General features: G+C 26.3%; 4 protein-coding genes across 13 annotated transcripts; 2 read left to right on the forward strand and 2 right to left on the reverse strand.

Moving 5' to 3' along the window:
* Nucleotides 1-8,277: 8,277 nt before the first annotated feature.
* On the reverse strand, nt 8,278-23,452 carry LOC145839503 (transcription elongation regulator 1-like). Of its 3 annotated transcripts, none has more exons than XM_082947096.1 (21): nt 23,193-23,452; nt 22,776-23,024; nt 22,479-22,542; nt 22,304-22,345; nt 21,974-22,159; nt 21,743-21,802; nt 19,970-20,137; nt 19,277-19,350; nt 18,860-19,008; nt 14,139-14,287; nt 13,858-13,924; nt 13,548-13,653; nt 13,016-13,105; nt 12,790-12,908; nt 12,309-12,459; nt 11,520-11,687; nt 10,827-10,924; nt 9,672-9,854; nt 9,338-9,500; nt 9,057-9,160; nt 8,278-8,869 (listed from the first exon to the last, which is right to left on the reverse strand). In XM_082947096.1, the coding sequence occupies exons 1-21, from the start codon at nt 23,433-23,435 to the stop codon at nt 8,641-8,643; spliced, it is 2,862 nt and encodes a 953-aa protein (XP_082803222.1). In that variant the 5' UTR covers nt 23,436-23,452; the 3' UTR covers nt 8,278-8,640. The 3 variants fall into 3 exon arrangements, with proteins under 3 accessions (XP_082803222.1, XP_082803223.1, XP_082803221.1); XM_082947097.1 differs by having other exon boundaries at nt 13,858-13,921; nt 21,974-22,162; XM_082947095.1 differs by having other exon boundaries at nt 8,279-8,869; nt 21,974-22,162.
* Nucleotides 23,453-41,048: 17,596 nt separating this feature from the next.
* Nucleotides 41,049-64,186, forward strand: LOC145837866 (uncharacterized). 8 transcript variants are annotated; one of them, XM_082945339.1, is made up of 14 exons: nt 41,053-41,115; nt 42,009-42,037; nt 42,795-42,848; nt 51,488-51,748; nt 52,241-52,387; nt 52,938-53,093; nt 53,515-53,568; nt 53,760-53,852; nt 57,279-57,336; nt 57,828-57,869; nt 59,047-59,242; nt 59,349-59,490; nt 59,624-59,926; nt 62,897-64,186. In XM_082945339.1, exons 4-14 carry the CDS (start codon nt 51,554-51,556, stop codon nt 62,936-62,938), a joined length of 1,428 nt encoding a protein of 475 aa, XP_082801465.1. In that variant the 5' UTR covers nt 41,053-41,115; nt 42,009-42,037; nt 42,795-42,848; nt 51,488-51,553; the 3' UTR covers nt 62,939-64,186. The 8 variants fall into 8 exon arrangements, with proteins under 8 accessions (XP_082801466.1, XP_082801465.1, XP_082801464.1 ...); XM_082945340.1 differs by lacking the exon at nt 42,795-42,848 and having other exon boundaries at nt 41,049-41,115; XM_082945338.1 differs by lacking the exons at nt 41,053-41,115; nt 42,009-42,037 and adding an exon at nt 47,201-47,228.
* An 8,732-nt stretch (nt 64,187-72,918) lies between these two features.
* Nucleotides 72,919-93,357, forward strand: LOC145837813 (beta-mannosidase-like). The gene is made up of 18 exons (XM_082945264.1): nt 72,919-73,186; nt 75,358-75,558; nt 76,020-76,183; nt 76,324-76,451; nt 76,556-76,749; nt 79,834-79,937; nt 80,549-80,704; nt 81,625-81,814; nt 82,078-82,231; nt 83,009-83,198; nt 88,432-88,657; nt 88,803-88,950; nt 90,099-90,382; nt 90,446-90,556; nt 90,740-90,839; nt 91,673-91,810; nt 92,377-92,488; nt 92,946-93,357. Exons 1-18 carry the CDS (start codon nt 72,983-72,985, stop codon nt 93,166-93,168), a joined length of 3,027 nt encoding a protein of 1,008 aa, XP_082801390.1. The 5' UTR covers nt 72,919-72,982; the 3' UTR covers nt 93,169-93,357.
* A 3,564-nt stretch (nt 93,358-96,921) lies between these two features.
* Nucleotides 96,922-101,258, reverse strand: LOC145838443 (uncharacterized). The gene is made up of 7 exons (XM_082946036.1): nt 101,035-101,258; nt 99,352-99,550; nt 98,603-99,103; nt 98,290-98,487; nt 98,087-98,230; nt 97,861-97,987; nt 96,922-97,376 (listed from the first exon to the last, which is right to left on the reverse strand). The coding sequence occupies exons 1-7, from the start codon at nt 101,182-101,184 to the stop codon at nt 97,082-97,084; spliced, it is 1,614 nt and encodes a 537-aa protein (XP_082802162.1). The 5' UTR covers nt 101,185-101,258; the 3' UTR covers nt 96,922-97,081.
* Nucleotides 101,259-121,308: the final 20,050 nt, after the last annotated feature.

Below are 121,308 nucleotides of genomic sequence, written 5' to 3' on the forward strand. Positions count from 1 at the left end.
TTTTTATATTTGTAGCACAGAAATAAAACTTTATTCTAAAACACAAATATAATATCTTAAATTTTGTATATGTTTTATTTCAGATTTTATTCAACTCCTTAGCACCTATTCTTAGTAAATAATAGGAACTTGAAATGCACAACAGAAAGATAAATATTATTAAAAAAAATAATACGTAGGTTCTAAATTGTACATTTTACTGTCTTTAGGTCGTGTTTGTCTTTTTTGGTTTAGAAGTACCATCTTCAGTGTGGATTCTAACATTTTTTATTGGGTTATGTCTTGCTACATATTACTCAAGTGGTAAGGTAGTTTTAATTAAAGGTTTTATTGTTATAAAATAATAGAGTATCTTTTCTTTGTATCTTGTCCCCTTTATCTTTTCTTATATATTTTATCTATTATTTATTTTTAGAGTTTATTATTAACAAAACAATATTTCATTTTTATATGCCTATATAGGGGTGAAACATTGTTTTGTTGATAATAAACTGTAAAAATAAATAATAGATAAAAATCTCCTTTTAGCTGTTTAAGTCGAGAACTTTGAATTGTCTGATTAAAAAAAAATTACAATATTAAATATTTTATTACAACTTACAATTCTTTTTCGTCGTGGTAAAATTTGATACAAAAAGTTTATATTACTTAATATTTATGTACTTACTATAATCTTATTTTTTGACCAAAAAGACGGAGAATTGTTTATTTTTATTTTTATACATAATAAAAAGTTAATTTATCTATAACTATTTGCATATATAGTTGTGTAAAAGGTAAGTTTTGCATAAATAAATTGATATTTAATGTTGTTTATCCAGGTATTTCATGGACTTCACAAAACATGAACGTGTCATCAGCTTATTTGTTTATATTTTCCCTCGGAAATGGAATTGGTAGCATGGCAATACCTCCTGTGGCCGGGTTTTTGTTTGAACAAGACCCGTTTAACATTGTAACTCATTACTATATTACCTCTGTGTATAAATTTAATAACATTTTATTTAATTTTTAGGTTTATTTTTCACTTATTAAACGTTTTAAGTGACTAAAAATATAATTTCAAATAAATAAGTAACACACTATAAAACAATATGAAAAATATTCAAGCATTTATGTTGTATGTTTTTTTAAGTTAGTATACAGTATTTATATATTTTTATGTCTAAGAAAAACAGTTTAAAGTTTTTTTATAACTTAGTTATTTTTTTGTACCTTACATACAAATTTAGTTTAAGTAATTTAGTTAAGTTTTTTATAACTTTGATCAAAGTTAGTTTTACTTTATTTTAACTTAGTCTTAAAACTAAACTAAATCCAAAAATCTGCGCTATTTTTAACTACCATTAAATAAAAACAAAAACTGACTTTAATTTTCTTTACAGACATACTTACTGATTGCAATGAGTGTTATCAATATAGTTGCTTTTGTTATGATGTACTTTTCTGGAAAAAATCATGTACCTCCCAAAGACGAAGTTTTTAAACTTAGTAAACTGTAAAATATTTTCAGATTCTCATTCAAAAAGTACGACAACAAGTTCTTAACACCATGATAAAAATTGTTAATAAAAACGATTTGAGCGGAGTAATATAAATTTTACGAATATTCATATAATATTTTATATGAACTTCGAATGGATGTAGAATTTTTTTAAGTATCGATGTAGTACTTATCATGTGTTTTAACTATTCTAATTATTATTACGAATTTATGCGTCATTTTATAAAAAAAAATTATATTATGTAAATCCTTATTTTTTATCAAAAGTAAACTAAAGCGCATAAAAATTTGCAAATAAATAATTTAAACAAAAGTAAATAGTACATTAAAAAATTGTGGTGACTCTCTACTGCGAATTTTTAAAATTACATTAAGATAAGCTTTATAAGTTTTTCTGTGTCTGTAAATATTTCTTTGTAGTTAGAACAGGTTAAAGTTGTCAAATTTGTATAAATAAATATATATATATACCTTACAAGTATTTGGTGTTATCGAAATTTTTGATTTACGCTCAGCCTCATCGTTTTCTTTACTTGCTTTATAAACTTTATATTTTCATTTTATTTAGTATTTTTATTTCAACAAATAATTTTTTTGGAATAACAGTGATGTACTCCAAACCACTGGGGTCTCTAGCTTCATGTGAAACCGCCTCTGTAACAGGTTCGGCAGTTTTGACAGGAGCCAGATTAGCAGTAGCTTCGAAGCCATCTTTATCTTTAGTTGCTGCCTCGGTCTGCGACCGAGTGCAAGAGTGTGTAAGAGCTAATACCCTATTCATTTTACTTATAATTTAAGTTTAAATATAGACTAACAAGTATCTATATGCTTTATTATACAATACAATCAATTACACGATAAGAAAATTCTTGCAGTTCAAAATTCTAGTTGGGCTGTAACAGATGGTTGCTCGTACAGTTTACTGGTTCAGAGAGTAGGGACTTATACTTCCTCGTTGACACCGGATGGAGAGCGCGCGAGATAAAAAGATATAAAATTAATAAGTTTATGCCACCGAATGCGTAGGCTTATGGGTCGAGTTCAATGTTCAAATTGATCCAAACTGGAAGTTGTTGCTGCTTGTCTGCTGCAGTATGCGTAGGCTTATGAGTATGGCACGTTAACAACTCGAATCAAGTTGTACGCCCCGTCGACGTTGCTAAAGTAGGTATAAAAAATGTATACAGAACAAGATATAAAAACTACGAAGTTATGAAGTTAAGTACAAAGTAAATGTTTTAGACAAATACTTGAATAAGAATGTTTCGCCGGATATCATCTAGATTTTCCAAGATGGCGACTTACACTCAGAGCGCCAAGAGAAGGTTTTCCGGGAGTTTAGTCAGCTTTTCCAAGATGGCTGCTTACGTTTCGGACTGGAAACTGGCGTAGTGATGCTTCTTGTTAACGTCGAAATCCAAATGATCTGCTTTCTCGTTTGCTCTGCTGTTTATATACGTCTTTCTTACATAACAATCGCCTGGTCAAGACATGGTTGCATGATGTAACATGCTGATTAAAGCATGAAACCCGGTGTGTTCGGAAGTTAATTCTACATGGCAAAAATGCGTCAACTAGCGGTCGTTATTATTTTTTGAAACAATGTTTTTAAAAACCAAAGTGTTTTTATAATGTTAAGAATTATTAGTAAAAGAAAAGGATTTAAATATGAAACTACTTATAAACTCGACTTTTGGACTATCGAAGCGAAAATAATAAAACTTTTACGTCGATGTCCAACAACAGTGTTCAAACACATACTTAGTTTTTTTTTAAGTCAAGTGTTTTAAGTTACATTCTAATCCAGGGGTAGGCAAAATGTGGCTAACAGAGAAAAATTATGCGATCTGCGATGTACTTATCAACTGAAAGAACATTTTTCTTTAATTTAAAAGTACGGTAAAGCCTTATATTAAGTATAAGCTGTAAACTATTTCTTACTTCTTGCTTATTTTAACAAGTCTTTGGTTATATTGATTTTTACAACGATTTTTTATGACTGCGGTCCACAGAAGACCTTTATTATAAAAAGCGACCCTCTATTTATAAAAGATTGCCGATTCCTGTTCTAGACAATAACAATGTTTCATAAAGTGTGCTTTTAAAGATGAAAAAACAAAAATTTTGTTGAATGATGTTCTTTACAGGGTTTGAAACTAAAAATATTTTTTTAACTTTGAATTTCTAGTACTCATTAGCAGTTTTGAACATACTTTTTACCAATAAAGACAGTAGCTTAATTATAAATAGTTACATATTTAAAAGTATGTATAACTAGTGCTCAAGTTTTTCCAAAGCTGTTCACAGTAGAATATTTTTACACAAAAATTAATACCGTAATGGTTTAACTGTTATTTTACTACTTTATAATGAAAATTAAAGAGTTAGTTGAGAGTTATCTAAGACTTGCTTTTAAAAACATGTTAAGATTTACTCCACAATTAATTTTCAAGCATTTTACCACTCATCCAGTTTTTTGTGCTTTAACACTTTATATGCTCACAGTCACAACTATTTTTAAAATTTAAGAAACACTAGTCTAAAATAAGCTTCATTTTTGTCTACGTTATTCTTTTGTTAATTCACTCTAGCGTTAAAAACACCATTTAACACAACTGTTTATTTATGAAAGTGTTTGTGATGAGGGGTGAAAAACATTTGAACAATATATTATATAAATATTTTTGGAGCAATTGAAAAAAACTAAATTATCTATCAGTCAAGTGATCACAGATTTTTTACTCAAAGATATGCACAACATATAAATGTGTGGAAAGTATTGATCTAGATCAGGATTTCCCAAATTTTGTTTCAAAAGGCCCCTTTGAAGAAAAAAAAAAGCTATGACTTACTCTGACAAGATTTCTCAAAAATATACTCTTAAATACGCCTATTAGCTGTTTTTTTGCTCTTCATTATCAACTTCAGAATAATTTGTGTAAATTTCAATTAATGTTCTTGTGGCCCTCCCTTTTACAGCTTATGAACTCCTAAACTTCTAAAATTTTCCCGTAGTATCTAGTATAAGCTACCCTTATATACGCCTAAAACTTTTTTTCTTTTCATCATCAACTCCAGAATACCTACTGTAAGTTTCAAGTTATGGCCTTATAGCCCCTTTATTACTCACGGCTCCTCTTTGCAACTAATGGCCCTAAAATTTCTGATTTTTTTTCTAAGGGGCCGTATACCTCACTTTGGGAAACCCTGATCTAGATGGTTTAACAGTTTACTCGTTTGTAATAATATATTTTTATTAGTAGGAAACTTTAAGCTTATAATACCGTATAAGCAAAAAAACTTATTAATCAAAAACAACTACATTATACACTTTTTCAAAACAAATAATATTTAAATAGAATATTTATATACCGATACTTCAACTTACTGACTTTTTCATAATGAAAAGTGACCTATAGTAATGTATTAAGTACACAAAGGTCAAATTTTAGTAAAATATTAATGTTATTTTATTCTTTAAATTATAAATATCATTAGCTTGAATATCTTAAAATTTATCTAGAAGATGATACGACTTTAAAAATTATTTACGTGTAAAAGTATTGTAGATGCATTAAAAATAAATGTATTTAAAACTAGTGATTCTCTGGATCCGGCGACCGAGCTATATTCTAAGATCTAATCTATTGAAATAAACACAAATACAGTTCTTCGAAACAAAACACTTAAATGGTCAAACAAAACTTATAACAAAAAGTACCCTGGAAAGACAGGAGCTTTAAGCAAACCACTAAGCTCAAACAAATCTATTATATAAAATACTTTTAAAAATAATTATTGACATATACTATATATAAAAACAAATTATACAGTAATCTTCCTTTATTCTACCAACATATGTTTCTGTGTGTCAACGAATCAACACACTTCAACTATATATACTTCAACTATTATACTATATAGTTTTACAAACCTTTTTCAAGTCGTTTCATTTGTTTCATAAATAACAAAACTTTTTGATGACAGCTCAATTTTGAAAACTAAAGAAACATTCTTATTGATTTCTAGTGGTTACCAATTTGGCTGTAAATAACAACCAAACCCATGTGAAGACTGGATTTCTTGGGAACGGGTCAGAAAAGTACGGCGTCACTTTAGCACGGAGTGACAATTTAGCACGGTGTGCCACTTAAGCACAGAGTTACACCTTAGCACAGTGTGACACTTTAGCACGGCGTAACTTTAGCATAGAGTGACACAAAAGCACGTAATTTGTTTTGCAGTATTTTTTTCTATGCGTAAATAAAATTTGCACTGTTATGTTTAAAAATCTAAAAACGATCTCTATGCAAGATGTAAACTAAAAGTTTAAAGCTTTATATGTGTTACAAGTTTAAGCAATACCAAAACTAAAATAAAGTTACAAAATTTATTAATTTACACTACAGTAGACTACCGCTTAAGTACGCAAATTGAACCCGATCAAAAAGTGCGTACTTAGCACGGGTAGTGCGTACTTTTTGACGACATAGTATAATATGAAATTTATTTGTTTGCTTTCTTTCTTACAACTAGCCACTAAACAATTAAGCCAAATAAACAAGTCTTTTTATTTTAAATAACATTTAATACATAATTCTAATCTACAAAATTTTTTAATAGATTTTTAAATGATTTATTTTTTCTATAAAAAGTTTTACATAACACACATTTAATATATAATATACATTTAATATAGCAAGTCAATGTCAGTCAATGATATAAAAAAGAATAAATTTAGAAAGTGTAAAACATTTTTTATAATTTTCCATTAGCTAAAAAGTGTTTGATTTTTTTTAGTGCTATTTGAAAGAAAAACGTTTCAGGACTGTTTTTGTAAGAAAGTTTATATCAGTAGAAACATTTATAGTATAAGTGCACAATGATAAGATGCTCATTATTTTTTTTAACTTTAGTTTTTTGTTGTTGTTTCTTTTTATATATTTATTTTGACTTTATAAAATTTGTAACTAGTTTTTGTAGGTTGTTTTTATATTATTTCACATTAAAATTAGCCTCTCTTTTGCAGATATTAAGAAAGATTTTGAATAAAAAAAAAATTAGAATTTTTTTTTGTCTTTCTGGAGAGTGCGTACTTAAGCGGTAGTCTACTGTACTATACAATTTTTAACAAAAATATTTTGATACATTTACTTTAATATTTTCAACATAAAACTATTTTTATAAACATAGCAATATATACAAGCTCTAGGTTTATTAAAAAATCTTAAAATAACTTTAATAGGTCTAAAGTCCAAGTGTTAATTTTAAATAAAGGGTGAGATATATATAGTTAATAAACAAGTTTACATTGTTTTTTACAAGCTCTGATAACTTTAAAACCTATTAAAGTTATTTTAAGATTTTTTAATAAACCTAGAGCTTGTATATATTGCTATGTTTATAAAAATAGTTTTATGTTGAAAATATTAAAGTAAATGTATCAAAATATTTTTGTTAAAAATTGCTTATTTCATTTTTAAAACACATATCGCTTTAAATACTATAAAATTTTATGTTCCTCTTATTTCTACATGCACGCATCTCGCAATTTTTTTTTATACATATCTATGTGTTATAAAAATTATATTAATACTACTACAAGGGTAGTATAATTAATTTAACAATATTTTTACCCGTTTAGCTTTTTTATTATTTTGAATCTAAAAGAAACAGCTTATTTTAAAGTGTTGCTAGTAAAAACTTTATTTATAACTATTTTAAGACGGTACTTCATAAGTTTTAGAACTATTTTTTGTATTTACTTGCTTGTTAACTTAAAATTTATTAAGAGGTTGAACATCATTTAAATGAACCTTTTAAAAAGTCTTAAATTATTTGGTGCTAAAATGTCACTCCGTCATAAAGTGACGCTGTGCTTTTCTGACACCTACCCTAATTTGTTATGTTGTGTTTATGCAGAAAATGATTTAATTTTATAAACAAAATAGTTATAATTTTTTTTAAAGAAATGTGTAAAAACAAGTAGTCTTTATGACAACCTTATCAATAAACTTGGTACTAAAGTTATTATTGATAGTTGGATATGAAATGTGTCGTCAAGTACTAAAAATGTTTAGTATAAATATTTACTAAACCTTTTTTGATGGTTCAAAATAGAGCAATTAGACTCATTTTCTTGCTATTAACAGTTTAAATAACTCTATAAAAAAATACGTATCAATATTGATAAAAATCGAATTAATATTACGTTAGTATCAGATATTGAACTACCGAATGAACCAATTTAATTGATGTTTTGTTGCCTTTAAACTTTAGGTATATTGTGAGTATAAGTATTAAACTTCCACTACATTAAACTGTATTTAAAATTATATTAAAAGCTTTTTTTTTAGAACCAGTGATAGACATAAGAAAGTAAGATATTTGTTGTTATATTTAAATCTTAATTAAAGTATTGTATGTAAAAATCAAGAAAACAGTTTTATTGCTCATTGAATCTTTAAATTACACAACTTAGAATGTTTTTTAACTACTAACTTGATTTTTACTTTACAAGATAAACATTTACTACTAAAAGATTAAAACTTTATATGTAATTCTCTTCAACTTTTCAAACTTGTAGGACACTACAATGGTCATTATTAAAAATGCTACTAAACATTGTTAAAAATTTAGACTGGTAATAATTCCAAGTTAATTTTTTATTGAAAAATTAAGTATTTTAATATGCAATGTTAAACCTTATTTAATTGTATATTGTTATTTCTGTAAGCTTTTAAATCTAATACTAAACATGGTAAAAAAATTAAATTGACTAAAACTACTCAAATATTAAGTTATGTTGTAATAATATATATTTAAGTACAACATATTTATTTTTTGAAAAACATAATGGTAGCGAAAAAAAACACACAAACTATTAGCTACAAGTACAAGTAAACCAGAAACGAAATAGTTTAACAAAAATTCCATTAAAATACACTTTTAATATATTTCCAATAGAGATAAAAATATCTCGGATCAAAACAAAACTATTTTTTTAATGGATTCAAGAGACTTTGTAGCTCTACTGAGCGACAAGATACTTAGAAAAGTATACACTTAGAAATATAGTGTTTTCAAAAATTCTATTGTATCTACAAACTCAAATCAACTAATTCATATAAAAAGTATTACTTCAGACCTCTCCTGATTGGTTCAGAGGCGGTAGGGGGTGGAGGGGGACCTCTTGTGGCGAGATCCTTGATGTATGAGTCAATGATCTGGTCGCAGAGGAGCACGTGACGACTAGTGCTCGATTTCAGCTTCGACTCCTTCAGCTGGAGGTAGCGGCGATCGGTGGAAAGCAGCTTCTTGATTTCCTTCATCACTGCCGGGTTCGATTCAAGCATTGAGTGTGTTCTGTTGTGTGAAAAGTTTGACACCGACTATTTATTACGTGTAAAAACATAAGGATTAATATTTATTTATCTTAGTATAACACTTTATAAGTAATGACAGAGATCAGCTAGCCAAAAATTAACAGCTTAAATGAAATTTATACAGTTTGTAGTTAAAATATGAAGTTAATTTTGGAAACAAATAATACTTGTGAGTGATCATTTTGCATTCTTTTAAAAGTTCTCTGAGTTCTGCTTTTGCTTGTATGAATTTGCTTTTAAGGTACTCATCATAAATGTCCTCACGTTTTTGCTGAAAATTAACAAACATTAATTATTATTTAAATATAATTTGGTATTAACTAAACTTGTTAAGACTATTTTCAAACTTAATTATTTATTGTTATGTCATTTTAAGTAATTTTATTAAAAAATATGTATTATCTAATGTTTCCGATCTGTAAATAAGTTAAATTTAATAAATACTAACCCTCTCATCTTTACTGAACTTATTATATCTTGGATCGGATTTTATAAACTTTCTTGCTTCTTTCCATTTGGTAGTTAACTTTATCGATGATGTTTCCTCCAGCAATTGCTTAAAGTAGGTCTTTCTTTTCTTCTTCAGTTTATCTATGTGGTCATAGAACAACCTACAGATAGTTTAACTTTGTTGTGTTTTTTGTTAAATAATATTAAGTAATAGTCAATATAATTCAAATAAATGCCTTAAATTACTTTGAAAAGATGATTTTTAGACTATTGCAGAGTTATCTTAAAATAAAAACAAGGCTACAATTAAAATTAAAAAATATATAAAGCACCTCTCCTTATCCTTCCTCTCCAGCATATCAGCAAGTTCGTACCGGTGATCCTTCCTCAGCCTCTTTCTGGCGTCCTTCCAAGTAATTTCCACGTCTTTCACCATATCAGCCAGCAACGCGTTGAAGTGATCCGACGCTTCGTCGTGTCGGTGCTTCTGACGCTCGCTGTCCAACTCGCGCGATCTGTTGTTAACCGATGCAACTATTTTTTCACAAAAAAACTACAAGCTTCAGAAAAAGTTTGCGAGAATTTTTCATTTGAACTGTAAAAATAACTTTTATCTTACAAAACGGTAAGTTTTGATGTTGTTGGTAGTGTTCAAGTTTAAAACCCTCACAAGCAAACATAAACCTTTTTAGGAGCTTATATAACTATTATCGAAGCTACAAACATCTGATTATTACGGTTTTGAAATTTCTGCATAAAAAGTATTTCATTATATATTACTTTAATATTAAACTTTATTATGAAGTAAAAAATTCAATTACATTTATAAAATTGATAAATAATAAAACATGATTAACTAAAATACAATTTCAATCAAAACGTCTAATTATTTTAATTTGAGAGATTTATATTTTTCATTCTTAAAAATTATATCGTTAACTTATTTAAAAATGTAAAGTTCAATAACTGTTTTAGAAACTATTAGATCTCAATCTCATAACTATAAAACTTTTATCACTACAAAAAAACAGAGGTGCTGATTTGAAACTTATAGCTTTTTTTTAATATTATTTGCTGAAAATAGAAGCGAAAACTTTGAAAAGAATGAGGTTATCTTTTTTTCTTTTACTCACACCCTCACAGGTAACATAATATAATTTTCATTTTTTTTATATATCCATTTATCTACATTTAACAGCACTTTTTATATGCTTAGTTAATTGGAACAATTTAACTTACTATAAATATAAACTAAAACAACTGTTTAGTTATACCTGCAGTCAAAAAACAAAAATCTATTAAAAATTGAATACTACTGAATTCAGTTTTACGCAGCTATGTGCTAAAAATTGATCTGAGTTCCCAGTTACTATAAAATTGATATCAGCCAACCTTCATTTTTCACTCCATCATAAAAATTTCAAATTTGAGGCTAACAGTTTAATGAAATACATTAGGTATATAATTTATCAAAATATACTTCAAACCTGGCAGCTTTTTCTTCTTCTACTTGTTCTCTCCTTGCTTTTAAACTCAACTCTGCTCTTTGCTTGCGTCTCTCTTCCTCAAGTTTGCCTCCAGACGCCTGTTTTTTTTTTAACGAAATTCATCAGAAATTTTATAAAACCCATCATTATTATAAAATTATAAGTTAACAGTTATAAATACTTAATAAATAGTTTTTTTTTAATCAGGGTTACCAAAAGTTTTTGATAAACTTCTTCCAGGTTTTTTAATTTTTTTCAAGGTTTTAAAAGTATAAGTTTTAGGTCTATTTTAAGATAATCTTAAGTTAAAGGTCAAAAATTATCTTAAAAAGAATAACAACATATAAAAGAAACTGTAAAGCTACTTTCAATATGTTTTTTTACTAAAAAAATGATTACAAAAAAATATCTATGTGACAGATTTTTGTGTCGAATCGAAATTTCCTTACTTTACATGTAAAATTGTTTAAAATTCAAGGTTTTAAAATGATTTTTGCATAAAATTCCAGGTTTTTTAGCCTAAATTGTCAAATTCTAAATTTTTTCCAGGATTCCATGTTTTTTGGCAACCCTGTTTTGTAACTTTTTACAAAACAATGATTGTTTTTAATACATAATTTAAATGAGCTTATTTTGTGGAACATATTTTATCTAAAAGATAATTACAATTCAAACAGATCATAAAATATAAACATGATTAAGTTTTTCTTGACAAAACTCTTGCCACCATTCTTCTCTTTGGTATGCATCTTGTACACTTGAATACCGAGCATCTAACATCAGCTTTTCCCGCGCTTTTTGATACTTACTGCATTTGTCAACATGCTTCTCTTCCATTAATAAGAAGAAATCACGTTTAATCTGTTTGATTAATTTATAAAACGTTTAGAAAATTGTTAGTGCTAATAAATTTTTATAGGTAGAAATTTGCACAGCCAAAGGTATTCTTATTTCTTTTACAAAGCGAACAAATTTGCTCTTGTAACAACCCTTCTGAACTAATTTAAACTTAATTTTGATTCAATTTAAATTATCGAAATAAGAAAAATATTTGGCTATATATTTATAACTTGTCAATAAACATTAAATAATTACACACCATAAAATTAACTTATTACAGCTTCTAAAAATAGTATAACAAGTATAAAAATATATAAACTGTTAAAAATACAACACATAATAGTAATTCAATAGAAAATAAAATCAATTTAAGTAATTCTGCTTTATAGGTAGTAGCTTTTAGCTCACATAATAAATATGTATATTAAAACTATGAGATATTATTTTACACTAAGCTTTATTTAAAGTAACTGATGAAAAGTATAAACAAAATAAAGAAACTTAGTAACTATTTAACCTTTAAAAAAAAGTTTGTTCCATTTGATTCTTAATCTAAAAAATATATAACAACTAAGAAAAACGTATAACAACTACATCAAAATTTAGTCACAATAAAAAAAAAACTAATAACTAATTACAAACTTTTTCCGATTTGCTTCTAGCTTCTTCGTCTTTCTTTTTCTTAGCGTCTTTTACATACTCGTTGAAAAGCTGTTCTCTGTCGCGCATCTTTTCAATTGCTCTGAAACGTGGATCCCTCGAACTCTTGGAGGCGAACTCGCTGAAGCCTTTTCTGTTTCAACACACAAATTTGCAAGAATTAAAATGAAGAAGAGGCAAAAACTTATTTTACGTGAACTTGTATGATATCAAACGCTTCAGAAAATTTTATTTAAAAATAGTACTAAAAAAAAAAATATTTAGTAACAAAGCTTAAAAATAATTAGAGAATATTACTAGAGTATTATTCAAAAATAGTTTACATGCTTGTGATCATCACGTAAGCGAGAAACAGTTGTAAAGCAGTAAATTTAAAAGAAATTTAGTTTCAATTATTATTAAAAAACTTCAGAACAGTATTTTTTAGATCATTGTAAATAACTAAGCAAAAAACTAAGAAAACCTTCCAGAGTAATTGACTTCAGCAATAAGTGCTTTGAACTCTTCTCGATTCTTCAAAAGTTGAGCTTTCTTTTCTTTCCGTTCCACTTCTGCTCTTGTTCTCACAAAATCCTCAAAAACCTTAAAATAAATTCTTATTTAAAATAATTACTTATTTAAAAAAAAAATTAATCTTTGAGAACAAGTAAAACTGCAACAAATATTTATCTTGTAGACTATAAACGAACGTTTCTTTTGTCTTTCATGGCCAGAAGACTAAATCTTTCATCAAATACAATTTTGTGTACTTCTTTTTCCCAAGTTGAAAACGCTGAAACCTGCAGCCAATAGTTTTTTAGTATGTTAAACTTGCTAAACAGCTGTAATTGAAACACAAAACAATTGCTTTTACTTATGACCAGATAAAAATATTGTATCTTGTATTTACCTACCAATAATATAGATTTTTTTTTTTCATAAATGCTTTTGTTGTTAAGTAATTTTTACGTAACAAATTTTAAAATTAAATTTAAAAACAACAAAAAACAAAATTGAAAACAAGTGTAATATTAGTAAAATACTAATCAAAATACATTTAATAATTTTGTGAGTTTGAGAGTAATAAGTATTTGTTTCAGATAGTCTTACTGAACTGAAAAAATAACGTCGATCCAATTTATTTTTTTGAAAAGTTTGTTTTGTGAATACTAGTTTTTTGATAATTTTTATACTTGAATCTAAGACAGTATTTAACTTCAAAAGCATAAAATAGGTTACAACCTTTCTTTCGAGCAACATTTCTTTGAACTTTTTAGTTCTTGATTCTAGAGACTCGCCATTGTACTTGTCTTCATTTTTTTTCTTTTGTTGAACTTCGTCATCAGTTCTAAATAATAAATAACTTAATATTATAAACTAGAAGTGTACTCAATATTTTGTATGAAATAATAAATAGAAGTTTTAAGTTATATAATAAAAATTAAAACAAAATATTTATGTTCATTAAAAAAATTGAAAAAACCTATTTCAGTAATTTCTTTAAATAATTAGGTTATTTTTAAAATAAGTTTTTTAACTAGTAAAAACAAACTTCAATTTTTTCTTAGCTGGTCCTTCTTCGTCACTCATGTCCTCATTTCCATTTTTAGTTTCTTCTTCTGAAAAAATTTCAACTTATAGTTTAAATACATATTAACTATATCAATCTAAATAAATACTTTTAGAATTAAAAACAGTGTATATCAATTTTGTTTGAAAAGAGAGACAAGCAATAAACAATTTTCTTATTGATAATAGACTATTAAATTCATTTTAAAATACCACAACAATATTCTAAAAAATCTGTACAAATGTAGTAAAAAAGTCTCCAACCTTGCTTCAACTTTCTTTTGTGAGGAGGATCCGAGATGATGGAGTCAACGTCGCTTCGACCTTTCAACTCTTCCGGCCTGACCCACATGGAAAGCGAAGTTGTCGGGTTGAAGAAGAAAACTTTGCCATCGCCAGTCCAAACAACACACCTGTATATTAAAAGCGTAATGTTATCAACAGGAAGTTGAAAAACCAGCAAGTACAGAGGAATCTGAATAAAGTAGCAGGCTGGTACTAATTATTGATGTAAATAAAATAACAAATATATATTTTTTTAATTTTAAGGCTGTATTGTTCTTTAAGTTGATTCCCCTGTAGCTATGTGATATTTTTTAAATTGTAAATATTACAAAACTTAAATAAACTTAAAAAATAAAAAGTAAATTCAAGTATAAAAATATATGCACAATCAAGTATGAGATTAAACTACTTTTTTTTCATCTAAGAAAATTATATAAATAACCTTAAATAGATTTTCTTATTGCAAAATAAACTAATTTATTTATTACTTTTACGACTAAGTCTTATTTATTACTTTTACGATTGTGATTAAACATTTTGTGAAAAACTTAAGTCTTTTTTATACCAAAAAGAAGAAAAAAACTATTTTTTATCTTCTTTAAATTGATTTTACTAAAATTACAAAACTAAAACATCTTATATTTTATATACACTAGTACATTAAAGTTTAACACTATAGTCTATTTTTTAGTTTTCTAAAGTTAAGAATAAAAATAATTCAATGCTTAAATTTTGTTAAAAGATTTTTTTCAATAATCATCTAAGTTATTCGACTTATTTATTTGCAATAATTTATTTCATATATCAATGCTGGAACCCCTTTCTTTTCCTGGATTTCATCTCATTATTTCGGCTATACATAGATGGTATTGCACATATAAAACAGAACAAAAACTTGATTATTAAAGTATAGTATAAATATTATCTTGATTAACTCAAAACTAGAAAAAAAATCTTATTTTATCAAGCTAAAAACATTTATTCAGTAAGTAATTCAAAACCACAGGATGGCCATTGGTTGTTCAGAAACTTCTTCCAGGTTTTTAAAGTACATTTTTTCTTGTCAATTATTAGTATAAACTTATTTTTAATGTAAAACTAAACTGTTATAAATAGTAATATAATATTGAAAGCTACGTTAATGTTATTTTAAAGGTATTTTATAATAATTAAGATTCTAAATAAAACGAAAAAGAATATTCTACATGAAACATTTTTGCATATAATCTTAATTTCAATGTCTTAAATATAAAAACTGTTCGAAATTCCAGGTTTTTTTTTAAATATAAAATTCCAGGTTTTTCAATTATAATGACCACCCTTAACAATACTTATAAGTAAAATATACTAAGGGACAAATAAAAAATTGTCAAATAGCTAGAAAAATTAAAACACTATCAAAAATATTGAAAATATATTATATGCTTTTAATACAAGAATATCAGGAATATCTAAAACTTTTAATTAAAAAAGTAATAAAAAACTTAACAACAATTTCTAAATGAACTCTAAGTATACTTTGAAATTGTAAAATGATTTTCATTAACTTATCAGTTTACTGTATACTTAAAAAGTAGTATATTTTATACTTTCTTTAAGGGCATAGGGGGATAAACACCCTTTTTTGGTTTTTGATCTTATTTTATAAAGTTTTTACTAAGCTTTTTACAGATTTAAAAAAATCAAAATAGTTTTTGAGATATAGCCGGTCAAAGTTGAAGCCGACAATAGGATCCTTATGGGAGGTGCAAACTAAAACGGCAAAAATAAGCTATTTCACTAAAAATCTATCTTCTTCTACGTTTTTTGAGATAACTACCTCAAACTTTTAGGAAATGTTCCTTAATATATTTAGAAAATTCTGTCGGAAGGAATTTTTTCTAAAATAAAAAATAAAAATTTTATATAAAAAATAAACAAAAAAAACAGTTTTTTTTTTTGTTTTTTTGTTATAAAATTTTTATTTTTTAATTTTTTTAAATTCTGTTTAGAAAGAATTTTTTAAATACTGCAAGGAACACTTCCTGAAAATTTGAGGTAGTTATCTCAAAAAACGTAGGAGGAGACAGATTTTTAGTGATTTCTAGTTATTTGCTGTTTTAGTTTGCGCCTCCCATAAGGATCCTATTGTTGCCTCTGACTTTGACCGGCTATATCTCAAAAATTATTTAGAATAATTTAAATTTGTAAAAAGCATCTTGTAGCTTAGTAAAAACTATATAAAATAAGATCAAAAACCAAAAAAGGGTGTTTACCCCCCCCCCCCCTTATGCCCTTAAACAGTATTAGTAAAAAAATGTATAAGAACTTTTAACTTTTTTGAACTGTTTTAAAAATATTTAATAATACAAATATATTTCAAACTTATGGCGATTACTTAACATTATTTATAATTTTTAAAATTAAAAATATTTTAATTGTAAAAATTAAAGACAAACTACCCCCATTAAACTTGGTGCTAGGTAATACTGTTATACTAAATATTATATTCTAAAAAGGTAACTTTAAGTTTTTTTTTTCAATGTAATCTAGAAAGCCTAAACTTAAGTAAAACGCTCAATCAGATGTGGCAAATTTTGGTAAGCATTATTAGTATACAAGAACTGTTTTTACCTGATAATAGTAGAATTGTGCAAACAATTAACGTGGGAGCGAAAATTTCTATTTTCAATTGCTCAGTTCTGTAATATTGTCATTTTGTATTAATTTACAGTAAAAAAAATTTGATATTTTAAAAGGGAACTTAAAAAAAGTTACATTAATATTTTTTGTGATGAAATAACTAATTCTGTTATATAGTAAGATTATTGTATAACTTATTCATGGTTGCCACTGATCAAGCTGAGAAAAATTTCCTGACTTTTCCTGACTTTTTACCAAAATTTTCCTGACTTTTCTAAATCATACTCTTAAATTAAACTTATTCTAAAATACATAATCTAACACTTGAAACTATATAAAGCTTTTAATCTAATTTTAATACAGGTTAAAAACAACAGTTTTTTCCTGAACTCTATCAAACTTCCAGTACATCACTTAAACCATCTGTGTATGATTCATGTTTGTAATAAACAGCTCTATCAGCAAAATACTTGTATTATTACCTTATAAACACAGCTTGTCTGAAAAAAGACACATTTTTTTAGCATTTCCTAGCATAAATGTATCTAGATCAGGGTTTCCCAAACTTTTTTGCTAATGGCCCCCTTTGAAGAGTTTGAAAAAGTAATGGCCCCCTTCAACATATAGATTACTCATAAACTACGATAAAATACACATAAGACCTTTTTTTTTTTTTTGCTCTTCATCTGCAACTCAAGAATATCTAGTGTAAGTGTAAGTTTCAAGTTATGGCCTAATGGCCCCCCTGTGGCTCCTTTACTGCTCATGGCCCCCCCTCTTCCCCCTTTGCTGCTCATGGCCCCCTGTGTATCTGTCATGGCCCCCTAGGGGGCCACTTGGCCCACTTTGGGAATCCCTGATCTAGATAAACAAATGACATATAAGGAACTTTTACAATTTTTGTGTATATATCACAGTTTCACTATGGAAGTGTCCTTGCTACAGATCATCAATATTAAAGAGCTTACAAAATCTGCTTGTTCAAGTAGGGTACTTGTTCAATATGTTAATAGAAAATTTTTGCAGTTTTATAAAGGATATTTTACTAATTTATACCAGGTGAAGGCATTGGAAATAAAATTAAATGTTTTTGTAAATTTCCAGGAAAATTTTGGATTTTTTTTCTGACTTTAAAGGATTTTAAATCAATTTTTACCATTTGAAGGCTTTGAAAAACAAGGAATTTGTAAATTTAAACTTACAAAATCTGATTTTTTTTTAAATTTTATGAAATTTCCTGACTTTTCCTGACTTTTTTTCGAAACCCTCCATTTTTACCTGACTTTTGTCATTTTTTTTTTAATTTTTCCTGACTTTTCCTGATTTCCTGACTTTTCCTGACCGAGTGGCAACCCTTCTTATTAACACTTATTTTCTATTCCGATATTAAAATTGTTTAGTAAGTCTTATAAAAATCAACTAATCGGGTCATAATTAAATATACATTTACATAATTAGTTTATTGGTGAGAAGAAATAATTGAACTTTATAACTTTGTATTAAAATTTACTATTTAATTTCTACATAATTTCATGAAAAGCAATTATTTCTTATAAACAAATACACCCGAAATTAAAACCAGAATATCAAAAGCTATTTAAACAGTTTTGACTTACTAACCAGCAACGAGTAAAACTAAGCTAGAAACATACTAAGTGCCTGTAAACTTTATAAATAAAAGAAAAAATAACAAGATAAAAACCTACTTTTCAATATTCCGCAAATAGTAGCTATATATTATTTAATCACATTCCACATAAATTTTGAGGTCGTCTTTTGAAGTTGCTAGTTGAAAATGAAAAGTATGTTGACAAATAATATCAAGTAATTTAAAAAGGTCTACATTATTTAGTTAAGATATAGTTTGTTACTACAATAAGTATTCTAAATTAAACATTTTAGTCTAAAAATGAAACTTTGAAATAAAGTTATAAAACAAATATATGATCAAATTTGTTTTTAATAAAAATAGAAGTATGCTATGATAACAGAAGTTTGTACTTTTCAACGAAACTTTCTTCCACCTAGAACCTGCAATTTAAAAGGTCAGTAAATATATACTTTAACAATAAAGTTACCACGGGGTGCCAGGAACCGGGTGCCTAGCAACGGGCTTCTTTGCTTCCTGCCTCGCTTTTTCCTCCTCTTCTTCCCTTCGTTTTTGTTCTTCCTCTTCCTCCATAGCCTGTTTTTTCAACTCCTCTTCCATTCGTTCCTCTTCTGTTTGCTAAATGAAAGTAAAAATAAAAATAGAAAACATCCAGATAGTAAACGTATACTTTGTATAACTCTTTAAGTCGTACCAGTCTGTAAGTAATTTTCATTTATATTTTTGATTACATTTTCTTAAAAAAGATGACTAAAATATAGTTTTCTAAACAACAAAGTGAGTATAAATAAAAACACTTCTTTTTTCTTTTGCAAAATTATATTTTTTATTACTGTTCATTTTCAGCTAAAAATATTATAAGTATAATTTTTTTTGAAAATCAAACTTCTTTATTTTCAGTTATAGGTGTTGATTGAGCTGCATTTGATTGATTTTCAGACTGTTCGGGCACAGAAACAACTGTAAAATAATAAAAGTCAGTTTACGTAGATAAATTCATATGTAATACCAGCTTAAATTAGCCATTTTAAAAAAAATATTTTTTTATAATTCATTTGAAATTTATAATTTTATTTGATATTATTGATGACATACTTTTTATGGTTCATAATAATTCTGGCATTAAACCATTCCTAAACTAATAAATCAACACAATTATTAGGATTGTGTAAAGACTTCTTTAATTAAAATAAATAAAATTAATTAATATTTTCATTAACTTAAGTAAATATAATTATGTAAATTAAATATGAGAATAGTTTTTAGATAAATGAAAAATATTTGCATAAATAAAAAAAAAGACTTGTACTTTCATAATGACTTTATTCTAGTTTTATACAGTATTGTCAAAAATTGACTACCATTAAAAGCAATTACCTTCAAAAATTAGTCAATTAAAGAGGTCACTACACAATTCTTAAATTTAAAAATTATCAAAATCTAAGATTATATTCTTTTTTTTTTATTTAGGGATATTAAAAATAAAGTATGTTTTTTTTTCTGAAATTATCCCAACCAAGGATTTTAAAGAACTTTATGGTTTTGTAGCAATTCATAATAATTTAACTTTATGTAATACCTTGTTGAGGGACAAAATTGGGTTTGTTCCATGTAGTTTCCATGGTGTGCACATTGTAATAGTAGCTTCTCCCGTCAGCTGTCTTGTGCTCCTTCCATGCATCTTGCATTGGGCGCATTTGTTGCCGCATCATCATCTGACCTGGAGGTGGTCTCATCATTGGTGGTCCTGTTTAAAATTATAAATAGTTTTTATAGTTGAAGTTTTTAAAAAAAACATCAATTTAAATTTTATAATTTAAGAAATATTTTTAAATTCATCCTAAACACTGTGCAATTGTAAATAATCTTGGTAACTTAAGGTTGTAAAAATTGTTGTCTTTATATATTTTTTAATTTTTGTATCAAGTTTATACAACTGCATAAAAATATAATGTATTTATTAAACTTAAAAACAAGATTTTTTTTTTGCCATAAACTTAGCATAATTTAAAATCATTTTCACACAATTTTATAAATAATTTTAAGGGCATAGGGGGTAGGGTAAACACTTTTTTTTTTTGAAATTTGATCTTATTATAATATTTTTTACTAAGCTACAAGATTCTTTTTACAAATTTAAATTATTCTAAATAATTTTTGAGATATAGCCAGTCAAAGTTGGAGGCAACAATAGGTTCCTTTGCAAACTAAAACGGCAAATAACTAGAAATCACTTAAAATCTATCTCCTCCTACGTTTTTTGAGATAACTATCTCAAACTTTCAGGAGACGTTCCTTGATATATTTAGAAAATTCTGTTGGAAAGAATTGAAAAAAATTAAAAAATAATATTTTATATAAAAAATAAACGAAAAAAGCAGTTTTTTTTTGTTTTTTGTTATATTTTGTTTAATTTTTTCAATTTTGTTCTCACAGAATTTTCTAAATATTGCAATTGCAATATACAATAATGCATTGATTTTTATTGAAATAGTCAATTTTTGCCGTTTTAGTTTGCGCCTTCCATAAGGAGCCTATTGTTGTCTCCGACTTTGACCGGCTATATCTCAAAAATTATTTTGAATTCTTTAAATCTGTAAAAAGAATTTTGTAGCTTAGTTAAAACTTAACAAAATAAGATCAAATTTCAAAAAAAAGGTGTTTACCTCCCCCCCCCCCCATGCCCTTAAGCTTGCGTTACTTTGAAAGTTGGTAAATATTAAGAATAGGATTTAGTGAAAATAAACTTATATCAGGACAAAACAATCTTGGCTTAATGCCTACTATAATAAGATATTTGGACTTATAAGAAAAAATTTGCTGTATTTGAAGCTTTGTGAATGCAACTTTGGAAATGGACTTGATATTTCAGAAAACTATTAAAATTACAAATTATACGGTACTTTTTCATGATTTTAGAAATTTAATAGTTCTTTAATCAGGTATTACATTTATTAAATCATGAAGAGAGGGTGAGTTGGATAATTGGTTTAAAGAAGTTTACAAAAAATGTCTGCGATTATGTCAGCAGAATCAAAGAGTAGCAGACCACTTTATTTTATTTCATTATGTTCTAATGCAGTGCTTCTGAAATGGGGTTCCGCAACGCCTCTCAGAGGTTCCGCGAAGCCTTTTGAAATTTAAAAAAGAACATTTATTTAATTGAACATTTTATGTAAAATTATAATTAGGGGTTCCGCGGAAAAGTTAAATTTTAAAAAAGGGTTCCGCCACTAGAAAAAGGTTCAGAAGCACTGTTCTAATGTATTTAAAAATGTAACCAAATTAGAAAAATATTAAAATTTATATAAAGTAAAATATAAATAAACTTTGTTTTATTGTAAATACAAACCTGCCATAGGAGGTCTTTGCATTGGATGTGGCATCATTGGTGGTCTCATTCTCTGAAACACTGTTAAATACATTCGATTAAGCTCAAAATTAAATAAATAGTTATCTTCAAAAATATATCACAACTTAAATAAGAGTTTTTTTCTTAGATATAAATAAAAAGCTTTATTTAAAAAATCACAGAAAAATTAATAAATGTCAAAAAAATATCCTTCAACACAATGTTTCATACTTGGTGGCCTGTTCATAGGTGGACGCATATTAGGTGGTCCCCCCATGTTGCTTGGATGTCTTTGAGGCGGTCTCATGATTGTTGGTTGTTGAGGCCGCATGTCACCTTTTTGACTTGCTTGTTGTTCATGAGGCTGGTCAATTTCCATTTTATCATCTGGAGAAGTTCCACCTCCGTTTGAACCAGCTGCTGTTAGAATTATTTTTAAGCACAAAACTTTATATAAGAGTCATATAAAATTGTTACATATTTTTAAGGCTTTTATACAGACTTAATTTTTGATTGCCACATTCTTGACACTTTAATATAAAAATTAGAAATGTATATTACCATTATTATCATCAAATGTTGGTGAACGATTGTGACCTTCTCCTGTCAAGTAAATATATGTTAACAATGATAAGTTATATAGAGGTAATTTAAAACATGACTTTTAAACAAAAACAATTAAAGCTTTAAGAAGTGTAAAAAGTCAAAAAAATTTTTTTTTACTTAAAAAACTAACCTTCTGGTTTATCATCTTTATTACTGTTTGTTGGTCCTGGTGGAAAACTTGACAACAAATAAGCCTGTTAGCAAATAATCTATGTAATGACTCAAAGTGTTTAAAAAAAATGATAATATATAAACTGGTATGTTTATTGAGAAATTTAAAAGAATGATTTCTAAATGTGTAATAAATTTAATTTTGAATTAGATTTTATAAAAATTTGTATCACATATTTTATATTATATGTTTTATTTGTAGAAGTTCTGGAAAAATGTTTAGTTGTTTTTTATCTAAAAGAAAAATAATTATTACTTCCGACTGCTTGATAACTTGCACGTTTTCGCCTTCTGGCATTTTCCAAGCAGATTCACGAGTTTTGCCATGATAGAAATAAACTTTTCCATTTGCTGCAACTGTTTCCACCCATATTTCCTTCATTGGATCCAAAGCTGGTCCAGGTTTATTTCCTGGTGGTCCCATAACTCCTGGAGGTGCCAGTTGAGGTGGACCTACTGGTCCTCCTGGTGGCCCCATGAACATATTACCTGGTGGTCCAGGCTGCTGTAATTCATCAAAAACCATAATTCAGTAAGTCATGAAAAAATACAAAAAATGCTAAATATATTATTACTTAAGCATCAAAAAAAACTATTTTAATGAAAAATCTAAATTATAATTTAAAAAAAAACACCTAAAAACTATATAAAAAAAATTATAAAATAAACAAACATTCATTGGAGGAATATTTCCATCACCAGGAGGTCCTCCTGATTGGTTATTTGGCCGTGGTCCATTAAAGTTGTTGAAGGGTGGTCTTGCCATGGGTGGCCTCATCTGATTAGGTGGAGGCCTCATGCCTTGAGGAGGTCCCATAAAATTACCAGGAGGTCCTCTTGGAGGCATTGGACCTCTAAATGGTCCACGCATATTAGGACGAGATGGTGGTCTAAAGTTTTGTGGTGGTCCAGACATTTAAAATGATTAATGTAGTATCTAAAACATCACAGTTTAAATATCATTCAATTTTTATTAATTCTTAAAATTACCAACCATATTTAGGTGCCTATAAAAAAATTATCTAAAACTAATAAAATCATTTTTGGAAATAGTTTTTTAAGTTAACTTAAAATATAAATAACATTATTTTTTCCAAAAACAGTTAGCTATCTTTCAAGTAAAATTCAACCATTTTAACAAAAATAACATTATGATTTCCAAAAGCTTATATCAAGCTAAAACATTGATTCAAAAGTTATAAATTAATCATCTCTTGGCACTCTTTTGTTTTGCCAATCATTAGCCTTGTCTTCAAGTTTTAATTGTTTAAAAACATCTTCCACAGAAACAGTCCCACTGTAAATTTTACCTTCTCTGCCACTAGCAGTTCTAAATTTTCCTTGTTTTCTCTCAATTGATTCCATGTACAGATCTACATTTTGATTTCTTCTGTTTTTCATGTCATACTTTATCTGAGTAAACTCTTTCAGCCCATATGAACCAAGAACTAAAAAGCCTATAAAGGATACACCTGTCTGAACTTTTTTGTCTTTGAGTTTTGTAATGATAGAGTTAAGAATTTTATCAAACCCCATTGTTTTAAATCTACATAAAAAGATTGTCTGTAAAACCAAGATCTCTCAATAACTTAAGTCAAAAATGATAAATAAATTGTAAAAAGAGTATTTAAGCTTTTCTTTTGTAGTAATTTTTATTGGTAACCTAAATTTTTAAGGTATTATAAATCTAAAACATTTTGCTTTAAAATTTTACAAAAGAAACTTGGAATGAGCATATTTCTTATTGAATTTAATTTTTTAAACTTTTGCATAAAAACTAATCTTCAAGACAAAATTTTACAACAAAAGTAATTCAAACAGAAAAATAAGTACAAATTTTAAAAAAATCTATTTACAAAACAAGATTTTTTTATAAACAGCTGTCTATAAAAAAACAAAAAGAAAGTGAACTTAATTTTTTAAAAATTAAAAATAAGAAAAAAGGGGTGAAGCGGTGACCATAGTAGACTGAGGTCATTGTTGGTAGCAGTGGTTTTAAAAAGATTGCTTACTTTTAAAAAGATTTTTTTTGCAAAACTGTGGTTGTTTATTATGAAACAGTCAAAACAATAAATAATACACAGCTTTACGACTGATCCAAGCCAGATCTAATGACCATAGCAGTAAAAATAACATTTTTCATTTATAATTTTCAACTTATGTTTTAGATTTATATTTCATTTCAAGATTGTTGAGCTCTATATTTAATTTCAATCATGTTCATTAGAAAAAATTATTAATAAAAAATTTTCAAATCTAACTAAGAGAGGTGCTTGACAGTGAACTTTTGACAATCAAATTTGAATAATTCAAATAACAAATATATCTAAATTATAGTGATTTATATCATTTAACAAACTTATTTAATATTGTTTTATTTTTTAAAATTATACCTACATGAACATATTTTTTGATATGGCTAAACAAAGTTTCAAAAATTACTAAAATATGGCTATTTATATTAATTATCAATTTTATCATTTAATAAAGGTTTTTTCTTACAACCATAATATTATCAACTAGACTCACATGAATATTTATTTTTTTCTTTTAATTATCTTTTCTGAAGAAAACAAAAAAAAATTTAATTTGAATTACCAGAATTTTAAAAGTCATGTAACCACTGTGATGGGTTACATGATAATTCAAATTTGGAAAATTTAAACTCTGACAATTCAATTTCTTAGAAAAAATTATTTAGGAAACCATGTCTCAAAAATTACTATATACAGTAACCTGCTAGCTAGGTACGTACTGCTGGTATAGTAGGCACTTTTTAGCCAAAAAATACTGTGTTTAAAATGCAATTTTAAAAAGTAATAACACATAAGTATTATATTTAAAAACAAATTATACTGCATTAAAATAGAATAAATAAAAAATAAAAGAACAATAAAATAAGTTGTGAACTTACAAATATTACCTCAAAATCTCTATTTAAAACAAGCATATTATAGTTTAAATATTTAACATAAGTTACGATCAGTTCTATTTAAATTTGCATACCTCATTATTAAAACATAGGAATAAAAAAAAACTTAAAGTCATACAAAGTTTATCTTAACAAAAATGAACAACATTGCAATCAATATTTACATACCTTTTGATTGAAACATAAATGTAAGAAGCCAATAAAAAGGATATTAACAAAAATAAAGAACATTGCATAAAATTAACTAGAACTCGATGCTTCTGAAAACATGTATGCTAGTGTAGGTTGTTTTTTGGTATAGCAGACACTTTTTGTTGCTCCTTAGTTCTTTTTTAAATTATTAAAAGTTTTTAAAAGATAATTGTACCATTTTATCCTTTACTGTAGTGTTTTCTACCAAGATTACCAGTTAAAATTCAAAAAAAGTAACAAGTAGGCAGGTGTAAAATTTTAATACCCTAAACTAGCTTTTTTGGAAAAATGGCTTGTAGATAAAAATAAGACCTACACAGGTTTTTTTTCTAAAATATACATCATTTTATGTTTTATGACTCTTTAATTATTTTAAGAATTTGGGAAATTAAATTTTCTGAGTTTGAATAGTTGTGCACCCACTGTGATGAAATAAAACAACTTAATTCCTGATTACAATATTTTAATAACATGATAAAATATTAAGAGCAAGAGGGGCGGGGGGGAATTTTCTTTAATAGTCTATTTTTTACATAAATAAACCAAGCTACAAGTTACTCTTTACTGCTTGTCAAAATTTGAATGTAACTTTTGAGATAAAAGCAATCAAATTTCAAGAGTTCAATAAGTTCTCAATGGGAGGTGAAAACTAAACGTATAAATATACTTTTTCACTAAATATATATGTCCTCTTTCATCTTTAGAGCAATTGTTTTAAAACTTTTTCATAGTTATATTTAATAGTTTTTTGACAACTTGTAGCAAAAAGGTTTTTAATATAAACTTTTTTTTAATAAATAAAAAAATTTATATGGTTTTTTTTTCAAAGATTAACTGCCTTCAAATTGTTTGAAACATTGAAATGACCATTTTTTAAAAGCTTGAAGTCAATTGCTTTAAAAATAAAGAAGAGGATATATTTTTAGTGATTTTTTTTTATTCTTAGATAATAAGCTTTGAATGTTTTTTAATAATAATCTATATGTTTGAATCAATATTTTTACAAAATCAGTTATATCTCAAAAATCAATTTGTTATTATAAAAAATAAAAACTTTTCTATAGTATGTATTTTAATCTTTCAAATAAGAGCCAATGTTTATTTTGGTAAAAAAAATTATGGATCTCCTACTCTTTAACTTTTTTGAACAGAGTTGCCTTTCTTTGAGTTGAAAAAAGAGCTGAGTCATCCTGAGTTATTTTTCAAATTCTTAAAAAAGTTTTCCTCTGGTGCAAACTACTTATACCTCATGTTCATTTTTATTCTTTATAGTTTAAGGAAGGTGGTATGTGTATGTTTTGGAATAAGATGTTAACTAAACTTATAAGAAAAGTAGTTTTTAAAGATTAAGCATTAAAATTTTTGATAAATTGAGTTAAATAACAAAAGTTGTGGATAATTTATAAAACCTTATTAGTTAATTTTATATTTAATACAGTTTGATTTTTTTGATATTTTAATTAACTATATTTAATCCAATTACATAAAGTACTAATTTGAATGCATATTTATAAACTTTTATGTATGTATTTTTTAACAATACTAATTTTTTAGCTTTATTTACTAAAAACATGTATCTATTAATTTTATTATTATTAATATTAACAAAAACCTATTGTATTAACTTGTTTTTGCAGATTTAATTCAAAAACTTTATAAAATATGAGTGCTGTTTTAAATAAAAAAGTTATTTTTATTTAACAAAAAATCTACAAATTTATTGGTATTTGTTATATTGCTTAAAGTACTTTCAAATTCTTCTTCAGTAGGTAATTAGAACCAGTAGTTATTTTAGCATTAGTTCTAAGTAGGCAATTAGAACTAATGCTAAAATAACTACTGGTTCTAATTACCTACTGAAGAAGAATTTGAAAGTACTTTAGGCAATATAACAAATACTAATAAATTTGTAGATTTTTTTGTTAAATAAAAATAACTTTTTATTTAAAACGATTTTGATAAAGACAAAAAAATCACGAAGAACAACATGCAACCAAGGGAAGATTTGAGATACTTAAAACTATAATATTCTTACTGTAAAATATGAGTGAAAAACAGTTTTAAACCTTATTTTTTTTAGTTTATAAAAAGTAATTAAAATGTCAAAAAGTAAACTATTTTCTATTATGTATAAAGTTAGCTTACAAGATTACACAAAATTGTGCACAAATTTTGTTTTTTAATCTCAATTGATTTAACCTTTTAACATTGAATTTTTTTAAACAGTTTATTTCATAAGTTTAGTACACATCTAGTGCAGAAGCATACACATACAACCTTCCTTTTATTATTAAACATGAAAAATGAGCATGAGATATAAGTAATTTGCACCGAAAGTAAAAAAGAAATTCTAATAATTTGAAAAGACTCCAGGAAACTCACGGAAGTTTAAGGTTACTCAGGGAAGTTTCTAGTCACTCAGGGAATATGTTTTGACTCAAAGAGTGGCAATCCTTTAAAAATAAATTTAATGATATAAAAATAAATATCTTTATCAGTTTTTTTGTATCCATTTGAAATTTGGATACTTAACATGTATAAATAGTTTAAAATTCCACGTTTTTTAGTGATTTTGTTCAAATTTAGTGATCTTCAAAATTTCTCAAATTCCAGGTTATTCAAGGTCTTTTTTGCCTAAATTGTCAAATTCCATATTTTATTTTTTTTCTAGAAATTTCATGTTTTTTGGCAAACCTGATTTATAAGTTATAACAAACAACTTTAAATGATAAGGCCATATAGTATAATATTTAATGCTAACTTCAATTTTGATGAAAGAGTATAAAATAAACTCAAATCATGATAAAAAATACTTTTAGAGTTGAAACAAAAACTACAATGTTATTTCTGAGAAAAGTGAAAACTATAGGCAAGGCAAAAAAAGAAATTTTAATAACCATTACAAAACAAATAAAAATCATGTTTTTTAGAAAACTCAGTTAGATAAAAAAACAAAATATTGAATATATACCAACTAATTCTCATTCTAGAACAGAAAAAATCTGACCTGAGATCTTTATAAGAAATCAAAATTGTCCAAGTTTTGGTGAGATTTTCTAGAATTTCAAAATATCCTGAAGACCCTGAGTTTGGGCAACCATTTTAGAAGTTTTTTTTTGAGTAAAATGCATTACTTAGGGATCACACTAAATTCGCACAAAAAATAAAAACTAACATTAGTTTAAATAAAAAACTATGTAATACTTTGATATTTTTTTTACTTTTTAATTTTGTCAAAGGCAATTTGTTGACGTTCAGAAAATTTAAAAAAATCTAGGGCAATCTAGGGTAGTAGAAAACCTAGATAACAATAATATTATGGTTAAAACCATGTTATGGGCTTAGGGGGGAGGGGTAAATCACTTTTTCACAATTTGATCTTATTTTATAGAGCTTTAACTAAGCTACAAGATGCTTTTTACTGATTTAAAAAATCCAATACAACTTTTTGGATATAGCAGGTCAAAGTTGAACGCAACAATAGGTTCCTTATGATAGGCGCAAACTATAGCAGCAAAAAATTAATGTTAACTAAAAATTTATCTTCTTCTACGTTTTTTTGTGATAAATACCTGTATTTATCTTAATAAAAAAATTGTGTGTAGGTATAAGTCTCCCTCCACACCAAGTATATTGCACGAGCATAAAGTTAATTTTGTAGACAAATTTATAAATTTTTCAAAAAACATAAGACTTTAATGTCAATTTTTTTCCTTATCTTAAAAGCTATTTGAAAAAAAAATTTTATCTTAGAGAACGCACCTTTGTCTTTAATTAAAGAAAAAAAATTTGGTTTCGGGTTTGAATTATTTCATGGGGTCCCTCCAAAAATAAAGGGTTTTTTTTCTTTTTTTCATTCATATTGCCTTATAACCAAAAATAAATTATTTTTTAATTTTTTTTTATTGATTTCCCTTAGTTTGCAAGTTATTTAAACTCTTAAATAGTTATTTTATAAATAATGTTAATATCTTTTACAATTTGGCCCCAAAACAAAATGATGTATATTACAAATTATTTTAGTTTAATTAAATTTGTTGTAATTCAAATTCTTATTAATTGTTTTTTTCCTTTTATCAATTTTTTATATAGGAAATGGCCAAGGCAAATGATAGTGTAATATACATCATTTTGTTTTGGGGCCAAATCGTAAAAGATATTAACATTATTTATAAAATAACTATTTAAGAGTTTAAATAACATGCAAACTAACGGAAATCAAAAAAAAAAATTAAAAAAAAAATTATTTTTGGTTATAAGGCAATATGAATGAAAAAAAGAAAAAAAAACCTTTATTTTTGGAGGGACCTCATGAAATAATTCAAACCCCAAACCAATTTTTTTTTCCTAAATTAAAGACAAAGGTGCGTTCTCTAAGATAAAAAAAAATTTTTAGATAGCTTCTAAGATAAGGAAAATAATTGACATTAAAGTTTTATGTTTTTTGAAATATTTATAAATTTGCCTATAAAATTAACTTTATGCTCGTGTATACTGCCAATACATATATTATACATAGATTGCAACTTTTTTAACTATGCTTTGTGTAGTTTTTATTTATTATCATGAACTATTAATATTATGGAACAAAATAAAAACTTTTTTTTGTTCAATGTTCAAAAACACTTTTTTATGTGTAAAATAAGACGAGCTTTAACTTAACTCAATCAGCACTTTTTGCAACTTTAAAAAAAAAGTCCAAACTTTAGATCCAATTTTTTTCCTTATCTTTAAAGTTAACTGAGATCCTTTCTTTATTAAAGAAAACGCTCCTTTGCCTTTAATTAAAAAATATATTGGATTGGGGTTAGAAATTTTGAGTGGGGCCCCTTAGAAAAAAATGTGTTTTTTTGGAGTTTTTACTCTAACGGATAATTTTAGCCAAAAAAATAATCAATTGAACAAGAAATCCCTCATTAAAGAAATATGAGGGATTTTATGTTCAATTAATAATAATTTTAGTAAAACATACATAGCTCATGTCTTAGATAAAAACAGTTTAGATTTAAAAAAAAGCGTGGAGTGGACCATTTTAAATAGTCATAATTAAGTGTATTAAAATAAGTCTGAAAATAAAATAAAAATTTCCGCTATAGCGACCGTTAGAAAACTGAAGATTTTGAAATTTACAATCGGGCATATTTGTATATATTATTAAAATTTTAGAAATTATTAAAAGAAACAACACAGCAAAGTAAGAATATCAAAATAAATAAAAAATACATCACACTTTTTGACTAAGCTTCCGTTAGAGTAAATATTCCAAAAAAAAAAATTTTTCTAAGGGGCCCACTAAAAAACTCAAACCCAAATCCAATGGATATTTTTTTTAATTAAAGGCAAATAGCAGCCTTTATTATAAAAAAGATCTCAGTGAACTTTAAAGATATGGAAAATAATTGGATCTAAAGTTTAAACATTTTTTTTAAACTGCAAAAAATGCTAATCGAGCTAAGTTAACGCTCGTTAAAATAAGTAGTTAAATGTTTTATATAAAACATTGCATTATTGTTTATTGAATGACAAAAAACTCGAAAAGTTTAGTCCAAGTACTTGGTTTACGAATAAACCTTTCAGTTACTTAATTATACTGTACATTAATTAAGAATGTTTTTCGATTCAATTAGTTTGTCATTGTCAAGTTAAGATATTAAAAACCTAAAATATTTAACGTTATCCAAAATAAATTGTATAAACTAAGAAAAGTGTAATTTGCTAAATTCTTCAAATATAGTTTAGCTAAAGCTTTTATTTATTAGTTATAACTTATAAGTTATTTCGTTAAAAATCAAAAACTTTAAATCCTTTGTACACCAGGTCCTTCGACAATATAATTTTATCGCTTTTTTTTTTGTTCAATAAACAATAAATAATAAAGAAGCATTTCATCTTAAATAGTTTTGTTGTTTAGAAACAAACTGAAAAAAAAAACTATTAAATGCCACTAATTCGTCACAGCATAGAAGTTGGGAGATAAAATTAATCAATGATTGCTTAAATGCTAAAAGGTAACTCATACAAAACTACTACTATTTAAAAAAATATTATTGATAAAAATTGTCTCGACTGTCTAACTTTTAATAATTTATTAAGGTTGTAATAAATAAAACTTATTAAAACTTACTATTTTTAATATGTTGAACTGTTAAAACATAAGTATTAATGTATAACTTTTAGTTTGTTTTACAAAAATTAAATATTTTTAAATAAAATTCACTAAATAATCGAAGTATATTTAAATTTAACTAAAGTTTAAAATAAAGTTGCTAGAAGTTTAAGATTAAAGAGAAAAAATCTAAATACTAAATAAATTTTTATTTGTTTTATAATTATATATTTAATTTAATTAATTTTGTCGCGGTTCGTTTATAAAAATCTTACAACTATGTTTAAAGTATTATCTTTTTGCTAAAAGTGATATGGAATGCGGTTTTTCAACTTTACTTTTGATTTAAACATGAACAAATTTAGATTTTAAAGATTATATACAAATAAAGTAGAATAGCCATTATTTAATCAAGTACTGTACAAGTGAAAAAATATGTTAAGCAATCTAATTTAAGGTTTGCATATTAAAAACTAAGAAATTAAAAGGTAAGGAAACTAAAAGTCGCCATATTTCAAAAACTGCGCAGTTTAAAAGTATTCTTTAAAAAAGTTTTCGTGCTCAAAGTTTATACAGTACCTATTTACATAAACTAAAACTATGGTTTTGGCTCCTAATCAATATATTTAACTCCGCAACTATAATTGTAAAAATTTGTAAAAAAAAAAGGCAAAAGGTACAGATAAAGCAAATTATAGTCTATACTAAACTTTTTTTTCTCACGAAGACTTCTGTATAAAACGAAACAAAGTAAGAACTGTGCTGGTCCGTATTTAAAACTTTAGGTGATGCTGTGTTGTGCTGGTGTAAACTGTAAACAAATATGGTGTATATGTTTTTTTTAAAGCTTTAAGTGTTGTACTAAAAAGCTTTTCTTTAGTTTAGCTTTAGACATTCTTTTTGAACTTAAATAAATATAAAACTCTGTATTGGCAGCGTTTTAATGCATAAAAATATTTAAAATAAAAAATATTTATAGCAAGGGTAGCCTTTATAAAATAAAACTCAATATAAAATTTTAAGAATTCGTTCACAAAATGTTCTAAAATCCATTTAATTGAACACCAACAAGTTTTCAAATAAATGCAGATTATTTGAAAATATTTCAGATAATTTTCAAATCAGCGCTTTTGTTGTTAGGACAATTCGAAAAGTTCAAGCTGGCTTATTTACTTAAAAAATTAAATTCAAATAAAAGTTTTATTATAATAATCAGTCTGACTTCTTAGATAAGCAAGTTTTATCTTTTCAATTTTTGTAACATACTATTACATTTAATTTAAACAAATATTCAAGTTAAATACTGGTAGTTGAATATTTAAGTTTATAAGATAAAGTTTAAAAAAATGAATTAGTACATCAGATTAACTAAATACAGTAATTTAAAATTGTTTTTATATCAATTTTATTATATTTAAAATTAGTTTAAAATTTTATTTTGCTTGAAGGGGTCGCAATTTTTTGCCACCGAGACCGGCCGTGAATAACATATTTGATAAGCACACCTCTATTTAAATAAGCTCTTTACATTACAGTAAGTTGAGCAATCTTTTTTAGTTAAGGCAATTAACTATATATCAATTTAGTTAAAATTTTTCTTAAAAATATCATAATTTAAATTTAGCAGTTAAAAATAACTTTACTTAAGAACTACAGTAAATAAAAATGTTTTTTTTGTATGGTTGAGTTTGGAGAATAGATGCTTAAAAAAAATATTATTTTACCAAAATAAAAATTTTTAAGTTTTGTAACAAGAATAAATACTTCTGTAATCTATTAAATATAAAACAAAATACTAAATAATTAATTTATATTTGTAAAGTATAGAGCTAAATAATCATTATGACATACAAAATAGTCAGGTAAAGATATTAAAAAAACCTTTTTACCAAAAATTAATTTGAAAAAATGTTATTACAGCTTTTTCAAAGCTAGAAAATGATGTTGTCATATAAATAGAAATTCGATTTGTATTTCAGGAAGCTTATTATCATTTTTGTGTTCCATGTGTTTTTTTAACTTGAAGGCAATTTTTGGTTTTGTTTTAATCTTAAACAATTATTAAGTTACAAAAAAAAAATGGGAAGTAAACCTAAAGGTCAGTCTGATTTGCATATTTGCTGAGTCAGAAAACTTTTAAAAGTTTTAGTAAACTTTTTTTTTACCATTATTTCAAATCCACCTTACTCAAACATATTAAAAATTAAGCAAAATCCTCAAAAATTTCCACTCATTAAAATTGCCTGAAGTTTATAGAACACACATTTTAATCGATAATTAATTAAATTATTTTTGATATAAACATAATTTAAACTAACAACTAAGTGAGATATTTTTTAGAATCACTTAAATTTTTCGAAATATCTTAACTAGACTTTTAACAATTAATTAAATTAAATACTCTTAAATATTATTTTCTTGTTAAATAAGTTCGTACTCGTTTTGCTTTTTATTAAACCAAATGTGTTTACTCCATTTTAGGTTATATTACTCATTTTGCTAACTATGTAAACTCTGGTCAACACCTTTAAAATTTTGTAAAACTAGTTTAATACAGGATGTCACTATAAAACTTGAATTATCCTGGACCATTTAAATCAGGAATACTAATCATCAATGTTCTATTATTCAGTGCAATCTAAGGAACAAAATATAATCCTTATGATTTAACTTTCCACTGATATTTATATATTTATAGTTGTTCATGGTAAAAACACATCAGTCTTATACTCTGAGACCATGCTAAACCTTTCTCATTAGTATAATTAACTTTTAAATTACCAAAAGTAAATAATTAAAAAACTATCTTTTAAAAAAGTGGATAGTATTTTTTATTTCTTTAAAGGATATTTTTTTAGTTAATTGGAAAATTAAATACTAATGGGGTAGAAAAATTTACTCATGATATAACACACTTGCTTTTAACTGATGGGGTCCTGATGAGGGTTTTGAAAAGTCATTTAACATTGCAAGATTGAAACCTATGGTAGAAACAAAGAAAAACATTATTGTTGCCAAGGGTAGAGTTTGAAGCTGATGTATTTTTTTACCCTAAAAAAAACCCTTGGTGATATGCCATTAGGCGGACACTCACAAGACTCAAATATCAACAACAAAAAATTTAAAGTCAAGGAAAATAATGATGCACAAATCCCCAAACAAGTGTTCACCCCTGCTGCAACAAAAATCTCACCAACAATTCAACTGTGTGATAAAAAAAAATGTAACACTCACAACTAAAGTCAATAAATTGGTGTGGAGAAAGACCTTTTGGTCATTGAGCTGCGCACCATTTGCTTTTAATTAATACATTGAGCTAAATTTAAAACAATGATGCAAAAAAAATAAAAAAACAAAAGTAGATATATATACATAAAAAAAAGATTTAAGTTAAAAATGGTAAGCACCTTTTTTAACCCATTACTACCAATATTCACCATGAAAACCATAGTATACCATGGGCTCCACACTGTCTCCTCCCCTAGATTTTTATTTTTTTAATCATTTACATTCACTGTTCTTGTTGCCCTTTCTACAGAGCAACCAAAATAAAAAGCAACACTTAACTCAAAATTAAATTTGAGGGTAGAATTGGTAATGTCACTATAAATCAAGTAGTATAGTCAAAATACTGTTAGAGCACTATGTATTTTTAAATAGTGTCTATAAATTTTAAGTATATGTGCTAGTAGGTAGGTAAAAATTTAAAATTATTGATTATTTGCTGAACTGTTTTGTTGATTTGTAAACAATTCTATCAATAAAATCTAGCACTAGTAATTGATTGAATTTGTTTAAACTACATAAAATAAAATCACTTCTTCTACTAAACAGCTGAACTTTAAAAATAATAATTATAAAACTAAACAAATAATGTGAATAAATAAAAGTATAATGAAAAAAGTACATAAGCTAAAAATGTTTAACAAATAAAATTAAACAACCAAAATATCTAAAAAATATAAAGTTTATACACCTAAATTCAGGATCTCTATCTCCTGAAACAGATATAATAACCTAGTAAATACCTAATACCTTATAACACTTAAAACCTAGTAAAAACAAATAATAGAAATACACCTACTTGTTTTATCACACTGTCAATGAGGATGAAACAACACTAATATATTTAAGATACAAGAAACAAAAAAAAACTATCAATAAAACCAACTTAGACCAATCCAGATCTACTTACATCTAGTTTATAAGACCCTCAGCAATCAGCCTAAAAAAGAAAAGTACAAACACTAATAACAAATATATAAGTTTGACTAATGTCATGTAAAGATGACATTTTTCTGATTGACTTACAAGTAAATAATCTCTCAGTCATCCTCATCTTTAAATTAATTACATTTTAATCAAACTACATTAACCAAAAAACATTTTTTTAAACTGATTTAAACAAAATTAAAAACTAGCTCTATATCTTTAATAAAAAAACCCTTAATGACACGTTGTTTGGCAAACATCCACAAGGTATTTAACTAAAAACTAAATTCAAATTTGTGCAATATTATTTTGATAAGATTAGAACTCAATTTTAAATCCACTTTAAATTTAATGACTGTTTTGTTCCTGTTTATTGCACAAGACTTTCTCAAAACAAGGCAATTTGTTGCTGATAGCAATTCCCATGTCTGCTTGTGCATTTAAGCAATATCTTGATTTTGTTTTGATAGACAAAAGAGAACTAAGTCCAGACTCCCACAAATAAGTCGTTGCTAATGGGATGAGCACACTTTGTGCTTTTTCACAAAGTCTTGGAAACATTCATTAAACAGCACCAATATTGTTCCAGAGTTTTGCTTTCAAATTACATTTTAAGGAAGCTTGTTAAAGCACAATTCAATTAGTTTATCTTTTAACAATTTATCATCTGCATATAATCCAAATAAAAAAAAAGGTTTTATTATCCCTTCTTCAGAAGTTTTCAGTTCTTCTACTACAAAATGTCCTTCAAATCACTTGGATAGTATCTCCAAATAATTCATATTTTTTTGCGCACTCTTAGAATTAAAGACTCATCTTCATCAGTCAATTTTGTCATTAGGTGATGGAAAATTTGATAAATTCCCTATTTCAACTCGTCAACACCAGAAATATAACTTTTCTTTGAAAACACAACACTTCACAACATTTTAATATGTTTATATTTTTCCCTTGCATAGAAACACTGAAGTTATTTATATGGCTGAAAATGTCACTCAAATAAGCTAGTACTTGAATAAGTTCTTTTTACTACATTTCTATGGCATGGTCATAGTCACGTTCCTTAGAAAAAGTTTTGACTTCTTTTTGCAACTAAAAAAAAGCGCATTTAAGCTGTTCCACAAGATAGCCCGCGGACCTCCATATGGAAAAGTAAAACTCAAAGGCCTTCACAGAAGTATCAAGGACATTTTTTGATTTTGAGGGCAATGTATTTGCTGCTAATGTATGTCAATGAAGAAAACAGTGAGTACCCTGAAAGTACAGAATATTCTGTTTTAACAAAGCAAATAACCTTAATTTATTTCCCAACATAGCAGGGGCACCATTAGTACACATAGAACCAATAACTTGGATGTCTTGGTCATGCTTTGCAAAAAAAGTTCTTCACACATTGGAAGATGTCTTTTGCTTTCGTGGTTCTCTTCAGATCTACAAAAAATAAGAAATCTTCCATTATTGTTGTACCATCATGCTCATATCTCACTAATGAGATCAGTTGACTGCAGTTTTCAATATCAGTTTTTTTGTCTAACTGGCAAAAGATTTTCAGGGAACTAGCTTTCATATCAGTAATAACTAGGTCCAAAATATCCGAACTTGAATCACTAATTTGACTTTGGATAACATTTTTTGATAGCAGCACTAATTCAAGCTTTTTTGAAGCTTCTTTTCCCAGAATAATTTTTGGCATTTGTAATACACATGGCTCTTCAGCAGTTAATACAAAACCAAACTTTAGAAGTGTTCCTTGTGGTTCAAAGCGGATCCTTTTTGCTTTCAATGAATCAACATCATGACCTGAAACATCTACTCCACAATGTAGGTTGTTAAAGTGTTCTCACAACTTAGATGGCTTCAAATTTGCATTGGAAAATACTATATTACAAAACATGTATTGCGGTTTTTGCAGGCCTTCAGTTGTTTCTGTACAAGTATAACCAAACTGCACATAACTATCATGCCACTTCCTTTTCTTTGACATAAAAAAATTAAGCAATTAAAAAAAAGGTATCTAATAAGAATTTTTATAACATTTATTTACAAAAACAATGCTTCGATCTATGACCTCATCAGTTTGTATCATACGATCTGAAAATCATTATGAGAAGTGAGAAAAAAGGCACCAAAAGAGTAAATAAAATTTAGGCTTAAACTTAAAATGAAAACTTTTTATACACTTAAATATGAATTAGGTACTAAAAAAAGATAAAATTAAGGCCATAGGAGGGGGTAAACCCTGTTTTTTACAAGTTGATTTGATTTTATAGAGTTTTTTCTAAGCTTCAAGATGCTTTTTATCGTTTTAAAAAATTCAAATTATTTTTTGAGATATGACCAGTCAAAGTCGGGCCGCATAATAGGTTTCCTATGGGAAGGGAAAACTAAAACAGCAAAAAAAGACTATTTCATTTAAAATCTATCTCCTCCTACATTTTTCAAGCAATCTTTTTCAAACTTTCACAGTCTGATCTTTATACAATAACAAAAAAACGTTACTTTGGAATTAAAAAAAAATTTTGTAAAAATATATTTTTTATGAAAAAAAAACACTTTTTTTTAATTTTTGTGATAAGTTTTTATTTTTTAAAATTACTAAAATCCTAAAGTAACATTTTTTCCTTTTATTATAAGGAACATTTCCTGAAAATTTGAAGAAGATTGCTTGAAAAATGAAGGATGAGATAGATTTTTAGTGAATTTTAAAGTTTCCAAGAAAATTGAACCCAAAAATTTGCGGTCCATACATTTGTATTGGAAACTTTTTACAAAAAATTAAATATCTCAAAAGTTAAATAGTATTTTTTAATTCTGTAAAAACTGGCTTGTAGTTTGTACTTAAAGCTTTCATATAAAAGCCTAAGTTAATTTTTGTAAAAAAAAATGTTGTACCCCCCTATGGCCTTAACTGTGCTAGGAAAAGCCAAATTAATATTTTCAATTAAAAACTATACACTCACATTAGTCTAAAACTTGTAAAAAAACTTTGGTTTTTAAAAGATATAATAACTATAACAATCTTTAGATTTAAGTAATGGTAGTAATATTTTTTTTTGTAAATCAACAGTTAAAAGTTAAATTATAACTGAAGTAGCTTTACAATATTTTTTTAATGCTTTTATGCTTCTTATAACTGTTTTTAACATTAAACTTAACTTAAGCTAAAAATAAACCCAAAAACGTGTACTTTCAAAAACCTGGAAAAAATCAGAAAACCTGGAAGAAATTTGTCAAAAACTAGTGGCAACCCTGAATAATACTAAAATTATAGGCATGGGGGAAGAACTTTTTTTTTTACAAACTTTTACATTGTTCCCTCTATTTTCAATGTATTTAATTTAACCAAGTAGTCTTTTTTAGTTTGGTATGTTTTAATATACCTTCAATAAATAGGTTAAGTAGTATACAATCATAGAGTTATCAAGTAAAAATACTAGTCAAGCTGGTAAAGTCTGTTTAAACTATGTCTGTTTTTTAATATTAAGCTTTTCTAATAAATTCAGGCTGATAGCTCAATATAATGTTTACCTGCAAAGACTTTTTTCCTAGAAATTGGGCTGAAGAAGACTTGATATCTTTAAGAAATATAGCCCTTTTCATATAAACTTTACAACTTAAATACATTCCTAAAATATACTTGAAATTTATAAAAATTAAAATTTTCTTAATTACAAAATAAAACTAAATAGTGTTGAATTACTAACAGGTTTCCTGCGCGTCAGGCTAAATCAGGCTAAGTCAGGCTAAATCAGTTTTTTTGAAAAAAGTTGAAAAACGTCAGGCTAAATCAGTTTTTTTATTTTAAAATTTGAGAATCTCTGTTTTTCTCAGTTCAAATGCTTCAAAATTTTTGATTAAAAAAAAGTTGAAAAATCTTTTTAAGATCAAATTGAGATGTAAATTTATTTCTAAATAATGATTTAGTTATTAAAGACAAAATCAGTCAGTACTTGTAAAAATAAATGCTTAAAACCTTTTGTTGAATCTCAAAAAAAAATATAAGAATCTTCATTAATTTGTTATGAGGAGATTATATACATCATAACTATGAAAATTCTTAAAAAAAAAACAGTTGAAACAGTTTAGTTAAACAATTTAGCTGTTTGTTTGAATTTTAATAGTTGTTAAGGCCATAGGGGAGGTAGAAGCCATTTTTTGACCAAAAATAACATATAGACTTATGTTATGGTAAATTTCATAATCTTTCAGATGCTTTTTTTAGATTTTAAAAATATTAAGTAACTTTTTTTTTTATGACCGGTTATATAAAGGGTTGTCCTTATAAAGGGTATATAAGGGTAACTTTAAAGCCGTTTTTCTCGAGTTTTTAAAAACGGGCTTTAAAATCTATCTTCTCCTTCATTTTTCAAGCAATCTTCTTCAAATTTTCAGGAAATGTTCCTTACATTATGAGAAAAAAAACGTTATTTGTGAATTTTAATAATTTAAAAAAGTATGCGTTTCATTTTAAGTTCTAACAAAACACGACAATGCACGTCTTTTTATTATAAATCTTCTGGTTATAATGTTTTTACTTAGTGCTTAATTAAATTTAACAATTGTGTTTAGTAATAGATATTAAATTTTTACACTTGTGGTAGATTAGATATAACACTTATTTTAAAACTTATCACTGAATTTGTTATGTTAAGGGCATAGGGGGTCACTCACTTTTTTCACAATTTAGTCTTATTTTATTGAGATGTAACTAGCTATGAATTGCTTTTTGCAGATTTCTAAAGCTCTAAATATTTTTGAGATAAAGCTAGTTGAATTCGGAGACTACAATAGTACTAATTAAGACCCCCCGATATCTAAAATGACTTCTTAAGGGGATTTTCCTTACTTTGAAAAAATGTCAGGATAAATTGGTCCCAGTCAGGCTAAATGAAAAAAAAATTTGGGCACAAACCCTGTACTAATTTATAGTGTATTAAAAAAATTATTTCAATCATTTTCATATTTATAGAAATGTTAGTTTTTAGATTTAAGTTCTTTGCTATTTACATACATGATAATATTGATTTGTAGATTTTTTATTTTAACAATCAATATACTTTATTTTTTAAAATTATTATATTTACAACATAAAGTTATTCACAGACCTAAAAGTGTTTTTATTTAGTTTGCTATCATTTTCTACTTCATCAGCAAGTAAGTGTTAGTTTATATTATTGCAAGTATTTGTTTTTTTTTTATACTAGAACTTATGATTTTTAACACAATCAACCCCTCTTCTTCGCTAATATTTCTATTTGTAGTAGTTAAGACAATATAGAATACATTTTATAACCATTATGTGTTTTATCCTTATTAAAGTATTGTTTAAAATAAACAGAATTTTATATTTTGTTGGTTTCATTTATTAAGTGTTTTGTTTCTGTATATCTATTTTATAGTTTACATAATAAGTTTAGTTTTTAATAAAAATATTAATTCAGTTTTAGCGTTTTAAAATTAACCTTGCTTAAGTTAAAGATTTCCAAGTTTTTGACTAATAACATTAATTAATTATTTATAAATATAAAAATAAAGTATTACTTATTATTTAACATGTTTTTATTAGCATAATTTATTTTACATACTGCTTATTATTTAGGTAATGTTTCTTAGTGATATATTTTAATATTCTAGAACTATAAGTGTGTATAAATGGAATGACTAGTACATCATTTTTTTACTGTTTATTTTTCTTTAATTATAAAATAAGCAATTGTTTCTTATAAATTTTTGTAAGTTTTGTTGTTTTCTACTCCTAATCAATTCTTCAATTGAAACTACATTAGTTTCTTTTCTTTGACAGTTTGAAAAACAATTATTAAAACAATATAAATTAAAATTTATTAAGTCTAAGCACTTTTTATTGATTTATTAAAGTCTTATTAAACGAAAATACTTATCTATGCCACTTTTATGACAAGTTGTTTTATTGTTAGTTTTAACGTCTTGTATTTTAAAAGTATTTTTTACTTACTTATTAAAAAGATATCTAATTTATTTTTGTTGTTAGAGTAATACTGTTTATTAACAATCAATCTGTTTTTCAGTTTTGCAATTTGCCTTCTAATCGAACAAGGTTAGTCAGTAATTTAAAACTTTAGTAATTTATTTATACTTTACTCAGGGTTGCCAACTACTCAGGACACCCATGATAACTCAAGACAGTTTGAAGTTTTTTTAAATCTCCGGATGACTCAAGCTACTTTATTTTTTTTCTAACCAGAATTACTCAGCACAGTTAATTTTTTTATTAGTTTGTTTTAGCTGTGGCTAATCAATATCACTGGATAGTTTTAAGATTTTTAAAATTCTCAGGCCAGTGTTTTTCTTAATTTTGAATGAGATTTAGTTGATTTAGTTTCAACATTTTGTTACTTAACAACCAATTTACTTGAAGAGTTTTCTTTATGTTTTATTGATTTTGAAAATTTTTAAAATTTATTTCTAAAAATATGAAAAAAATCATGATTCAGGACAGTTTAAGGTCGCTCAGGACAGTTTTTTTTGACTTAAAAGAGTGGCAACCCTGTTTACTAACTTATATATAGTAAGTCTAGTTTTTTGATGGTTTTTTATAATAAAGTTTTTAGTGTAAATCTCTAATGAAGTTTTAAGGAAAAACCTAACTCTTATACCTACATTCCTATAAATTCCATATATTGACACGTATTTCGTATATCAGATTGCTTACTTTAATGAAATTTCTTCTTCAAATTTAAATATTGTTTTGTGAAGTTTGATTTTATCAAACGTTTTTAATAAACTAGCTGTAATGTGGAAAATTAACATTGCTTACTTGTTTCTATGTATTATGCGTTAATTTGTTTCAACAGTTTTTATTACACAATATTTCAACCAAGTTGCAGTGGAGCTTAGAAAAAAATGAGGTAAAACATCAACTTCCTTGTTGTTGGTTGGGTAATGGATTAAATCTAGCCAAAAATTTTGCTTGCCTTGGGTTTACCATTGTCTGTGTCACATATTATATCACTTCTTTTTAAATCACTGATTGAATGCAATGAATTTCATTTCCATTTGGCTTTGTGTTTTGCAATAGTTATTTTTCAGACTTACAAGCATTTAGAAAGCTATCAATTCGGGAATGGCTCAAATTTGTTTTAGCTGTGGCTAATCAGTATCACTGGATTGTTTTTAGTCTATGTTTTAAGGCTCAACAGTCTAAAAAAGAACTAGTCTTTTGCTGTAATGCCTTGTATGAATTTACTAACACAGTTTTAATTTGAATTTTAGTTTTATAAATAGAATTATGACTTTCAATGTAATAAATATTAATTTATTGCAAATTAGTGTGTGAAAATGTAAATAAATGAAAATCAGAGGTTGCCTGTACCTTAAACTACAATATAGCTTTAGAGTTATATAAGCACATTTTGCATAAGCTTTTGGGTAGTTAGTTTTGGTTAAATGTAAAGTTTTTTGGTTTCTTTGCATAAATAATTTTTAGTATTTTAAGAGTTATCAGAAAAGTGATTAACATATATTACAAAGTATGTTAACTGCTTGATATTGTTAGCTTTTATGTGTTTTATCTGCTTGTAAAACCATTGATTTTCACTCAATTGTTTAATTTTTCAACCATGTAAAGCTTCAATTTTATTTTTGTTATGGGTGACAATCGTTGACTAACTGTTAAAGTTTTACCTGTATATTTTTTTGTTGAAAGTATTATTCTATTGTAAAATACTTGAACTGTATTGTTATTTGAATTTATTATAGTATTAATATGCTTGTGAATAAACTTAAGGCTAATTGAATAAATTAAATTATACTTAAAAATATATGGTTTTTTGTATAAGATAAACTATTGATGGTGAATAAATTTTAGGCTTGTAAATATAATTTTTTTTGAAAGTTCCAATTTATTGTGATTTAGTATTAATAAAAGTGCATGTAACACATAGTAAAAAAGTTTGGTTAGGATATGCATGGTGTTAGCTGTTGTACTTAAAACAGTTTTTGTTCAAAATTAGTTATTTTCAAATAAAAAAAAGATTAAGAATGTTTATAAGAAGCTTAGTAATGTTTCAAAATGTAAAATAAATTAACTTCACTAGTAGTTTTTCTGGTCAAGTTACATATCAACACAGCTTTGAATTAGGTTCAGTAAACTTTAAGATATTAGAGTTTAAAGGGGTAAAACTTTTTTCTGTTCATGACTAGAATTTTAAAATTTTAACTGTTGAACATAATATTTTAAAACTATTTTCTATACATTAACATATTTTTTACAAAGTTTTTCAAGGTATAAAAGATTTTTTATTAAGGGCCCGATGAACATGAAATTTACAGATAACTTTTTGATTTAGGAGTTAAATTTTAATTTTTTTAATTGTGTATTCTAAATAATAATGATAATAAATGTTTTTTAAATAAAACAAGATTTATTGTTTAAAAAACATTTTTTTGTTCAAGTTCAACTTTTTTAGTTTGCAAAGGCTTGACTCATTTAGATTTTAGCTCAAAATTTATAAGTCTGTTAAATATAGTTCTTTTATTTTTACAGTCTTTAACTTTTAAGAAAACTGTAGTATGGACTTAAATACCTTAATATTAGATTTAGCACAAAATTTTTATATCTTTTGTTACTGTACACAGCTTTTGAGAAGTTAAGTATCCAAACTTCTGCCATGTATCAAAAATATTGAAAAATTGACATGTTATTAAAATATAATTTCAGGGTTGTCACTGACTCAGGATAACTTAGGCTAGTTTAAGGTTTTTAGAAAACTTGGCTGGTTCAGGCTAAGAAAAGCCAACTCAAGCTAGTTTGAATTTTTTTGAAAAGCTTAGGCTTGTTTGATATTTTTTAAAAATCTTAGGCTATTTCTTATGGCTTCAAATCTTTTTAGTGTTAAAAGTTGTGTTTTTATAATTTTTTTTAGTGTCATTTTGGTATTTTTAGGTACAAAAACTACATTAACATTTTTTAAAGATTTTGGCTCAGATTGGTTATTATTTTTAAATTTTATCATGAACTTAAGCCAACTCAGGTTAATTTTTGGTCATCCAGGCTGGCTTTTTACCTTAAAGGGCGGCAATCTCTAAACTATTGTTGAAAACATTAAAAGCCATATTTTAACTTATATATTTGCATTCATAGATAAAAACTTTGTTTATATCGAAAAACTATCTGATATCAAAGTTATTGACATTATTTTTCATTAACATCATAGTAAGAGTTATTTAGTTTGTAAAACAGGAGTGGACTAAAGTTTGTTCTTTTTTATTTTTGAAATACAAATATTCTATTTAGTTGTTGAAAACTATTTAGTTGACAATAACATAGTGAAAATTGAAATATAAGAATTAAGTCATTCAGTGTATTGTTATTTATTTTTATCAATAACAGGCACATAAGTTTTTAGATATTTTTGAGCAATGAAACAAACAACTTCAAAAATGAATTCTTAGTTAAAAATAAAATATTAATGTAAATACTTTTAAAATTTTTTATTTGTAGTTATAACTGTTTATTATGTTAATGTTAGTTTTTATGGTAATAAAAGTAAACTAGTTTTGTTATGGATTGTTTTATGCATGGTGTTGTATTATGTTTTAATCTTTTATTATTAGAACATGATAAATTTAAGTTTTTTATATAAGAATTATTTTTATCGAACCTTCTATTTAAAGGTTTATAAAGTAGAATAAGTTTAATTATTAAAAAAAAGAATAACATGTTTAATTACTTTTTAGGATTAAGTGTTATTAATTAAACTATAAATCTTATACATACTTGTTCCAAAATCATGCTGAGATGTTTTCTATGTTTGTAAGTGTGGTTATATAGATAATCGCCTTTATTAAAAAAGTTTTTATTTCTGATGACTTTTTTTTTACATTGGAAACATTTTTTAGAATAAGTAGATTATAAAAAATAATTGCATGCTGAAAAAAAATCAGTATGTTGTTAAGACAACTGAAGTAAAATAGAACTACAGTAGACTACCGCTTAAGTACGCAAATTGAACCCGACCAAAAAGTGCGTACTTAGCACGGGTAGTGCGTACTTTTTGACGACATAGTTTAATATGAAATTTAGTTGTTTGGTTTCTTTCTTACAACTAGCCACTAAACAATTAAGCCAAATAAACAAGTCTTTTTATTTTAAATAACATTTAATACATAATTCTAATCTGCAAAATTTTTTTATATGATTTTTAAACGATTTATTTTTTCTATAAAAAGTTTCTACATAATTAATCATACATTAGTATAGAAAGTCAATGTCAGTCAATGATATATAAAAGAATAAATTAAGAAAGTGTATTACATTTATTACAGTTTTCTATTAGCTAAAAAGTGTTAAATTTTGTTTTTTTTTGAAAGAAAAACGTTTCAGGACTGTTCTTGTAAGAAAGTTTATATTAGTAGAAACATTTATAGTATAAGTGCACAATGATAAGATGCTCATTATATTTTTTTAACTTTAGTTTTTTGTTGTTGTTTCTTTTTATATGTCTATTTTGACTTTATAAAATTTGTAACTAGTTTTTGTAGTTCACTAGTTTTATATTATGTCACATTAAAATTAGCCTTTCTTTTGCAGATATTATGAAAGTTTTTGAATAAAAAAAATTTAGAATTTTTTTTTTCTTTCTGGAGAAGTGCGTACTTAAGGCGGGGTGCGTACCAAAAAAAGTGCGTACTTAAGCGGTAGTCTACTGTACATTTATTGTGTGTACTTAAAAAAAAGATAAAATGAGTTGATGATTTTAAGTATATAACTGTAATTAACCTATTTAATTTTAATTTACAATAAGCTGAATAGTATTTTGATAATAACTGATGTTGTAAGTGACAAAGGACTAAGAATTGTAGAGTTAGTCTTACTTGCTCAATAAATTTTATTTTAGTAAAAAAATATTTAACACAAATTTTTTGTTTGCATGTTTTTATTGAAGTTTTTACAATTTGCAGTTTTAGAAACTGGTTTTACAAGTCCTAAACTTATAAATATTCTCGATTTTTTAAAGCACATTATTTTAATTATTTTAAAGAGTCTATCAATATAAATAAAATATAATGAATGTTTTAAATATAAAAGTTCAAAAGCAATATATTATCTTTAAAATTTAGTCTTATTTTGAGAAATTATATGTTTGTTTAAATATTTTGCTGTTTTAATATCGTCTTATTAAAAGGAAAAAATAGTTTCCTAGTATTAGTATCATGTAACTATTTTTAAATTTTATAATGTGAATTATTATCTATTCAGAAACTAAAGATGATGGATGTTTATGAGTGTAAGTTTAAAATATTTTTTTTGGTTGTTTTTTACAGCTTATATTTAAAAGTAAGTTTTTGTTTAAAAAGTTAGTTGTTGTTGCATGCATGGAAACACATTTTAAATGGCAGTAGACTTTAAGATTTTTTTTTATAACACTTAGTCTAAATTAGAAATTAATCAGTAAGTTGACAAAATGCCCTGCCTAAAACTAACTCACAAAAAATTTAGTTAAATTAAAATTTTATAAAATTTAGTTGCCTACTATAAAGTTCTGTACTATTTAGTATGATAATTATTACTTTAATAACATTTTTGACAAAAAACAATTTAGCTGTATATTTTATTAATTTTTATTAATACTTCTTGAACTTGACGAGGCTTATGTATCAAGTTAGGAGGATGTAATAGATATATACATTTTTACTAACTCATTAAAAAAAAAAGAATATTACGTGTAGGAAAACATTGATGTTAAAGTATGTATTGTGGTATATTTAAATTTAAACTAAACATGGAACTATATGAATAAAAGTTATTAAAGGCATGTTACTGAGTTCTACCAATATTATTAATTTTTTTCTGGATAAAATTGGTGCTAGTTTTCAGAATAACCTTAATAAATAATTGATTTCAACGTTTTTAAATATCTATTTTTTGCTTCATTTGATTGATACACGTTTATAACGGGTTAGAGTGTGGAGTTAAAAAAAATATTGGTATCTGATCAGCAAGAAAATAAAAATACTCTTTTGTAAATATTTAAAAACAAGTTAATTTAAATTTAATGTGTAATTCACTAAGTGTATTGATTAAGATAAAGTGTATTGGTAGTGCTATTTCTGATTATTTAAATTCAACTTTTAAAATAAAATAGAAACTACTCTAAACGTTCTATAAGAAGTTTTATCTCTTGTTCCATTAATAAAGGATAAGTTTTGTTTTGGACTAACTAAACAAATAAGTTGGTAAAAGTTTCGAGCTTTCTGCCTTTGTTTACGTTTGATTAAATATTTGCACTTTCTTAAGTTTAAGGTGTGATCTTAATAATTGCCTATTGGCTATTTGTAGCTTTTTGGCTTCAAAGCCACTGTGATATGAGTTGGCACTATGCTAAACTAACAAATATCTTAAGAAAAAAGTATTATTCAATAAAATATCTTTTTTTTTTTGTGGGCGAAGGGCAATGAACCATAAGCATTGCTGGAATGTTTATGAAAACTCACGTTTTAAACCATAACATTAAAAGAAATAAGACAAAGAAAGAAAAAAATACGAGCTGTCAAATTGACTTAAAATTGATTAACTTATGGCTCAAGCACAAGTTGATGTGCTTTTGCTTAATTAAAAAAATTTTTCTAGGTAGTGTAAATTGCAGGTTAGTTAATTACATACTTTCAAATAGCGCTATTTAAATACTGTTTCCGGTATGCTTTTAGTTCAAAAAGAGTGCGTTTGTTTTATTTATGCAATTGATTTTTAAACTGTTTGTTTTAAGTAAAGTATTTTAGTCTTGCTACACAAACAGACTAATAAGTTTTTTGTTTTTTAAACTTAAATAATTATTTTTTTAGAGAATGAAAAAGTTTGAATATATTTTTATGTTTAAACATTGGATATATTCAAATTTACATTGCACCTTTTCTATGAAATAAACTTGACTAATAATTGCTCCTACTTGAAATATTTATACAAGTTTAATTTTATAGCAAGGTGCGAGTAAACGAAAATAACAAAATTGTTGAATGCTTTTTATTGCGCTTATTTAAAGCAATTGTTAATAGTCTATTACTTGCGCTTAGTTTTGAAAACCGGTCTTTTAGGGTGATGTCATCTAAAGGTAGCTGGCTAAGCTAATTTACCAATTGATTTATTATTTAAAAAAAGACGTTGATCGATTTTCTAGCTGGGCCGAGCTTGATGTCGTTTCTTTTTGTTTTTAATATGTAAGTCCTACAGTTTGTTGTTTTTTAGCACAGTAGATTGCGGTTTCCTGCATAACAATATTTTATAAACAGTCTGAAACTGACGGTTAGAATCGCTTTTAATAGCAGCCGTTCCTCGCATCAACTGAATTCTTTGCTCCTAGCTCAACTCGTCAGTTTTCCTTATGCAAAAAAGCGAGCTTATACTGCCTTTTTCCTGTCACACAATCTTCAATTAGTTATGTTGGCATCTATTTGTGTCTGCTTTGCATTGTGATTGTTGTTTGCAAAGTGAATGTCAGATTTTTTTTCTTTGAGATTACTGTTTTACAACATGTGTAGTGCTTATTTGTTTTAAAGTAAGTTAAAACATTTAGCTGCTTTTTAAATCTAAGATAATCTCTGCCTAAATTTTGAATAAATTATGTTTAAAAACCAGCCACCATAAAAACAAAAAATAACTTAGTTTAACATAAACAAATACTCTTTATTTGAATTAATAGAAAAACAGCTAATTTCAAGCATTTACTATGATTACTTATGGAAAATGTCAGCAGCAATCTATTTATAGCTGACACGTCGTAAGTGGAGACTGTAAGCAATCAAATAGACAGTCACAGTTAGTCTACTGCTGGTTGAGACGTTGATTAGCGAGAATATCGAGCTGTAACGTCACTATCAAATGTTGTTACTTCGCTGCCGCTGCTTGCCAACTTATTTTCCTTCTTTCGTCTTTTCCGTTGAATTTTGTTGAAATATTAATTAGGTTTCATATTGGTTTGCCTTTTTTTTCAAACGAATTCCTCTTTTACCATCTTTTTGTTTATTAAAATGTATTTAGTTATTGAAAAAGTTTGTATAATTTTTGTTACTTTTATGGCAATTTGATGTTATATCTTTACTCGTAAAAAATTTTAATTTTTTTTTAGAAAACTTGAGAGTATTATTAGGAAAAAGTACCTGGACTGCATTTTAAATTATTCATGATTTTTGTTCCCTTTCTTTTTGCCCTTACATCATTTGTTCATTTCACTGAAGTATAAAGCTGTTAGCTGCTCAAGGAGTTTCATTTTAGTAGTTTTTGTCAGAATTTATAAAATTTTAGTGTAATAGTATTCAATAAATTCAAAGCAGTTTGTTTTATAACTTCAGAAAAAGATTTATTCTACTTATAAGAGAAAATTAACGTTTAATTCTTATATAATTGTAAATGTACAGTAATTTTTTATAACTATTTGAGGTAGTTAGAGTCTACATTATAGAAGTTATTAGTTTCTTTCAAAAACCGTATTTGTTAATAAAAAGTTAGTTTTTTAAAACTTCTATTTTTAAATATGTAACTAGACACTTTCTAATATTAAACTTTCGTTTGTAACTACGGACATATGTGCCTATTAGTTGTCTTACTTATGATTCTTTTATTGTTTATTTTTTCATGTAACTAAATATTTGTTACCTCAACAAATAATTACTTTTTTCTGCAGTATTATTTGTTGTATTGTTGTAGTATTTTAAAGCTTAAAACAATGTTTAAAAATATTTATAAATTTGTTAAAATTAGGCAATTTCTAGAAAATTGAATTTTCAATGGATAAGACAGCCCAAAAAAATTATGTTTTCTTTCAGTTTGTTAGACAAATATATTTCCATTAGTAAATTTATTTTTCCTTCCAATTGAATGATTTCATCCCAAGCCGGTATTCAGCATCAAATGCAAGTTTATTCACCAAACCAGCCTCACATTATGCCACAAATGCTGCCCCCTGATTGGGTAATAGTTAAAACCTTTATCAATACATCTATTTTGTTATTAATCATACCGTTAAATAACGTGTTATCTGACTCCTTTCACTTGGTGCAAAAATATTTATTTTTAGAATAGGTTTCAGTTAGGTTTTACAGTAGTTTAAAGCTTTTTCAGCACAAATTAATACTTAGATAATATTATATGTATAAATACTTAATGAATAAGTTTATATTTATTCGATAGAAGTAAAAACAACAAAACATCGGCTTTAACTTACTAAAGATTTAATTAGATAGTTGTGGTGCACGCTTAAATAGTTTTTTAAGATACCAGTTATGATGATTAGAAGTTTGTAATTCTTCAATAGACGGAATTTCAATTGAATGAAAATAAATTGTGGTTTTTTGCATGTTTTTTGTTAGTAAAGTTTTACAACCGTTAAGTTAGTAAAATTTACTCACTGATATGATTTATAGACTAATATAAAAGTAAAAACGTTAGAACCAAGACAAAAATTTTGTTTAATATCTACTAAATTAAATTAATGCATGTTATAATCTCATGAAGTTTTTAATTTGCATGTTTGAAACTTGTGAATGTAAACAGGAACATCGAACAAGGTACGAACCACCCTCAGCAACTACACCTTCCACCGTCACTACTCCGCCAAATATGCAAAATTCCATACAAGACGCTCAACAAGCCGCTGCAAGCCAGGTCTCCCAGCAGTTCCCTGGCAACGGAGCTGTTGTCAAGCAAGATATAATGCCTCCAGCGCAGATTTACGCCAACCCTCCCCAATCTTTTATTGTCCAGCAACAAAATGGTCATCCAGTTTCACACGCTGATTATCTTGCTCAAAATCAGGTATTAATTTTGAAACTAACTGAAATTAATTGGTTTTATTGAAATTTCAAGATGTTTAATAACAAGTTAAACACTCAAATTGAAAAAAGAATAAAAGTTTTAACTATGATTTGTCTCGGCTTAAAAATATATGATGTTAAATCATGCTTTGTATCCATTTAAGTTTAAATAAAAAAAACTTGTCACAATGGTGTAAAGGTCACAAGATTCGCTATGTTTTTTCATAAAGCACCTATCTCGTGTTTAAAATGCAAACATAAACAGAAAACAACCGCGCCTGGACGTTTTTGTATTGAATTACGAGAAGTTTGTTAGCAAACAATAAGTGTTTTGAACTGACATGCTAAATTGCCGCATTTATCGATAAAAATTATTAAAAAGAAAATAAAATAAGTACGATAAATCATATGCGAATAGAATTTATGTTAGGCAATTAAGCAATTATTGTTTAAAGTATTTTTGCTTCCAAACCATATGTCACACTTGATACAGCCAACTTCGATGTCGCTGCCAATAAACGGAAACGGGGTGGTTCCCAGCGGACAACCCATAGTCATGCAATTGCAACCTTCAGTGGTGACCCCTGCCGGTCCTGCTCCTGCGCCTCAAATTCCGAAACCAGGAAGCAGCGAAGCACAAGTTTGTTGTTTAGTATTTTTGAAATTGAACGATCAGATATACCAAAGTAGTGTGCGTGCAGAGCTATTTTAAACTGCTTATAAAATTAGATGAGTAATTAAATTATTATCAAAAGTGAACGTATTTTCAGTGTCTTTTTAAATTGAAGTTTTTATGTCGTTAACAAGCTTTGAAATATTTCAAGATAAAACAAAACTTAATTAGTTACAATATAAAAATTTATTTTAGTAACTAAGTATTTACTATAGTCTACTAGAAAGCAAATAATTTATCTTTAACTATTAATGTTTTAGTTTTGTATTAAAAACTAAGGATGATTTAAATCTTTTAATTTAGTGCTGTGGAACGCAATTGTAGTTTTTATATTTAATAAGTATCATAAATGCACGAAAAGTCGTAATAATTGCAAAACTGAATAAATTTATTTGTTCGTTACTCCTTCAAGATATCCATTCAACTTTAAGTTATTTTTTATACTTTAATACAAGTACTAACAATTAATTCATTTTGAACCAGCTCTTTTCTGAAAATCCTTTAAAATGTCAAACAGAACAACGCAGCTAGTGCAGTACCAAACGTTTCGACTGCAGACCAACAGTTGGCCACATCTCAGCAGCAAAGCACCAATCAAATTGAGGAAAAGCGTCTTCACGTCAGTAACATACCATTCAGGTATCGCGAAGGCAACCTCCGAGAAATGTTTGGAGTTAGTTTTTGTTTCAAAATTTTCATAGTTATGTTACTTTATGACAGTAAAACACTTAACTAAAGGTTTCTAAATGGGGTCTAGGTCGTTGAAGTTACTAGACAATTATGTTAACACGTTTTTTATAAAACTTTAGCTGGTTTTGAAAATTTTGTTGACAATAAGTATAACATGCATGAGCCTACCTTGTAGTTAAGCAAAATCTTTCCTCAGCGGTATAACCATGTAATTAAGCTGTTATTTTCTATGTAAGTTGTCATTGAATGACAGTTTTTCTGATAATGAGCTCAGGATATTGTTATTTTAACATTTTTTAAACTATAGGTATCTCTAATAACTTGTTCAAAACGTATAGATCACAATTAAACGTAGAGTTTTTTGTTTAAAATAGTTATAAAAATCTTGAAAACATTTTTTTTAGAAATTTGGAGAAATTCTAGAATGTGAAATCATATTCAACGATCGTGGTTCAAAGGTGAGTCTAAATTTTGCTTTGAGATTAAGTACCTAGCTCCTAGCATCTAGTATAGTAATTAATTATTTATAGTTGCAAAAAATTAAACATCTTAAAAATATTTTACTTATTGTTGATCGATAACCTATAAAAGCTAAACTAGTTTTTTTTTTCTAATCAGATTTTAACTATAAATTTTAATTGATGTGCAGGGTTTCGGTTTTATCACATTCAAAAGAGCAGAAGATGCGGAAAAGGCGAAAAATGCTCTTCACGGAACCAAAGTTGAAGGCCGTAAGATTGAAGTACGACATTTTATGTTTAAATTTTTTTTCTATCAGCGAAACGTTTGTTTTTAGCCCTTTATTTTAAGCCTAACTTAAACAACGTGTAGGCAATAAAATTCATGAAAATCGCAGTCACTTGTGAGGTGTAGCAGTTGAAAATATCAAGAGGTTCCCCCCCTTTCTAGGTGAGTGGTCTGCTTGCCTTGCCCATGGTTATTCAAGCATGACATCTTGATCTTAATAGGCAATGCAAATGAAAAAAAATGCTACCAAAATTGTTTTGACCCAACCACTGCTACGGAATGAGAATTGAGTACGGACTAATTATTTTTTACACATTTGTTTTTAAAACTAATTTTGTACAACTCTGTCGTAGTTGCGTTGGTTGACTTGTAGAGATTTCAACCAAAATCATTTTGTAGCTAATTTTTTCAAGTATGTTGTTCGGTTGTTTATAGAAAATAATTACATGCTGGTGGCTATCACACAAAGAGTGAATAATTATGTTTTGTTGCTTTTTAATTTGTTCTTTTATACTTATACTTTGTGCCTGCTTTTGTTAAACTGTTGACAAGTTACAATGATTATACCATCAACTTTGTTTAGTTCTGTTTAGTATATGATTATAACCAATAAAAACAAGAACAACAGTATAGTTGAGAACAACGGTTTTTTAAAGTAAGTTTAACTACTATGTTCAAAATACCTCCTGATTTGGAAACATAAAAGAATTAACCAATAGATATATGAAGTTAAGAAGTTAATTATTTAGTTTTACTATGCATGATTTTTTTCAAAGTTTTATTGTTTTATGCCTTGCAAAGAATTAAAAGTTCAAGTAGTAAAAATAATTTTAAGAGAACGTGAGTTTTTAGTTTGTCTTATTACTAATAACTTAGACATAATAGTTCAAAAAAATCGTGCAATTTGTTATAAAGAAAATCAAATTCTAGCTAAAAAAGAAAAGAAGCTTTTCGTTAAAACAAATAATTTGTTTTTCTAGCTTATTTCCCTTTTTCGAGTGGCTACTTTTTGTGAGGGTCGCACATGGAAGGCGGCATCTGTTTGACGTGTGTTGTGCATGAATCTAATTTTTACTTTGTGTTACCTGATTATTATCGACTGTGCGAATTGTACGGCGTATCTCGCAAACCGTTTGCAGTTCAAATCAGCAGCGTTTAGCATGCGATTTTTTTGTAGTTTCATTTTGAAAAAGCAGCTTTTTTGATCTCCTTATTAAAAAGGAAGACGGATATGTTTCATTCTGCCTTTTATCCAATTAAAAAAATTAAAAACAACAAAATGAGCTTTGTGCCTTCCGATTTAAGTCAACTTACTGCAGCAGTGGAATGAAACCGAAATTTTCAATTATTCATTATTTCGTCCTGTTTTTGCGAGCCATTACTCTTTGTGCAGTTAAGAAAGTTCTCTTTTTTCTTGAGAATTGATGGGGTTAGGTGACGGTTGGGTGGCTCTTTGCTGAATTATTCACGAGATTTTTAACTTTTCTTCTGCTTCAGTGTGCACTGTGCAAGCGAAATTGTTTTTTTGCTTTTAATCGGCTTTAAGTAGAAACTTTAAGATGTGATACATACGTTTTCTTGAAATTTTATTACATACATGTCAGTGTTTGTTTATGGTTTTGTTTATATTTAAATTACAATTTTATTCAAAAAATTGAAACTACATTTAATTTTATCAGTTGATAAAATAAACGTCTTTATTTTGCTTAACACTAAAGCAAAGACCTTTTTTAAATTCTAGTTGAAATATGTAAATAACAGAAGATTCATTGTGTAACAAAGCGTTGAACTTTTATTTCTTGTCTGTTGTGTCGTATGATTGCCCTGGAGAATAAATTCTACTTTTAAACCGCAGCTGACGTTGTGGCTGCTAATTACTGCGATTTCAACTATGATGCGTTTTGTCAAAACATGCTTTGATTCTGTGCTTTTGAAATGGTGAAATTTCGTTTCTTGTATATACCTCACATTAATTAAACGAGAAAAGTTATATTTTTTATTTTACTTAAAAAAAAGTAACGTAGTTGGAATCTATTTTTTTATGTAAAGAGATTTTAGTACTTAAATTATATTAAAACAGTTAAACACCAATTAAAATCGTGTTTTATATCACTCTTAAACGTGGTATGATGGTGTGTTTTCAATAAAAATTTGTGATATTACGTTTTAGTTATATGATTTGTTTAAAAACAGTATGCATACTTTTAATTATAATTTATAAATGTTTTTGTCAATTATTAAAAATTTCTAAACTTTATAAGCAAACTAAGTTATTTTAGTAACTTGGGAGCTGTTAAAAAAACCTTTATATTTATTTATATAAACTAAACTTCAAATAAAACTTAAAGAAGCAAGCACAGGTATTGAATTTTAAAAATTTGTCATATTGTTCAAAACTCAACAGTATTCTGCTGTATTTTATTATCTATTATACAAATATTTTGTTTAGTTTTTATTTGATAAAGTCATATATAATCACATGTTTTTTAAAATCGGTAATATATAATAAGATAATATTATAGTTATGAATAAATGTTTTAAAAAGTCCATATAATTGCATATATTTTTAAGTTGGTTTCTTTTTAAAAATCTAATTTAATTTTATAAATAATTAAATTCAACAAATTAAGTTTATATAATAAAAGAAAGTTTAAAAAAAAAACATGTTAATTTAATTTAAAATTATGTCGATTGACTTTGTAAGTCAAATTCCATCTTTATTTCAGTCATTCGTGTTCATTTAATATCATTAGTTTGAAAATAAACTAAAATCTTGAATTAAATTTCAGTTGGATCAAAGCAAGTATTTATAAGCATGATGCTGATGTTTCTAATCTGCAACATTAATTGCATTGTGAATTCAATGTTTCGCTTTGTTGTGTTAATACGACGTAGAGTAGCTGACAGTATAGAAACTTAAGTTTTCACACCAAGTCATTTGTTAATTAAACATAGTTTTTGCATTTTAACCAAATTTAAGAGATAATTCTTTTCAGCTTCAGTACAATGTCAAATTTAATTACTTTACATTTCGAAAGTTTTAGGCTGAAGTCTGTGCGGGAGGATGTTGCTAGTCTTGAGGCAAATTAAAAGGAATTTCGTTTAAAAATAATTACAGAGTTTTTTAATCACGACTTTTCAGTAACCGACTTTTTCTTATTTTAAGCGTTTTACTCAATAAAGATCAAAATTTTCCATTAAGGAAAATACTACCTTAAATAAACAACATTTAAAAAAAATCATACTTGTACCGAAGAGTGAGAACATATAAAGGTTATCAAGTAAAATAATTATGAGAATAAACTAGCAAAAAATCTCACATAATACAAAATAAGTAGTTGTATAAATTATGTCATTAAACTGTTCGATTTCAGCACAGTAGTTCCAACAATAAATGAAAATTAAAAATAATATTTTATAGGTCAATGATGCCACTGCCAGAGTTCAAACGAAAAAACCTCCCCAACATATTATAGCTGGTGAGTGAAATGTTTAGTGCTGTTATCTTGCATGTTGCTATTATTTTATCAAATTAACACGATACAAGTTGTCTACATACTAAATTCATTTTTTAATAAATTTACAAATGTTTTTTAATGCAATTTTGGTGTTGTCTTCAGTTTAAGTAAAACATTTTTTTATTAATTTTAGTATTAATTTTTTAATTAGCATGAATTTTCAATAAATTACAAATCTTTTATAAAAAAAGTACAGATAGACTGTTAAAAACCACAAACTCAGCAGTTTTATAATGATTGTGTTTATTGCAACAAAAAAGAAAATAAACCAACTAGTTAACAGTTCAGTTACATTTAAAAATAACTGAAGTTCTTTAGATTTTTAAATTTGAGTTGTATTGGCATGTTATAGTTGAAAAAAATTGACCTAAAGATTTTAATGGAAAACTTTTTAATTTGATTAACAAAAGTAGTTTTTTTCATTGCATTCTTCAACATCCATTTTGACGCAGGTATGAAAATGCCCACAGCAATGGTGGCCTACGACCAAATCGGTACGTACTAAATAATTTGCTTCTTGCTTGTATTTTGTGTCACTATTTAGTTTTAGCTGCCCTATTGAAAAGTAAAATTTGCTTTGGCCAGTAAATAATTGTTAACTTTTCATAATACACTTATGTACAAAATTTTTGTTTTAGAATTTGTTGTTATTCACAATTTTGTTAATTACTAGCTTATTCTGAAAAATGCAGTTAAAATTAATGGAGGATGTTGATATAGAATTTGTTTCGAATCTATTTTTTCAGAACTGTTTTGAAACTAACAAAACCTTTTGGGTGAAACATTGTTTTACAAAAAGTTCTAGTATAAAAATCCCCTAAATATATATGCTTAAACTTTGAGTTGAGAACTTTGAATTTTGATTTAAGTCAAAAAGTATTGAAGTAAAACAATATTTAAGAAAACTTGTATTTAATGTTTTTTTTTAGGTTTCTTGTATAACTAGTATGGATAAACTGTTTAAATATTTGAAATTAACGCATTAATTTTAAGTTTAGGTAAATATAAACTTAAATATTTATAATCCCAAAAAAAAAAAAGTTACAGTAAGCTTTTGACTTTAAGTTAATCAGCACATATTTAGTAAAATAAAAAATGTTAATAATATCTAATTGAAAATGTTTATATGCATGTTTTTGTTAAAAATTAGTTTTGTTCATGTAATTTTAATAGAAATCGAAGTGAAATGTATTAAATAAAATTGTTATGAACAAACTTTTGTTTAGTATTCTAGGTAATATTCTATAAAAATGGTTGTATGATATGGATAAGAATATTGAAAATCCCAATTAATTTGAATAAAAATAGTTTTTTAAGCTTTCAAAAAACATACAATTGAAGGATGTTTATTTTTAAGTAAAACTTCAGCATATTATTATTTTTCATGATCAATACCATAGCTATGTAATGAATTTGTAACATTCTGCTCTGTGTAATTTTCCGCTAACATGCTTCATTTACTAAGTAATGCACTTTGAATAACATTAGTTCTTTAAAATCGTTATGTTACACACGCGATAAGTTTCAGCTTAACTAAAATTTATCTCTTCAACTTAATTTTTTACCAAATATTGGAATCATACTGGTTATAACGCATTTAGAAATACAAAGATAATAACGTTTTAGGACTTATTTGTTTTGCTTTAGCTGAGATATACGTGTATTTTTCAGGCACTCCGTTGCAGTTGAACCATCTGACCGGTCAAGCGACAGCCATCAGGGCGGCGGCTGTTCCCAGGTTAGCTACGGCTGCTCAAGCTCACAGGAGACCCGGAAGCGTGTTCATCAGGCCTCCACCAGGCGTCATACACCACGCCGCCCCACAAGCCGTTGCCATACAAACACCTCACGGGCAACAAATACTTCAGTTAGTTACTTGCTTATATGTGATATTAGTGTAAAGTTTTGATTAAACCAGTATTTTAGTTTTTTAACTATTAGTTGAACTTTTGTTAAACAAACTGTTGTTGCAGGACCCAGCAAATGGTGTTGGACCCCACAACAGGTTGCTTGTATGCCACCCAAGCCGCACCTCATTCTGCTTACACTGCTGCAGTTCATCCTGGTTACGATGTTTCGCAGTTGCTGCAGCAAACCACCGGTCAAGTTGTTTGGGTCAGTTTAATTTCAATCTGTTAATCAAAAAATTGTTTATTTAAGAAAAAAAACTTGATTTAATTTTAAAGAAAAGAAAAACTTTAACTGATAACAATGTAGTTTGATTAACTGACATGAACTACCACCACAGCCTGCGGGAGCGATGCAAGCAACGCAGTTCGCAACTCAATACGCCATCCCGCAATACGCGGCTACGGCAGCAGGCCAGCCGCAAGCAAGGTACATACAAGCGGCCCAAATTCCCGCAGGCACCAACACGGCAGGTCAGCAAGTGCAGGCTGCTCTCGCATACCAGGCTGGTGTCGGCGGTGCCGTGGCTGTATCGAACGCCAGCATGGCTGCTGCTGCCCAGCAACCGACTGTGTATGCTGCCACGGCTGGCGCCCAGTTATTTGATGCGTATCAGCAGGGAACTCTGACTCCTACTACCCCAGTAAGTTGCATGATTTTGTTGTTGTTGTTTTGTTACTTTTCACGCCTTAATTCAAGTACTTTTGTTAGTAAAGGTTTTATTAGACCTGATAAGCAGTTTTTTACAAACAATGATATATTAGATTAGTATAAGATTTAATATACAACTTTAATAAAACTAAAAGCGCTACATGTTACAAACAATATAGTTTTATTTAAAAGACTACGAGTTTATAGTAATACTTTTTAAGGTACATATAATTTTTAAACTATTAAGCCACTAGTTTTTGGATTACTTCAATATTAAAATATTTACTATTAGAAGACTTAAAGTACTATTAACGTTCTTTAACTTGAAGTTTTGTGAGTTTTTTAAGTGTTCAAAATTTAAACTTCAGCATATTCAGTCAACACATGTAAATAGTTTGGTTTCGGTTTTTGTAGTAAAAAATTTATTGTATATTCTAAATGACTTCTTTTTTAATTAAATTAATTTAATAGCTTACTTATGTTTTATCTTATTCTTTTGTATATAAATATTTTCTCTTTTGTATTTCTTTTCTTTGTTAAAACAGTCAGCTATCACTTTGTCTCCTGCAGCAGTCTAACATCTCCTTCCTAAAAAATCGGTTAGTTTAAGTGAGGTATGTGTACCAACAACACCATATACCAGCTTTTCATCACTCATTCACATAAAATATAAAAGATGTGGTTTCAGCTGCATTAGGATTAAAAAAAGAGATTATTTTTTAAAGTTATATTAATTTTTTTTTCTTAAGTTTTTACACTTTTCCAATACTTATCTGTATATTTTCACGTATCACAAGTAGGTCATTAAACTAACATCTTATTTAAACAAAACACACATTCACTCACACTAAAAAGTGTTGTTGGTGCAAAAAGTCTTGTGAAAAAGAAAACGTTGAATTTGTGATTCGTTCGTGTTTATTTGGCTGCATTTTATCAACAAAAACCTACATTCTGGTTCAAAACGACTGTGCTTGTCAGTTGTGCATTTTTTCAATGCTCTGAGCTTTAATATTTTTATACGACTTTTGTTTTTAACTCAACAAAAGCTGAACGACTCTGTGTTTTTTATTTTTGTATTTTTATTTGTTACTCGCATGCTGGCATGGTGGGATAAAAACAAAAAATTAAAACCAACGGAAAAAGAAAGCGCTTTCTTCTTTTAATTTCAAACAGCTATACATTTTTGTTTCGAAAAACTTACGAATGATTGTGTAGCAGTCAGTAAAAGCTTTTATCTGTGTTTTTGTTTAGTAAATGACCGTTTTACTACATATATTTGTTTGCTTGAGTGTAACTCATTAATACAATAAAATAGTCTGAACTACATTTACTTTTGTTACTATAGCATAATATACTAACTATATTTACTATAATGCACGTATTAATATTTTTTAAACAAAATCCAATGAAGTTTTTAGACATTATAATCGACTATTTTTGGCTAAGTTGTAAAGATGGTAAACAAGTATATGCATAGTTACTAATAATCATTACAATGTAAGTTTCCTATTTTAAATGACTTATACCTAAAGAAGTCTACAAATACAAATATTTGAATTTAAATTAAAAAAATGATAACATAGTTTTGTGTATTTTGACAAGGGTAATACTTATAGAGGTACAAAACTATAGAGTACAAAACAAAATATTCAAAATCTCTGTTATATAACAAATTTTAGTCTGTTCCACACTTATTTACTGTTTTACTCGTAATCCAGATAAAAAATGTTTTTTGTTTTTATTTGTACAAAAATAATTTTTAATCCTAAAAATATTATGCAACCTGTAGAGAAATTGATAGTATCAATTCCAGTAATAAAATTTCAAATTTTTTATTTTTAAGTTTCTTTAAGATTCTTTTTGAACTGATACTAATTTAATGTTTGTTCTTATGTCCTACAGTTAAAAAGTTTTGTGAATTAGTAGGTTAAAGTACAAAGTGTTTAATATTTTTAAATTAAAACTTAATAATAGTGGAAATATATTATTACAATTTAAATTCTTAATATTAACATAAGTAGTGAAAACATGTAGATCAATATCTTGAGAATAAAACCAACTTGTATCTCGCCATAATCTCCTTCATTCGCTTTTTACACTTTTTGCTTGCCAGCATGCGATGAAATATTTTACTTTCATTTTATTATTTTCTCCGTACAATTAACAATATCTTATTAATGTGAGTTCTCCCTTTAAAGTAGTTAAAATTTTGGTAGAATTTTTTTTTTAATCGTTGCTATAACTTATATATTTTCACAATATTTTAAATTTCGTACTAAATTGAAAATAATTTTCTTAAGTCTATAATTTTACATTTTTTTTATTTTCGCCACGAAGAATATTGTTACGTAAAAAATTATATTGATAACTTGAAGGCAATATTTTGTTAGGCTTGAACTTTGTTATTAACCAACGAATAACTGTGGTATTCAATAGACCGCTCATAAGTTTTATGGCTTTTTGAGTACTTTATTATCGTGTAAAAATTATTTTTTTTCAATACTTAGCAGTTTGTCTTATTTGTTTGGAGTGTAAATACTAAAACGTGGTAGAAAGACTTTAATAAAAAACTTAAATTTCTGATTGAAACTACACTTATATTTGTTTTTGTCACTTGTGCTCATTGCAGGCAACGAAATAGTTGTGAAACCAGTAGATAATTGTTTGATAAACAAAAGTATTCAGTTTGATTGTTGTGGATTATTGTGTATTAACTTTTAAATCAGTGTACTAGCTTTAGTTTTTAAAACTTTTTTTGGATTAATTTTTTACAAAGTTTCAAATGCAGTTTTTATTTTTAAATTAAAAGAATTATTTGTTAAAGTTATTTAAAATTGTTCAAGTCTATTTTTAAATACTATTTGAGTTACTAAAATTATTAACCGTTATAATAACTTTTATAAGTCTCAAATTAAAAAAAAATAATATAATGTTTTTGTATAACACAAATTTAATGACACAGGCTGCTACAATACTTCGCAACACACGGTACCAACCCTACTAAACATCACAGCAGACATCATCTGTCCATTTAATCTTCGACATTCGGTGTCATAATATATGGGCTTTAAAACTTATTAATATTATTGTAACTTGAAGGCGATTTAATATTAATTTGGTTTAAAAGTTTTTGATGTGTCATAGATTATTTCGGTTAGGCAGCTTGAGTAATTGAACTTATTTGAGATAAAATTTTTTTAGTTTGTATAAAATATCTTAAGCTACAACTGATGGTAAAAACTTGTTAAACATTTATAGAGATTCATTTAGTTCAAAACATCAATTTCGTCTGATTTTATTCGTAACTTTTGCACAACATTTGTTTGACAATCTTAACAGTAGTTAAAAACCACCTAGTTATCTGTTATTACGTCATACACAATTGGTAGGGCATCGCTTTCTTGAACACTTCAATGTTTTGGGTAGTTCGTGAAGTTTGCTGCTCTTAGATCCGAACAATTTATGTGAGGCTAACAACCGTCCATATACACGTTTTTCACCAAAGATATTTTTGTGAAATAGTTTTACTAGAGTTGACTAAGTTTGCGTTTGAGTTGACTCTCTTTCCGAGAATATTCATTCAATAATGTGTTTTTTTGTTAATTATTATTATTTTTTAATTAAAAGACATTGTTTAAATTACTATTTTAAATAGTGGTATCGTGTTTACAATTTAAATAAATAATTAAGGCGTGTCCTTTTTATTATAAGTTGATTAAACTTTTGTTAATTAATTGCTGAGGTAACTATTAATTTCATGTATCAATTTGGGATAACGTTTAAACTGCAGTATTGTTTTTGCGTTATATCTAAAAATTGCAATTTTAAGTTATGTTGAATGTTTTAGTTCCTTACAGAAATATTTTATTTTTGTATTAGATACGATGAATATAAACTAAAAAAAAATTATATTGCAAGTCTTAGTAATTTTAACAACAATATTCAATAAAAAGTGTTGAAAGAAAACTTGTTTCATAGTTTATATTTTTAAACATTAACGAATCCGCTCTTTATTGCAGTTGTTTATATTTTAATTACAAAGTCCATCCTCTTGTATTTTAAGATTAAAAAGAGATTTGCAAACTTTTTTTTGAAGCACATTAAAAAAAGTTTTTTAACATTTTGTTTATTATACGGTAAATTTTTCAGCGTTGCACTAAAAAGTTTACTATTTTATTTCTTTATTTCGGTTGGGATTTACAAATAAGTGTTTACGATTAAAATATTTCTTATTAAAATGTAATATTGAAAGTTTTTTGTGTACCACCTAAAATATTTATCGTTGTTTTTCTTGTATAGTTCTTTCTCTTTACTACTTAACTCGAACTAAATAAATAAATTTTATTATACGTGTGTGTTGTTTAATTTTTACTTACTAAACGTTGTATCTTAAAAATAATTGTCAGCATTTCTTAAAATAGTCATAAAATAAATAGTTTTAATCTTTCATGGAAATTTTGTGTTTGTGCAAAAGAGTCCCTTCGTGCAAAAATGTCTTCGTGCATATTAGACCTGTTCCCGACAGTTTCATACAGTACAGTTGAACTTTATAATCTGTATAACTCACTCATGAAACAGTTTAGACTAAATTAATTATATAATAACTAATAAAAAGAATATAATGTGTATACCAGGGTTTCCCAAACTTTTTTCAAAAGGCCCCCTAAACAGAAATTAAAAAAGCTATTGCCTCCTCCAACACGATTACTCAAAAGAATACCATTAAGTACACATAAGGCCTTTTTTATTGCTCTTCATCATCAACTCTAGAATACCTAGTGTAAGTTTCAAATTATGACCTCATGGCCCCTCTCTGTGGCTCTTTTACAGCTCATGCCTCCCCCTTTGCTCTAAATTTCTGTATTGGCCCACTTTGGGAACCTTGGTGTATACTATATTAAAAAAAACGATTTAGTTTTTTTCTATATTGATTAAAACTAAAAACTAAGTTTTTTTTTCAATAATTTCATGTTATGAAATTTTGTTTTTGATACTCATTTTGAAACTTACTGTAGATATTCCGGAGTTTATAATGAAAGACAAAAAAAGGTCTTGGGCATATTTGAGAAAAGTTTTGAAATTTACACTAGATATTGCGGAAAATTTTTGAAAACAGTTGCTACATTTTTAGGGAGTTTAGAGCTTAGTGTGCAGATAACTTTTTTAATCTAGTTTAGTGTGTATGGATTTCAATTATTGTGAAGACCAACGCTCTATTAAGTATAGAAAGTTGAATTCCAAGCACTTTTACTGCGTAGTACAGCATTGTTTTTGTTACATGATTTTCTTTAAACTTTTGTAGCAGGATTATAATTTTCTATTCCAAACCATTTTATTTTTGAACTATAAAAAAAAAGCAAAAATTGTCTTAAGAATGAGATAAAATAAAAAGCTCTAAGATTTAAGGCACGTGTGAGAGAACCATTGCATTTTCAAGCTTGGTTTTAAACTAGTTGTCAATTAGCCTAATTTCTATTTATTGTGTTGTGTGTTATTATTAAAAGTTACGATCAGATAGAACAATTTAAAAAAAATTGTTATGACTATATCTAGAACAGGGTTTCCCAAAAAAATTTTCAAATGGCCCCATTTAAATAAATAAAAAAATTATGCCCCTTTCAACAAGATTACTCAAAAGCTACTATTAAAAGCACCTAAGACCTTTTCTTGCTCTTTGTCAACAGCTCCAGAAAATCTAGTGTAAGTTTCAAATTATGACCTCATGGCTCCGTAACTGCACATGTTAATTAAATTTATATACAACTTTAAAAAATAAAAAAAACATTGTGCAGGTAAATTTTCAAAGCTAAAATTAATACGACGAAATTAATCACATGAAAACTTGAGCGTAACACAATGAAGTTTATTGTAATAATAATTTGTTGACTTTTTACTAAAGAGTTCTTAACTGTTTAAAAAAGTTAACTTTAGACTGACTTTATTGACTGCTTGGGGTTGAATCAGGATTTTCAAAAATAGTTTTTATAGTCTTCCACTTCGGAAATTTAAAAAATAATCGCCCTTTCACTAGTAAATTGCACACTATTTTTTCCCTTAATAGCCAAAATCACCAATAAGGGGCGACATTGCATTTTCTTGGTGATTTTCTACCATTTTTTGGGGAACGCAAGCTTAAAAAGACATCAAGTTAGCTGTTAAAAAATTATAACTATTTTTTTAGAATAAGCAAAATATTTCTTGATACTAAATATTTAAAACTTCAAGCATAATAAAAGCATAATTAGAAAAAAAAAGTTGAATGTTACTTAAAATAGTTAAATTATTTTATAACTTTTTTTTTATTGTAGTTAAGTAATAAATATAAAAAATTCATATAAAAACCGTAAAATAATTTATCAAAAGTAATTACATTCAACTTTGTAATAATCAAAATAAAAATTGTTATTAAATACCATGGAACTATTTCAGTTTTTAATAATTCTTAACTTAAGTATAGTATTAATATTTATCTAACGAGACTACGAAATATTAAAATAAAACATTATTCAAAATTCAGAGCAAATATATGATATAAAAAAAGACTTTTAAATTCACTATTTAAAAAAAAAACACTATTCTACTTGGGAACCGCTCATTTTCAACCAGCGATCAAATCCCACCCGGTCAAATCCGAGAACTGCTTACCGACCAAGGGTTAGAAGTAACAGTGATAGTAAAAAATAAATAGATAATAAGTATAAATAAAACAAAATTCTACCCATTAACTCAGTACTCTCTAATGCTTTTCTATCAATCAACACTACTGTTTATTGCTGTTCTAACAAGTAAAAAAAAAGTTTTAATAAAAATTAGTATTACAAACTATTCAGAACTAAAAAGTACTAAAAAATTCTACCTTTCATTAAAATAACAAGCTAATGGCTGTGTTCTTATAATTATCACAGTTTTTTATAAATACAGAAGATAATAGACTTAGGTGTACGACTCGATAACCGAAAGGTTCCTTTGTGCACCAGGTCCTTAAACCAAACTTTTGAGCGCTTTTTAATCGTTCAATAAACAATAATAGAAGTAGAAATATTATTATCAATCATAAAGCTTAAACCTGTTCAATTATTTTGTTGTTTATAAGATAGCGCTTTATGAGAAGTACACCAAAAACTACACCTAAACTTTTTGAGATATATGCAAAACTATGAAAAATTTTTTACTAGTCGAAAATTAGCAAACAGCTATTAAATAGTTACATAAAATTAATAAAAACTTGTATTTTACAGTTTCAAAGCACAGCATATTGATTGGCAAAACTCAGTTTAAAATTTTCTACTATCTTTGCCCGATTTCAAAAAGGGTATGAAAAACAAATTTTATAGTTATTTATATACCACAGATGTTATTGCGTCGAAACTTTATTCCGACTAACGGCGTTTCACTGCTCTCAAATAAATTTAAGAACAGATTTGAGAGTAGTGAAACGCCGTCAGTCGGAATTAAGTTTTGACACAAAAACATCTTTGTTATATATTCCGATAAGTTTAGCTTATCAGGATGTCCAGGATTTAACACCTTTTAACGTTACATTTTATAGTTATTTCTATATATTTTTAGTGATTCATAAAAATTTAATTACAAAAAATAATTTTTAAAACCATAATATTTTACAGTGTCTTGTATTTTATAAGCAGAGTTGCCAAAACTTTAGAAGTTAAAAGTTCTGAATACTAAATAAACGTTTGTTTGCTTTAACTTTAAGTGTATTGCTCGAGTAGTTAAATCTTGTAATTATAGTTATAAGTATTTAATACTTATTCAAGTCTCAGTGACAAATCTTAAATATTCTGTGAAAGTAACTTTATTTTAAAACCTCTAAAAAACACTTATAGGAAAATTGATAATATTAATCCACTTAAAACAATTATAGGATAGTATTTAAATCTAATCAAGCGGAAGTTTACTACAATAAAGTTCCTTATTGGAATATTCAGTTGTAATATTAAAAAAAAAATATATATATAAATGAAGACATTAAAGTTGAACTTTGTTTTACGAACTATATTTGGTTAAACTAAAGATAAATTTGAGAAAACTTACAGTTTTATTAAATATAAACAGTGTACAGCTATGTATTTACAATATTTTAAACGATCCTAGCTTAAAGGTTTCGTTTTATTTTAATTACAAATAAAGCTAAGTTTTTGATAACATAAAACTTTTTTTTACTAGTAAACATCGTAAACTACTTTAGAAAATTGTTGTGGTCTTCAGGCATTGATCAAATGATTTAAAAAAAGTTAAATTACAAAAGATATCCTGAAAAAAAAACTAACTAAAACTTATAGGTACTCACATAACACTTTCAGTTTTAAGAAAGTATATGTATTGTTTTTGTCTTTATAAATACTTATACTGATTATAAAAAAACGTTAATTGCAGTTTTGTCAAAATGTTTGCTAGATAAGTACAAGTTTCAATAAGAATTTAACTATTCTAAAAATTAAATAGTAAGAAACTAAGGAAACATAATTTTAATTACAAAAAAAGCAAACCCAAAAGTATCTTTTTATTATTACTTACATTTGCCAGTGAAGTTTTGTGAAATAAGTGCTTAAGGACATAATTTTTTTTTCATTAAAGAAAACAAGAAAACTAACAATTATAATAAGTTACTTCACTATAATGATAAAAATATACAATTAAACCATGAACTAAGATAAGATTTCTAAATAAAATAAAATTTTAGCAATTAACCTCGTAGAAATATGTGTTCTCTTTGTCTTCCTTGAAAAATAATATTTAAACTTTAAAAAAAATATTACACCAATTTATCAAAAAATGTATATATCTTACTAAAATAAGTACTACTAAAATTTATTTCTTGACTTGTAAATAAGAATTGTGTTGATTTAAAATGATAACTTACAAATTTAAAAATCTTCATAAAAGTCTTAAAATAATATAACTGCACTGGTTAAACATTTAAAGTTTTTTTTTGACTGTAAAACTATTTGACAGGCACTAACAACATTAAACCTCACAGCTGCTTAGTTAACAAACAGTTTTTTTGAAACAATGTCTGAACCTAATCGAGACAAAGATGTTCATGAAGGGCGGAGCAACTCATCAGCAACTAGTTCAGACGCGCATGGTGAGAACAGTCAAACAAATGCTGTATCAGAATCCGTGTCTTCTGAAACCGAAAATAGCAGTTCTAGGTCAAGTGAAGTAAACGTTCAGTCCATCACAACCCGCATAGAAGATATAATGAACATGTTAGAGTTGTTAAGAAGCGCACCATTTAGCAGTCAATTGACATATGTATTGTTGATTGGAAACACTTCGCCAGAGGTTGAAGATAAAGGTCTAACTGACGAACGAATCGAGCTATTTGAGTCTTTTAAAGCTGAAGCCGATACGGATGAATGTACTATTTGCTTAGATGTTATTCAGCTTGGAAAAGAAATGCTCCGGTTAGACTGTCGTCATTATTTTTGCAAAAAATGCATTACTAAGTGGTTTGATCAAAAATCCAGTTGTCCTTTGTGCAGAAAAACTTTTGAAAAATAATTGTTTTCTATTTACATCATAAGCTTATATCAGTTTTAGTTTACTTGCTTCATTTAATTTTTATTTTTATTGTTTTTCAACTAAATAAGTTCGTATTTTGGTATTTCAGTTCAGCCAGAATAAATCGTTCAATAATATTTGCTTAATCTATTAAAACTAAAATGATTTAAGTATAATTCATTAACGTAGTTAGTTCACTAATAATGTACGGTTTAACAAGTTCTCAATTATGTTAGTATTAATCTAGTTTTACACAATTTCGATTGGCCCTAAATGATATTCAAACGACTCAACTGTATGTTCAACTAATATCATAAGACAAAAGATATATGATATACAATATCAAATCAAAGTAAACTAGAAGTTATGACTCCTATACGTGATGTAATTAAAAAGCTAAAATTTCATATTAAAATTATTTTTTGCTCTAATATAGTAGTAGTATAAATGACTAACTAAAATTTTTGGTAGACAGTGTGTTTTATGTATGGTACAATTTAATTTAACTTAGTATCTTGAGAAATGTATATTATACTTATGAAAATAGTAATTTTTATCACTTCATTCAAATTTCAATTTAACTTTAAATTATTTAATGAATTTCTAAACTTATCGACTAATATTTATTCAAACATTTAGTTCTGTTAAGTTTGTAAAATTGAGCTAAATTAGTTGAAAATACTACTCATAGACGTGTAAAAATACTTGTATACATGTAACTAGCAACATGAACTATATAATACTTTTGTGAAAGTTATTTTTTGATCTAGAAATAAATAGATATTTAGTCTATTATATATACTTTCATTAATATTTTATTTTCATACTTCAAGTACTTGAAATGCATTCAACTTACTTAAATTTACTTTAGTTTCATAAAGTTAAAAGTTAAAGCTTCGATACTTTTTCCAAAAGTGACAGTTGTAAATTTAGACGCTATAGAGTTTGTAAGAATGATAGAGAATTCAACTATTTTTCTTATGAAATTCATAATTGTACTTAAAGTTTAAAAAAATTGAAAATCATTCAGATAATTGTTTAACAATAAATACTAGAGTTAAATGTTGTATACACAATAAGTAGTTTAGATATTATACAATACTAAATTACAAGTACTTAGCTAATTATTTAGCTAAAAAAAGTGGTTTAAGAATGACTTAATAAAATTTTCTAAATAAAAATTACTAATGTAATAATACACATGTTTTCGTATTAACTACATTAATTTAGCCTAAAAAATTTTGTTAGAAGTATTTAATAGTTTAGTATATATATTAACTTTTTAGCAGTCGTAACACAAATTTCTAAGAAAAAATAGAATTTTTATTGAAAAAATAGCATGATTAAGTTAAACTATTATTAGTTATAAAAACAGAAGTTTTCTTAATTCATATTAATGGAAAAGTAAAACTAATAAAATAAGAAATTTTTGTTAAGGAAAATTTACATATTACTTCTGTACAATCGTACTGCAAAGTAAATTAATAAGCAATTTAAAAATATCAGCCTTAAGATTATAAAAACCTGCTGTTAAGTTTTTGCTTCTGAATTACACTTATATTAAAACAAATTTAACAATACAGTTTTCACATAGCACTAAAAAAATATTTTAAAATGAAAGTTTTACCAAATAAAACATAATGCGATTAAAATTATTTAAATGTAAGCACATGACAAAAAAAAAAGACTAAAAGACTGTCAAAACTAAACGCACTGAACAAAATTTTGTTATTGAGAATTTAATTTTGCTATATTTTTTATTTACGCTCACCATAATTTCACTTATTTAGTAAACATAGTTTTACTACTTAAACTAGCGAGAATAAACTTTAAAGTTTTAGTTAAGTTGTAAGATCTGTGAAAACTGAAAACCATTTAGTTGCTTTGGTATAATTTAATTTTGGATAGTTCTTATTTTCATAATTTTTTTAATAGTTTTACCATTTAAATACGTTTCAAATGTACTGTACATTAAATTAATAAATTATTTAAAACTAAGATGAAACTTATTAAGTTCCTTTTTTTAAATAGCCTTAGATTGAAAGCTGCTATGCTTAAATCAAGTTTTTAAAAACTGCATTAGAATTCTAGTAGTATATATATACTCTTTATTTATGTTAGTTTTGAATTTTAGTAGCGTTTTATAATCACCTTTTAACTTTACTTCATATTATAAAGATATTTATGTTATTTTTCTTAGTAGAAAAAAAAGTTTAATGTTTAATTATGCTTACATTAATGCTTTAAATTGTATAAAAATCGTTTATTATGCCAATAATATAATAAACATCGATACAACAGTTATTTAAAATATGATATTATATATTGTTTATTCTAATATTTCCCTTAAAACTTGGAGATAATTAAAGATAAAGCATTTTTACTAAATATTTTTTCTTATTTTACTTCAGCTACAAAATAAAATTTAACAATAACATAAAAAGTGTATAGGTAATAAAATTAAATTAGTATACAGTTTGTAAAGTGTATTTAATCCTTGTATTTGAAAATTTTATTGTAAAAGTCGAAACTGTTCAAAATAGCTACTAATTAGTAAACTCTCGTGCGAATCTTTTCCTAAAATTGTTTCAATGCGAATTATTTTTCAGTCATTGATAACGTTTTCATGGTGTAGTAAATTTTAGTCTTGACTTTTACTAAAGTCTCAAAAAACTAGTTTTTAGACTTTAATTTTGATAATTTTTGTATTTTTAAAGGTTCAAAGACTTATTATACAACTTATCAAAGAAATAAATAAGTATTTGTTCTGTTTGTGAAATCTAACAACAAATTTTAAATATAATGGTAACATTTTTTAAATTTTAGTTGAAGTATAAAATTATATCAGTTTATTAAAAGGGTTTAATTTTATTTTCAGTTAAAGCTTAGATTAAATTTAAGATGCAATTACAAAATTTAAATGAACGTTAATCTCACTTTTCACCTTTACTATATAAAATATTTAACTTAGGTAGAAAGTAAAAGTTAACATTTTTTATTTTATTAATTAAAAAAAAATATTGACGCTCAAAAGTATGGTCAAGGGATCTGATGTATAAAAAGACCTCAAAGTGATTGAGCTACACATAACTTATTTACAATAACTATTTTGAAAGATATAAAAAAAAATTAGAATTAAATAATATTGTTTAAAACTAAGTAACTAGTAAATGATTATATTTGTATTGGGTTAGAAATAAAATGTTCTGTTTATTACTTCCAAATTGGTTCTAAACATCGTTCTTGTTCCTAAAACTCGATAACCGATAGGTTTTTTCGTAAACCAGGTCCTTATACAAAACTTTTTGAATGCGTATTTTATTCTTTAATAAACAATAAATAAATTTAAAATCCTAAATGTCCAATGTAATAATTTTATTTTAAATTACCCTGTTTTGAAACTTTTAAAAGGTTCTAAGTTAAATTAATTAGGAACAAAATAACTTTGGTTACAAACACACAAACATTGAATATTATGCAATACTTATAACTTAATTATTGTGTAAAACTTAGGAAATAAGTTATGTTGTATTGCCTTCTTTTGGTCCTCTTTTTTCACATTTGTATGCTATCTGCAAATGTAACACAATTAGATCTTGGTCTAAATAGATGGAGAGTTGAAGGAAAACATTATGACTCTGGACATTTTATAAAGTTTGATGATGTTCAAATTCCAGGTTGCATTCACACGGACTACATGAGCACATTCAAAAAAGAAAACGAACAAGTATATTTAAAGATTTAGTTAATTATTTTAAGTACATGTTTGTTTGCTATTAAAATGTTTTAAAAATTTTAGTGGTAAAAGATTTATTTGTATTTTATCAAATAAGTAAATTTTAAACTTTATAAAGTATATAATCTAAAGTGTATAATAAAAAGTTTGGTAATTACCTAGGATGATGTTGCATTAATATCAAGCTGAAATTATATTATATTCAATTTTTTTTTAACCACAATTTTAGACTAAAATTCAGTGTTTTAAGCCTAATATGTTTATTCCAAAAAGTTACTTTGTTTTAAACAAGCTATATAGATACATAGTACGAACTAAATTTATTTATTTTAAACTCAAAATGTTTAATTTGTTTTATTATACAATATGGTAATCAATATAAATTATTTTATTGATATAATTGAATTATGTTGTGAAATAAAAGTGATTACAATATTTAAGTTTTATAGCTAAATTGTATTTATGTATTCATAAAATTAAAATTTTTAGCCTAAGATTATAGTAAAAAAAGACATCAAACATAATCTAATTTCAGCTTGATATTGGGGCAAGATCATCCCAGGTAATTACCAAAAGTTTTTTGCAAAAAGCTAAATGAAAAAATAAAAATAGTAGACACAATTTTCAGTCTTTGAATTTTGGGCTAGACAATATATGTAAAAACCTAACTGCTTTTTAAACAAACAAACAAATAACAAGGTTAAATTTATGAAATTTATATAATCTACAATAGTATTATTTTCAAACTTTTTATAAAAATTCTTGCAGTGCCCAGTTAACAAAGCAAAATTTTATTCAGTTATCTAAACTTAATTCTTAAAACTATCATAGATATTTTGTTACCTTAAGTGTAAACTTTTAATTGCTATTTTTTATAGTTTAAAATGTGTTTTTTATATGTATTATTTGTATCGTGTTATATTATTTAAGTATGAAGATTCTGATCAAAACAGCTTGCTTTAAGAGATAAACGTATTTAATTATTCAAATTAGTATATGAACATACTAAGTATAAAACTAAAGTAATTTGTTTTAGTACTGATATATTTAAAGTTGTAATAGTTGTTACTCAATTTTTCTCACATAGAAATTTATACAATGTTCCTTTTCAAAATAACCAAAAGTATTGAAGTTAAAAAGTAAATTCTCTACAAAAACTTTAGTTAAATTCACTTAAATTATTTTTTTGCATAAGCTTGGCTAGTTTTGTCAAAATAACTGCAAACAGAGTTCCTATTTTTTAGGTTTTTGCTTTAACTTTATTTTTCTTAATAACAATTGTAAAAGTATTTGAAAATATGATTTTCCCTAATTTTACTTTATTGCTTAGTATTGAAGCAATTTCTTTTTACATATACAATTGTTTTTGATAAGTTTGTTTGTTTTTGAATAAAAAGTTATACGCTTAAGTATTGTGTGTTTATAATCAAAACAGTTAGAGTTCTAAACTCAAATAAATTAAAAAAAATGGTGAACAATTTTTTTTCTACAGTTGACTATAGTACTAACTTTCATTAAAAGTTTATGTTCAATTTAACAGATTGCAATAGTTTTGACTGTTGATTTCAAATTTTTGAATGTCTAAAAGTAAAATTAAGCGTTTCAACGCATTCAGAAAGCATATTAATTTGTTTCAATATTTTTTCTTTGATTAGAAAAAAAAAGTTGATCCCTGTATAAGTTTTATGATCCTTTAAAACGAATCCTCAACTATCATTGGTCTGTTATTTTGATAAATCTCTACTTTTCTATGTTTGTGTATAAAATTTTGTATAGATTATGTTACTTAAAAAATATTTTATCTACTTTACTGTTTTAAAATTTTATTATAACATGTAATACATATGTGTACTACAGAGAAATGTATTAAAAAAAAAAGGATGTTTATTTTGGTTACACTAGTTTAATGACTCTTGATATCTCAAATAATTAGGTTATCCTGAGTTAGTTTTGATTATTTTGAAAAAAAGTTGGTATATTAATTTATATTTAACTGAATCTGGTTTAATAAAACTCTTAAAATTGAAAAGGTAAATAAATTAGTTTAGTTAATAAACTAATATTCAATTACTAATATAGTTGGATTATCAAAGCTTAAATGGTAAACTTTTTTTTCTTGAATTATAAGTTTACTGCTTTACAAGTCCTTTTTAATCACACAGGCCTACTACAGGTTTAATGATGATAAATACCAATGGATTGCAAAGTCAAATTGGTCATATATAACTGATTTTCATTTTAAGAGTCTGAAACTTTTTGAAGAAAAAGAAACTTGGCTTGTTTTTAAAGGACTTGACACTTTTTCCTCTATTTATTTCAATGGTTTGAAAGTTGGTGAAAGTGAAAATATGTTTGTGGAATATGTAAGTTTTTTTTCTTTTGTATGAATGTTTCAAATTGGAGTAAAGTTAAATACTTATAATTAAGATTATTAAAAAATTATATTTATTTATTTTTTGTTGTTAATGATATAAGCTCTTTTGAATTATTTTGCTATAAAAAATATTGATTTTATTTTTACTATACTTTAGCTTATTATTAGTTTGCATTTTTTGTGGCGTTAAAGACTTTGCTCTATTTATATGAGTTTGAAGAACTAGTTTACAGACAAACCATTGTAGCAATATTAGGTATAAAGTTTATTTTAATAATTAAAATATTAAAACAATTCAAATTAAAACATATTTTAGATCAGTAAAAAATTTGCACTTATAAGCTATACAGTGAAATAAATTTTACAAACTCATCTGAAATAGAAATATTTGACTTTTACAAACTGAAATAGAAATATTTGACTCATCCAATTTTTTTATTATTTTTTTAGAAATTCAATATTACCAATATTTTGCAACGGTACAACAGATTAGAAGTCAAATTTTTATCTGCTTTGCATACAGCAAATGAAACTTACTCACACTTAAAATATGACATCCCACCTGACAGCCCACCTAAAGTTCAACACGGTTTTTCACACGTCAACTTGATAAGGTTTATATAACACTTATATTAGTAAAAAAATGTTTACTTATTTTTAAAGAATTCAAAAAGTTTCTTTAATTAAATCTATGAATGCTATATTTAACAAAAGATGGTTAAGTGTGTGATAAACAAGATTTTTTTAAATAAAGAAAAGAACAATCATCATTCAGTTGGGACTGGGGACCTGCTTTTGCAACTCAAGGAATTTGGAAGCCTGTTTATTTACAACTTTATTCAGAATCTATCTTAGATTCTGTTTCAGCAGAGTTTAACATTGGTAATTTATTTTATAAACTAAATTTGATAGGTATAAAGTTATTGTTTTACTTATTGTATTTTATTTCAACCAAAATTAATGTTTTAAAATTTGTTTATTAACAGAATCAGAAGAAATTTTAATTAGTATAGTGGTTCGTAAAACAAGTTTAAAAAGTTTGGAAGACCAAATGACACATTTGAAAGTTGATATAAGTGATCTGGGAATCAGCAAAAGTTTTTCAGATCTTAGTTTCTCTTTGTTTAACAAAAGTGATTCAATATCTTATATGGCTCAAGTGAGGATTAGTCTGAAAAATGTAAGCTCGCCTTTGTTTTTATATATTTTAAAGGTGCACTATCATTATATTATAAGTTTTTGTGCGTTATATTTTACGTATGAAGCAATTTTGTTTCTTTTTTATTTCCCTTTTGATACAGCGTTTTTTAAGCAAGATAGCATAGAAATAGTTATTTGATGTATTAAATGCTATTTGAAATTCATAAAAAACTCATTTAAAAATTTCCTTGTTCTGTATGGTTAAAATAAACATCTACTTGTTAAAAAGACTTCACTTTTTAGTAAATTATTTTTGGATTAATTTTTAGATTAAAAAATACTGTCAGGTAACAAGCTGTATTTTAGCACAATAACTAACCACAGCTTGTAGGTAAACAATCAAAGTACAGAAAGCAAATAATTTTTACTAAATAAAGATTTCAACAAATTTATAACCCATACTGAGATTTTTAAATGGCTCCTAATGTTTTATAAATGAAAAAAAATTTAAAAGTATATAGTTTATGAAAAGTTTTTCTGTGATAAATTGAAAACAGAGTTGTACAAATTTTATAAAAGATTGTTAGATTTACTAAATTAAATACTTTTTAAGTAGTAGCTAACAGGGGAACAATCATTGAAGTTTATGGTCCATCTAAAACAATATAAAACTTATTACAATATTATAAAACTGTTAAAATTGTTATTTTCTAAATGAACTTTTGTTTACAAATGATTTGTTGTAATTGTAGTATTTTTATCATACTAAAAAAAAAAATAAATTCAGGGTTTTTTTTAAATATTTTCAGGTTTTCGCGCGCCCTAACAAAAATACCACACACTTCTTCTGCTTATTAGAACATTTCAAATGAAAAATAACTCTTAATTTTTTTGTTTACTTAACTTATAATTATTAACTATCTGTAAGATAATAGATAATGCAATATATAGTGAGCTTTATCACTCCTAGCTCATTTAAAGCGTAAAAAATATTTATAGGGAGTGAAAAAGTAACAAACTTTTTAAAAAAGAATTAAACTCTTGTATCTTTAAGCAGAATTTTAAAAATAACTAAATTAAAATGTTCAAAGAATTAAATTTTAATCTTTATACTATGAGAATGCACACATAAATAAATTTTAACTTATAAAAAGTTCTACGCTAGATATTTCCTTGCTAATCAGGAATGCTTGCCATTTGTTTTTCTTACCAATTTTTTCACTTTCAAGCCTCCCTGGTACATTATGGTCCTTCAATTAACATAGGAAAAGAAGCACATTATTTTTTGATGAAATAATTAAAACTTGAATTTGCTTTTCCTTTAATTGGCTTGTCTTTTGTTTACTAGTAGTGTCACTATTGGAATAGTTACTGCTACTCTGATTCTGCACTGTCTTTTTATTACCAACGTTTTTAGTCCTACTTCTTACTGTATAATTAAGCGTTTCTGAAATCTTTCCAAATATTGTACAATACCTCTTTTCTAATCCACCTTAATTATGAGAGGGTAAAAGTGTCCAAGACTTCCTAAATTTGTACTTCAACTTGTTAATTCTTTTGATAATCAGTTGAATAATGAGACAATAAAACTAAACAAACTTAAATAATTAGTTATTGTTTATCACCAAACTAGTTTTTTTGATTTATTGTTAGAAGATATCATTAATTGGTATTAAAAGTATTTATTATACAATTACCTGCAGACACCTTGTTATAAGTCTTAAGAAGACTAAAGTTCTAAGTCAAGGAACATATATTTTACCACCAATCAAAATCAATGACAAGGATATTGAAAATGTAAAGACTTTGTATACCTTGGCTCAAATCTTGCACCAAACGCATCATTGGACATAGAAATGAATAATCGCATTGGTAAGGCCTCAGGAATTTTCGCTCGTTTGGCTGCAAGAACTTGGAATAACCAAAAGTTAAGCATTTGTACAAAGGCTGACATTTACTGTTCCTGTGTATGCAGTACTCTGCTATACGGTAGTGAAACATGGAAGCTGTCTAGCGTGCAGCAGAAGAAAAATAATACCTTTCACCTACAATGCCTTTGTCGCATCCTTAAAATTGCATGGCAACATGATTAGCTGGTTCGGTCATGTTCTGAGGATGGTTGCTGAGCGAATCCCAAAGTCTCTGTTGTATGGAGAGTTGATTTTTAGCAAACACAACCGAGGTTGTCCAAAATTACGTTTTAAGGACGTATGCTAGCGCGATATAAAAAGCTTGAGTATAAGAACTGATGAGTTAGAGTTGCTTGCAAATGACCGCGCCAAATGGAGATCTAAATGTACATAAAAGACTGAAAGAAAGGGAAAAAGAATACTTTAAGAAACCGAAAAAGATTAAGAAATGAGATGCATAATGAATTTTATTTTTTTCCATTTTTATTTGTTATCTGTTTGTTTTATTTATTGCATCACTGTACTTTTTAATTTATTTTTATTCTCTATGCACAATTACGCATAGCCGATCACGGCTGATAGCCTTTTAATCCTTTTATTTATTATTGTCATAGAATTACCAACATTTTTTTTTTCTCATTATTAGTTTTTTTGTAAGAAATATTGAATTCGAAGTTATTATTGTTAAAAATATTTAATAACTTTTAAGATATATACAGAGCAAGAGTTTGCAACAAAGAAAAATATTATAAATTAGTTTGTTTTTTGTTTTATAAATAGTCTTAAAATGGCTGTAATGACTAATTAATATTATTTTAAAACTACAGGAGTAGATATAATTTAAATAGTATTGAATTAAATAGTTTAAAGTTTACATTGAAATCATATTAAAGGATTAAATTTGAACTTAAATAGTACAAGAAGTTTTTTTTTGACTAATTTTGTTACAATATTTTAACAACTTAGCAACAGAATTTGAAAATCTTTGAATGCTTTTAATAATGTTTTCTCTATTAAATTTAAGTCCTTTTTCAGTTTATGTTACTAAACTATATTGATTCTTACAAAACATTTGAATGTTAATAATAATGTTTTAACCAAATTTTTATAGTTTAGTTAAGTAAATTTAAATTCTTTAAGTTAAATTATAGTATAAAGTAATTATAAGTATGTGACAGGAATGTTTATAACTTTTGTAAAAAATATCTTTTAAGGTAACGTACTCTCTTTGGTGGCCAAACGGACATGGTAGTCAAACACTGTACAACATTGCTGTGGAATATACTTGTAACAACGAAACTAGTAGTAAGTCAATTCGGTTAGTTGATGCAGATTATTTTTTCTTTTTGGCAGAAAACGAAAATAATTTAAGAATATTTTTACAGTCTTAGATAATTAGTTTATTTATATTATTAAACTTATATATATCTGACATCTAGTAAATTTATAAAAAAAGTTTTTATAGTAGCTTTCTTCATTTTTGTTTTACTAAATATACTTAAGTTAAAAGTTGTAATAACAATTTGTGTTTGAAAGTACTTCTCGACTATGTCTCAAAATTTAAAAGTGATGATTTATTCATAAATGGTAACTTTACTGTATATACAATATATACAATATAAATAAACAATTTTGAATTGAGTTACTGAAAGAAACTAGAATGATTTGTAGTTTCTCATGGTATTACTTATTGATAACTGTGTTGTATAGTCAAGTGTGTATTTTGAAAAAGTTTTTAAAGTTATTATTTATTCAGTATTATTATTTTTTGCAAATAGTTTTTGTTTAAAGTTGTAAAATATATTTTGCTGATTATTGTAGAATACTAATACTTTAATATTCTTCGTGTCTTCTTAAAAATGCTTAAACAGCAGATAGAACACAGTTATAAACTTTTTATTTCAATTTAATTATTACAAATGATTATAGTTTTGGTCTGCGTGAAGTAAAATTAATTCAAGAAAAAATAAACGAATCAACAAATGGTACAACCTTTTACTTTCGAGTAAATGGAAAAGACATATTTGTAAAGGGATCAAACTGGATACCTTCTGACGCATTCCATACAAGGATAACTCCAAAAAAGTTAAAATAAGTTAATTTTTATTATAGACCTACCAAACTAACTTTGTAAAGTAATATCAAAAACAATTATAAAAACTTATGAAAGCTTTTATTAAATTAAGTTGTACAAAGTTGGTTGATATACCATACATTATTTAGATGAGCACGTTAGTTACAAAAAAATATATACAAATGTTCTTCTTTTTTGTTACTATGAATATTTTTTCTAATATTTTTAGATTATTTTAATTTCAAAAAGATAATATATTTGTATGCTTAATTGAAGTAAACTCGTGATATAAATCTATTATTTATTATCCTGCTTTTAAATTTAAAACTTTTTCAAATATTGTTGCAAATTTTAGATAATAGATATTGAAATTAACAATAATTTAAATACTGTTTTATTTTTGTTTGTGAATCGTAATACTCTTAATATTTTTTTAGTTTTCTGTGTATACTTTCTAAGATGTCATGCTCATAAAAACACTAATATGTTCCCGTTCAATTTTGTTTTTGTGTAAAGTACTTCTTTATTCACAAATAAGTAGATTAATCTCTTCAGAATAATGAATGTTATCTTAATTTGTAAAATAAAGAACTGTAACAACTACTTGAATTTCATATAGCAGCAAAATTACATATTATAGGAATAAACTAATTTTTAAGATAACAAATGTAAAGTTAAAGTATAGTAATATTATTTTGTACTATTAAATATTTTAAAACGATCTTTTTATTGTTCTATATCGCCCTGGTTTTCAACTCAAAAGACATTTGCATGTGTAGTATATTGTAAATTTAAATTAACTGGTTAAATGTTATTACAATAATATGCAATTTTTTTTAGTTGTATATACTTTAGAGTTTAAAGATAAGCTTGAAGTTTTGTAGTTAACTAATACAATAAGAACATTTTACGAATTTACACCGAATAAAAGATATGAACGTCTGTTGGAATCTGCCCGACTTGCTAATATGAACATGCTAAGAGTTTGGGGCGGTGGAGTTTACGAAAACGATCACTTTTACAGTTTGTGTGATGAGAAGGGCATTATGGTTTGGCAGGACTTTATGTTTGCATGCGCAATGTACCCTGCTGATAATAAGTTTCTGCAAAACGTAAAGACAGTTAGTATGTATTTGAATATTTTTAAACGTTTAATAGTTTATACAAATTTGCACCAACAAAAAAAAACGATTAAAAGTGTTGTTGACATTATTTATGCTTTTACATCTGAAATTTAAAACTTTTAAAATATCTGACTTTATTAAAACTTGAACATCTTGCTTTGAGTTTAGCAAGTTAAAGAGTAATGGTTGTTTTAAGGATTATGTTCTGTATTAGAGCAATTACTTTAAACATTGCTTGTTTATTGCTTGTTTAATGTTAGGAGGTTATTGAAAATGTTATGAGATTGAAACACCATCCTTCTATTGCTTTGTGGGCAGGCAATAATGAAAATGAAGCTGCACTTGCTAAAAATTGGTACAGTACCAACAAAGACAAACAGCTTTATGAAAAAGATTACAAAATGTTGTATACTGGTTTGTTTAAACTTTTATAGCTTTTTTGTAGCTAATGTTTCATGTACGCTTAAGATTTGTTATTATATGTTTTTTTAGACTTCTATAAATTTTTTAAAATAAGATTTTTTATTGAAAAAATTATTTATAAAACAATGTTTTACTTAATAAAAATAATTTTAATTAGACCCTCAGGTATAAAAAATATCTGAAAATCCAAAATAAACGTTTATGGAGACATTAAGACTTTGCTTAAGTTTACAAACGATGTTTAAACACATAAAAAAAGATAATGAAAATAGGTAAAAAAGCTTAAGGCTATTCTGAATAAGACTATTAAAGAAATTTTTAACAAATTATAATAACGGTAAGAAAACATAATTAGTAAATACTAATCAAACATTTTATATATATACTGAATAAAATTTTGAATGCAAATTTTGTATTTGAAGAAAGTAGTAACTTATTTTACAAAAAAGTATTTGTAACAGTGGCAACATTTGATAAACACAATTGAAAAGTTTAAATCTACTTAAAATAATGTTGTAAAACAAATTTTTATCGTCAATCTATAAATTTGTAATTTTTCTCCTTGGATACAAGTTGAGATCTTTTAATGTTACATTTCAAGCAGGTTGAAAGCATACAAATTTAATTTAAATATTTAATTAAAGCTTTTCTTCTCATTTCAATAAGTCTTTAAAGTTTTAGAAAACTCAGTTTTTTATATGGTTATAATAGTAAAAAGGCTAAGTATTTTTGAAAAAAATATTTGAAAAATATATAAATTTTTGTTAGAAACAATCAAGCAAGTAGTAAAAGAATTGGACAAAGATCGTCCATTTGTAACATCAAGTCCAACAAACGGTGTTGTAAGCGACATGAGTGGAGGGATATCTGATAATCCTTATGATGGCCATTTTGGTGATGTGCATTACTACAACTATGTAGATGACTGTCTAGATTGGAACAAGTATCCTAATACCAGGTTTCATGAACATTACTTCAAAAAACAATTTAAATTAAATAGTTATACTGAACCATGATTTCAAAAAATCATTTACACAAATGCATCACATCGGTAAAATTAAACTATAATTGCCCCTAATTGTTAAATATCGCCCCTTTACTATTTGATAACCCATTTACTATTTTGCTGACTAACTATTTAACGCCCTCTGATAGCCAAAATCACTCCTATAGGGGCGATATTGCCCACTTCGGGAAACCCTGTACCAAAAATAAGATGTTTAATGATTAAAAATAAAAACTTACACAACCATCAATTAATTTATTTACAAAGTTTTTTTTTATAAACATTTTTAAAAAATTTAAAACTGATTGATATTTTCTTATTTAACCATTTCATCAAGAACACCAACTGTATAGGCTAAGGTTAAGCAATTTTTTATAAAAATTAACACTGATTTTTATTAAAAAGTTTAAACATAACTGACTCATTTTCGAAAAAAGTTTATTTATTAATTTCGTTTAGCTCTCTTCAGAATAACATTGCTAAAAACTATGAATATTGTAGAGTAATTTTAGTTATATATAACGAATTTGAAAAGTCTAACAAAAAATAGTTACGTCATTAAGTATAAAAGTCTGTTTAGAAAAAGTTTGAAAAATAGAATAGAGCTGTACTGAACTAACTTGAAGTAATTTATAAGATAAAATTGCTAAAACAAAAACATTTAAAATAGTTGAAATTTTTACCTTAAACTAAATTAAATAAAAAGCACATTAAAAAATACGACAATAACGACAACAAAAATAATACTACTAAAGACCCTATTTGTAAAGTTTTAAATTGTAAAAATCCCTTTGTTTGCAAATTTTTGGCTCGCGAGATCTAATAAACAGAGATTCTAGAATTGAAAGATGGTAGGTGTTTCTAGCTCGGGATAGGATTTCGAACCTATTATCCAGGTAGTTCTCGGCACAAACAGGGTTGTTGAGGAGGTGCTGATGAATAGATGACTGTTCACCTTTAGGCTTCACGTCGTCATTAAAAATAAACCTTTTAAGCTTTTTCGTGACATGCTGCTCTCGCCTGACGTGGAAACGTTGAGATGTACGACCTACGTAGTCATTTCCGCAATGACATTTAAATATGTAAACTACATTACTCAAATCATGGGTAGGTGTGGCATCTTTTACGATTCCGTTAAGTGGGCGGTTGGTGTTGTACACAACACGTAGCGAAACGCTGTTAAAGGTGGATTTTATAGCCAATGAAGCTTGCTTAGCCAGTCCTATTGAGTTTTCACCCATATAAGGAAGGCGGAGGTACACTGGGCAAGGATGTGGGCCGAAAGAGGGTAAGCGATTCATTTTGGACTGAGTTGCCTTAATTGTCTTCTTGATGACTGTTTTGGGGTAACCTAGTGAGAGAAAAATTTTGTAGATGTTGTCAAATTCTAGATTCAAACAGTCAGCAGTGCAAATTTTAAAAGCTCTGTTGGTAATGCATTGTATGATCTTCAATTTTTGTTTAGTGGGACAAAACGAATTCCAGGAAATGTAGTGTGGACTAAAATTTTCTTTTCTGTAGACAGAAGTAGAAAAGGTGTTGTTACTGTTTCTAGTAATGTTAATGTCTAAAAAGTGAATTTTACCGGAAACTTCTTCTTCAACGGTAAAAGCTATGCATTTGTGCATCTTATTTAGCAAAGTAAAAATTTTTTTGACATTATTTTTTGAAGTAAAAATAGCAAAAACATCATCGACATACCTATAATATACAAGTGGCTTACTGTTATCTAATGAAAGAAGACTATTTTCATAGTAACCGACAAAAATGTTAGCAAGAATAGGGCCTAATGGGCTTCCCATCGCTACGCCGTCAATTTGACGAAACATGAGATTATTAAAACTAAATTGTACATTTTTCGTGGCCATACATAGCATATCATTGCAAACAGATCTTGGGAAAGGAGGCGGAAGTAAGTCAGAATTGTACAACTGATCTAAACAAATATTTATCACTTCATCAAGTGGAACGTTTGTAAACAAACTTTTAATGTCAAACGAGACCATAAAGTTGTTTTGTTGGGAACGATTTAAGCTTTTTAGTTTGACAACAAAACTAAAAGAATCAGGTACTGTGTGAGTAGTGAATTTTTCTAATACTGGTTCTAAAACGGAAATTAAAAAGGAAGACAAATTTGATTGTGGTGATTTAGTCATAGATAAGATGGGTCTTAGTGGAATTTCTTTTTTGTGTGTTTTTGGGAGTCCATACAACTTAGGGCGCTGTGAACCAATAGGTCTGGTTGATTCATACACTTCTTTTGATATTAGACCTTTTTTAAACCAACTTCTCAATTTTCTCTGAATACTGTTTTCCATTTTACTTGTGTGGTCAAAATTATCGATTTGTCCGAGTTTTAAAAATTTTGAACTATCATTTAAAATTACCATCATTTTTTCTATATAATCAGCCTTATTTAAAATTACAATAATGTTTTCTTTGTCTGCTTTACAAAGTTCTATGTTTGGATTATCTTTTAATCGTTTCAAAGCTTCATTATACTTATTACGCATTAGTTTATCGGAATGATTAACTTCAAGTGTAGAATACGTTTGAGAAAGATCATTTAGTTTGGATAAACATTGTTCAAATTTAATTTTATTTAGTGGCTTATGGTGCTGTAATTGTCCCGTAAGAATTTCAAATTCAGAAAAAATAAGTTCTCGTTTAAGTTTATTGGGAGGAACGCAAAACTTTAAACCATGCTTTAAGACAAAGTTTTCATCATCGTTGGGTATGTAATCAGAAAGATTATGAATGTGCGTTTTGGCATTTAAACTGCCAAATCTACGTTTTATTAAAAACTTTAAATTTCTGTCATGTTTATTGTTGATTTTGTCATAGTTGAATTTATCTAAGTTTTTTAAATATCTTAAAAATCTAACAGAATCTAGAACACTAATTTGATCTAAAGCATATGACAAACTATTTCTATAATTAGTTGAAATTGAACTTACAGTAGAAGAACATCTACGAATTTCATCCTTGATAAATGTTTTCTCTATTAATGGGCTGCATTTCAGCTTTGCGTTTTCTATACGATGAAAAAGAACTTTTGGACAGACTTTATTTTCTAAACAACTGTAAAGAAACTTAATCTTTAAATTTAAATTGTGTATCTTTCGACGAGACTTTTTGAGTTTTTATTAAAAATCAAACATTTAAACCGCTGTACAAATTGTATTACCCACTGTAAAACACAATTCTTTCTTGTTACTTCTAAATTAAATTTCGACATTTCTCACCTGTATTAAAATAATGAAATGATGTAAAAATTACTAGAAACTTAATATATCTATAATACAACATTATATTATCAGTACTTACTTAAGACAACAATATAAAACTGACAAAAATACTGTTTGGCGACTACAAAATGGCTCAATTAAGTAAGGAAACTGTATAATGATTTGGATTTTTTTGTATACATGTTAGGTTTATAAAGCTGAATTAAATTTTCTTGAAAATCAGCCAATTTAAACTACTTACTGCTATTGAATACAATTTTATTACAATGCTATTTGCAACAATTGTAACTTCTGATAGACTTTTAAAGTTTTTTCACTTAGACATAGTTCGGAATAAGTTTTTTTATTCTTGTTGATATATACCTCGAGATCTATTCGATACAAATGTATAAACAATAGAGTTTATTACTGCATACAACACAACTAGTCTACTTATTGTCGTATATTAAGTTTTTAAATTTTGAGTTTACCCTTGGGTCAGCCTTAGATTAAGCAATGACTTTAGTTTAAAAAAAAAGTTATTAGTTCATTTGACGATTAATATATTCGAAAGTATTTATAATTTTTTAATGAGCAATACAACTTTTCAATTTTTTATATTAAGAATCTTTTGATTAACTACTAGAAAAAAATCCGTTATGCGTTTTATAAAATAATCATATGATATATATTTAGCTCTCATAGTATCAATAAAACTGGCTACTAATTTTGGTACTATGTAATAACATCTTTGGTCTATTTTAGGACTTCCCAGATCAAAATATCCCATTTAAAGAATATTGCCGCTTTACTAGTTAAAACCCTTCGCCCCGTTACTAGTTACTGATCCCTGATAGCCAAAAAACCTTAATAGGAAAAATAGAGCCCACTTTCAAAACCCTGCTCTATACTTCATAACTATAAATAAAAACAAATTGTACAGTAATCTTCCTTTATTGTACCAACATATGTTTCTGTGTGTTAACGAATCAACACACTTCAACTGGGTTCTGTAAAAAATAATTACTGCAATGAAAGAATAGAAGCATAGAATAAAGTGGGTGTATACATATTTTTCATTAAAATAAAATAATTTCTACAGTCAATAGTATAATAGATAAAATACTTAATATTAAATCCGACTGTTATAAAACTATATAGTATTTGTAATTATTAAGTCTAAAACAAGTAAAGTAAACAAAAATACACAAAAAAACAACAAATCATAATATAAACAAACAACTAACGTTAAATGGGAAGAATAACTGATTCAAATTTACTGTTGTTAATGAACGAACGAAATACATTCATTACATCTAATAATTACGTCACAATATAAATGAGGTTATTTCAACTGCTTAATTTGTATTGCAAAGTTTATTAATTTAGTTTTTATGTTTGTAATCTATTTTGAACAAAATAAAACATCAACATTAGTTATTGAATCAATAAAACTTAATAAAACTTAACAACGGCGAAGACAATAAAAGTCACAGAAACTCGATGTACCATGTATATTATATATTAAATGCTTGTAAAGATTAAATCAAAGTCATATACAATTAGGAAGCAGATTTAGTTCAAATGTAAAAATCAAAAATGAAAAAAAATAAAATTTAAGAAATCAAAACACAAAAAAAAAAAAAACTTGTTATTATTTACAGTAATTATTTTTTTACAGAACCCAGTTGAAGTGTGTTGATTTGTTAACACACAGAAACATATGTTGGTACAATAAAGGAAGATTACTGTACAATTCGTTTTTATTTATATTCCAGTGAAGTTATTTCACTAGGACCTTTTGTTAACAAACGATTAAACCTATATTTTGAACAGTTATTACATAACTATAATTTTAACGTTTAAAAAAAAAAGCTTTGTATAACTTTACTACTTTAGAAAAACAATAAGTTTTCTATGAACTTTGAATAAATGGTAGGTTTATTTATTTAATAAAGGTTTGCTTCTGAATTTGGGTTCGAATCTTGGCCCTCATTGGATAGTTTGAGGAAAGTTTCACGGCCCAGCGAGGATTGGGTAGTTGATTCTGATTGGGCAATTCATAGGCAGCATCATGAAAACGCAACTCAGCAGATCAGTGATCAAATAAACAGAAATTTTAAACTGGACTTAGATAACCCCAACAAAACTTTTGAATTCATTTCGACTGTTTATTTTAGTCAAGTTAGTTTATTGTTTATTAATATTAATAAGTTCCAATGCCAAACTCAATAGTTTTACATGTTTTTAATTTTTTCTACGTTTTTTATTATAATATCAACATTCAATCCTTAAAATTAAACCAAGTCTTACGTTTATTTTAACTCAGATAACGCAAGCTTTGTGCGTGCAAAGCCAAACAGAATTTTACATGAAGAACAGGAATGAGTTAGATTCCAACGGATTAGGATTGACGATGGGCGCCCTGTATTGGCAGTTTAATGACGTATGGCAAGCTCCAACTTGGTCTTCCATCGGTAAGTTTGGGGAAGTAACACCTACTTGTTTTGTGTTTTTGTTTAAACTTGTTATAGAGTTAAGAGTATTTAAATTTTACTTATACATTATGTTTTGCCTTAATAAATATCAAAGTTTTTGAAGATACTTTTGGATCAGTATTTATTTCTCAGTATGTAATGATTGTAAGAGACTATTTTTTAGTAAATTTGTATTAATTTCTGTACAGCTTCAAATTGAGGAATTAATAAAGTAAATTCAGGATGTAAGCTTAAATATGTTTGGTAATCTTGATGGATTTTGATAAGTTTACACTGATGTATGTGAGTAGTTATTGTTAACTTTATTATTTTAATCAAAATGAAGTAGAAACCTAGTATTTAAATGGTGAGAAGGCTACTCAGGCCTCAAAGGCGAACTCGGATAGTTTGGTACAAAATATTTTCTGAGAATTTATTAAACTTAGGGTGACTCTGGCATATTAAGACTTTTATTTAAAAAAATGTGAATTTTTTCATCAGGCTAGGTTTTACTTTAATTTAATAATGTAATGATAAGTTTTTCATTATTTTACATTCAATTATTTTTAATTTTTTGATAATTTTATCAGCTTCAAAACCATTTAAATTTTCAACCAGGCGGTTTATACTACTCAAATAAATAGTATGTTAGTATTTTATAAATTTAATCAATAAGCTCAAACTAGTTTTAGTCACTTAGACCGTTTTTTTTGTTTTGAAGAGTGACATTCCTTTGTAAGTATTAAAACTATACTGAATCATTATAAACCATTGTTTTAAAATTTTAACTATGTTTTACTAATAAGGTATTATAAGAAATACTTTTATAGACTTTATTGTATATATATTGATTCGATATTAATTGTAATAAACCTATAACACAACGAAAATTATTTTAAAAAGTAGGTATTTTACCTAAAAATCTAAAATGTTAGATTATTAAATGTTATAACTGAATCATTTATGGATTATTAAAACCTTTCTCAAAAAAAACTCAAAATAGCAATGTTTGAGTGCATTACAGAGAATTATACGTTTAAATTGTAATTACATACCATTGAAAAAAAAAAGCTAATTAAAGTAAAAAAAATCTTTAACTTTTAAGAATAACGCAGTCTTGTTATGAAATTTTACTTACGAACATGCAGATTACTCTGTCACGTGGAAACCCCTGCATTATTTCGCGCGCAAATTTTTCAGCCCGATCGCCCTGATAGCTTTTTGCAGCGGCGACGAAGTCATCTTGTACGCTCATTCGTCCCTTTCCCACGACGTGGTTGACGTGACCCTGGTTGTCCGGCTGCACAAGTGGTCAAGTTTCCGTCACAAGCGGGAGCTTCACCCGATCAGCAAAATATCCGCATCGAGCTCGAAGCAGATTTTCAGCGCGAAACACGCCGAGTTGGTGTCAAGCTGGGAAGACTGCGATGATGTTTGTTATTTTATTACATGTAAAATTTTAAATAAAAGTCATGAAAATGTTTTTAAATTCCAGAAAAGTTGTTTTGTCTCGTTTGAAGTAGAGAATAGAAGCGATATAGCTACAAAGTACTTTTTTCCAACTAGATTCAAGAATCTTTACAATTTGAAAAACCCTTCTATACAAGTAAGTCTAGTTAGTTTCAATACTTTTAGAGTGTAGCTCATTTTTTAGTTTGCTTAATTCGTTTAATTTATAGAAATATTTTGCGCCAGTTGCACATAGTTATGAGCAAACGTTTGTGAAAAAATAAAATTGTAAACATTATTTTTTTCATAGTTCCTTATCAATAATTTTATTAATTTACAGATAGAATATGTGGAGAAGGTCAATGATTTGCAATTCAATATTGTCCTAAAAGCATCGTATCCTGCATTATTTGTTTGGATGGAACTGCACAATTTCGAAGGTAGTTATAGTGATGCAGATCATAAATAAACAAAATAATTTAAAGCCTGCTGAAAGTAGTAGCTATTTTAATTATTTGTTTTAAAAAAGACAGTCGTAGCAACTTGTTACGTTTTTATGTTTTTAATAACATTTTAAACGATTGTAGTTTTTTATACTCAAATACTTGATGTATTCTAGAAAGTCGAACTACTTAGCTTTAAAAAGTAGTAAATAAATAGTTTAATATACATGTTTATATTATATATAATTAAGAAAGTTATTGTTGCAACAATTTCTTCTTTAAATTTAAAACAAAAAGTACCTCGTAAAGCACAAAGACTTCTCATAAGAGTAAAAAGGGATGTTTAAAATAATGAAGAAGTTATATAACGAGGCTAATCTGTATTTTAATATTTAAAAAAATAATATGAAGTCTACTGTTTATTTAAAAAATAAAGTTGTATGGATCCCGAAACTCTTAGTTGTTCCTTTCTTATATGGAAATTAAAAGTGCTTAATTTATCAATTGAAGTCAATGTTCATTAAAAAAAATTAAAGCAATAATGTATTTGCTATCTGTTTATACAACATAGTAAATACAGCTTTACTATTAAGATATGTATTAAAAAATCAAAAAAAAATTAAGTTAAATTTAGTATTTTAACTTGCGATCGAAGCTTAGATTATAATTTAAAAGACCTGAAATAAATTTTTTATGCTCCAAATTCATTTTTATAAAGAAATTTATCAACACTTTTTTTTAACATGCGTGTGTTTATATGATAAATTCGCTGCAATCGGCACTTAAGTTTCAATTAAGGTTACTATTTTGAATTCAAATATAACTTCTAGGTTACTTTTCTGATAATGCATTTTTGATGACTTCACAAAACAAAAACATTTCTTTATTTTTATGGTCACCTCACAATGGTATTAATTCAACAACAATTTTGGAATCAGTTTCGCTCTCTTCTGTTTTTGATTACCAAAGTTAGTTTCATAAAAATGTAAAAGTTCACAAGCCAGTTTTATGTTTACACGTTTATTTTTGTTTTAACTTTCTATCAGTTGACTTTGATAAAAATTTATGGAATTAGTGTTAGCACATTATATTTTAAAACTGAGAAACTAAGCACATTTTATCACTGAAAAAAAAGTTATGTTTAGTCTAGTTTTTTAACTTGTTTAGTTTTAGAATTAATCTATAGCAACATAAAAAAATACTTTTCTTGAAGAGTTTATTTAATGATTGTCAATGACTTAAGGCTAATTTCATAACTAAATAAGTGTTAATGTATTTATGCTTAAAAGATTTAATACTTATTAATGTATATTGCAGATCAATGACTAAGCTTAATTTATCTTTTGAGTTAAAGTAGTTTAAACTATGAAAATAATGAGAACATTGAGCCAAAAACTAAATATCTAAAGTTATATTTTAGAAAGACATAATGCTCCGAAACTTAAGCTAAGTATCTGCCGTGTATTTAACGAAATATGTTCATTGTCCAAAGTATATTAATTTTTTATTTTTGTTTAAATTAAGTACATTTCAGATTTAAAAACCAGTTTATGGATTGAAGATATAACAGCGAAACTCATATTTTCAGTCATTGGAGTCGTTTTTATCATAATATCTGCTGTTCAAGTCATTTTAATTGTAGTAAGGTAAATTCTAAATTAAAAAGAGATATTTGGTTATATGTTGAATATAAAATATCTAAAATCATTAATTTTGTTTCATCAAACTTTCGACCAAAGTGGCAAAGCAATGAGGGCTGCAAAACATAATTATTTTGATTATATTTTATATATTTTTAAGTCATATTGTTTATTTTTATCTTTTCTTTACTTAAATTTAAAAGACTTAAAAATGAGTGTTTATAAATAAAAATAAAATATTTGAGATAGTTTTTGTTCAGTTGCTACTTTACTAATATATTTACGCTTGTTCTTTTATAAAATTGGTGGAATTTGAATTTCTGTTTCTTGTAATAAAAACACAAAAAAAAACGGCATTGCAGTAATTCAAATGGCTAATATAGGTTTTATATTGTACAATTTTTGAATTTACTTTAAGAAGTAAGAACTAAACAATTGTTTACCTCATATTTACATTTTAAAGGTTGAACATTCGCAAGGGTCAATTGAAACCTAAAAGTTCAAACTTGCTCGAAAACGAAAATAAGCAGCCTGATTTAAATCAGGTTGACCGCAGAAGAATGTCGAGAAAGCGGAGAATTTCCAGCAGCTCAACTCAAGATGACTCAACTGCATTTGTCATTCGGTCTAAGAGAGGGTACGGTCATAAAGCAAAAAACACTGAATACAGATTCTACATTGTCTAAAAATGCATTTACTTAACTTTTACACTCTTAGTTAGTTTAAATTGGTTTCAGTTTATGCTGTTATTATTTTGTTACAACTCAATGTTTTCACTGTTAGTACTTTTTAGTTTTAAATAGTTTCAATCCATGATTGCAATTTTAGTATTTGTTCAATTAAAGAAGCATTACTAGTTTTACCATTATGCATTATAGCCTTTTTTATTTATTTTTGTACTATCTTTAAATTTTACTTTAATATTATCTTAATATACTAAAAACTATATTTTAGTTATATTTTGAAATACATAATAAACTATTGATATTTTTTTAAATTTTTAACCTAGTCAAAAAAAATAAGTTCAAACAAGTTCATAGAAGTCATAAAAAACTATGTTCAAAATCGTATAAATAAATATCTTATTATGAGTTACTACGATAATTCAAGTTACTTTTTATTTAATGGTCATATTTATCTGTTTTATGCAAAAAGCCTACTTTATAATAAAACTTAAAGTGTCAAAACAAAGCTCTACGTTTTGGAAAATATTTCTATCTTGTTGTTTACATTTAAAACTAATTATAAACTTATGATAATGTTGTACATTGACCTTTATGTTTTTTTAAGTTTGTTGTATCTTAAATTTTTCTTCAGTTTTACTATTATTTTTTTAATTAGTAAAATCATGTTTGCAGTATTTTGAAAAGTTATTATTCTGCTGATGTAATAGTTTTATTGTAAAGAACTTAGATTATTTATTTTAATTTTGTCAATTAAAAACAGAACTATAAAAGTATATAGTTTTTGATATTAACAAAGTTTTGATAAGAAAGGGCAACGTTTAAAGTGTTTAACAAGTAGTTAATAATGAGTATTGCAACATAGATTCTGAAAAAGTTGTTGAAAATATTAGTTTTTTTTCTTACTTACTTTCGTAGTGAGGTTTTTGTAACTTTAAGAAAATTTAATATAAATTAACAAATTTTCTATCAAGTTAAGTAGTAGGAAGCATTTTTGAAACATTTAAGTTTTAACAAATTATAAAACGTCTAAATATTTTTAGGTCTGAGGCTTAGGAAAAATGTTATTAATAATTTGTAATCATTAGTAGTAAATATAGAAGAAAAAGAGGTGTTTTTGAGTATTAGGGGTACTTATAGAGCTTTACTGACAATTATTTTATTTAACTTGTTAACATTTGATCAAAAATGTTCATAATCCACTAAAACTACATAATGTGGTTACTTTTTCTACAAAGCATTGACTATTTGTAAAATTGTTCTTGCATTTTATTTTCTTGCTGTTTCCTCTTAACACATAGTTCCTTTGACAAATATTTAAATTATATTAAATATCTTACATCCGTTTTCTATATCCAAAGCAACACTTAATTTTTAATAATTTCTGAAAACAATAGACTGTGAGAGTTGTTTACATGAACAAATTAAAGTATTTAATTATTGCTAAAAAATTAAGTAAGAAACTTTTTTCAAACTTCTAGATTAGTCAAGCTTCTAAAATTTTTGCATTGCTTTTTGTGTACGAACTTACTAATTCAATAAGTACAATATTTTATATTCCTACTAAAGAAATTGCACCGACCCAACTGTAAAGTAAGTAAAAGTACGAAAATACGAAGTCTTATATTTGCCAACGCATCGTGTATAAGCAAAAGTTTGTAAAATTTTTGTAAAGCTTTAGTTTTTTTAAAATTTACTAAATTAATGTTACATGGTATGAATGATACAAAAAAATATCGTTTTTAAACATTAAAAACATAAAAAATAATATTTTTATACAATTAAACTGTTACAAGTTGTCTCTATATTGGTGATTTATATATTCATAACAATAATTAAAAAAAAAACTCTACCACTAGCCTCTTATGAAAAGAAACAAAAAAATCTATAAACTATAGAATGGTTAAAATAATTTACTTTTGTAGAGAGTTTCTGCAATGAAACTAAGAAATAAACGTTAGACTGGTATTTTTATTAGTATAGGTTTAGTTTTTTATGAACTATGTAAGACAGTAAGTTAAAGAAAAGCTTAATTTAATAAATTTTTGTACGTTTAGTAGTTTTGCCTACTTTTTAAACTTTGTGTTTATATTTCAATTTTTGTTTTGTATTTTTAACAGCCGTTAATTGCATTGAAAATGTAAAATAAATTGATGAAAGCTTTGTAAATGATAGTTTGGTTTATATTTCACTAGACAGTTATTTATGAGCTATATTATAGCCTTTTTGATTTGATATTTAAAACTGTAACTGTCTGAAATAGTAATAAATCGGCTTGTGTACTGACCCCGGATACGGCTTACTTGATTTCCTATTTATGTAATACGGCAATGACTTAAAACTATATGCTAACAAGTTAGGATAATATATAATTTTTTTTTTATAATGAGTATAAAATATAGTACCGTCAATTATGGTAATTAATAAAAACGAGTATTGAGAATGAAAGGTTAATTTTAAAAAGTATTTCGTAGTAGTAGCTTTTACAAAAATAAAGTAAATTTTATGTTTCTAGAAAGATTATTTATACTAGATATTCACTTCTTTTTATTCTGACCAAAAAAGCTAAACCGTATGTTTTAGCGCTTTACAAAATGTTATTGAAATTATTTTAATTTCACAAACTCTTTCTTTGACTGCTTTCGCAAAAATATTGGGTAATCTATTAACTTAGTTTATATTTTTGGGAGGGAAAAAAAAGTTTAGACATTTCAATTTTTAAATTATTTTAAATTCCCTATAAATTTTATTAATTGTTTTTTAGAAATAAAATTTTTGTTAATTAGACCTCGTAGTTCATTTATGAATTTAAATCCCAAATATTTTTTTGAGTACGGCAACTAAAAAATCTTTAGATTAAATTTTCGTAGAGTGAATTTTATTCTAACTAATATTTTTAGTCATCTTAAGTTTTTTAAACTTTGTGTTATGTTTTTTTAATGTCTAAAAAATGTAATAAAAGCCCTATTAGAAGTTTTTTTTTGTAATAAAATAAAAGCGATCGACCTAAGTGTTAAATTTTCTTAGATAGTTTTGTTAGATTGGTGTTCAAATAACTTCTTTTTATTGTTAGTAAAACAACATATATATATTTAAATTTGTTTTTCAATTAATGATATTTAAAAAAAACAAGATAATACAGTTCGCATTTGAAAAAAATTCAGAATTTAATCAGATTTTCATAAGCAATTATAATATTTTTGTTACTGATCAGCATAAAGTAGCTATTAAGATAAATAAAAGTTTAAATTACTCCCTTTAAAATAGTGTTATATTAGTGTTATACACGCATGTGCTTTTATTAAGTTTCATAACCAATAAAAACTGGCATAAAACTTTAAAAGCAGTGTTAAACTAATCGTACAGAAGTTAATTTATAAATGATATAGTTCTATATAATTAAGATCGGCTCATTGTTACTTTAAAATCATCTAATCTTTCCACAAACATATTGTTTTTTAGTTACTTAAAAACTATGTTTTAGGAACTTTTTGATACTCAGTTTAATATAAGAGTAAATAAAATAAAAACTGTTTCAAACAAAAATGTGGTTTTATAGCTGTACTCAAGTTAACATAAAGTAAAAAAATTCTAATTTTTTAAAAATTAAATCTATTTAAACATTCAGATTTAAATGTCAAATAATCTGTAAATACTCTTAAACAGTTTATGTTTTTTATTTTATTTTTCATAGTGTGCCAAACAAAGTTTAAAACTAATTTGTACTATTAATTATATTAAACTGCTTGCTTTTCTGCAATAAAGTTTATTTCCTTATATGTACATAAATTGAACAAAGTAAAAACTTAAAAAATAAAAGTAAGCGTTGTGTTAATCTATATAATAACTTTAGAAGTTATATGTCTTAAAATTGTATCTAGGTGACAAATTTCAGAACGTAAAACTCAAAAAAGTTTTAAGGTTTGCAATGGGCAGCTTCGATCTCGCAAAGTCCGTAAACTTTCCAGTCTTCAATCACGTAACAAGGTAAATCGTTTATTTCGTTCTCCATTTTTTCAGCGTATATGTGGGCGCAATGTTCGACTCCTTCCCAGTTGTCCGGCTGACCTTCACTCCATCTGACCATCGTTCCGCTTAAATCTAGAAGTTGGTTAGAAGGTTGGAACTTCCATGTACCTTCGACTTCATCGTCAGTCAGACCAACCCACAAATGTTTGTTCATATTTGCTGCTCTTGCTTCTGATATCAACCTATAGTGAGGAAATCGTATAAACTAAATTTAATTAATCTGCGTAGTTATAGGTTTTTGTTATTAATTGTATTAACTTTTAAGTAAAGTTGTCATTTACAAAATAAGACAGCCAGCAAAAAAAGTTTGATGAAATCAAATTTAAAAATGATTCTTAATTTATTTTGTTAATAATGTGATTAAAAAGTGTGCAAAAACTTGAAAATTTTTCATTTTATTTGTAACTTTAGAGAACTAAACTACAAAAGCTGCTAAGACGTAAAATTTTAATACATAGCTATAACTTATTGCATATACTATTTTGTAATTTAAAAAACGAACCAGAGTTTTATTATTTTTATGATATATATTTAAAGACTAGAAAATTGCTAAAAAGTAAAAAATTAACAAATATACATAAAATATTACAGCTTTTATTTATCTATTTGCCATCGTTATATAAATACTTTGATATAACAAATATTTAACTATAATTAATTTCTCACTGGTGGTATGCACTTCCAGAAGCACCGAGGTTTTTAGAAACTAGCTGGCCTCCAAATTGATTTTTACAAGTCTGCTGTGCTTCGTTCCAACCTTCTGGGTTTGATGTCACAGCATACGTGAAGCAGTCTGAACCATAAATTAAGTCAATAATTTATTCTAAAATAAAACTTAGTTTCTCTATTTCTATAACCAGGTTTTTTGTTAAATTGGTATAACGCTTCTAACCAGTGCATTCTTGGGTGTTACATTCACTTGTTCTTTCACTTGGTCCTTCGCATTCGCCCTGTGTGCAGTTTCTGGTGTCAGTTCTGTTACCGCCTCCACAAACTCTACTACAACTTCCGTTGTTCCATTCTGACCATACTGGCTCTAATTACGTTAAAAAGTTTTTATTTACAGTTGAATATAAAAGACATTAAGGTTCTTACCTAGTTTACAAACAATATTAGCTTCAGCCAATGCGGGTAGAAAAGCTCCGTTTACGCATTCAAGAGTTGAAAGTGCATCATCCACCATTGTGTAAGGCTCGTTGCAGTAATAAGTCACATTTTCGTTTTCATAGACAACTTCACCAGAACCTGACACTACTGAAAAACCGTTCTCTACTGCTGGCGGTACTCCACATGCTGAAAAAAAATATTTTTTTTAATAGGTACTATTTTTTATTTAAAGTATAATCTATTAGAATATAAACTTCTAAATGCAGTAACTACACAAAAATTTAAATTCATCATTACAAACATTTAAGTCCATGATTCTCAACTACAGTGACGATTGCCGAGAACCCGCTGCGACTGACGCTGCAATCCGATTTGAAAACGACCAGCAATTGATTTGACGAAGTATCCAGCTGCGTTGAAAGCTCCACTTCCTCCAAAAGTTTCTTGTTGCCGTTTGAACTAACATCGTAAACGTTAACTGTGTCTAAATCCCTTTCAAGATCAACTTTTTTAACGTCTAAAGATAACGAGTAACCGGCGTGAGTTCTTATCAGCCACCTGTGTTTGGACGCGTCCGGATAGTTGCCGTGATCGAAATTAGCCGAGGAAAATGTAATTTTTAGGTTTTCAGGTTTGTCGCTGTAAAGATCAAGGACCGTCAAAAACTGGTTAGTTTGTTTTGATTGGTTTTCTTCTTCGGGTTTCTCAGCTTCGTAGTTGAAGGTGTAGTCTATTTCGTTGCCACCTTTCACTGTCGACCTTGTCGATGCGGTCTGTAGCTCGTGTACCAAAAGTTCATCGTCTGTCAATAAAAGTTATAATGTTGGTATCACACCTTGCTTTAAAAAAAAAAATTAAAACTTGAAAATTTGATGCTTTTAAAAAATAATATAATTTTAGTATTCAATATTATACTAACTTGAATTAATTATCAGTTTAATTATTGTTTAAGTTTCAAACTTGTAAAAGTAAATTATTTAATTAATGCAATTTAAATTACAATAAAAACCAAGCTAACGAAAAAAGATTATTTATTTTAGCTTCACACACCATTTAGTTCAGTAAGCTGTAGAGGTCTGCTACTTGCTTTATTATCAATTTTTCCTTTTGGACCGCTAGATTTTGAATTAAATTCGAGCAAATCAACTTGTTCTGGAAGGTAAACTCGGAATCCAATGTATTCTGAATAACTTCCTTTATTTTCAACAGAAACTTTAACAAAGTCACCATCATACCCTTTTGTTTTGTTCTAAAAAAAAAACTATTAAAAAAAAATTATTATAAAACTAACTATTTGTTAAATAAGTAAGTAGATAAGCTGATAAAATAACCGATAGATAAAGTAAGTAGATAAACTGTTTAAAATCTTTCGATGACTAAATAGTTTTTTCGTACATTAGGTCCTTAAACCGGGTAGGTGTCAAATTTGCCCGAGCGGACTAAATTGCACGAGGGGACTAAATTGCACGAAGATACATTTGCACGAAGACGCTTTTGTACGAAGGGTCACTTTTGAACGAGCGGACAATTTTACTCTGGTTGAATCTTTAATTTAATTTTATTTTTTAATTTGTTTTCTAATTTAAGTTTTTTTATTTTTTTATTTATTTTTTTATTTTTTTATTTTGCTATCACTGTTACCTCTAATCCTTAACCTCGGTCGGTAACTTATTCTATTTTTGTTTGTCAATGTTTTTTTTTTTCATATCACTGTTACCCCTAACCCTTACCCTCGGTAGGTAGGTTACTTTTTTCTTTTTAATTAAATCATTTTATTCATCATTTTCTTGTACTTTTTAATACTAATTTTTATTAGTCATTTTATTTATTTATTTTTACGGTCACTATTACCCCTAACCCTTACCTTTGGTCAGTAACTTTTTCTTTCTTTTTGATTTTTTATTAATGTATCTTTTAGTTTTTTTTATACTCTCGTGCAAAAATGATCCTCCGTGCAAAATTGTAACTCGTGCAAAATTGAACCTTGGTGCAAAAGTATTTTCGTGCAAAATTGACCTTTCGTGCAAATTTGCCTCGTGCAATTTAGTCCCCTCGTATAATTTTGTCTTTGTGCAATGTGTACCGTTCTCCCTTAAACCAAACTTTCTGAGCGCTTTTTTTTTTGTTGTTCAATTAACCATGTTAAACAATTAATTTGAAACATTAAGTAAATAAATATAAAAAGTACAAAGCCTCAAGTACAATCAATAATAACAATAAAATTATTTGCACTGAGGTTTTCTTAAATAAAATACTTTAAACTTAAAGTTGTTAAACGTTTTAGAACATGGTATCATATAAGTGTATCCAGTTGTTTTAAAAATAATTTAGTTATTAAGCTTGTCGCTTTAAACGCAACTACGTACATTATTATAATTTTTTATTTTACTGTAAAGTTTTAACTATAATGTAGCTAATAGTTAATACTGATGTATCTTATGACCATGAACAATTTTAGTAATTTGCAATAGCTAGTTAACTTTTTATTGTAATGATTTGGACTTTTGTGAATGTATAAGTAATATTTAAGTAAGTAAATTTTTACAACTTACGTAGTTTTGTAAACAACCAAATTAAAAATAACAGAAACATTATAAACAACAATTAGCTACAAAGTTAAAGTTATCGTGGTGATTGTTATAAATGAAAATAACTTTTTAACGTAAAAGTTTTGTTATATTACTGTTTTGTTTGAAAATTAGTTTAAGTAAAATATTTAGAGTAAATGCTTACCAGTAATAAGCTTTGAGAGGAGCTAACAGTCAAGTCAGCAAGCTCTGAGCTAACGAATCCATCGATTGGATGAGAGTCACTCACAGATAAGTAAATCGTCAACAGAACAGTTATCGCAGTAAGTTTCATGTTGCCACGCTTACCTTTCATGTGTTTGATTTCGTTGGAATCATTGCTGCTTTTATACTTATTAACACGTCGGCAACGCCTAAGTTAACTATTTTGTTTTTTACCTTTTAGATTAAAAAGCAAAAAAAAAATCTCTTAAAAGGTTTTATTGTTAACAGGTAAGTTGATTTACCATCAATTGTTCTAAAATAAGCCTGTGTACTTTAGATATCTGTTTTAATCTTAATAGCCTTTGTTTTTAAACCAAAAATCTTTAAAAAAAATATTTGTTTAACAACATTAATCATTCTAATTGTAATAAACTTAACAGATCATTCAAGAAAATTAAAAAACATTTTAAAGATATTTTAAAAACATGACCTACAAACATTCGATAATAAAGGTTTAAAGTAAATTTCAAACTTAAAAGTAAATTTTCTTATACCAGCGTAATTCAGTTAATGTACATAATACTTTAATGCACGCTTTTATAAACATAAAAAATACTTTTATTGAGCTGTAATTTCCGGCCTGCAAAGCATTTAAACTTTAAAACAACTTATGCAAAAAACCAAAGTTACGTTTTTTATTATAATTAACTACAAATTTAATCGTAATTTTTTACTTAAAACGAGTAGTTCTTATTTAATGATTATTAAAGAAATATTAGATACTTTTTTTAAAATTTATTATCAATATTTCTAATATAATTTTTTTTTAATTGGTTGTTCTGTAAAAACATTTTCTAGTGAGTCGAGTCTTTTATTCATTGATGACAGCTGATTACAGACCTAAAAATAAAGAATATAAAATATTTTTTTGTAATTTTGAAAAAAAACCAAATTCATGCATTATAATTTTTTAGATAAAGTAAGATTTTAAGTTTTTAAATACAGTTTATTTCTTGTTCAGATTGTTGTTTATGTGTTTAATAACTTATAAGCACAGTAAATTGTGTTTAAAACGTTACTGCATAATATACTTCAAAACTTTTAAAACATTTTTGAACGTTAAGTTGAGAAACTGTATTACAAAAAAATTAGTTTAAATTTAACTAAAATTCGTTGTTGCAATATTTTAGTTAATTATTATTTTTTAACTTATTTTAGAATACATATTGAAAACCTACTATATAATGGACCTATTTCATCTTTAACTTTATAATATTCAGTTTTGAATACTTAAATTTTACAATAAATAAAAATACGTTTGTAGAACAGTGTCCTTAAAAACAAAAAACATTTTTTGTATTTAATTGTTAAATACTAGATGCATGTTGATGTGTATACGAAAACCATATCATTTATCACTGCTAATTTTACAAAAAAATATCCATGTAAACTCTGCTGAATAGCAGTATTTATGTCATTTATAAGCATATACATTGTATAAAGAAATGATAATTAAAATTTAAAAAAAAATATTTCAACGCTATATTTTTTATTTATACACCATACTTGTTGTTAGTAACATAATTGTATTTTGTATATTGGTGCTAAGTATTTAGGATTAATAGTAACTGCTATCATGTTTTTAGTAAATAAACCTAAATTGTTTTTATAATTGATAAAAAAGTGGACTATAACCCAAACTAACTAGTTTACTTTTTAAAAGTACTAACTCAAAAAATTACTGTAAATTTCCGGAAAAGACGTTATCAGTTTCTTTTTTTATGTTAGTCATTCTACTGTATCTCATAAAAGTTTTTACAAAAGTTTAATAAATTTAATATATTACTTATTTTTATTTAATTTTAGTTTTATATTTTATTGTACCGTACCAAGTTACTTTTTAAAGCGTACTTTTTTAGTCACTATGTTCCAAAACGTGTCTTAATTTTCTTCTCCGCACAATAAATATAGACAACTTATGAAAAGTAAACATTAAAAATACTTTGAAATATGGTAGACTATCTATTTTGTGTTGATTAAAATGTTGTTATTTTGTTTGTTTTAAGAAATTAAACACGTATTTCACAAAAAAAAGATGTTATACTTACGTAGTGTAAAATACTTCTATATCACGATCTACATGTTATATTGTTTTCAGCGTTTATATTTCATTTTAAGTAACTTAACAACATTGTAACGGACTTTGATATTCTTATACTATAGTCTCTATCTATTTAAATTCAAAGCCTTAAAGCAACCATAAAGATATGAACAATTTTCAAACAGTATATTATTTAAGTTTTTAATACTATTCTAAAAATATTTTAGAATTGTAATTCAAACTCTTCAATTTAGTTTTTCAAGCAATTTGCTTTAAAAAAAAAAGTTATATATATTTTTTTAAATTTATTCTATTTAATTAGCATACACAACTAGACAAAAATAATAGTATGAAAGTTAATAAATTTAATAAAATTAAAGTTGAAATTTTTATGTCCAAACATGAAATTCAAATGACAAAAATAATTTCAAACTAGAGTAAAAATAAAACTTACACAAAAGCTGATATAAATTTTAATTAAGTTTGAAATTAAAAAACACAAGATTCATTCGCATAAGTAAAACTAGAATGAAAAAATAAGCTATAATAAGAAAATAAATTAAATTGGGTTAGATATTTATACTCAATCAACAATTCACATTCTTAGAAAACTTAGTTCAACGCATGTATTAAAATCACATAGTTGGTTTTAGCTTTTTTTGTTACTTTTTTTAATTGTTTAATTAATTAAATTTAAGTTAAGTTATAATTAAGTACTACGCCTAAGTTTTACTAATTTAATCTTTTTCTATACTTTATGTAAATCTTTAATATAAAGCATTTGCATGATTTGTATACAAATAGTTTGATTAGTTTTAGTCTAGCAGCGACCAAAAAAAAATTAGTTATAAATTTCAAACCAACGATTAAAAGGAAACAAACATTGTAAAACATTATACAAATAAAAAACTTAAGCAAAGTATTTTATCATATGCGAGTTACTTTAAAAACTAACATTTTATTGTATATTTTTTAGTAATAATTACTTAATTATAAAACATAAACTTTAAGTTTTTTGATTAAAGACCATTAATAACTTTTTTTTCTTAAAACTTTAAATGATAATAAGAAAAACTACATATAAAAAAAAATTATGATTTTTTTGAAAGTTTAAAATACATCTGAGGCAAAAAATATCTTACAATGTTGCATAAACATGATTTTAGATAGTTAGAAAAGCAATATGTTGAAGTATGAAAGATTATGCTAAGCGGTAGTTGTTTAACAAAGCATACACAGTATACAAAATATAATATAATAAAATCTTTTATACAAAATTTACACAGAGGCTATATATATATATTTTATAGTATTTTTAAAGGTAAGCAAAATAGATAAAAACGTAAAATTTTAGCGTGTAAAAAAGATGTATTTGTAGCGAGTAGTCTTTCAAAAAATATAATACTAACTTTTAGGTTCAGTAGAAATGTAGTTTTTAATTTCCAACAATTTAAACTATGCATTATTTTCTGCGAGATTAAGACACATATTTTAAGTACCTAAAATGGACTCAACTAAAGAAAAGTTTTAATTTAGAGAGATATTTTTTTAATATAAATAAAAGGACTGATTATCGGTTTTTTTATTCCATTTAAAATTGATTTAATTTACAAAACAGGGGTCGGCCAACTTTCTAAAAAAAACTTGCTTTTGAGTCGCTACTATTTTTAGTAATCAATATAAACGGTATCTTTTGAATAGAATTGTAAAAAGTTATCAATAATATAGTACTAGTTTAGGTATGATTATTGAATAAAGAGCTTAATTAAAAACATTTACGCAAAAACACTTTATTTTATTTTTATAAAAAATACTTTTCTAGCTGAAAACTACATCGCAAGCTGCAGTTTGCTAACCGCTGTTATAAACAAAAACAAAGACCGCAAATGTAATTTAAGAAGAAATTATAATAAGTCGGTATACTTGATTTAAAAATACCTAGATATAATAACTAAAAGTATTTAAACAAAAAGCGCCTGTAGAAGCAATACAAAAAATTGCTTGGGACGCGATTGGTCTTCAGATACGCTCTTGCTTCTGAATCATTTATGAAAGATCTAAGTTTTAGAATAGTCAAAAGATCGCTAGGTTCAAGTTCGCTACCATCTACTTTTGTAAACAGGAATGCCTAAAAATGTAGTTGATTTTTGCGTTAAAGTATTATAAAAATCCTTACATATATTTCAAATAGCTGAATTAAACATTTGAACACAATTAACTATAATAAAGCTAAAAGTTAAAAATATGTTGGAGCTAAGACACGAAAAAAACTTTAAAAGTTAAATCAATAATAATGTTAAGTTTTATTTTTAATTACGCATTCATAGAAAAACGAATGAAAATTTTTGTTGATAAAGTTTTAAAATTTTAACAGTCAAAAAGTATAAAGTTCAACATTATTTTTGAATAAGACATTATCAAGTAAGTTTTGTATATTATTGTGTTATGTAAGCGGAAATTGATTTTGTCTAAAACTTATTGAGTCAATTTAAAAAATAGAAAATTAATACATGCTATCAAAACATGCTTTGAGTAAGTATAGAATATAAACTTGTAGCTTCATATAAAGCATTTATTTTGTATAATATGCTCATAAACAAACTGATAGCTCGGAAGGAGGCAGAATGAACACATAATGATGCTTGTCGTCCGGAACAAATTTATAATAGTCTTCACTAGCGTCTGTGTCATACTCAGTTGAAAATACAGATGATTCAGTAAAGTCATCAGAAGAATCGAATACTGAACACTCATCCTCTAAATCTGTTTTTATTAATTTTTTTTTTTAACTTTTAATTACTTTAAATTTAAATAGATATTATGCATTTATAATGATGATGAAAAAAAAATTAAAAGTGAAATTTTCTTAGTATAGATATACTACAACATCTTTAAAAAAAGTTATGTTTACAAAAAAATAAGACTGAGCAAATAAAGCTCGGTTAAAAATACAAAAAAAATGTACTACACGTATTTTAGAATTGTTTTGTACAGAGTCAAATGTAATTTTATACAAACTTTTTGAGCATAATTATCTATTTAAACTTGTTTCTTTTAATGTCACTAACTGTTTTCTAAAGACTCTCTTGGAACCAACACAAGATTAGGCAGTTTTTTATTAAGCGATCTAGAAACACAGTTTAGCTCTATAGCTTTCATTTCAACCATTTCTTGACATCTTCTTATTACTTCTGCAAATATTTTTTTAATAAAAGCTAAATTTATTAAACTCTTCTGTACAATATGAAAAAATATAGTAATAATTATAGTTTTCACAGATTAAAGCATAGTTACTTTATACTAATATAGTGGAATTTTTTATGTTTAATATTATAGTGTAGTAATACTAAATTGATTAGTATTTATAAAAAAAAACCTTCTCTGTCTATTGATATATTTTGTGCATGATTTGTAGAAGCAATCATTTGAACTAGTTCAGCACCAGTAAAAGATTTTCTTTTTTTAAGTAGGCTTCGAACTTGTCCAGCAGATAAGAATAAGTCTAGAAGGTCACAACTCTACATTGAAAATAATTTGTGCGCGTTTAATAGACTATTTGAAGTTGGCACTAAAAGCAATCTAGTAAACTATTTTTTGTTAAAACTAGAAGTTTTGCTCATAAAGTTGTTTAAGGGAAATTATTTACACTACTTGGATTATCTACAAAAACGTTTCTCATAATGGTTCTATTTACTTATGTTTTTTAAACTTAACTATAATCAGATAATAATTAAAAATGATTAGCTTTTAGCAATAAAATTTGTGAAACATTAAGTTTAGTTAATTTGAAAAAAGTACATTTTAATACTGTTTTTTTGAACGATGTAAAATTTCTTCCCTACCAGCAGCACTTTAAACTATCCAGTTTTAGAAGCAAAAATATTTTCATAATACTTTTTATCATTTAACTATTACAATTTTAGAACAAAAAAAAAAAGTAATTTGTTGTAACTTCTAGTTTGTATTAAGTAAATAGAAATATCTAACTATGTGAAATGTTTTATAAATAACCTTGTGTTCAACATTTCCGATTATATCAATAACAGCTGAAGTTGGAAGAAGAAAGACTTCTAAATTAGACAAAACTGCATTCAGATTTTCGTCAAACTCTTCAAACTCAAATCCATTACAAGCTAAAACGTGCATTGTTTCACGGAACAACATTAAGTAATAAAATGATGCAGATAAGTTTTTATTTCTGAAATGCTGTAGATACAGTATATTTTCGCAAAAATCCTATAAAATAAATATTGTCATAAATTTGTATTAGAAAATGAATAAAAAAGTTTTACAACTGTTTCCAATAGTATTAATCTCTACTTGTTAATTTAGAAGTCTGGTTTTTGAAACAAGTTAAATTTTTATTTAGTTTTTGTAAATTTTTGTCAAAACAGGTTCAATGAAATTTTTTATATGTAGCTTAACTGTGTTACATTATAACTATAATTATAACTTACATCAACCAATGCATTCCAGGTAACTTTAAAGGCCCGCTTGTGAGCAGTGCTTTCCAAACGGTTCACCCACTTGATTGTTCTTTGAAGTTTTTGAAAGAACAGCTGAGACTGTTTAGTGCAAGTTTTCACGTCTTCTTTAGTGAAACATTCTTTGAAATAAATTTTTGGTATTTTGGAAGGCTGGAGACAGCTAACAAGAGATTCTAAAGTTGTTTCCGTTACCAAGTAGCTAAAAACATCTATAAGAGTTTCGTTAGTGTCCTTGAGAACTTTGCTAATTCTTTCCTGTAACATTTAATTTTGATAATTTTCCTTAACTATTTATAAAAACTATGCTTTTTTATTTTTATAATTTACTTATTTCTTTTTCCTTATTTATAAATATTAGAAGGAACTTGAACTGAAAAAAAATTCTTACGAGCTCTGCTTGTTTAAATCTTTAAGTTTGAAAGCCTTATTACGTTAAATCTTATGAAATTTTATATTAGTTTTCGTTTATAAATGCTATTTTATTAGTGTTATAACTTGAACTCTTTTTTTTACTGCCCCCACAAACAGTTGCTTAATCAATCGTAAAGTGACAATAAAACAAAATTAAAGGCATTGCATTTACGTTTATGTAACACACAATTACTCAGCAAACAAATAACATATTTGGTGTTACATGTGATGTTTACTCAGATGCGTTATCAAGTCAAAGTTAACAATTTTGTCTCTGATGCAATCTAGTTACTTATTTTGTTGTCAGTTAACATTATTCGGTATATCTTCAACACTATTTAGAATTACGTTAAGCTTTGATTAAGACAAAATTATTCATCAATAGGAAACAAACAGTACTATTAATTGAGGTTTATTGTATTATAAAAATTAAGTTATACATCTAAAATCTTAAAAATATATTTAAAAAAATTATAGCATTAGTTTTATTAAACAAAAATTAAATATCAATATGTCCTGTTCAATGACGTTAAACTGTATCTAACAGGTGAACGACTCGATAACCGAAAGGTTCCTTTGTACACCAAGTCTTTAGACCAAATATTTTGAGCGCTTTTTTGTCGTTTAATAAACTTTTATTAACCATTAAATAATAGAAGAAAATAAAGTATTTAAAATAAAAAACTTGTCCTAAACTCTTAATTTTCTTCAATGAGCTCTACAATATAGGGGTGTTCTCTAATATAGATGCTCTATGACAGTGTTTCTGAAATGGGGTTCCGCGGAACCCTAGGGTTCCGCAACGCCCCTCAGGGGTTCCGCAAAGCCTTTCGAAATTTAAGAAATAAATTTGAAAGAAAAAAAAATAAATCATAAAACTTCAAAAAAATGGAACACATAAAAGTTGTCATAAACCTATTTTATGCTGAGCAACTAGACGAGTCTACTGACGTAAGCGGCAAAGCCTTGTTACTCGTTCGTTAGATATTGTGGGCAGGAAGGATTCAACGAAGATATATTATTTTGTGGAGAATTACCCACAAAAACAACTTCTGTTGAAGTAATGAAATGTGTCGAAAAATATTTCATCAGCAAGGGTTTAGAGTTGAATAAATGTGTCGGCATTTGCACTGACGGTGCAGCGTCTATGACTGGGTCCAAAAATGGTGTAGTGAGGAAAATGAAGGATAAAGCAGTTGAAGCTAAATGGATACATTGTTTTTTACATAGAGAAAATTTGGCAACAAAACATCTTCCTTCTTGTTTACAAGAAGTTCTCTCAGCGTCGATTAAAACTGTTAATTTTATAAAGAAAAGTGACACAAAGGCCAGATGATTCAAAGAACTTTGTGAAAGTTTAGATGCTGACCATCTGCGACTTCTTTATCACAACGAAGTTTGCTGGCTGTCGAAGGGGCGGACACTGGTTCGTGTCGTTGAATTAAAGAAGCAGGTGTTCACCTTTCTTAAAGATGAAGGCTCAGAATTAGTGAAGTTATTTGAATATGATGTTTTTTTGGCCAGACTAGCTTATCTCACCGATATTATCGAAGAATTGAACGCTTTGAACTTAAGTATGCAAGGGAAGCAAAATTCCATTTTTGTCATGACAGACAAGATTGAGGCGTTTAAAAATGGAATTAACTTTTTGAAGAAAAAGGTTGGCAATGGTAGTTTTGCGATGTTTCACCGGTTTGATGAGGCCCATGAAAAATGCATAGAATTCAACTTCTCTGACGAAATATACAACCACCTTGATCTTTTGTCTATAAAATTTAAACAATATTTTCCTGAAGATGTTTGCATCGAAAATTTATGGATTTTGATTCCTTTTATGTGTGATATTGCTTCAGAAGAAGTGAATCTTCCTACAGATACAGAAAACGGATTGCTGCAACTATCTTAAGATAGTAATTTAAAATTGAGTTTCAAAGGAAAGGAGCTTTTAGGTTTTTGGATATGTGCAATTTCAGAGTACCCCGTCTTAGCAAAGCGTGCAGTAAAATTTCTTTACCATTCACCACCACTTATCTTTGCGAGTCCAGCTTTTCGCATGTAACAAACATTAAAACGAAGCAAAGGGACTGTATGCTGACTCCAACCTTATCTGCCTGTCTCCGTCACAGTTTATCCAAAATCCAGCCGCGCATTGACATGCTTGTTGCTAAGAGACAAGTTCAAGTTTCGCACTAAATGTTTTTTATTTATTTTTCGTTAGACATCTTACCCGTTTTTAAAAGTAATCTGTGAATTCGATTAGGTTCATGTTCATTTCGTTATTGTTTGTAGCTCTCATTTTGTTTTTATTATGCAAGGAAATATTTTTATGACGTTGGGATTAATCATGTTTGTTTTAGTTTATTTATTATAGAATCATAAAAAACATATTGCCTCTGGCGCACTTTGAGTTTGACTCGACTTAATACTATTACAATTGGTATAATTTCTAACAATGATATAGTTTTGCAAAAAATTTCGTTTTTCACTGAAATTCCTTTGTTTTTTGCAGGAAATATTATATTAAACATTTTATGTAAAATTAAATTAGGGGTTCCGCGGAAAAGTTGAACTTTGGAAAAGGGTTCCGCCACTAAAAAAAGGTTCAGAAGCACTGCTCTATGATATAGGGCCGGATCCGCAGACTGGATCCGGCCTACCTAGCAGACATATCTGGTCCTCGACAGACTTTTTAGCTCAAAAGCATCTTTGCATAACAAAAAAATTGTAACATATATTTTTAAATTTGCTTTTAGTTTGTTTTTTAGAACACATTAGTAGTTATTAAATCATTAGTTCAATAGAGTTTTGTTTCAAAACAGTTTTTTTCAATTTTCTTGTAAACTTTTTTCAGATTTTTGGTAGCCCACGATTATTTCTTAACAAGTTCGGACCTCAAAAGACTGTTTCTGTTCAACCTTGCCCGCTAGCTAAAAAGATTTCTCACCTCTACTATAATACATATGCCAAAAAAAAAACTTTTTTTATCTATTTTTTTTAAACAAACGTTTTTAAATTTTACACAAATAAGTTAAATATTAGTATTAAGAAGTCGAAAATTTCTAGAAAATTTATAATTATATTTAGAAACGCGCTGTCTAAAACTTTTGTACTTTCAATATCAGACTAAACAATAAATATTTAATAATTGTGAAGTTTTCATTCTAAATTAAGCAGATAAGCGCAACGTTTAAATATATAAAGCATGCAATAAAATTGTAGGAAAAACAGTTAGTATACAAATAGTAGCTATCTTGAAATAAAATATGGTTCTAAAGCACTAATATTTCCAAAAGTGAATAAAGATATGGATAATAAGCTTTATAACCTTTAACTAAAAAAATATTTGCACTACCTTTGACAAAGTATGCTGAGATTTAAAGACAGGTTTTATGTGAAAATGATCCCGTGTACAAAACAATCCAATTTCATTCGGTTTTTTTGTTTGCACTTTAAAAACGTTTCCAGTGGGAGATAGATCGTCTGTGCTTTTGTAAGTTCTACTAAAACTTTCAAGTCCCTGAAGCTTTAAGACTTTTAAGTCTCCGCTCCAAAAGTTTCGTCTAAGATTTTTCCGCACGATTTTGGCCTGTTTTTATTTGAGTTTTTAGAGTAAGTATCTTTTTACCTTTAATATAAAAAAAAAACCTTCGCGCTATTTTTTAAAAAAGCTTTCGGAATTTTTTCCAATAAAAAGTCCTTATACTTTTGGATAAACTCCAAATTGTTTATTCTTGCAGCCATCTGTTTATAAGTTTTCAAATATAAAGTTTAGGTATTAATTTATTTAGAAATAAAAAACTGTAAATAGTGTTCTATTTGTTGCCTACCATGTTTAAAAGCTTGTGGCGAGTTATTCTAACTGAGTTTTCAGTTGTGCTGTTTTTTCTTTTCACGATTGTTCTATAAATATATTTAAGTTTTCTGTTTTAAAACTTAAGAATTAAAAATCTTTATTAAAGCTTTCTAGTTTTGTTTACTTATAATAAAGTTTATTTATTAAATAGCATACCCAGGAGGCAGAAGCGTGTTTATACGGTTTGGTAGGTCTCTTAGTCCTAATTGTTTATCAAAAATTGATTTTAGCTCTTTTTTCTGGTTAATCTTGCAAAACCGTTCAATTGTTTTTTCCACTAGCTACAAAGTTACGAAAACAACTTTTTAAATTAAATTTTCAAAGTTACATAAACTTTTGATTGATACTAGACAAATAAATACGTTTGTTTACCATATCAATAAAAGTTAGTTACGTGTATAAGTAAAACATTATTAAAGTAAGTTAACTTATACGACTATCATAACTTCAATAAATCAATTTTTATGGCCTTATTTCTAGTTTAGCTAGTTGATAACAAACAACAGCTATTTTTTTAAGTATATTCTTCATGTAAAAAAAACTTAATGACTTATATAATCGTAAAAGTAGTCAATAGTATTAAACTTACATATAATATTTTAGTGCAATACGCTTCTTGCAAATTTTGTAAACTTGATAAACAACCAGAATTGTTCTTTTTTGAGTAAACTTTTTTATTTATTGTAGAACTAAGACTAATAAATCTGCGAGAATAAAGTATTATTAATAATAAAATTTATAAAATCTAGGTTAGGTAAGTTATATATCTGAATAATAAGTTTTAAAGATTCATAAACATAATAAAAGCTTTGCTTAAAATTATACATTTAACCACGATCATTACTTAGTGTATGTGAGCCGCAATGTTTTTATATAAACAAATTTATCAATGTTTTTTAAATAAGGTAAATTAAAAAATAATTGTGAGTGTTAACCTATTTAATAAGACCATGAATCTTACAAGCGATACTGAAAACAGTTTTACATCCGAGCAGTTGTAACTACTGACACCATTTCTCCTTCTATCACTTGTACTTTCGCTCTTAGTACTAAAACTTGTTTCACTTTTACTTGAACTCATTGAGCTTTCGAAGCTTTTTTCAGATGAATAACCAAACTCTTTTATCTAAAAAGTTTTAAATTCATTTTATCTGTAACAATGTAAGTAAATGAAAAAAACATTTTAGAATAATTCGTTTCAATTGTGAAAAATTACATTGTATTTTACTTCCAGTATAAAATGTACTATAACACAACTTAAAATTTTATTATGGCGTTCATTCACGCTACAAAATACAATTTAAAAATAAAATAAACTTAATAACCTTAAAGAGCACAGTTTTACCACTCTGATTACAATTAGCTTTATCAATGTATATTACTGTATTTATTTGCTTTTACTTTGATAACTATTAAAATGATTTTTATTAACGCAAGTTGAAATCGTAATACATTTAGTGAAGAACCAAGTTTTCTTAAAAAGTTATATTTCAAAATTTATTGCAGGGGTCAGTAGCTTTTTAAAAGTCGCAGAAAAATTTACAAAACTGCTAGCTGACAGCACTGTCTCTCGAAAACAGCCCTTTGCGGGATGCAATTACTTAAATTACTTTATATAGTCAAAATAAAAAATATCTAAACAACAAACTTCATTATATAAATGATGATAAAGCACTTGTAATTATTATTAACCATATTCAGAGCCTAGTTGTAAACTTTTAATACATAAAGAATATTTCAATTATTTGATTTATGTAGGTATGTTTCAAACTGTAATGTACAGCGCGTACCGCAGATTTATGCTTTTTGGGCCGAAATTTGCTGACCACTGATTTAGTTTTTAATAAAAAATATATTACAGTAGAAGCATAAGTTATAACATTAACTTGTCTGGTTAGAGTTCTTAAGCTTTTTTTAAACATATAACAAGTTAACTAAGTATAAGTTTTTCAAGACCTTATAATCTCTATACGTAGATTTTGTACTTGTTTTGCTTATATCTGCAAGAACATTTGTAAAATTTCTACATTTTTTAGAAGGCAAGGTAGACTTGTTTCTTATGATCCGGTCGGCCACAAAGCTTTTTTCAGTCCAACTAAATAAAATAGTTTTGAAACTTTCAGAAAACTGCATCAGTATTTTGTGATACACAGAAACCCAACTTTTGTAGGACTTGTTAGAGTCAAATAGATTCACGTTTTCTTTTTCATGAACTTTATTGTAAAATTCGATCTTAATATCATTTAATTCGCATAACCTGAATGAAAAGTAATAGTTTTAACAAGTTTTGGAAAACAAAATTTTAACTGTAGTTTTAGGTAAAATAATTAAATTAAAGTTACATATATAACATGCACATTTAACAAATTTAGTTAGAGAAAAGTACAAAGTTTTACTTTAGTTTTTCTTCTTTTAACCGTACTAAAAGTATTAAAAGTACTACAAAAAAAATATTTTAAGAACAGTAAACTAATAGAGATAATAAAGTAGTAATAGTGACGCATTAACTAATTTTAAACTACTTCCAACTCATTATAAAAATGTACTCATGTGAATTAAAAAGGTAAAGTTACAAAATATTTTAAAACTAACATTTCAATCAAAAATTTATTTAAGAAAAACAGTTTAGGTTTATTACATTTTGAAGGATTTATCAAAGTCTCTTAAATTACAAGTACTTACTTTTCACCGAGCTCAATTACGGCACTGATGCTAGCTGGTGATAAGTCTCGTCGATTGTGAGTGCTGTGAATATTCAACATGTCTGCAACGATGCAAGAAAAAAAAACTTGACACACGATGTAAGATGAGTAGTTTTGATCAAAAAATGGATTGAAAGTTCCTCGGTACGTTTTTGAGTTGTCCCTGTAAAAAGAAGAGAGGCACAAGTGAATAATTTTGTTCAATTGTGCTGGCTTCATTCGGAGGCTGATTCCTTCTTTTTCATTGACATCATTTTTAAAACATTTATACTCGCTTCTTACTGCAGATCTAAAATTTTAAAGGTATAAGATCTAGTTGGTTTTTTTTTTACCTTAAAATATTATTTTTTTTTGTTTGCAGGTAAGATTAAGTTTTATTAAAAAAAAACCTTGAAATATAATTTCAATCATTAGTTGCTTTTTTTAACAGTAAAATTCTAAGCTGACCTGAACCACTTTTCTAAACAACCAGGATAATCAGACTTGATGTCAGTATAGAAATAGTTTTGTATCCAGTAACAGTCTTGCACAAGTGATAAAGCAAACTTTATTTCTTGCTTGTCAGGTAGCCAGTTTGAATTGAAATTGCTCATAGTGTTTTGCAAATCTTGTATCGTCGTTTCTTTTTGAAAAGTTGAATTTTTATTTTCACTTTTATAGAGATTTTGTTCATTTTCATACATATAATAACTTAAAAATACTTATCAACTGTGTCAATAATAAGTTAAAGTTACTTGTAAAAAGGCTGATAACTTCTTTTTCTTCTTTTGTTACAAAGTTTTTTTCGTCATCATTCAAAAGGCAAACTATTTTTCTTACCTAAGAAAAACGAACACATTAGGTAGATTGTAAAAAAGAAAAATTACAGCAAGCTTACTTGTGCTGAGGCTTCCATTAAGAATTTAGAATTGTTCATGCCAATATTTAAGTCCCGAAGTACTTCAAGATACGTGGTAACTTGAGTAAGAGGCTCTATTCGATACCTTACTCCAAATTCTGATATTAACCTTACAGCTTGAGCAGAGAGAAGCGAGGTTCTTGAAGTAGAAAACTCACCAGAGTTTTCATGGCGAACAATCTTTAAAACAATTAGTCAATATTCTATGCTTTTCCCTTTAATTTTCTAACCATATACATTTTTTAAATGCCAAAAATAATCTGTCTCAAACTCTACCCTTTGCAACGGTAAACGTTTTTTAGGCAAAAGCGAGTTTGATACATCATGAGTAATTTTAATTGTCCAACTAATATTTAAGTTTTATTAACAAAAAACAAAAACTATATTTTAAACAAAAACCCTAAGTGGCACGGCAATTGGAGAACACTCACAAAGCTAAAATTTCAACATTAAAAACTACACAGTGTGAGAAAGTCATAAAGCTTAAACTCTTAAGTGAATTCTTACAAGCGCTATAACTTAAAACACAACAACAATCCAACCGTGTTTTTATTTTAAGTTATATCATTACTTCACAAGTTGAGATTCACAAATGAGACATTAATTTAAAAACAAACCATATTTTTTAAATGAACAAACCAGTTTAAGCAAAGTTTTGAATTCATTTACTCTCTTCAAAGGGCTGACAGATTGAATTTCAGATGAATCGTCAGACTCTAAGCTCATATCAGTAGTATGTGAAATTGACTTCAGTACCGACTCAATAAAAATCTTTTCTTTATACTTCCAGCGTTGAAACGAATCTTCAGCCTAATTATACAAAGAATGGTGTTAATAATTTTTGTTCGTAGCTTCATATATTATATGTTTTGGTTTTAAGAAAACAAATAGAGAGATCTCAACTGCTGGAGGAGAAGTAATATATTTATTCTTTAAAAAATTTACTTTACAAACTAAGTTTCGGTCAAAGACCTCGTCAGTGCTTAAATAGATTTTATTCAAATAGAACTCTATTTGAATAGATCTTATTCTATTTGAATAAGATCTATTTAAGCACTGACGAGGTCTTTGACCGAAACTTAGTTTGTAAAATAAATTTTTTAAAGAATAAATATATGTAGCTTCATATATTTAAAAATTAACATTTTTTATTAACTTTCTGACAATGCACTGATGTATAAAGATAAGAAATATAATACGATATATTTTGTTTAAATAATGCATATTAACTTATTTGAACTAGTTTAAGTTTACTATTTTGTTGTTAAAACTATTTTGAATAGACAAATCAGTTTTGAAGGCTTTTATAAAGTTTTTTTAGAAAAAAAATATTTAAGGTGCACCATAAAGAAATAATTTAATAATGGAACTAGCTTTTAATGCATTTACGTTTTATAATACTCAAGTGAGTAAAAGAATTAAAAAAATAATGAAAAAAAAATTAAGAGAAAATATCCAACATTCACGTGTTTCAATAAATATTGTGATTGTTCTTGCTTTTACTGCATGACAAACATTTTAACCACATCGAAACGTAGAAATTGCATCGATGTGTTGAAATTTACAGTTGAAAATAAGCTATTACATAAGTAGTTAGAAAAATTTTACAAGTTAAAATTACATAACGTAAAATGAGTTTGTGGTTAGTTTTAAAAATTCAAACCAAGAATGTCTTAAGAATAAAACAAATCTAAAACTATGTTTTATTGATAATCCTAACAAAATTAAAATCTTTTAACGAAAAAACTTATTTGTAAATGAATATAACCATTTTTAAAGTATTGTAAAAACAAAATAAGCAATACTTTGAAGTTTTAGTAGAAACATTTTTTGTTATGTATTAGAATATTTTACCAAAAATGTTTCTTTATTGTAGTACGATTTTTCGTTTGCTAAGAGACTCAAATGAGATCGAAAAGTGTCTGCTAAAAACTGCTTGTAAGATTCTACTGTGTCCCCACTTGGCGCTAACATTGCCTGATACTGATTGTGCTTATCTTTAGGCATTGGATGAGATATTTTACGAAGATACTCCGATAATTGTTTTTGTATTAGTCTGTTATTGCGTTAAATAAAACATTTTACTTGGGTAATAAACAATATCTAATGGTAAATAAATTTATCATAGTATCTTTTGCTTTTAATAACTTGGATTTACTAATGCAACTAAATACACTTATAGTCAACTGATTTTGTGACTTATTGTTGATAAACTGTACTCTAATAAATAACAAATATTTTTATAAACTAGACACTAAATTATATTCTTTTAATTTATTGTATAAATATGCAAGAACATCTTCAGCTACATAAGTATTAAACTAAAACTATAAATTTAGACTTTATAAGAAACATCTCAAACATACTTACTTGTAATCTTGCCCCAAAAACACGACGTCATTTTCGCCTGTAAACAAAAATGTGTTTTTAAAACAACGAACCTACGAAATCAGACGTTTTGAGCTCACCTGATTGAAACAGAAGTTGTTGTGAGCTGGCGAGGACGGGGTACTGCACGCAGTGTGATGCTGAGATGTACGCGTCTCGTTCACGCTGTTGCTCGTCGTACTTATCTGAACGTTAAAGTTAAATTTTAAATATTAGCAAACTAAGAATTTTTTAAACCTTAAAAAATATGCAGTTAAAGACAACAACAGATATTTAAAAACTTCAATGAGTAAACTTAAACCTTACCTCGATAACTTAAACCTTTATTCGATAACTGAAAGGTTTTTTCGTACACTAGGTCCTCGGACCAAATAGTTTGAGTGCTTTTTTGTCGTTCGCAGACAATATGTATATTCATTAAAATTATTTTATATGTGTTAAAGTCTTATAGTGTTAGTATGTTTTTACTGTAAAATCAAGGCGACGCTTTGGTGAAAAAAAGCGTGATTGATTATTTTAAAGACTGTAAAAAAAATTACATCTAGAAATTTGAGAACCTTTCGTTGTAAAATTTATCAAAACTTATATATATGTTGATATTTGTTATAAATTATTTTGGTAAAGTCCAGTGTTTTATACTTTTTAAGAAGCAGAAACATAATTTTTGAAATGAATCTAAAAATACTTGTTTTACACAACTATTTAAACTTATATTAAGATTTTCAGGTAAACTTAAAAAGCTCTAAAAGCTTCTGCTAAAAAACATTTAAACAATTAACTACTATAAAACTATAACTAAACACTTCAATAACATTAATGTAAAACCTAATACTAAAGTATATAAGAAATTAAAATTAAAAACTAAGTTGAATTAACAGACTACAACATTATAAGAAAATTTTCTAAAGTGAAAATTTTGAACGCTTTTAATAAAAAAGTTTATCTTATTTCTCAAACTTTAGAAGTTGTTTACATACTTTTGCACCAAAATTGAAACCTAAAAACTTTTACTTATGCATATTTTTGAAAGTTTAAATAATTGAAAGTATTTATAAATTTATTGTTTCTAGAATTCAATAAACGTAAAAAAAAGCACTTTAGGCAAAAGTGTTTGTTCAGCTACTTTAAACATATTAAGACTAATATAGATAATTGTTTTAGAAAATCATAGACTTATCATCAATTTACAACTGTATATTTACAACTGTAAATTCAGACTAAAATATTAAATATTAGTAAGTCTTTTAAAAATAACCACATGGATGAAGTTTATTTAAATAATTAACTGTTTTAAACTTAAAACGTAAACTTTATGTTAAAAAGAAATTACGTATAAAAAATATAAAAAATTTCACGCAATACAAAAACTTACAATGAAAACAGTTTAATTAAACAAACTCATAGTTGACTTTGAAACGCAAACATCGTTAATATGATTGATAAGCTATGCAATATTTTTAATGAAAAAAAGTATACCTGAAATTTTTGATGTGTTTGAGTGATTTGTCCAGCTAGAAATACTGGATTGGTCATCGTTGTATCCAAAATAGGAAGTTTCTACGATTGAGATTGTTTTTTCAGGTGGCTTTTTGTACTTTTTTATCAAACTTTTGGTCATTGTGTCACTACGTTTTAGTTTAATGCTCGAAAAACGATCAATAAGTGAACTTGACTTTGATGACTTTGGAAATGTACTGGACTTTTGCAAGCTAGTTTTTAATGCCAGTTCTTCCGAATTAGATGCACAAAGACTGTAAGAGTTTTTTTGTAGTAAAACTTGTTTTTTTACGTTATTTTAGTAAATAGTTAAAATATTTGTGAAGCAAGCATTTTTAGTACTTTAAATTACTACATTGAAATGTAGATATACTTAAACTCATATTGAATTTCAAACTACTTACAGTATATTAAAACAAATAAAAAAACATACCTTTCTTTAGTAAAAACTTTCGTAAATTCTACGATTTCGTCACTGTAAAATTAAAAATTAAATGTTTAATGTAGCTTTAAAAAATAGTTTTTTTTTTGTTTTCTAACGAACTTTATGAACTTTAGAAAATATTTGAAATTTGTTCATTTTATATATGAGTTTTTCTAGTGTTTAATTTTACAAAAATAGAATTATTAGTAGTAGCTTTTGGTGCACAAAACTATAAGTCACCTCAAAATCAATGAACATTCATTATGAAGACCAAGCTGCTCTGCTAATGCTATCGGTTCCACAAAGTTTTGTTTTTGTAAAAGGTCGTCAGCCTTTAGCAGCAAGTCTACGTTTGTCATAACGTATGGAGTTTATTTTATGTATGCTTATTAGCTTTAATAACATTAATTTTCACCTGCAACATTTTATTAAAGTTCCTACTGTAGCTCTTCTACTGTAGCTAATGTACATTTATTACATAAGAATTCAATTAAAACCTAAGCTACCTTATATTTTGGCAAGAAGTAAATTTATAAACTGCATTAGCAATTCTAGGCTTTTTTAAAACTGTACAAGAAAATTATTTTTAAAATCTAATTCACACTAGACTAGGTTATTAATAAGATATTAACTTATAAACCAGAATACTTTTACTATATATCAATCGTTTTCATGTAAAAATTATATTATTATTTATACATTTTATTTAAAAAATTACAGACTTTTAGTTAACTATACATAACATAGAACAATTTTCAAAATATTTTTATCGTTAGCGATTTTACTTTTAAAAATATAATGTGCCAAATGCAGACTTTAGAAAACACTGAACTAGACTAGAAAAAAAAAACTTAGCTAACAACTTTAAAGAAAAGTAACTAGTAAACTTAATAACTTAGAAGTTACTGCTTTACAAAAAATCTAAATTTTTAAAGAATTGTTAAAACTGTTAGTTTATTAAGTTAGTTATTAAAATTTTTAATTTTCGACTACAAATCACAATGTTTTTAAAATATGTTTGAGCATATGACACTTGCAAATATGATATAAACAATCATTTGTTTATTTTAAGTTCGCTAATCTTTTTTTTTTGTTATGTAAATAACAAAGTTGATGAAATTTCTCTCGGTTTTGTTACAGCTTATATTTATGAACTTACCTAACATTTTAAGTTTAACGAGGTCGTAAAGTATTTATTCTCTTACAGATTAAATATACACCTTGTTGAGTTCATTTTAATACTTGATTGCTAGGATAAGCCAAACTTCAACTAAAGATGCATTTTAAGTTTTTACTTTTTACAAGGCGAGAAAAATAAATTACTTACAATTTTCCTAACCCTTATCAAAACTCTGATATTAATTTATAAGAGTAAATTTTTAAATTAAGATTAGTATTTTTATTACTTATAAGTGTATTAAGAAAACACTTATTTTTTGTTCTTATATACCAATAATATTTTAAAATAATCACATTATTTAAATTAAAGAGTTTTCCTATGTTTATTAAAAACA

The sequence above is a fragment of the Thalia democratica genome, chromosome 6, assembly GCF_965202585.1.
Source record: "Thalia democratica chromosome 6, ktThaDemo2.hap1.1, whole genome shotgun sequence".
Lineage (NCBI taxonomy): Eukaryota > Metazoa > Chordata > Thaliacea > Salpida > Salpidae > Thalia > Thalia democratica.

What these genes read in the sequence shown, in the direction of transcription:
- LOC145839503 (XM_082947095.1), bottom strand. Translation starts at nt 23,435, where the DNA reads ATGTCTGGACCACCACAAAACTTTAGACCACCATCTCGTCCTAATATG. An exon ending in GAAATATTCCTCCAATGAAT is followed by an intron (nt 23,025 to 23,192) that starts GTTTGTTTATTT and finishes GATGAATTACAG; the next exon opens with CAGCCTGGACCACCAGGTAA. An exon ending in GTCAAGAAAAACTTAATCAT is followed by an intron (nt 10,925 to 11,519) that starts GTTTATATTTTA and finishes AAAAAAAAACAG; the next exon opens with GCGTCTGGAGGCAAACTTGA.
- LOC145837866 (XM_082945335.1), top strand. Translation starts at nt 50,813, where the DNA reads ATGATTTCATCCCAAGCCGGTATTCAGCATCAAATGCAAGTTTATTCA. An exon ending in TCCCCAACATATTATAGCTG is followed by an intron (nt 57,337 to 57,827) that starts GTGAGTGAAATG and finishes ATTTTGACGCAG; the next exon opens with GTATGAAAATGCCCACAGCA. An exon ending in CACGGGCAACAAATACTTCA is followed by an intron (nt 59,243 to 59,348) that starts GTTAGTTACTTG and finishes CTGTTGTTGCAG; the next exon opens with GACCCAGCAAATGGTGTTGG.
- LOC145837813 (XM_082945264.1), top strand. Translation starts at nt 72,983, where the DNA reads ATGTTGTATTGCCTTCTTTTGGTCCTCTTTTTTCACATTTGTATGCTA. An exon ending in TCAAAAAAGAAAACGAACAA is followed by an intron (nt 73,187 to 75,357) that starts GTATATTTAAAG and finishes TTAATCACACAG; the next exon opens with GCCTACTACAGGTTTAATGA. An exon ending in TTCTGTTTTTGATTACCAAA is followed by an intron (nt 91,811 to 92,376) that starts GTTAGTTTCATA and finishes AGTACATTTCAG; the next exon opens with ATTTAAAAACCAGTTTATGG.
- LOC145838443 (XM_082946036.1), bottom strand. Translation starts at nt 101,184, where the DNA reads ATGAAAGGTAAGCGTGGCAACATGAAACTTACTGCGATAACTGTTCTG. An exon ending in CCTCTCAAAGCTTATTACTG is followed by an intron (nt 99,551 to 101,034) that starts GTAAGCATTTAC and finishes TTTTTTTTTTAG; the next exon opens with AACAAAACAAAAGGGTATGA. An exon ending in ACAGCTTACTGAACTAAATG is followed by an intron (nt 99,104 to 99,351) that starts GTGTGTGAAGCT and finishes TTTTATTGACAG; the next exon opens with ACGATGAACTTTTGGTACAC.